Source organism: Nomia melanderi, chromosome 14, assembly GCF_051020985.1.
Source record: "Nomia melanderi isolate GNS246 chromosome 14, iyNomMela1, whole genome shotgun sequence".
Taxonomy (NCBI): domain Eukaryota; kingdom Metazoa; phylum Arthropoda; class Insecta; order Hymenoptera; family Halictidae; genus Nomia; species Nomia melanderi.
In genome coordinates, this window is record NC_135012.1 from 13,693,362 (window position 1) to 13,822,940 (window position 129,579).

General features: G+C 43.6%; 27 protein-coding genes, 1 long non-coding RNA gene and 1 other non-coding gene across 111 annotated transcripts in view; 13 read left to right on the forward strand and 16 right to left on the reverse strand.

The window, feature by feature from the left end:
- LOC116432741 (MAM and LDL-receptor class A domain-containing protein 1) overlaps positions 1–3,062 on the reverse strand; it is a 6,171-nt gene extending 3,109 nt beyond the window's left edge. For 3 of the 10 annotated variants that reach the window (XM_076373620.1, XM_076373618.1, XM_076373625.1), the window contains exons 1-6: positions 2,558–3,062; positions 2,407–2,497; positions 1,389–2,036; positions 1,049–1,291; positions 75–371; positions 1–9 (exon numbers count right to left, since the gene is read on the reverse strand). The exon at positions 1–9 is cut by the window's left edge and continues 618 nt beyond it. In XM_076373620.1, the coding sequence (XP_076229735.1) occupies positions 1–9; positions 75–371; positions 1,049–1,291; positions 1,389–2,036; positions 2,407–2,497; positions 2,558–2,616 (1,347 nt within the window). In that variant the 5' untranslated portion in view covers positions 2,617–3,062. Of the gene's footprint in view, positions 1,003–1,048; positions 2,050–2,406; positions 2,498–2,557 lie in introns of those variants that run through there. The other 7 variants (XM_031990019.2, XM_031990018.2, XM_076373622.1 and 4 more) reach the window with 6 other exon arrangements.
- A 134-nt stretch (positions 3,063–3,196) lies between these two features.
- Duba (Deubiquitinating enzyme A) lies at positions 3,197–8,057 on the reverse strand. 7 transcript variants are annotated; one of them, XM_076373633.1, is made up of 12 exons: positions 7,174–8,056; positions 6,984–7,076; positions 6,720–6,811; positions 6,483–6,616; positions 6,238–6,380; positions 5,913–6,068; positions 5,666–5,822; positions 5,373–5,584; positions 5,051–5,176; positions 4,827–4,982; positions 4,553–4,739; positions 3,197–4,462 (listed from the first exon to the last, which is right to left on the reverse strand). In XM_076373633.1, exons 1-12 carry the CDS (start codon positions 7,309–7,311, stop codon positions 4,317–4,319), a joined length of 1,740 nt encoding a protein of 579 aa, XP_076229748.1. In that variant the 5' UTR covers positions 7,312–8,056; the 3' UTR covers positions 3,197–4,316. The 7 variants fall into 7 exon arrangements, with proteins under 7 accessions (XP_076229748.1, XP_076229747.1, XP_031845893.1 ...); XM_076373632.1 differs by having other exon boundaries at positions 6,238–6,386; positions 7,174–8,054; XM_031990033.2 differs by having other exon boundaries at positions 5,057–5,176; positions 6,238–6,386; positions 7,174–8,053.
- Positions 8,058–8,062: 5 nt separating this feature from the next.
- D12 (YEATS domain containing 2 homolog D12) lies at positions 8,063–12,063 on the forward strand. Of its 3 annotated transcripts, XM_031990030.2 has the most exons (5): positions 8,063–8,726; positions 8,934–9,607; positions 9,800–11,605; positions 11,678–11,748; positions 11,838–12,063. In XM_031990030.2, exons 1-5 carry the CDS (start codon positions 8,642–8,644, stop codon positions 11,953–11,955), a joined length of 2,754 nt encoding a protein of 917 aa, XP_031845890.2. In that variant the 5' UTR covers positions 8,063–8,641; the 3' UTR covers positions 11,956–12,063. The 3 variants fall into 3 exon arrangements, with proteins under 3 accessions (XP_031845890.2, XP_031845887.2, XP_076229742.1); XM_031990027.2 differs by having other exon boundaries at positions 8,934–11,605; XM_076373627.1 differs by lacking the exon at positions 8,063–8,726 and having other exon boundaries at positions 8,933–9,069; positions 9,435–11,605.
- On the reverse strand, positions 12,010–14,534 carry LOC116432749 (uncharacterized). 5 transcript variants are annotated; one of them, XM_031990040.2, is made up of 5 exons: positions 14,013–14,313; positions 13,434–13,919; positions 13,230–13,349; positions 12,641–13,139; positions 12,010–12,557 (listed from the first exon to the last, which is right to left on the reverse strand). In XM_031990040.2, the coding sequence occupies exons 2-5, from the start codon at positions 13,903–13,905 to the stop codon at positions 12,347–12,349; spliced, it is 1,302 nt and encodes a 433-aa protein (XP_031845900.1). In that variant the 5' UTR covers positions 13,906–13,919; positions 14,013–14,313; the 3' UTR covers positions 12,010–12,346. The 5 variants fall into 5 exon arrangements, with proteins under 5 accessions (XP_031845900.1, XP_076229752.1, XP_031845899.1 ...); XM_076373637.1 differs by lacking the exon at positions 14,013–14,313 and adding an exon at positions 14,320–14,534 and having other exon boundaries at positions 12,641–13,349; XM_031990039.2 differs by having other exon boundaries at positions 12,641–13,349; positions 14,026–14,313.
- Positions 14,535–14,681: 147 nt separating this feature from the next.
- On the forward strand, positions 14,682–22,064 carry Grip163 (gamma-tubulin complex component 6). 4 transcript variants are annotated; one of them, XM_076373617.1, is made up of 15 exons: positions 14,714–15,301; positions 15,395–15,609; positions 15,695–15,933; positions 16,017–16,146; positions 16,219–16,584; positions 16,659–16,769; positions 16,860–17,030; positions 17,105–17,403; positions 17,492–17,711; positions 17,843–18,074; positions 18,147–18,327; positions 18,412–19,963; positions 20,167–20,379; positions 20,452–20,624; positions 20,710–22,064. In XM_076373617.1, the coding sequence occupies exons 1-15, from the start codon at positions 15,127–15,129 to the stop codon at positions 21,035–21,037; spliced, it is 4,605 nt and encodes a 1,534-aa protein (XP_076229732.1). In that variant the 5' UTR covers positions 14,714–15,126; the 3' UTR covers positions 21,038–22,064. The 4 variants fall into 4 exon arrangements, with proteins under 4 accessions (XP_031845884.2, XP_076229732.1, XP_031845886.2 ...); XM_031990024.2 differs by having other exon boundaries at positions 14,682–14,750; positions 14,820–15,301; positions 17,843–18,327; positions 20,167–20,624; XM_031990026.2 differs by having other exon boundaries at positions 17,843–18,327.
- Positions 20,744–26,301, reverse strand: IleRS-m (Isoleucyl-tRNA synthetase, mitochondrial). Of its 6 annotated transcripts, none has more exons than XM_076373629.1 (16): positions 26,154–26,201; positions 25,538–25,623; positions 25,182–25,465; positions 24,945–25,067; positions 24,735–24,882; positions 24,444–24,648; positions 24,071–24,375; positions 23,814–23,980; positions 23,475–23,711; positions 23,173–23,345; positions 22,941–23,079; positions 22,701–22,858; positions 22,368–22,511; positions 22,066–22,279; positions 21,542–21,982; positions 20,744–21,463 (listed from the first exon to the last, which is right to left on the reverse strand). In XM_076373629.1, exons 3-16 carry the CDS (start codon positions 25,386–25,388, stop codon positions 21,218–21,220), a joined length of 2,907 nt encoding a protein of 968 aa, XP_076229744.1. In that variant the 5' UTR covers positions 25,389–25,465; positions 25,538–25,623; positions 26,154–26,201; the 3' UTR covers positions 20,744–21,217. The 6 variants fall into 6 exon arrangements, with proteins under 6 accessions (XP_076229744.1, XP_076229746.1, XP_076229745.1 ...); XM_076373631.1 differs by having other exon boundaries at positions 25,538–25,615; positions 26,154–26,188; XM_076373630.1 differs by lacking the exon at positions 26,154–26,201 and adding an exon at positions 25,819–25,965.
- Positions 26,040–27,674, forward strand: LOC116432733 (uncharacterized). Its single transcript, XM_031989998.2, has 3 exons — positions 26,040–26,372; positions 26,773–26,974; positions 27,076–27,674. The coding sequence occupies exons 1-3, from the start codon at positions 26,040–26,042 to the stop codon at positions 27,147–27,149; spliced, it is 609 nt and encodes a 202-aa protein (XP_031845858.1). The 3' UTR covers positions 27,150–27,674.
- On the reverse strand, positions 26,736–30,405 carry Rpn5 (regulatory particle non-ATPase 5). Of its 4 annotated transcripts, none has more exons than XM_076373638.1 (9): positions 29,672–29,882; positions 29,460–29,596; positions 29,140–29,376; positions 28,957–29,061; positions 28,717–28,898; positions 28,354–28,578; positions 28,102–28,258; positions 27,735–28,028; positions 26,736–26,930 (listed from the first exon to the last, which is right to left on the reverse strand). In XM_076373638.1, the coding sequence occupies exons 2-8, from the start codon at positions 29,580–29,582 to the stop codon at positions 27,738–27,740; spliced, it is 1,320 nt and encodes a 439-aa protein (XP_076229753.1). In that variant the 5' UTR covers positions 29,583–29,596; positions 29,672–29,882; the 3' UTR covers positions 26,736–26,930; positions 27,735–27,737. The 4 variants fall into 4 exon arrangements, with proteins under 4 accessions (XP_076229753.1, XP_031845855.1, XP_031845854.1 ...); XM_031989995.2 differs by having other exon boundaries at positions 26,736–26,992; XM_031989994.2 differs by having other exon boundaries at positions 26,736–27,034.
- A 1,311-nt stretch (positions 30,406–31,716) lies between these two features.
- On the forward strand, positions 31,717–36,446 carry FoxK (forkhead box K). Its single transcript, XM_031989993.2, has 5 exons — positions 31,717–32,392; positions 32,766–33,539; positions 33,655–33,914; positions 33,998–34,100; positions 34,210–36,446. The coding sequence occupies exons 1-5, from the start codon at positions 32,034–32,036 to the stop codon at positions 34,382–34,384; spliced, it is 1,671 nt and encodes a 556-aa protein (XP_031845853.1). The 5' UTR covers positions 31,717–32,033; the 3' UTR covers positions 34,385–36,446.
- Positions 36,447–36,715: 269 nt separating this feature from the next.
- On the forward strand, positions 36,716–44,389 carry LOC116432730 (uncharacterized). Of its 7 annotated transcripts, none has more exons than XR_004236161.2 (7): positions 36,716–37,263; positions 37,347–37,823; positions 38,297–38,397; positions 39,151–39,353; positions 39,420–39,634; positions 39,697–43,033; positions 43,078–44,389. XR_004236161.2 is itself a non-coding variant. In XM_031989991.2 (6 exons), exons 4-6 carry the CDS (start codon positions 39,257–39,259, stop codon positions 42,556–42,558), a joined length of 3,174 nt encoding a protein of 1,057 aa, XP_031845851.2. In that variant the 5' UTR covers positions 36,716–37,263; positions 37,347–37,823; positions 38,297–38,397; positions 39,151–39,256; the 3' UTR covers positions 42,559–44,389. The 7 variants fall into 7 exon arrangements, 3 of the variants coding, with proteins under 3 accessions (XP_031845851.2, XP_031845852.2, XP_076229741.1); XR_004236159.2 differs by having other exon boundaries at positions 43,099–44,389; XR_004236160.2 differs by having other exon boundaries at positions 39,697–43,029.
- A 1,726-nt stretch (positions 44,390–46,115) lies between these two features.
- On the reverse strand, positions 46,116–47,589 carry l(1)10Bb (BUD31-like protein). 2 transcript variants are annotated; one of them, XM_031990017.2, is made up of 3 exons: positions 47,024–47,589; positions 46,786–46,908; positions 46,116–46,708 (listed from the first exon to the last, which is right to left on the reverse strand). In XM_031990017.2, the coding sequence occupies exons 1-3, from the start codon at positions 47,031–47,033 to the stop codon at positions 46,491–46,493; spliced, it is 351 nt and encodes a 116-aa protein (XP_031845877.1). In that variant the 5' UTR covers positions 47,034–47,589; the 3' UTR covers positions 46,116–46,490. The 2 variants fall into 2 exon arrangements, with proteins under 2 accessions (XP_031845877.1, XP_031845876.1); XM_031990016.2 differs by having other exon boundaries at positions 47,040–47,579.
- Positions 47,590–48,194: 605 nt separating this feature from the next.
- On the reverse strand, positions 48,195–50,452 carry LOC116432737 (methanethiol oxidase). The gene is made up of 8 exons (XM_031990013.2): positions 50,302–50,452; positions 50,071–50,234; positions 49,791–49,970; positions 49,411–49,714; positions 49,083–49,343; positions 48,673–49,006; positions 48,459–48,581; positions 48,195–48,380 (listed from the first exon to the last, which is right to left on the reverse strand). The coding sequence occupies exons 1-8, from the start codon at positions 50,312–50,314 to the stop codon at positions 48,332–48,334; spliced, it is 1,428 nt and encodes a 475-aa protein (XP_031845873.1). The 5' UTR covers positions 50,315–50,452; the 3' UTR covers positions 48,195–48,331.
- A 316-nt stretch (positions 50,453–50,768) lies between these two features.
- Positions 50,769–55,745, reverse strand: LOC116432735 (protein APCDD1). 9 transcript variants are annotated; one of them, XM_031990010.2, is made up of 6 exons: positions 54,911–55,123; positions 54,325–54,469; positions 54,021–54,252; positions 53,488–53,931; positions 53,290–53,405; positions 50,769–51,120 (listed from the first exon to the last, which is right to left on the reverse strand). In XM_031990010.2, the coding sequence occupies exons 1-6, from the start codon at positions 54,960–54,962 to the stop codon at positions 50,772–50,774; spliced, it is 1,338 nt and encodes a 445-aa protein (XP_031845870.2). In that variant the 5' UTR covers positions 54,963–55,123; the 3' UTR covers positions 50,769–50,771. The 9 variants fall into 9 exon arrangements, with proteins under 9 accessions (XP_031845870.2, XP_031845867.2, XP_031845868.2 ...); XM_031990007.2 differs by lacking the exon at positions 54,911–55,123 and adding exons at positions 55,162–55,399; positions 55,540–55,745 and having other exon boundaries at positions 50,970–53,405; XM_031990008.2 differs by lacking the exon at positions 54,911–55,123 and adding exons at positions 55,162–55,286; positions 55,440–55,745 and having other exon boundaries at positions 50,970–53,405.
- Positions 55,746–56,065: 320 nt separating this feature from the next.
- Positions 56,066–58,689, forward strand: LOC116432734 (nucleolar protein 11-like). Of its 2 annotated transcripts, XM_031990000.2 has the most exons (5): positions 56,066–56,539; positions 56,616–56,772; positions 57,016–57,147; positions 57,250–58,286; positions 58,433–58,689. In XM_031990000.2, exons 1-5 carry the CDS (start codon positions 56,408–56,410, stop codon positions 58,559–58,561), a joined length of 1,587 nt encoding a protein of 528 aa, XP_031845860.1. In that variant the 5' UTR covers positions 56,066–56,407; the 3' UTR covers positions 58,562–58,689. The 2 variants fall into 2 exon arrangements, with proteins under 2 accessions (XP_031845860.1, XP_031845859.1); XM_031989999.2 differs by having other exon boundaries at positions 56,616–57,147.
- Positions 58,690–58,952: 263 nt separating this feature from the next.
- UQCR-C2 (Ubiquinol-cytochrome c reductase core protein 2) lies at positions 58,953–61,260 on the reverse strand. 2 transcript variants are annotated; one of them, XM_031990015.2, is made up of 7 exons: positions 61,093–61,260; positions 60,674–60,810; positions 60,407–60,598; positions 60,117–60,333; positions 59,597–60,028; positions 59,303–59,524; positions 58,953–59,206 (listed from the first exon to the last, which is right to left on the reverse strand). In XM_031990015.2, the coding sequence occupies exons 1-7, from the start codon at positions 61,135–61,137 to the stop codon at positions 59,120–59,122; spliced, it is 1,332 nt and encodes a 443-aa protein (XP_031845875.1). In that variant the 5' UTR covers positions 61,138–61,260; the 3' UTR covers positions 58,953–59,119. The 2 variants fall into 2 exon arrangements, with proteins under 2 accessions (XP_031845875.1, XP_031845874.1); XM_031990014.2 differs by having other exon boundaries at positions 60,674–60,813; positions 61,093–61,259.
- A 732-nt stretch (positions 61,261–61,992) lies between these two features.
- LOC116432744 (uncharacterized) lies at positions 61,993–70,498 on the reverse strand. 2 transcript variants are annotated; one of them, XM_076373549.1, is made up of 9 exons: positions 70,238–70,498; positions 69,517–70,056; positions 67,316–68,942; positions 66,970–67,204; positions 66,749–66,858; positions 66,359–66,605; positions 66,091–66,295; positions 65,812–66,010; positions 61,993–65,738 (listed from the first exon to the last, which is right to left on the reverse strand). In XM_076373549.1, the coding sequence occupies exons 2-9, from the start codon at positions 69,744–69,746 to the stop codon at positions 63,618–63,620; spliced, it is 4,974 nt and encodes a 1,657-aa protein (XP_076229664.1). In that variant the 5' UTR covers positions 69,747–70,056; positions 70,238–70,498; the 3' UTR covers positions 61,993–63,617. The 2 variants fall into 2 exon arrangements, with proteins under 2 accessions (XP_076229664.1, XP_076229665.1); XM_076373550.1 differs by having other exon boundaries at positions 70,173–70,498.
- A 112-nt stretch (positions 70,499–70,610) lies between these two features.
- LOC116432760 (ATP synthase subunit d, mitochondrial) lies at positions 70,611–71,935 on the forward strand. Of its 2 annotated transcripts, none has more exons than XM_031990090.2 (3): positions 70,611–70,856; positions 71,161–71,329; positions 71,406–71,935. In XM_031990090.2, the coding sequence occupies exons 1-3, from the start codon at positions 70,741–70,743 to the stop codon at positions 71,622–71,624; spliced, it is 504 nt and encodes a 167-aa protein (XP_031845950.1). In that variant the 5' UTR covers positions 70,611–70,740; the 3' UTR covers positions 71,625–71,935. The 2 variants fall into 2 exon arrangements, with proteins under 2 accessions (XP_031845950.1, XP_031845951.1); XM_031990091.2 differs by lacking the exon at positions 70,611–70,856 and adding an exon at positions 70,880–71,061.
- A 133-nt stretch (positions 71,936–72,068) lies between these two features.
- Positions 72,069–87,146, forward strand: nonC (serine/threonine-protein kinase Smg1). Of its 18 annotated transcripts, none has more exons than XM_031990046.2 (16): positions 72,069–72,381; positions 74,168–74,481; positions 74,554–74,777; positions 74,863–75,115; positions 75,194–75,323; positions 75,402–76,752; positions 76,829–76,985; positions 77,113–77,641; positions 77,718–77,905; positions 77,972–82,246; positions 82,392–82,665; positions 82,776–83,038; positions 83,124–83,400; positions 83,493–85,380; positions 85,475–86,518; positions 86,592–87,146. In XM_031990046.2, exons 2-16 carry the CDS (start codon positions 74,204–74,206, stop codon positions 86,774–86,776), a joined length of 11,316 nt encoding a protein of 3,771 aa, XP_031845906.1. In that variant the 5' UTR covers positions 72,069–72,381; positions 74,168–74,203; the 3' UTR covers positions 86,777–87,146. The 18 variants fall into 18 exon arrangements, with proteins under 18 accessions (XP_031845906.1, XP_031845919.1, XP_031845911.1 ...); XM_031990059.2 differs by having other exon boundaries at positions 74,212–74,481; XM_031990051.2 differs by having other exon boundaries at positions 74,217–74,481.
- Positions 72,415–73,414, reverse strand: LOC116432763 (uncharacterized). Its single transcript, XR_004236166.2, has 3 exons — positions 73,265–73,414; positions 72,820–73,116; positions 72,415–72,560 (listed from the first exon to the last, which is right to left on the reverse strand). It is a non-coding gene; the product is annotated as an uncharacterized LOC116432763 (long non-coding RNA).
- A 1,864-nt stretch (positions 87,147–89,010) lies between the features above and the next one.
- Tmf (TATA element modulatory factor) lies at positions 89,011–95,760 on the reverse strand. 9 transcript variants are annotated; one of them, XR_004236165.2, is made up of 12 exons: positions 95,024–95,312; positions 92,761–94,946; positions 92,572–92,679; positions 92,185–92,463; positions 91,754–92,092; positions 91,448–91,660; positions 91,241–91,387; positions 90,700–91,092; positions 90,389–90,632; positions 90,148–90,277; positions 89,430–90,063; positions 89,011–89,355 (listed from the first exon to the last, which is right to left on the reverse strand). XR_004236165.2 is itself a non-coding variant. In XM_031990071.2 (12 exons), the coding sequence occupies exons 3-12, from the start codon at positions 94,926–94,928 to the stop codon at positions 89,777–89,779; spliced, it is 4,308 nt and encodes a 1,435-aa protein (XP_031845931.2). In that variant the 5' UTR covers positions 94,929–94,946; positions 95,024–95,194; positions 95,742–95,760; the 3' UTR covers positions 89,011–89,776. The 9 variants fall into 9 exon arrangements, 8 of the variants coding, with proteins under 8 accessions (XP_031845931.2, XP_031845922.2, XP_031845930.2 ...); XM_031990071.2 differs by adding an exon at positions 95,742–95,760 and having other exon boundaries at positions 89,011–90,063; positions 95,024–95,194; XM_031990062.2 differs by adding an exon at positions 95,479–95,716 and having other exon boundaries at positions 89,011–90,063; positions 95,024–95,194.
- Positions 95,761–96,210: 450 nt separating this feature from the next.
- TRNAI-UAU (transfer RNA isoleucine (anticodon UAU)) lies at positions 96,211–96,303 on the forward strand. Its single transcript is given in 2 exon segments — positions 96,211–96,248; positions 96,268–96,303. It is a non-coding gene; the product is annotated as a tRNA-Ile (tRNA).
- Positions 96,304–98,024: 1,721 nt separating this feature from the next.
- LOC116432762 (uncharacterized) lies at positions 98,025–99,560 on the forward strand. The gene is given in 3 exon segments (XM_076373558.1): positions 98,025–98,167; positions 98,241–98,384; positions 98,387–99,560. Coding segments are annotated over 3 exon segments (564 nt in total). The 5' UTR covers positions 98,025–98,044; the 3' UTR covers positions 98,684–99,560.
- mRpS34 (mitochondrial ribosomal protein S34) lies at positions 98,647–100,039 on the reverse strand. The gene is made up of 2 exons (XM_031990089.2): positions 99,562–100,039; positions 98,647–99,475 (listed from the first exon to the last, which is right to left on the reverse strand). Exons 1-2 carry the CDS (start codon positions 99,751–99,753, stop codon positions 99,077–99,079), a joined length of 591 nt encoding a protein of 196 aa, XP_031845949.1. The 5' UTR covers positions 99,754–100,039; the 3' UTR covers positions 98,647–99,076.
- Positions 100,040–100,190: 151 nt separating this feature from the next.
- Positions 100,191–104,492, forward strand: Metrn (meteorin). 5 transcript variants are annotated; one of them, XM_076373554.1, is made up of 5 exons: positions 100,191–100,573; positions 100,893–101,035; positions 101,133–101,744; positions 103,328–104,087; positions 104,213–104,492. In XM_076373554.1, the coding sequence occupies exons 3-5, from the start codon at positions 101,587–101,589 to the stop codon at positions 104,426–104,428; spliced, it is 1,134 nt and encodes a 377-aa protein (XP_076229669.1). In that variant the 5' UTR covers positions 100,191–100,573; positions 100,893–101,035; positions 101,133–101,586; the 3' UTR covers positions 104,429–104,492. The 5 variants fall into 5 exon arrangements, with proteins under 5 accessions (XP_076229669.1, XP_076229671.1, XP_076229668.1 ...); XM_076373556.1 differs by having other exon boundaries at positions 100,956–101,035; XM_076373553.1 differs by having other exon boundaries at positions 100,191–101,035.
- Positions 104,450–110,215, reverse strand: LOC116432754 (uncharacterized). The gene is made up of 4 exons (XM_031990076.2): positions 110,065–110,215; positions 106,808–109,940; positions 106,668–106,743; positions 104,450–106,547 (listed from the first exon to the last, which is right to left on the reverse strand). Exons 1-4 carry the CDS (start codon positions 110,111–110,113, stop codon positions 106,215–106,217), a joined length of 3,591 nt encoding a protein of 1,196 aa, XP_031845936.1. The 5' UTR covers positions 110,114–110,215; the 3' UTR covers positions 104,450–106,214.
- Positions 110,216–111,693: 1,478 nt separating this feature from the next.
- Positions 111,694–116,250, forward strand: Ire1 (serine/threonine-protein kinase/endoribonuclease Ire1). Its single transcript, XM_031990081.2, has 13 exons — positions 111,694–111,843; positions 111,947–112,064; positions 112,130–112,175; positions 112,271–112,650; positions 112,745–112,964; positions 113,067–113,305; positions 113,381–113,730; positions 113,862–114,028; positions 114,155–114,441; positions 114,525–114,821; positions 114,893–115,068; positions 115,204–115,395; positions 115,515–116,250. Exons 1-13 carry the CDS (start codon positions 111,730–111,732, stop codon positions 115,908–115,910), a joined length of 2,982 nt encoding a protein of 993 aa, XP_031845941.1. The 5' UTR covers positions 111,694–111,729; the 3' UTR covers positions 115,911–116,250.
- On the reverse strand, positions 116,175–121,418 carry LOC116432757 (putative inorganic phosphate cotransporter). 2 transcript variants are annotated; one of them, XM_031990084.2, is made up of 5 exons: positions 121,274–121,418; positions 121,089–121,148; positions 118,299–118,531; positions 117,234–118,131; positions 116,175–117,127 (listed from the first exon to the last, which is right to left on the reverse strand). In XM_031990084.2, the coding sequence occupies exons 2-5, from the start codon at positions 121,111–121,113 to the stop codon at positions 116,766–116,768; spliced, it is 1,518 nt and encodes a 505-aa protein (XP_031845944.1). In that variant the 5' UTR covers positions 121,114–121,148; positions 121,274–121,418; the 3' UTR covers positions 116,175–116,765. The 2 variants fall into 2 exon arrangements, with proteins under 2 accessions (XP_031845944.1, XP_031845945.1); XM_031990085.2 differs by having other exon boundaries at positions 121,257–121,406.
- Positions 121,419–124,191: 2,773 nt separating this feature from the next.
- On the forward strand, positions 124,192–127,562 carry LOC116432756 (cilia- and flagella-associated protein 52). Of its 2 annotated transcripts, XM_031990082.2 has the most exons (10): positions 124,192–124,518; positions 124,585–124,784; positions 124,862–125,039; positions 125,128–125,377; positions 125,438–125,711; positions 125,774–125,946; positions 126,078–126,226; positions 126,360–126,505; positions 126,582–126,733; positions 126,832–127,562. In XM_031990082.2, the coding sequence occupies exons 1-10, from the start codon at positions 124,479–124,481 to the stop codon at positions 127,250–127,252; spliced, it is 1,983 nt and encodes a 660-aa protein (XP_031845942.1). In that variant the 5' UTR covers positions 124,192–124,478; the 3' UTR covers positions 127,253–127,562. The 2 variants fall into 2 exon arrangements, with proteins under 2 accessions (XP_031845942.1, XP_076229667.1); XM_076373552.1 differs by having other exon boundaries at positions 125,128–125,711.
- Positions 127,497–128,790, reverse strand: Atg12 (Autophagy-related 12). Its single transcript, XM_031990092.2, has 3 exons — positions 127,992–128,790; positions 127,774–127,910; positions 127,497–127,682 (listed from the first exon to the last, which is right to left on the reverse strand). Exons 1-3 carry the CDS (start codon positions 128,155–128,157, stop codon positions 127,560–127,562), a joined length of 426 nt encoding a protein of 141 aa, XP_031845952.1. The 5' UTR covers positions 128,158–128,790; the 3' UTR covers positions 127,497–127,559.
- Between the last annotated feature and the right edge of the window lie 789 nt (positions 128,791–129,579).

Here is a 129,579-nt window from a genome sequence, read left to right on the forward strand (position 1 = left end):
GAAGGGTACCTTGCGGACACATATCGTTTGAAAGTTTCCCGAAAGAATCGCTTCCCGAAACCGGTGCTTCTCACCTCTGCGTCGACGGGTTCCTCTGGGCGAGCGTAGGCGGATTGAGCGGATTGAGCGGATTGAGCGGACTTCGCGGCAACGAGAACGTCGTGGTGGAAGGAACGAAACCTTCCGTGTAGAACGCGTCCAATCCAACCGGTTGCCACTGCCTGGGCTCGATGCGTTCCACCTCGTCCAACGGTTCGCGGTCTCGATCGATCGAATTGTACGGGGTTTGCGTGAAATTGAACGCGTTCTCGGAATCCGACGAATCGACCGCGTCCTTCGTCTGATCGTTGGCGACGCTTCGAGTCCAATTCCTGTCGAAACTTCCGATTACACCTACCAAATCTATCTGTTCGCCGACCGTCGGATTCACGGGGTACCACGGTACCATATTCGCGGACGAAAACCAGAACAAACAGTAACGAATAATCAGCGTTAACCACATTTCTCGAGTCTTTATTGAAAATTCTTTGGATCGCAGAGAACTTTAGGCCCGACTGTTATATCCAGGACGGACGGAATATCTCGCGAACGACCAAAGAGCCAACCGGGAAGAAAGCTAATCGAAACCGATCGTACGTTGCGCATCGATGGACGACGATCAACGATCGCGACGATAAAGTCGACGACGATTCTCGACACGGTTTCTAGATCGTAGAACGGTTACCGCGCGACAGAAACGCGCAACGGGCCGATCTTCAAACAACTAAACCGAACGGACCGAACGGTTTTCGAGATATATGCGAGCGATGAAATAAAACGAGCATTCCGCAGTTCCGGCCTTTGCTTCCTGTCGTTACGCTGTTGAACCTGGTATACGGGAGCAAAGTTCGATAACCGGATCGACGAACAATTCCAGCGCGACGGTCAATTGTAATAATTCCGATATCTAAACGGAAGAGGAACAACCATACACGGATGGACAAACAACAATCGATCGAGATTAAGTAGCTTTAGGCTTTTCGCGTGGTTTCAGAAACTTTAGAAATACTTCGGAATCACGGTGATCGTTGTTCCCTCTGGTCAAAGTGCATGGGACGCGACCTAAATTTAAATAGGTTCGACCGATGAAAGGAACCAGGTGCGGGCAAAGCATCAACTGATCCGTCTTCGGACGAGAAAACGGCAGCTTCCTCAACATCTTTGATATCAAGTTTACGAGAGCCGGTGACGTCCGATCGGGGAGAGGTCGTGGGCTTTCCTCGCACGTCATTCTCATAATTTCCGCAAAATCCTGTAAAGGATAAGAAATTAAGGATTAAGGATGTGCGGATTAAGAAATTTCTCTTTGTTACTTTGAATCACAGTTTCTAGATTTCTCGCGCGTTTACCGTGCCAGGAAAGGGATGTCTCTTCGTCGCCATCTCGTACAGGACAACTCCCATGCTCCATATATCGCATTTGAAATCGTAACATCGTCCCTCGAACATCTCCGGAGCCATGTAATAAAAGGATCCAGCGCGGCACAGTCCGGAAGGATCGGCCAATCTGCGAGGAAGGTTGATCGGTGAAACCCGAGTAGCCGGACACGTGGATCTCTCTCTATGGAAGGATACTTTTGAATAAAAGCCTACTCTTGGAAATTCTTCGATACGCCGAAATCGCCGATTTGGACGATGTCGCCGCGATTTCCGGTTAGCATGATGTTCTCCGGCTTCAAATCGCGATGAAGAATCTTTTTGTAATGTATGTGATGAACGCCGAGAACTACTTGAGAGAACAAGTAGAGCGCATCCTATAACGTGCAGAGGAATTAATCCTTTCCCGATGTACCTACGTACATGTATTATACGTCTCGAAGAGAGACTCACTTCCTCGGTGAGCGGTGCTTCGCGTTTACTCAGTAAATCCTTGAGAGTGCAACGAGTCGCGTATTCCATCAGAATATAGCTGTGATCGTGTTCCATCCAGGCCCCGTGATAAGCCACTATGTTCGGGTGCCTCAGCTTGTGCAAACATTGCACCTCCCCTAATATATTCTGCGAGGAAATTCTTTAATTCGCCTTCCAGAAAACTTTTCTAATCCGTCACCGTCGCGAGCCATCGAAACGCGACGATGGGATTACGCGATTACGCGATTACGCGATTACGCGATTACGCGATTTAGCGACTACGCGATCGGACGATTACATTCGTTCCAGTTAGTCGAAAGTTTCGCGAAAACTCCAAAGCTGATACTCTCGAAACCCTCGAATAAGCAGATTATATCGTAGTTTCGAATTATTCGGTAATTAATAATACCGGTGTACAGCGGTGAAAGAACGATGCTTTACGCTCGAGTGAATAGTCTAAATAGTGCGTAGAAACAATATATTTCATATATTTTCCAAGCATTTCGGTATCTCTCACCTTGAAAGGCAACGCGTTCGTTGCATTTAAAGCTTGTTCCTTCACAACGAACGGCTTCGAATTTTTTTTTCTTCGTACTAGGTAAACGGACCTAAAACCAGTCGACGACAAACGAATATTTCCAGAGAAAACAGTGGATCGAAATACATACCCGAACGTTCCCTGGCCCAACAACGTTTCAAAAGTATAATCGCTTATGCGCGTCGACATGTTTCACTGAAATATTTCACCGAAACGAATCGTATTAGACGCTTACAACTGTGTACTGTTCGTCGAACAACAATGGACGTGTAGACACTCGAAACGTCCCGAACCAATCCTTTCTTCGCCCTTTCTCCTATTACCGTCTATTTCGTATTTTCCAATGTTTTCGTTTCACTTTCTCGTATCGATCGATTCTGACCTTTCAAATCGGTTCTATCGACCGATACACGTTCAATTTTTCCGAATAATTATACAGAAAAAAGATTGCCGATTACAACGAAGCGTCGACCTTACCGCGCCCCCCATAGTGGCGCGAAATTACAAAATCGGAACACTCGACATACGAATTCCACAAATACTTGAAACAAGAACTGGTAATACAGAGAGCGCAAAGAAATCGATGAACCAACCGATCAATTATTTTCCTACTCGAAGCAGAGCAATTGTTCGTTATATCGTATATCGTATATCGTATATCGTATATCGTATATCGTGTTATATATTAAAAATATTACACATCGATCGTGAGTTTAACAATAGCAAAAATCGATCAACCGTCGAACCGTCGAATCCAAAAGACTGCGACTCGCATCGTACTAGTTTTATTTGCCTTTTTATTCCTTTTTTTTACAAATAACGCAATAAAGATTTCCATAAAGCGGTCAGATGTGTCGTATCTGAAAAAAATCTCACAATGCATCCGGAGGATTTCACAGTGGTAAACAACGCATATTGCAATAAAAAGAAGAAAAAAGAAAGACTACCGTCGGTTAGTTTACAATCAATCATACAAAATATTTCGACCGTGACGAGGAAAAACACTACGGAGAAACCAGGTTGTTCTACTCTGATATTCGAGAGGTACAGCGAAACGATGCATGCCATTTTAGAGAACTCGAGCATACATTCGTCGTTTCAAAGTGAAACTGAACGGACGAGCATGTTCATTGTGTGTAACGCTTACTCCAATGAAAAAAGCAAACAGCACCTTATACCCTAGTGCAATTTAGAATTAGATGACATTGCGATATATACAATGTCTCTCATAAGATGCACTGTATCTGACAAATGAAAAAAGTTTTAAATAAAAATAAAACAATTCTCGATGCTTACATACCACTCCATTTACAGCAGTATCGTCCGACATGCAAGCTGAATATTAAATGCGTCCGCAATATACTTAAATACTTTTCAACGATTCTTCTCGAAATTACGCCGATTAGAGTCTTTTATAAAACATTTAATATCTTTATTAAACCATTCGTTTCGGAACCTAAGATCGAATTAAGTCTATGCAACACCATATATACTGTGTGTGTCCGTATGTGCTTTACGGACCAGATTCCTCCATGGATACACCTCCCCTTTTCCACACACACGCACACGCACACGCGCACACGCACGCACGCACGCACGCACGCACGCACGCACGCACGCACGCACGCACACTCACGCACGCGCGTTGATATATAAGTTAACGTTATACGATCTGTGACAAGTAAGTAAGTTTATTAGGCATGCATTCAGCGCAATTATTAATGATTTTTAGCAATTAATCGTCTAGCGTGACTCTATGAATTGCTTCATTTTTTATTTAGAACTACCTGACTTTTCGGATATACCACATCCTATGAAAAACGCTGCATACAAATGCACATATTTTGCTTCGGTATTCATTTAAACTTTATCGATAACGGCTTTAAGAATTAACTGTTACTAGAATCTAATAAATTATTAGTATCGTTTCCGGAGGATGTAGAACTTCGAGATTGTTTCAAGCTGTCCAGATATTCCTGTTGCGACGTAGCCAAAACTTGTGAAAGCACATGACTGTCCTCCCAATCGGTTAAACCTTTTTGCAAAGAAACGTACTCTTAGTTTTTACTGCTACTTGGATGGACAGACGACGCACACCGCTATTAGATAAAGTAACGCAACCTACCAAACACCTCGGGAGGAAGACGATTGAACAACGAGATATCCGGCGAGGCGTGAGCTTCCTTACTGCTGCCTGCCACGGGTTCTTGAGACATCTTCGGCTCAAAGTCAGAGGTGAGATGAGATATCGCGGACCCTTGCGTCGACTGATGCTGAGGCGACCTCTTCCCGTACCTCACTGTATCGTTCACCTGATAAATTGTTCATCGAATCGATTACCTTCTCAACGCGGATATCCAACGTACGGTTTCGGAACGTTTAACCAGCGTAAAACAGACCTTCGGAGAATTACGTAAAGTGTCTTGGCTAGTTTGGGTCGTGGTTGGGGAAGAAGTGTGGCTACGTTGTTGGCCACGACTTCCATGATTATGGAAATGCGTATGACTGTGTTGCGCGCTTGTCACCGTACTTGTACTGCTACTACTGGCTGATCGCTTTATTTAAAAAGCACGAGTCAATCTTTTCAGATTTCTAGTAGTTAGCGGATTGAAATTATACGTACACTTACCGCTTTGCGCATTTCGTTGTCTCTCAACCATTGCAAATAACTTTCTCTCGCAACTTGTTCCTCTATGGCCTCGTTCGTTGCTTCCCAGTCCGTTGCTTTTATTTTATCTTCGAGCATCGTCTGCGCCAACGTTCAAAGTTGTAACATTACCATTAACTATTACTATTGCTATTACTATTGCTATTACTATTACTATTGCTATTGCTATTGCTATTGCTATTACTATTGCTATTGCTATTGCTATTACTATTACTATTACTATTACTATTACTATTACTATTACTATTACTATTACTATTACTCGGTGAAAATCTACCTGTTCAATGTGTAATTCTTCGCTTTGACGTACTGCATCGGATATAAGCTGCCGGTCCGCTGCACCAGGATTATACGACGGTAGACCAAGCCCGACACCGACGGTAGCTTTATACGGATCTACTATACTATTGTAATGACTACCGCGTTGATAGGACAATCGTATGGGCTCATTATCGCTTTCCACCATCGTATGGAAGATATTGATTGGTTCTATGTGGGAAATAGTCGAAAAATTCAACATTATTTACCATACGCACGCGTACGCCTGCTAAACGAACCATTCAAACATACCCGTGCTGTAGCAGTACAACTGTATGCTACGGTTATACATTTCAGACATTGCTTGCATTTCTATGTGGTTTCCGTGAACGTATTCTTGTCGTTTTCTATCTACGTATGTACTAAAATCTTCCGCTACAAAATGCGAAAAAAACTCTTGATTCGAAGCCTGGAAGGTCAAAACGAATTCGTCAAACTCACGAATAATACAGGATATTTCTAAAGCGTAACTAGTCGTCCTCGTCTATTCCATACTTACGATATAATCCATACAATGTTTCCGCACCACTCCATGCATTTCCTGATCACCGTATACTTGATCCGCAACTGCTCTGAACAAACATGCTCCATCTTCGCCCATTTTTTTAACGATAAAGCCCATTTTCCGCATTCGCTTTTCAAACCACCTATCCCGCTAAGTACAACAAAGAGATACTTGATATTTTTATAATTATTATAACAACAATAACAACAACAACACCAACAGCAACAACAACAACAACAAAAACAACGACAACGACAACAAAAACAAAAACAAAAACAAAAACAAAAACAACAGTAATAATAAAATAGGCTACACCGACCTCTTGCCACTCGGCTAAAGTAAGATTATTCCCGGTTCTACCAGTATATTCATCCCCGCTATTGTATCCGTTCGCTAATTCATGCTCTAAATTAGCAGCTGCTCCAACAATACCCATCCTATTGTTGGTTATTACACTGGCATCTGTAGCTGAAGAAATTGAATTATGCGAAGCTTGGTCGACTATGGCCAATAACCGTTTCATTTTATATCTACGTTATACAGTTTCCGCTATACGATAAGTACCTTGCGAACCGCTACAAGAAGCAGTCGGCGGGGTAGCTTGTCTTTCGCGTTCCCTTTCTCTTTCTCTGTCTCTCTCTCTACCCCTATCCCTTTCTCTTTCGCGCTTAGAACGCGAATTTCGTCCGATGCAACCGCTGAAAAGAAAATCATTTCGTCGAGTACAAACTTTTTAATGTCACGCGAGAATGGGAAAAATCCTATGTAAATCGTCTACTTAGAAACACGAATAGCGTATACCTATGCGGGCTTGCCCTTTGCCTGTGACGTTTCCCATGACTCGGCCCACCTGTTTCTTCGAAATGTTTATCTTCTCGTCGGTCGACGCTTGTCTACGATAAGAGTGTCGCTTGTGAAAATATTATTCCATTCGGCAGGCATATAAATAGAACTCTCAGAAATGATTAAATTGCGAATAGTAATGAGGATGGTAATTAACATAAAAATTCAAGGCGGGTGTAGTTAGTTCGCGTATAGGTCGTGAGAACCTATTTTACTCCTTACCTCGTAAGAACTACCTGTAAGGACTATAGAACCAGATCCGTGATCGGTCTGAACCCCGTGAAGATCGACCGCGAAACCGTTCGCTGCACGTACCTGTCATGGTTCGCAAAAGGTCGTTTAAGGTTCGTTGTCGGCGCTACTATGAAATTGATACCACGGTTACAAAGTAGCCAAAGTACTGTTCATTCACCTGATATGGGCTATTGGGTAGTGCAATGGATCCAGTGCCATGCTCATTTTGCACTCCGTGAACATCGACTTCGGAAGTGCTGCCTCCTTCTCGTCTATCTTTCGAGGCGTTCGTCTTCTTCTTCGACAGAATGGTCATCTTGCGTAATCGATCGTCGTTGATAGTTGTTAGGCACGACGCTTGTTCGAGAAGATTTGAGAAGAACGCTTCGCGAAACCGCACTCGTCGCACCTTGGACTCCGTACTTCCTTTCCGAACGCAATCCTTATCCACTTATTTATTATTATTCCGAACGATACCTACCGAGTCTTTCTCAAACACAAAGAATTTGATGGAATCTCACGCTCGATCCGGTATCGAGAAGGTACCCGTGATTCGAATCAGGACAACGTTACAATTTCTAACAAACACGACATAATAGTTCCGATAATCAACCACTACATTAATTCTTCTTACTTCGAATGTTTTGTCAGACAGCCATGACTACAATTACACACATTGCCAGACTGTTAATGCTACCAATCTGTCGTACAATAACCTCCCTATCGCAACATTCCTAAAATCCCTGCGCGAATACTTGCGAGAACCTGAATAAGCGAGTAACTCCAACTAAACCCGTACCGCCGTATAACGCAGGGCTGTCGAACTGAGAGCTCGTCAGTTTTCTAGGGTCTTTCCCCTTGCGGGAAGTTACCCTCTACACACTGTACCTACTTTCACCTGTTCGTACAGAGCACCGTAGAAACTGCACGATGCGCCGAGTAAATAGTTGCCAACTACTATTTACTTACATTTACTTTCGGCTAGATTCCAGAGCAACGATAGAAGGAGAACTGCCGATCGAGAATCACTAGCTGGAGGGGAAACAGTTCGACATCCCTGGTCTATGAAGTTGCATAGCAGGGCTGTTCAACTGTGCGGACGCTCTAGGTAAAGCTCCTAGAGAGGTCGGGAGCATATTTGTTACACACGTCCTTGCATACCTACTTGTGCGCCACTGTGAACTGTGATCCTTTTCGAACGAGCATATACTTATTTACGTGCTTGATAATATTATATTTTTAGTGAAACCAACAGTTTAGTGCAATACGTGTATTAAAGTACGCATGTGCTCGCGAATGTTTGCCCACATTCAGAACTGTACAGTGTGTCAACTATCACTGAAAACATTACAAGTTTCATGCGCCCGATGAAATTCATTCTTTTCGTTTAAATATTTTTCCTCTAGAAAATCTATTCTTTAGCGTCTATTTATATGAATGTTATACAAGTACATACTCGAGTACCTATTCGGATGGAAAGTATGTAGGTTATTTAAACGATTGCCCGCATTATTGCGAAGAAGCTGATATTATTAACGACAAAAGTACATTTTGCTAATGCGTAAAGAATTATCTTTACACGTTGGCAAACGTTACGTGCGTAGCACTGTTTAATTAAGTTATTTGTTCGAAATCGAGTATGGTAAATGAGTGCCTTGAAAGATCACGATCCCGACTACGGGCCCTCCGTTGCAAATAATGAGAAGCATCAACGAATTTATGAAGAAAACGGTAATTTAACAGCTATTAGTTTACCAGTTCTTAGAAGATGTTTTATTCAAAAGTACTACCTCTTAACCCGACACAATTTGTTATGTCGTCACCGTGTCTATGGAACACTTTGTATCAGAATTATTTGTTCCCCGCAAAATATTGCCAAAAATTAATTGGATGAAAAGCGATATTAAACACAGTATTAAACATTATTCTCATTTTCAGCTAGAAGCAATACCGCGAAGAAGATAACAGCTATTATCGAAAAAGAATTTTCTCAAGAAATAAATACAAAAGAGAAAGAAGTATTAGAAATACAAGATAGATTGCACAGGGCATCGAAAGCTTTGCATTTTTTACGGTACGTAATAGTCGCAGACTTTTATAATCGCAAACAGTGTCAGAGTTCGCAAAATGGGGAAGCGAAACAGACTCAAATTCATCCCGCGATAAAAGAATTGATCGGTAAGTCGCCAAAGGAATGCGACGGTTTGTTGATTTCGACATCGGCTACCGCATCGAGCAGCGCGAACGATTTCGTCGGTGCGTATTCGTATTCGACGTGTTCCTCGAACACGGTCGTCGATTCGGCGTTAAATTTGAAACGGTCTAAAAACGAAGATGTTTGCGAAGACGATCGCTCAAGGAAGATAAAAGATGAAACCGACGAACAGTCGCGGCCAAAGAAAATACCGCGATATATTCCACCGAAATCTGGAATTCCAGAGCCCCCCTGTCCCTCGAGAGGTATCAGGCATAAAACCAGGAAGCGCATAATCATTGGAAATATTTCAAAATGGATACCCCCCGAATGGAGAGAAGACGCGGCTAGTCACAAATGGACGATGTACGTCCGGGGGAATAAGGAAAATCCTGACATCGATAATTTCGTCGGCAAGGTCAGGTTCTTTTTACACCCTAGCTATAGGCCTAACGATGTTGTGGAAGTTACAGCGCCACCGTTTTGTCTATCGAGACGCGGTTGGGGTGAATTCCCGTTGAGGGTACAATTACATTTTAAGAGTGCATTGAACAAACCTATGGACATAATTCATCATTTAAAGTTAGATCGCACTTACACCGGTTTGCAGACTTTAGGATCCGAAACTCTGGTTGACATATGGATCTACGCGGATCCTCGAAATTCCAAACGGAACATAGATGGAACGGCTGTTCAGTCTGTTGTAAGTCGGAGCAACGAACCCGAAGCTGAAATGCACGTCGATGATAGCGCAAGTAGGATCAAAGGGAGAATCAACGAACTTTCCAGTTCCGAGTTATTCGCGAACAACAACGGTGAGAATAAATTAACGGATTCGGCGAGTGAAATTTTCGATATGATCATCGATGAAAAGCCAGCAGAAGAGATCGAGGATGGTACAATGAGTAACAAACGATTGCGATTTTATGTGAATCTTGACCACGACTACTGCGGCTCGATGAATTCTCTAGACGGAAACTCGACCGTCGATCACTTATCGGTGGCTTCAAGATCGAACGAAGTCTCGAAAAGAAAGCTCGAGCAAAAGAATAGCATCAAGATAAAAGACGAAACAAGCTTGGTCGCGCCTCTGTTCTTAAATCAGTTCGAGGAAAACAGAACGAAAGCTCTCCCATCTTCTTGTTCGAAGCTTCAATTGAATCTTTGCCCTTTAGAAATATCAATTCCACCGTTATTCGAGTCGTCGAACAAACATGTCTTGGTTCTCCAGAATAATAGGACAATACCGGTAGACATAGCGATTCCACGGCACGAAGATCACTCTCATAAACCGAGCAACGAAAAGAAAATGACTTTAACCGCGACCCGTGGTATCAGTTTGTTGAAGAAACCGTCGAGCTTCGGATTGGACGGTGCTGAAACTCGACAAGGCCTCAAGCTTCAATTTTCAAAGAGTATTCTCCTAAACGTCAATTCTAACGTGCCTGCGTTAAAAATAGCCGAAAGGAAAACCGTGCAGGAGGATCGTGTTCCTAGTGCCCAGAAGGAATCGGCAGCCGAGGAATGCACACCGAGAACGGAGAATGATAGGATCAAGGTTGAAGAGTCGAAAGAACTACAGTCGGTCTCGGAATCGCAACCGCAACCACGGCAGAGGATCACCTTGGGTAAAGACAAATACAAACTGCAGAGCAAGAAGGAATTCTGCTACAAAGTATTTCGCGCGATCGATGCCGCAAACATTTCAAATATCCAAGGCCTGTTGAAATTCATCGTCAGACGAATGCCCATGATCACTCAGGACGCTTCCGATTCGGATTACAAGCAGTTCCATCCTTACGCGTGCGTTACCGACAAAGAATTCTTCGAATATAGCATCGCGAAACGAACCGCCTGTGAATGGAGTCGAGCAAAGATTATACGATCCATGTTGAAGAACAAGTCATTGCCGGAGAAAGAATTATGGACTGTCAAAGAAATATTAATCTGGACGCGACTCCACGGTTACACGCCTTTTCGTTCGGGCTTGTTCGCTCGAGACGCGAAGCGACCGAAGAATCTATCCGATTCCGCCACCGTCGCTACCAAAACTACATTCACATGCTCGGAACCTGATGCTTTCTGCAAATGGCTTCAAATATATCCGAGCCGTTCGCCCAATCACTGGTTCGACGCTAATCTGCAACAGTTTAATGAGCACGATGTCGAGGTGGATATCATGAACGATAATAAAACAACAGTGGAAATTAGAGAAGAAGTTGAAACGAGTGTAGCAAAGCAGGCGAACAGTAACAACCTTTCGAATACTAAAGTTGCTGTATTAGAAATGGAAGCGAAATCAACCTCATTTTACGATTTCGTATGCGAAACGGCAAGAGAAATAGGCGTGAAATTGAATCCTGAAGAAATTCTACCTCAAGTGGTATACTGCGCAGCTGGTAGAATGATAATGAGAGTAAGATATTTCCCTCTCTTTCCACCATTGCTGCTGCTAATCTTTTGCTTATTAAATCTATTCCATTTTCAGGCTATCGAATGTCTCGTGGATGACTTGATCAGAATGTCTTTGGCAAAAGCTTGGGAAAGATGCGATAACGGGTAAATATTCCTTCCTCGTCCGAGATTTACTTGTAGATTCTATTGTGTACGTGCACGATGTTACGACAATCTTTTTCTTTGATTTCTAGATATCCGAAGGTTATAGTTTTGGACGACGTGCGAGGAGCCCTTCTAAATCGCGAAGAATTCGATATTTTTACCAATCAAGGATTAGGATCAAAGTATCAACGGACATCAACGGATTAATTAAAAAAACACTTTGATAATACGCTCCAGTATATCCTTCTGAAAACGATAGTCTCATGTACAAATTTTTTAATTTGAATAAAGTATACAAAGTTTTGTACAAATAAACATCTAAGCTTTTGTTTGTATACCGAACCATTCGTCTCTCCTGTTTAGACTTTATTTATACTTGAAGTAATACTCACTAGGTTCAACTTGTTTTTTTCAAATCTAAATTTCACAATTTTTCTCTTTTTCCTTGCCTTGCCGCCTACACGCCTACACGCACACACGCACACACTCTTTTTCTCTTGAAAAGAAATAGAATAAACGAGAGAAGGTGCAATCCACTAAACATCAAGTATCAATTTGTGTAGCTCGAATAACATTCTCGTGACTTTCATTGTACAGTTTATCGCATGATAACATAGTCATTTTCTTGCAGAGATGCCTGCGTTTGTAAACGATGGAGACTGATATCTTTTAGTCTAGGCGACATGGGAACGTAATTGCAGGTGTCTATATCTTTTTCTAACGCAAACGTATTTCTTTCGTCTTGAGTTGGGTTATGACTCGACGTTACCGATATAATACCGCGCCCAGAAATTAAAACATCTTGCGATCTGGAGAGCAAATGTAACATTAATGTTAATCAACGATTCAAATCTAATAAAATATTAGCCTTTAATAATCGCAACATACATACCTAAAGCCTTTCATAGATTCCGAAGCACATCTTTGTCGAGGTGGTAAAGGTGGAGGTTCTTCGGATTCGAAACTATGAAAAAATCGATCCACGGAAAAATGCGAAGTTGTTGCTTTGTCATTCTCCACCTCATCTGCAATTTCTTCATAGATCCCAGAAGCTACCGAAATATTTGAAATTCTTCTATCGTGAGGATAATTCGACCATTCTTTTGTGTTATCGGTAATGTTTGGAACACTCGATGGTTCTGGTTGATAAACATTTTCTGCTAATTTATTGTAGATCTTGGAACCCATTTCTCCATGATCCACGGTACTGTTCCTACTTTTGTTTAATATCCTGACATCTATTCGCTCACTCAGGATTGGGTAATTTCGTTGGATCTCTTCAAACTTTGATATTCTAAGATCACCCTCGCTTAAACTCAAAGGTCTTCTATTGAGCTTAGCTCTCGGACCACGACCTTGAGTCACCAAGTCTTGTAACAATTTGCCAGCTTCTAAACAAAATATATGAAGTTCTCCTACTCCACCATGAAACTCTTTAGTTGTATGAATTACGCAAATGCATTTAACATCTTCTGGACGACCTGTTGTACTATGGTGAAACTGTCCCAATTCTCTCCAATCAAAGGTTTCTATGGTTTCACCCGAGTGAGCGTCTTTAATAAAAACTCCTTTTGTACTAGCTACTAAATCGCCGTACAGTCCTATCGAATTATTACAACAATTAAAAGTATACTCCAACAATTAAAACTATAGGCTAGACATTAATAAATAGAACATTCGCGTACCGATAAGTCCTGATGCCTTAGAATGCGCATTATCCACCATAGATACGCTATAAGATCCTGGTATAAACTGACTTTTTCTGGGTCTCAACAGTTGCCTAATATTTGCCATCCATCGTTGCGATTCCGTTTCTGAATTACCTGCAAAGTATATTAATGGCTTCCTTTCTTTGGTAGGAAATATACCAAAGGCAAACTGTTTAGATCTAGATTGCGTCCGATAAATAATAGCATCGGATGGAATAATTAACGAATTGTCCTTGTCATTTGGCGACGTATTAATAGCATTGCTGATATTATAATCAAGTTGTATTCTAACACCCAGACCAGGGCCCAGTCTTCTTATGGAACACCAATGTCTCCGCCAAACCTTCCAAGGAGCTAATGTTCTTTTCCTTACCTTATGAACCTTATATTTACCACTGAGATACTTAACATCTAGAAATCCACAAATTTCAGCATTTTCTTCCGTCATTATATCATTTGTTCCTAAGAAATAGAACTACGTTAGTGGTTGTAAAATATCAATTATTAACATTACTGAAAAAATGAGGAGAAATAATGTAAAAAAAAATGACTTACATAAACGAATTACCTCAACTTTCACAACGGACACCACTGCGAGTATTTTCAAATACACAATACAGTTTAATAAGAATTTGAATTTAACTGCTTTTCAAAGAAACACAGGTTGCATAAATGGCTACATTTGAATTTTGAATACTAACGACGAAACTTTTCGTACGCAATCGATTAAAAGTACCGACATATTCACTAAAATGCCCGGTCACTTTGCGCACCGTTTACTGTTTGTATTATTGTTTACTAACTATTCAACGCCATCTTAAACTCAGTGCTACCAACGAGACAAAACAAAACTGTAACTTACTTTTAATTACTATCCTTCTGGTAGCCTGCCCTGCAACAGCGTTTCCCCTACTACCCTACTCGAGGGACTGCCCGACTGTACTGTCAGCAATTCTGTATAGTCTTCGATATACAAACACGTCAAAGTAAGTATGGAGAAGGTAACTTTTCGCGAGGGGAATGTCACTAGAGTGCCTGCCGCATTTTCGCGAGAACAGCTGGAAAAGATGAAAATTGACCAATGCGATCCGTATTCCTTCGTATCCGCATTCCCGCCAACAACGCGGAGTACACGTGGTATTGGCACAACTGACGCAACTGACATCACTTCGTGTCACATGTTCTGAATTACCGACTCTGTCAAAAATCCGAGGTTTTGCTCTGCCCTCTACATCTAGAGGACAATGAATAGGAAAACTACATCAAGCAAAATGACCAAAGTTGACCAAACTAGTAAATATGGTATATTCCGGTTCTTAAAGTCTGTGTCTGTACGGTAATACTTTAACTGTTCATCCGTAGATGGAGCACGTGGTATTCTTCCACTGTGTTTATCATTATGCTTCTAATCGCAAGAGCGGTGCATCGGTTTAAAACATTCTTGTAATCTAACCAGTGAAGCCAGAGAGCAACCAAAAACGGTTACTAACCGACAATCGTGAATGTATCCGATTTAATGCCAATGGAACAAAGTATTAATTCGCAATTTAAAATCCATTATATTTCATTGATTACTATTGTGTAAAGGAGAGATCGTATTTCGACTGGTGTGCATTCGTATTACGGTGGATGATTAGGATCTCTGATTACTATCGAAAATATTAACGTCATGCATCCCGACGACGATACCGATGTTTACGGTCTTTTAACCGAATTGAGTAAACACATATTCGAAACGTATCGACAGCCTTTTCATCGTAACGCTCTATTCACTTACGATCACTCTAATAAAATAATCAAATATCTTCGAAGCAAAGCTTTTGAAATATTATTGAAGAAAGTTGGTGAGAAAACTTTTAAATAAAGTGTGTTGTCAACGTTCGGATGTTAGAGATACAATATTTTATTTACACCTATTCGTTGTGTTTTCTTGGCAGATTATTTGGACCATAAACAAATAGATCCAATAGTAGAAATACAGAAACATATTTTTGTAATGAAGCTAAGATTAAGCCATTCGTGTAACGCTGCTACGCTAGAGAAACTATTGGAGGAAATTCAAGAGCATTCTTACTCGAATGCATCTATTTATTCTGTTCTAGAATTATTAGTTCAGCTGAAAAATTTTAATATCGCTCCCGAGCCGATTACGGTAAGTTAAACATTAACTATAAAACTATAAAAAGGATTTGAAGTTTCAGCTGTTTCTTAATGTACTTTGTTTTTATGGTATCTAGAATATATTTTATTATGGTAAAGCTAATCCTGCTGTACCCGAAATCACATATGCCAGGGATAATACATCTTTCAGAATATATCCTATGGAATGTTTCATGTTGTCCGACAAATTTGAAGCGACATTAGAAACTCAAAGGCTTCAGATTACACGCGTCGTGCCTACTACCGTTATGAACGAATTACATTATTTGCATGGAATCGTGAAGTCTAAAGGCACAGTTGGAATAGAATCTAGAAAGTGAGCTATCTAGGAAATATTTTCTTTAGTTTTTCTTTTATCGTTGTTACTATAATTTTCATGTTCGTATATATTTATTACAGTGTATCCGTTACATCTGGCTTTATATCTGCTCATGCGTTCGATACAGAAGTCTCCGAAACATTGATACCCTCGAATCAATGTTATCTAAAACGCTTAACCGTGGATCCGCATCTATCGCGAGAAATAGCGGTGAGAATTAGTTTCGTTCGTGTAGATGCAATATCTATTATACGATTCCTCTATAATGATTTTCTCCCTTAGACTTACGATCGCGAGGAGAAATCCAAGTACACGTTTTCTAGCGAAAAAGACTTTTCACCGAACTATTCGTATTTCCCGATGTCTCGTTCAGAAGCAGTTGCCATAGAAAATGAAAGTCTCCTAGGTACCTGGAAGTCTTCCGATCACAGCGTTATCGATGAATTAGACTATCCTGCGGATAGTTGGAATTGGCAGTGGAAACACATCGGTGAAAACGACACATTCTTCTTTCATCGTCGTACATGGGAACGCTTTGGGGAAATACAACATCCGCGGGAACTAATGTTTATGACCGATACATCAACAGCTTCTGTATATTTGGAAACGATCAAACGAACGAGTAGCTTACCATTGCTCTCAGGAAAGGTAGAGAATTTACAAGTCTATTAATATCAATTAATTTTATATGTACAAATAATTCTTTTAATTATTTAATATAGGCGATAAACTCTGCACTGCTTCTCGAAGAAGTTTCCGTACAAGACTTTGTTAACGACGTAAAGTCAATGTTACTTGGAATAGAATCAAATAGTTTTCACTACACGGACTGGGTATGTAATCGAATCGATGATTTGGAAGTTAAAATTGAAATTTTCCGATTAAATGCGACAAGATGCGTGCAATTCTTTTGGATTTTATAGACGGGGTTTACCTTACGAGAAAACATCAGTGTGTACGGCGCCAGTTCGAAATCGTTAAAAAACGTTTGTCGAGAAGCTATTAATTGGGGTAACTGCTTTAGATTCTTATCACAGTTTATTATGCCGAAATCACAAAAGGGCGACACATCACAAGAAGGTTTTATATTTAAGGTTCGATAGAAGTTTATGCGCACGGTTGGGAATTCTAATGCATTGCAAATAATACTCGGTCTGTTATTCGATAGGCTGTGTGCACAAATGTGAAGGAACTGTTGCTTCATTATCAAGCGGTTCTTGTAAGAATCTTTAGTAAGACAAATCATTCCGAGAGGTTGTTGAAGATATTTCAGAAAGTGCGTCCCGTAGCCGACCTGATCACCAAAGTTGCCGAATTGTGCGAACCTTACAAAGGAAATCAATGTACACTTCGGGAAGGGAGCAGTATTATCGCTAGAATTTACAATGAAGCGATTCAACTGACAAATACCAAAGTCGCCTTGGTGTTTTATTCTCTTTTAAAGTCTTGTTGCGAGGTTTACTTTCGGTACCTATACCCCGTTCAATGAAGAATAAGACGAGTCAGCGGTCGGACAATTCTGCATGCATTGTAATCGAATCATTTCTTCGAACAGGTTTCTGCAAAAGTGGATGTTCGAGGGTATATGCGATGACGTTTACGGAGAATTTATGATTAAAACCCGACCGCAATACCTACGCAGCAGAGATTATAAATTTTGGACAAAAACATTCATCGTTCGAAACGAAGCGATTCCTGGTTTCTTAAGCGGTTTATCAGAATCGATTCTCCAATGCGGCAAAACAGTCAGACTTCTGCGAGTTTGTAATGCGAAGGTATGCGTTCTACACTTGTAGTAGTTGTACAGGATAACGTGAAAAATCGTATAACTACAATCGTTTGTACTGTCAATTCTTCTCAATGATCAATTATCCATTATCATACTGATCTCGAAACGAGGCTTCAGAATCCCGTGTGCCATGTTTGCGTGACCGAACAACCCGAAGTGAAAGTTTGCTTGAGTGTAACCGCGTTGTACGAACAGTCCTTGAAATACCGAAAATACGAAGAAAAAGGTAAATCTGCCCTTGGCCCGATACTTTCTCTGTCGATGGCTATACAGAGTAAAAAGCAAATGGAAAAAGAAATGGCCGAGTATGTTGTTCGCGCTCAACACGATACACTGACGAGAATCAAGGGTAAGCTTTCAATACGAAAACATTCACGGAATTGCTGGGATTCACGAGACAGTATTGCTGTATCGTTTTTAGGAGAACGAGAAGCTGCATTAAAGAAAATAGCGCAAACGAAGCGCGATTTTCTGACAAATCTGAAAGAACAGTGTTCGGTTATCGAAGCGCATAAGAAGAATAAGAAACAGAAGAAGGAAAAGGAGGAACTGTCCGATGGATTTCCTTGCGCGTTACAAGAAAACTTACGACCTGTTGAACGGTTTGCCAATTTATCGATCTCTTTAAAGTTACTTTCTTTCTCATAGACGATCCCAGCCGGAAATGAATTTTACATTTGTTACAGAACAAATATTTTGAATTACTACGAGAATCTAACTCTCGACATTGAGAAACGTTGCATGCGTTCTCAATGGCGTGCCAAAAGAATGGCATTCTTTCACAAGAGAATAGACGTATTATCTTCGACGAAACAAAATTTGCAGCATCAATTAAAAATTAAACAAGATGGAAAAGAATCGAAAGAGCAACAAGAAGGCCCTGTGTCAGGCTCGTGTCTTCTAACAGAAATTCCAATCTCGTTCGAAGACGAAAATAAGAATTATGCGAGGACGTCTTGCCGAAGAACTGTTGATACAGAGTTCGTAGTAACTCCCAAGTTACTCGATTCACGAACCGATCGAGACAATTCGAAGCAACAAGATCAGTTTGCAAATTGTGCGATCATAACGATGAGTAACAATAACAATGGCGACTGCGACTACGGCGACGACGACGACAGGAAGAACAATAACAACAACAACAACAATAATAACGTCAACGACAACGACAACGACAACGACAACGACAACAATAACAACAATAATGACGACGACGACAACGAGGAAAACAATTTCTGCATTCTTTCGAACAATCGAGGAATAGAAAAGTCAATAGAGAAAAATATATCGAAACTGTCGGGAGATGAGGCCAAAATGAAAACAGCCATCGTTGCGGATACTAATCAGTTGTACGCGACGATACCTTACATCACGCCAACGGTTACGATCGAAAGACCTACCGTATTGAATGTGAAAATTGATAATGCAGCAGCGATACAGTCGTATGTTGACAAGGACTCGGCTTGGTCTTTGGAAGGTAACATGACACCAAATAATAACGAACTCGACATACGAAGGATAAGGATTGCAACCGATACAAATGATTTACCAAGAGACATCGTTGACAACGCCGACGACGATAGGTTCGATACTGGTGCAAACGAAAGAAACGATTTAGAAACACCCATGTCTTGTACGACAGACAATTTGACATCATCGGTGCAAAGTCCTGTATCGCAAATTCACCATTCGGAAGATCGGTCACCCATCGAGGTTTCAAGTATCGACATGTTGTCCAGTAATTCTCGTACACTCACGAAATCGCCTACAGCCATGAAGAAAGATGCAACCTTTTCCGACATATTTGCATTGCAACAGGACGAACCACCGCCAACCGTGACATCGTCGACGACAACTTCTTTAACCGTTGCTGATATCGAATTAATCGATCATAGTTCCCTTCAAGCTTATCTCGAGAAGTCAATTCGCATCCCTCTTGAAGTACAAAGTCGACTCGTTAATAGTGCAATTATTAAATATTTTGTAGAAGAAAACAATTTGTTATTACATTTACACAGTCTGCGAAGTTATTTCTTTCTGTTGAACGGAGAATTTGCAAAGAGCCTGACAGATTCTCTGTACACTCGTTTATACGAGATCTCGTTACCCATTGAATTATTTAATTCTGCCACGTTAACGAATCTTTTGGAACGAGCTCTTGTCAATTCGTTCAATAGCATTTACGTGAATTCGGAGCTTCTTGGTCTTTCGGCGACAAACGCACCGATACAATTGCACGTAAGTTAATCCTTTGCATCGTTCAGCTTTCCTCTTCTTCTCTCATCCATTCTTTCATTTTCTTTCGTTTTCTTTCGTTTTCTTTCGTTTTCTTTCGTTTTCTTTCGTTTTCTTTCGTTTTCTTTCATTTTCTTTCATTTTCTTTCATTTTCAACTTTACATTCTTAAGAGATATCGTTCTCTGGCTTATGGTCGTTTCGCAGATGTCCGATCCTGGCACGCTGGATTGTCTTTCGTTGAATTACAAGATAACTTGGCCACTGAACATTATATTCGATGATCCAGTTATGCAACGGTATGGTAAAGTATTTAAATTTTTAATAACAAGCGGTCGGGTATCATGGGTGTTGCAAGAAGATTTCAACATGATGAAAAGAGAACGTAAAACACTTGCATCGTCGTCACAGTACCACAAGGTACTGTTGATATGCGTTTCGTTTCAAGAACGAAGCACACTTCAAATTTCTTCACAATCAAACTGTTTACAGTTGCAGTTGTATAGACATTCGATGACGCAATTTATGAACGCCTTGCATAATTATTTAACATGCAGCGTCTTATATGCCAGTTGGACTGAATTCGAAAAAGATTTGGAAAATTCCTTGACTTTAGATCAAATTTATTTATCGCACGTTAATTATATAAAACGAATACTTTCGAGGTAAGAAACGATTCCTCTATCGCTACTAAACACGCACGAGTACACACAGTGTGATTCGCCTTACTTATCGCGTTTCTCTTTACAGATGTATGCTGAACGCTCGCGGTGAAAAAGTACGCTTGTGTTTAAACAATATATTCAAAGTTATCTTAAAGTTCCATAATAGATTGCGATCTCAAACATGGACTATGAAGTCTACCGGATACGTGCATCCAAATTTTAAAAGATTGGAACAAATGTATCAAGCGTTCTGCGAATTACGCGCATACATGGCGCATGTCGCGTTTAAACTGGCTACCAGCGGTTATCAGCCGCATTTAATGCATTTCTTAAATGCCCTTAATATCAATCATCTGTACGATTTAACCATAAAATCTCATCGGAGTTCTTCTATAGGACCTTCCGACTTGTAACCTATCATATCTTTGGTCTTCCGCGTTGTTTCATTCTACGTTTCTTCGTGTAAATTATATTTTTCATTGTAAGTTAACGATTAATTAATAAAGTAAAGTAAAATGAAACACAGAAGAAGGAAGAAGGAAGAAGGAAGAGGAAAGAAGAAATGAAAGATGAAAGATGAAAATACCTGTGTTTTACGATAGGATCATACGATCATCGGGCCTCGATTCGCCTTTGTTAAGTATACTAGCGCAACGTAAACACAAGCCGTCTTTTCGAGCTTCGGGATACCTTCTGCATCGTTCGCATAATACGCTTTTGATATTCTTCGCTTCAACTTGCGTTTCTGTGATTCCCTCGTCTTCGATCAAAGTTATCGAAGACACTTGCAAAATTTCGCACAATTCCGACGTCGATTTTTCTTCTTCATTGTGTAGAAGCTGAACAACGTAAATTAGAACTTAATAGATTAGAAGAATTCGAATTCGAATTTCCTTTTTAAACTCGATTATACTTACGGAAAGCCACGGGAAATCGTCTTTTGTAGCTTTTATAGTAACAGATAACTTCCACCTAGCCCCCTTGGCCATTTTTCCGGTTTGTTTCCTCACACGAAACGCCGCATCTATACGCTCTGCGATACCCGTGTCGTTCCAAGATTCGGGTATCTCGTACGTGTTGTGGCAAAATGGTCTTTCACTTTGATCACGGTTATCTGGGTGATGTAACCATACTTCTTCCACCAGGTGTGGAACAATCGGGGCTAGAGTTCTCAAAAGTACAGTCAAAGTCCCTCTTAGAACTTGTAGAACCGCGACACGCGACGGCGATGTCGCCTCGTCGCAATAGAGTCTATCCTTTATTAGGAAACAATACAAAGCTGACACGTCGTTTGTTACAAAGTTTAGAACGGTTTTACTCGCATGATGGTAATTGTAATTGTCGTAATGTTGCAGCATCTAATAAGAGAGAAAATCCCATTGTAACGCGATGACACTGTTGAAGCCATTAACATTGAAAATATATTGGAAAAGCTCGATACCTGTTCGTTATAACGATATAGTCTGTACAGCATATACTTGTCGATAATTCGATAGTCTGCTTCACCGTCCATAACTGGATGGTACGAATGCAAAGCACCCAAAAGAAAACGCAGTATCGAGCGTAATTTATTAATAGATTGTTCGCAACCATCGAGTAATGCTTTCGAAACGGGTACTTGCGTATGCTGAGATCCATGACTAGCCACCCACCATCTTTATCAAATTTAACGAATATCATATAAGCTGGTCAGTTAACGAATATCGTATAAGTAAAAGCGTTTCGAATTGTTAAATGTGGCACCTTAAAACATCGACACCATAGATCGGGCTTTCCTCCAAATTTGATCCACCTAGGAGAACGTCTTCGGGATCGATCACATTTCCTATAGATTTAGACATCTTCGAACCGTTTTCATCGGTTGCGAAACCATGCACGTACAGCGTGCTGGAATACAGACAACTTTAATGTAGAAATACATTACAATGAAGCGTTGCGATGAAATTGCAAACTGTACCTCCTTCGAATTGCTTCATTATTATTATTATTATTATTATTATTATTATTATTATTATTATTATTATTATTATTATTATTATTATTATTGTTATGATTACGATTACGAGTATTGCTTACAGATAAGGTGGGCAGCCTTGCAAAGCTATGGATGTTATCAAAGATGATTGAAACCAACCATTGAATTGATCATATCCTTCCAAATAAAGGTTCGCTTTGCCTTCCGGTAAAACTGCTGACCACGATATACCACTGTCGAACCAAATGTCCAGAATATCCTAAGAAATATTCGCACTGTTGAAAACGACATCGAAATACAGGAAATTTAAGGCACGTATAACCTTCTATTGAAAAATTCACCTTTCCTTTCTCTACATCATCCGGTGGAACATTCATCTCCTTAATCGCATCCAATCCTATCAACTTTTCCTCCGAATACTTCCACCAACAATCAGGACCGTACTCGTCGATCGAATGACACAGACGCTCGACTAATGCTCTAAAACCGTGTAATACGAGGAACGCTAATTGAAAGAAAAACGGTAATACGATCATAAATGTTGATAAAATTATATATATATATATAACATACCTATTTGTAAACGGTTTACCCGTTGTTTTACTATAAACCACAGGTATCGGTACTCCCCAACAACGTTGTCGCGAGATACACCAATATGGTCGATCTTTTATTCCAGCGATCAAAGCATTTGTAAACGATGCACGATTACATTCGGGATATATGACTATGTCCTTGATACAGTCCTTATATAAACATGATAGACACACCGTTATAATATTTCATTATTTAGTGAAATTATCGAAACTATAATTATGATGAACCTAACAGAAAGTACGGACAACTCTTGTAAAAAAAGATAGAAAAGGCCTTACGAGAGCTTTATCCTTCACAGAATTTATATTGAAAAACCATTGATTGGAAGCACGAATAATTACTGGTTCTTTCGTTCGCCAATCGTAAGGATAACTATGTGTATACATTTCGACATGTAACACATCTTTCTCTAAGCAGTGTAAAACTTTCTCTGTTCCTTCTGTCAATACACTCAGTCCATGAAACTCTGGACCAGCTACTTCCGTGAATCGACCGTCCGCGTCTACCATGGACACCTATAAGATGTACAAGATATTAATGATTACACAGCCCATGCCAGAAATAGTTAGTCTTAAACATCTTCTTGATACGATTAATGCAATTACTGAGTCACTCACGACAGGCATTTTATTATCCAACGCGACTAAAAAATCTTCCCGGCCATGTGCAGGGGCAGTATGTACCAAGCCTGTTCCCAAATTCAACGTCACGTGTTGCGCAGGTAAGAACGGTAATGTTTTCTCCTCGAACGGATGAAAATACGTGGTTCCCTCTAATTCCCTACCTTGATCATTGATGCCAGTTACACATATATTATTCCATTATTTACTTCAATTACCCACTTTTCACGTACTAGACAAACAATCGAATCTACCTTCGATGCGTGTTATCGTCTTCAGAGGACCGATCTTTGATTCGACATTTTTTAATAAATCTTCTCCAATGATATTCCAGTTTCCTTTCACATCTTCGACGACACAGTACGTAGCATTCGTTGCAAAACAAAGAGCCTGATTAGCTATTAAACTCCAAGGAGTTGTGGTCCATGTAAGCGCATATACAATACGATTTTTTAACGAATTCAACGTCCTAGGAAACTCATCGATGCGCAAACGTACAATAACGCTTTTGCTTTGATGCTTTTCGTTGTACTCTAATTCAGATTCTGCCAGTGCTGTTCTACAATATGAAAACATGGAAAGAATTTTACAATGTTTACAGATACAGTTGACAACGTTCCAACCCACCTAGAAGAAGGAGACCAGTAGACTGGCATGAAATCTCTAAATACGATACCCTTTTCGTATAATGTTATAAATTGATGGAGCTGATTCTTTATATACGAAGATTGATTTGTAAAGTAACACCCAGATTTTTTCCAATCAGCCGTAACACCCCACGATTGAAAAGCTCGTCTCTGTCGATTAACAATTTTCTCTGCATACTCGTGAGCTGTGAATGTTAAAAATTATTAAGAATTGTTAAAAAAGAGTAGAATAAAACTGAATTAATCGATTAGTAATGCATAGGAATTCGACCTTGTTGTCTGATCGTTAAAGGATCTTGCACGTTAACATCTTGAACAGCTTTCAATTCAATAGGCAATCCATGACAATCCCAACCTGGTATATAATGAACACGTTTTCCTTGCATAATATTATTCCTCAGCGTGATATCTTTAAGAATCTGTAAAGTAACAAAGTAAAATTAGACAAAGGCAATGTAGACATAGAAAAATGATCGAGCACCTTATTGATAGCATGTCCCATATGTGGAGTTCCATTAGCGTACGGTGGTCCATCGTGTAAAATAAAATCTGGTTCACGCAAATTGTTCCTTTGCCATTCGTATAATTCAGAAAAACCACATTTCTGTAAAGAAAAAGAAATTCTTTTAAATGTAACACAATACAAATATAACGTGTATTAACAAAAGTGAACATCACGAGAACCGATAAGATCATACATCGTCTTAAGATTACTTACCGTGGTTAAATACTGATCACTCTTCATCTTTTCCTCTTTATTAAGTTGCAATGGAAACTGAGTTTGCGGTAGCAAAACGGTTCCCGAATACTTGTGCTTTTTCTGTGTACTTTTCACTTTAGTAGAATGAGCTAATCTTTCGTTTACTTTATTTTTTACTTGTCGAGAGATAAACGTCCATTTTTGTCCAATTAAAAATTTATACATGTTTACAATTTTTAAATACAAACAAGTTCCTGTTTTATAATTTGTTACACGTGTAGTGATGATAATTCAAAGAAAATCTAAAAAAAAAAAGGAATCATTGTATAGATATCACAAATAATTATTACATACGACAACTGCAAACGAATTACCATTCGAATAAAATAATGCGATCAACGTTGAATCACATATATATATTTTTTCGTATAATTCATAGCTTTACATACTGCCTGTAATTCTTAAATATCACGAATAATAGTTGCACGTGTTTACGTAATATATGTCCAACTATTAAACTATTAAACTATTAAACTATTAAACTATTAAACTATTAAACTATTAAACTATTAAACTATTAAACTATTAAACTATTAAACTATTAAACTATTAAACTATTAAATTATTAAACTATTAAAGTTCACAGATGTTTTACCAGCGTTTTACCAGCGTTTTACCAATTTTCAGTTAAAAATAAATAGCTGCTGAGATAAAACATAAAGCGTCATAAAGAAAATTTGGAAAGAAAGAGAAAGCAATATGCGTGCATAGTAAACAAGGAACTGAGGTGTACGACGATAGGTAGGTTAGTCCGTTCTCGTTCGTTCCAAATGATCCGATTTCGGTCTGGCGTACAGTTACTATCGAAGAATAAATATGGCTACACTTTTCGAAAGCGCACTTCTTTCGAGCAGACCACACCGCATCGAAGAACTGTACGAAGAACCGGCAAACACTTTTGGCAAATGTGATTGTACTAGCTATAGCTACCTTGTCCTGAGCGTTGTTCTATTCACCATTGGTACAGCTATCACTATTTTCGCTTTGGGTGACGTTGCGGATGGACACATAGTTTTGAACCTTGGTGATATGTGGTTCATCGGTCCAATATTCATCTGTTCCGGACTCATGGTGGCTGTCAAGTGCATGCTTTATCTTCGAAGAAAATCCGTCATACAAATGATCTTCCATCAACGACAGTTGTTTAGGGTAAGTACTTGTACACTTACACACTTGCACCTCTTTCCGTTCGCATCAGTTGTCTCTTTCTCTCTCTCCCGTTTATTTTGTTAACGCAACTTACCGTTTTATTCGTTTGTTGGTTCAGTATTTGTGGTTTTTCATTTTATTACGTATTGCCGTTTAGTTTGCAACGTATCGACTGTCCCATCGTTCGAATCTACATTTGTACGTTGTTCGTTCTAAGCGTTAGCGCGGCAATTACTTGAACCCGGAAAGATAATTCGGACGAGAGTAAGTGTATCGTTATCCAAAGATAAATCAATTTTTCTTTTAAAACATTCAACTCTAAGAGGAAGAAACGAAACGTTTCCAAGCGAGAAAGAAGGGTGGTTCGAGATTAACGTGTATTTATTTCATTTTGGAGCAGCATTTACAGGAATTGACCGACGCTCGTACTATGGATCGCGGTATGGATCATGGTACGGATCGTGGTATGGAACTGCCAATCGGTAGTTCAACAACATCGAGTCCACCTTCGTACGAGGTAGTCGTCCGAGAACCTCCGAACGAATTACCCCCACCGTCCTACGCAGAAGTTGTTGCCCTTTTACACAAGTCCCTTGGGAACGGTAAATCTTCCAAATACTCTTCAAATAGAATATATATATATAGTCTTTCACTCCGTAATCCTGTGATCAAATATTCAAATGTCTTTTCATTTTTGCTTCAGATGCAAAATCGAGTCGTGGAACGATCTCTGATGGAAATGTTGTTGTAGCCGAAAATATCAGACAAAAACCATGAAAAAAACCGATGTCTTTTTCAATCGAAAAACCCAGAATCGCAAAATAATTATACTATAAATATATACATACATACGTACATATATACCTACCATACATATATGTATGCATGCATGTATGTATATATGTAAATATTATTAAATATACATATACATATATATATATCTATATTTAATAATGACATGACTGACAGGGAGGAGAGAAGGTAGTAAGATTATTGTCGACGTTGTGTATAAACCTTCATCAATTGTTTCATCAATTGTTTCATTAATTGTTTTTATGTCGCATGTTACTGAAACCATTAAAAAGCACTGTGTGTTTCACATAACCAGTTTATTATTACGGTCCGGTATACAAGTACGTTGATTACAAGATGAGAAATGCCTTTTAAACGGTTTCATTGGACAGCGAGAATACAAAATGTACATTAATAATATTACTAGGATTTTTCTGACACGCATTTCTTTCGTAGAAATGATTTTAACGTAGATTATAGAAAGTGGACGAACTGAGTAAAAGAAGAAAATTGAGGAAAACATCGTCTAGTAAGGATAGGAGGAATAGGACGAGAAGAGATGCAATGTACCTGTTAGGATTGAGCAACGGCCAACATTTCTTCTTGATGAATCAGATGGGTGGTATGATTAACAAGGCTCATTAATTTTGACAATGAAGCAGCCCAAGCGTCTAATAAAGCAGCTGGTTCTTGAGTTCCTGTGAATCGTACCACGCCAGCCAATCTATCTGTACGGGCATTTATTACGCCAGTTTCCACTAAATTGCAGAGACACGCCTCGGTCTCTTTAACCGGCAAATCCAATAACTCTGCCATACGCGTTAACGTGATTTTCGTGTAATACTTTGCCATGATCCTAATATTCTGCAAGTCCGATAGAAACGAAGTTTAAGGAAACTAACCGATGTGAAAGTATTTGAAAAATTGCTGTGCTTACATGTTCGACCACTCTTTTTCGGAGATCAGTCCATCGTTTACGACCTTCTTCGGTCGAAGAGGAAAAAACTACAGTTGCTCTGAGTTCTCTCTCATAGATTTCGCAAAGTCCTGACCAGTTTATTAACTCTGGGTTTACAAACAGTCGTAACAGCTCTCTGGAAGATAAATTTCATGGAATTTCATCTTTTGGAAAGGCAAATTATTAATGTTGGAAAATACATAATTTTCTAAGAAACTAAACAACTACTACTTGTACGTAGGTATTTCGTCTAGAAGTTTATCCGCCAGTAGTCTATGAGTCAAGTCCGCCTGTTCCGGTTCGTGTGGAGCGAGTATCAAGTATAAAACAGCTCGTGCAAGTGCGAAATGTCTCATTTCAGGATCATCTCGGACGGCCGGTATTTCCAATATCGCTCGATTGTGTCTACATAACTCTAAATGCCACCCTTCGTGGCAGGCTAGTTCCATCATGAGACTGAAATGTCGAGAAAGAACTCGTACAACTCGTTAACAATGAATGTAATAATTAAGTTTGAATGTTAGTTGTATAAAGTTTTTTAAAGTTTTCTAAAATTAAAGTTATTTCAAGACAAATACATAGCAAGAAACTCACTCGTAGTACTTTAATTTTAGCGATTGCGTTTCTTCGTCGTCGTCGTCTTTGAAAAATTTAACGTTTATCTTCTTAGCTATTATTTGAGTGCGCATAAAGTCCTTCTTCGCTAAACACAGTCTCATTTGCTCTAAGATCAAGGAGGCTTTTTCCAAACGCGACATACTGCCGTACGTTTCAACCTATGAATTCAATTAAGATTATTGCATAATCAAATATCTTTCCTTATAACTAACATACTTGTAATTCTAGCATAACGGCCGTGGCACCAGAAATATCTCCATCTTCCTCTTTAATTTTTGCCAAACGATGAGTAAGTCTAGCTCTTTCGACTTCCACGTATATCTTGAAAAGTAGATTTGTAATAATCATTCGAAGGAATCGGAATAGGAACAAAGTAGAAATATGTGGAGTCTCTCTTACCTTTCCTTCGGTTACGGTGCGTAAAGTTTCTATCAATTTGATCATAGTTTCCTTATTAGGCATCTTATCCACATAGGTACAACATTCTTGTACCATTTTAGTAACCGCGTGCTTTATCTGAGAACGCCTTTTGGACAATAAAATGATATGTTCGTTCAGAGCAGCCCAGTTTTGTGCTTCCAGGCAAATTTGAACAATGGCTACTAAAATCTGAGAAGTATGATACATATCTGCACCCTAAAATGTTCCAAATATTTTCGTTATTCTCCGAAAGACTAAAAATATAAACCATTAGATGAAAATCAAGGAAAAAGATTAACCGTTCGTGTCTGCTTTTCTAAAGCAAGCAACTGGTCCAAAGCATCGTGTAACTTCCCCTCGCTGGCCAATTTCTTGCACTCGGGGATCTTAACATCACAGATGCTGCTGTAATCTACTTCCATCTTTACTTTTGGCCCTTCATTCAAAGAAATCGACTCGTATTTAAACTTAATAAAATCAAGTATTCGCAGAGTGCAAACAAATAGGTTACCTGTTACTTGTAGTGTATACGTATAACGATGTTTCTAGCATACAAACCCCGATACACTGGCCACGTGTTTGTAAAACCTTGATATTAATTGATCTTGTTTTCTTTCGTTCTAGAATTTAGTAACGACAGACTTTTCAATTTTTCGACTCGACAACCATCAATGAATATCATCAAAAAACGACTGTCATGCATTCACCGCGAATGCCTGAGTACCAACCTTATCAATGGTTGAATTCAAACCGAAGTAACGAAAACTGCTATCTATAGAAGAAACTAACAATACAGATTTACAAAATTTCTAGAATTACATATTTTTCGTAGTAATCTTAGACTCGATAGTAGTAATCTCTGAATCGATAGAATTCATTAATAATCGTCGAATGTTTCGTTTTTAATCAACATTGAATCTTCCTAAAGGTACTACGTATCTAGCGATACTTGTGGCGTCATTTGCGGTCAAATATCGAAGCTACTAGCAATTAGCATCTATTGGTATGTTATTTGTGTCGCCGATTATCACCATCACGATCTTCTCAATCGAAATTCGAATGTCGTTTCTTTTACCGAAGTTTAGTCAAACTATTTATAGAACGAAGAATTCGTACGTGCATCGGTGCTGCAATTGTTAGTTAATAAATTCGAGAAAGCAAAGAATTTGTTGAGAAAAATGTCATGTTTAAGCGAAACGGTCACTACACGACGAAGCGATACCATCTAATCGAAAAAGCGAGGTACCAATGATAGAAATTTAGTTTGAACGTGTTGCCGTAGATGGCGTAACAGATTTTACTACTACTACACTACTACACTATTCAGATAAAATGTTAATGTTAATAATGTTATAAACGATAATTACGTACAGTTACCATCGACTCGAAAAGACTGATTGGTTATTGAAAAAATATTGGAAATCATTTTTAATCGGAATGTACACGCTTTTCTTTTGTACCTAGTAGTACTTAAGTATCTACTTACTTAGGTGTGCGGTACGTTTATCCACAGTTAAAATGCATTATGTGCCATTGATTATCGCGAAATAAGAGAGTTCTCATTTCAGCTGACAACTCTTGAAATGGTAAAATTGCGAAAAAAATAACAGGATCAGATATATTTCAACCGTCAATCTAGGTACATGTATCGTGACATGCGATTACAATTTTACTTTGTATATCAGTCAAGAATAAATAAAAAACAACAAAGTGTACTTGGTAGAATTTCGACTAATAAGAATAAGAAAATCTGCTAAGAGGAAATAAAAGAAAAGAAAAAGAACTGACAGTGTAAGTAAAGGTGTGTTGAATATAGTAATAAAGACACATTACAATTGTAGAATAACATTTAGTTGTAAATAATAGAAAGAGAACATGCTTCCGCTGTTACACGAATATTAATTTCATGCGCATGTAAATATTATGCGTCAAAAGAGTATGGGCAATGTGTGTGAAAATGTACGTAAGGATTAAATCGAACGTTCGAACGATCAATGAATCGATTGCTTGATCGGTTGATTGGTGGGCCGGTTAGTGAATTTCTGTGAAACTACGTTACTTGGTCAAACTATTTGATACTTTGGACATTTCGTCGTAGTGAATCAGTACTCGATTTTCCAAATTCTCACTCTATAACGCTCATTTTGTTGCTGGCATTTTGAAAAGAACATAAAACGGATGCAATTTTGGCGTCGTATCTTGGTTCGGCGGTATTTGTTCGTTTTCTAACCGCGTCTATGTATCTAGTTATCTGTCGGTTATCTATCTATCTATCTATCTGTTTACTTGCCTATCTATCTATCTATACGTCTGTTTGTCTGTCTGTCCGCCTATCTGTCTGCCCACCATCCATCCATCCATCCATCCATCCATCCATCCATCCATTCATCCATCCATCCATCCATCCATCCATCCATCCATTCATCCATTCATCCATCCATTCATCCATCCATCCATCCATCCATCCATCCATCCATCCATCCATCCATCCATCCACCCAACCACCCACCCACCCATCCACCCACCCACCCATCCATCCACCCACCCATCCATCCACCCATCCATCCATCCACCCATCCATCCATCCACCCATCCATCCATCCATCCATCCATCCATCCATCCATCCATCCATCCATCCATCCATCCATCCATCTATCCATCCATCTATTCATCCATCCATCTATCCATCTATTTATTTATCTGTCCATCCATCCATCTATTTATCTAACCATCCATCTATCCATCTATCTATCCATCCATCTATTCATCTGTATATCTATCTATCTGTCTGTCTATCTACATCTGTCTGTCTACCTCTCCTTTTTCTCTCTCTCTCATTCTATTCCAAAGGAGGGTTCGCTCACTTGGTGCTATGTCTACGTACTCTCGTACTCAGGAGAGCGACGCGTGGGCCCTTCTGGCACTGAAGTCGGCACCGGCTAGTCCGACGAAGATGCAGTGGAACCCGGAGGCGAAAGGTGCACCGATTGCACGGCTCGAGGGTCGCGAATTCGAGTATATGGTTAGACAACGACGTATCACTATCGGGCGTAACAGCAGCAAGGGTGAGGTCGACGTCAACATGGGCCACTCCAGCTTTATCTCGCGACGACACCTTGAAATCTTCTACGATCATCCCTTTTTCTTTATGATCTGTAATGGTAAAAATGGTGTTTTCGTCGATGGAGTTTTCCAGCGAAAAGGCGCGCCTGCCTTCCAATTACCAAAGACGTAAGATATATTTCGAGTTTTCCTAGAGCTAACTTAACCTGTCTTGCACGTTTCTAGCATGCCTCTTGGCACGTACATTGCCGTTCCGTTTAGGCAGTTGAATGTTTTCGACACGAGTATCCGAATACGCGTATGTTTCGAGTATATTTATTTCCCAATATGGATGTTCCATAATCGAGAAATGGAAATCAGTGCCGATCAGTTTGATTAGATTTTCCGTGAGAAAATCGAAATTTCTACAGTTGATCTCTGTCGTTTGTGTCTTGAAATATTTTCTAGCTTTCCATAAAATTAGCCATCTTTGATTTTGTTTGCGATCTCTGTTCAGGATCCAGGATAGGTATCGTCTTTTAAACATTGACCGTTGTTACAGGTGCACATTCAGATTCCCAAGTACAAATATAAGACTGGTATTTCAGTCGTTGGTGGACGAACAGGAGCAAAGCAGCGTACGTGTACCTTCTCCCCCGAAACAGAGGGCACCGTTACCACCTCTGCGTATCAATATTCCGGATGCAGGATACAGTAGCCCGTTTCCTTCTCCGACCGGTACTATCAGTGCTGCAAATTCTTGTCCCGCCAGTCCACGTGCGGGTCAGGGAAGAAGAAATATATCTGCGGATCTTCAGATGGTAGCCGTTTATGCAGCTGCTGTTGCAAACGATCCACAGAATTCTGGGTTGGAAAGGCACGACGGGGGACAATGTTCCAGCAGGCAAATAAGTCCTGAGCCGAGCATAGAGTCTCGTTACAGAAGTGGAAGCAGTACCGGGCCAAATGGTACTACAGCCCATTGCAGTCCCCCGAAAGATGACTCGAAACCACCATATTCGTACGCGCAGCTAATTGTCCAAGCGATAGCGTCCGCGACTGACAAACAGCTTACCTTGTCCGGCATCTATTCGTATATCACTAAGAATTATCCGTACTACAGAACCGCCGATAAAGGTTGGCAAAATTCTATAAGGCATAATCTTTCATTGAACCGTTATTTCATCAAAGTGCCGAGAAGCCAAGAAGAACCGGGAAAAGGCTCTTTCTGGAGAATAGATCCTCAGTCCGAAGGTAAGCTGATCGAGCAAGCTTTCAGGCGAAGAAGGCAACGCGGTGTTCCTTGTTTTCGGGCCCCATTCGGTCTCTCATCCAGGTAGGCGAGCAAACATTTTCAAATAACGAATTCACCGTACTCGAGCCGTGTTTCCGCGATGCCAAGTACTGCACGTGATTGTTTTCATGGCACCGGCATCGTTGGAACTATCCAGAAGCGCTCCTGCTTCGCCGTCTCACGTAGGAATCAGTGGATTAATAACCCCGGAATGCCTGAGCAGAGAAGCCTCGCCTGGGCCGGAATCTTATCCGGATAGTTCCGTACCCTCTCCAGCCGGCCAGTTGAGTAGTCAGTCCGCACCGGGATCGCCAGGTCATCCGTACACCTCTTCGAACCAGTCGTCTCACAAAGGTCGATTGATACAGCAAATCACCGTCGTGACGAACGGTGTGACTGGTGATGCGACCAGAGAAGGTATTCTCGTTGTTAGGTTATTATCGTTGGTATCGTTGTTAGAAAGGTTTAAACGCTCCCCTGTCTGTTTCGAAAAATTTCAGACAAATACATCGTGTCCGGAAACACCACGGAGGAACACTCGCTCTCCCCGGCTGGGCAATACAGTCCAGCTCCTGTTATCGTACAAACCACATATAACTATAGGTGGGTAAGAGAATTGTTTAGTAAGTTGGTTGGTATTTGGTGTCGTCGGTGACGCGTCGCTGCTCGATCGAGAATTGTTAATCGAAGCTGATGGTTAATTTGTATTCAGTGGAAGCTTTATCGGTCCCGACGCAGGCGTCGGAGTCGCGAAACGCTCGCACGAGGAATCGGATAGTTCTCCAGGTTCACCGGCACCGCTCGCTATCGTGGAAAGTCCCGAACCGCTCGAGCATCAGCAACCTCAGTCGAAACGTCAACGCGTTCACGAAATGGACGACCACTGAATCGTTGTTGTCCTAGGTTTCTGTTACGTAGGACACTTGTTACATCGCGCTATTCGCTCATCGTTGAATATATCTGCACGCGCGTGTACCTCATATCTGCTCATATGTGCGTCCGCGAGCGCGCGTACGCCTTTATACCCAAACTTTCGGATCCATACGCATGTCCATCCCCCACGCTCGTGTTCAGACCTAGCCCAGACCCATACACCTACGTACACAGCTGTGTACGGCCACGGTGCCCGCATCCATATCCATATCCATATCCATATCCATATCCATATCCATATCCATATCCATGTCCATGTCCATGTCCATATCCATGTCCATGTCCATATCCATCCCCGTACACGTCCGAGTCTACGTACGCCAACATCCTCATCTTCGCATGCACGAGTACGAACGCGTACATGCGTACACTAAATGTTGTACTTTCATTCATTTTATACATACTGATTACTTTAGTCTGCGTATAATAAATACTCGATTTATCGTTCAACGCAACAAGTGGAACGTCCGTAAGAAAGACGAGAAGACAAGATCGCGTTCCCTCTTCGTGTTCTAACTTGTTTTGCCGTTCAGTTTTACGCAACTTTTATAGTATCGCGTCGCCGTCACGAAGAATGACTGGAAACGCGTGGTGTGTGTGTGCTTGGCATGTGCCTGTTAAATGTCTCGACATTTCGACGGTACCCGCTCGAACGTGATTCCACGTCGCGAATGCTGTTCGCGATGCGAATGCATACACGCACGCACACGCACGGACGTGCGCTTGTAACAGAGAGTAGCGCTTGTTCCGGAAAGAATCGACTTTGAGGAAATCCGAAAGAAATGCGTGTATGGGCGTACTCGATTTCGAAAACCGTACAGCTTTGCGTTACTCGCGTCATCGGTTCACCGTAGCGTATACATTTATTTAACTGGCGAGCTATTAAGAGTAATGGCGAATCGAGGGTAAGCAAACATTTACTTAAAGACAGTCTAGATTTGTAATTCGTTAAGCACGCGAAGGCTTGGTTCATCGAATCAATTCTGGGAATTTCTGCATCCTCTCGTGCCGCCTTTCGACGTCGATTTCTCTCGAAAGAAAGAAATCACTTTCTTCTCGAGGAATCGTCGCAGATCTTCTCAGATTGTATCGCGATTACTCCAAGGGACACCGAGGATATATGTATACGTATATATGTGCATCCGTGTATGTATACATGTATGTATATTAGCGCTGGCACTAAACGACGCTCTCACGCGTCTCGTTGAATGCTTCCTTCACGCGTGTCGAGCTGCGTCCACGTACGAGGAAACGGCGAGAGCTTTCGCTAAATCATAATAGGCGGCCGAATAATTCTTCTAAGACCGATCGCTATGAAACACGTAATATCTCGGTTCAAGTCATATCGTAATGTATTTAGAAATTTGCCGAATCTCAAAATGATGGAACAGTGCATGAAAACAGCTCGCGTCGTTGCCCTCATCGCTGCGAACAGACGAAGGGAAGGAAAAGAGAAAGAAAGAAAGAAAGAAAGAAAGAAAGAAAGAAAGAAAGAAAGAAAGAAGGAAAAAGGAAAGAATGCGAGAAGGAAAAATAGAATCATTGCTAAACGAATATCCCTGAGCAATTGATCGCAAGCTGCAAAATTTGTGCCGTACACACAAGCTTCGTAGGACCGAAATAGATCGTTTTTATTTAATGAATCGGTTCGGCCGGGTACACAGTTGTCATTGAATTTTTCGTTAAATCTTTTTGTCGAGCGTACAACCATTACTCTAAGAAAAAAGTAGTCGAAAGAGGAAGAGAGGAGTAGGAGATAGGCAGGAGGAGGCTGGCGAGGGATGGTATGGTATTGTATGGTATGATATGGGATGGGATGGGATGGGATGGGATGGGATGGCAGGAGGAGGCCTTTTTATTCTTTCGATTCAATTGTTTCCGTGAAAACGACCGAATTGATTTGTTGCTATTTCCCGAAATGCTCGCGAGCCATAGACACGAACTGTAGATTGTAGTTCTACGTACGATTGTGAAAATTTCTATGTAAAAGAAAACAAGCAATACTTTTTTGCTGAATACGTCGTTCGAAATTTCTTTCCGACGTGCCTGTTTATCCGATAAAGTTATTAACGTACTATAATCATACAGGAAGAGGTGATAGTATTTTTGTTGCCACTTGTAAATAAACTCTGAAACGAATATTCGTGGATATTTTCTCAATTTTTCGCGCAGCTGATATTACACGAATTGCAAACGCTCTGGTTCGTGAAGACTCCCAATTGAAACTTTCACTCGTCTTTTTCTTTCCACGGTAACCTTTAATCGTTCGAATCGTTTCGAGGAAAATACGGCGAAAGTAAGCTAAGCTACGTCACCGTGTACCAATCGTTTGTTAACTTTTGAAAATAGACCAACCTTTGGAAATCCGGTTCTCTCTCCGTATCGATTGCCTTCCTCTCTTTCTTTCTTTCTTCGTTCTTCCTCTCTCTCTCTCTCTCTCTCTCCCTTTTATCCCGTGCCTGTTTCCAATTTCAAGCATCAGCTCGTAGATACGATTGCTCGCCGCGTTAGGTTGCAAAGCAGTTTACGAGCTCGAGACAAAAAATTCGAGAGGAGGAAAGAAAGAGCCTCTTCTCGAACGAGAAGGTTCGTCGGATCGATTTTGCACCCTGATCAGCGAAACTTGTAACTTTCGCGTCATTCCCGAAAGATCCCACTGTTCGATCAACCAATTCATAGGAAGGTAGACGGTAGAAAGGTTCGAATAAACGGTGAATGGTAAGTGTCATCGTGCTCGATCGAATAAGAGGCCGTGAACGATGTTGTCGTTGATCGAAAACTAAAGAAGGGACGAACGAACGAGGAGAAGGTGGAAAGATGTATAAAAGGAAAGGTAAAGAATATTTGATCGATTGGAAAAGAGTCGCATTATCGGAGGTTCTTATCGATCGTTTAATCGCTTCTCACGTTTTGCAGTACGAACGACGAGTACGGATAGGAGGAAGATGCTTTCGAACAATTCGAAATGCCCCAGCAATGTTCGAAGCGCGTCGACTCTGAAAAGCGTTGCACGCTCGCGAAAACTGGAAAACGAGACGTGTAGGTTCTAGGTGCGCGTGTCGGAAAGCAAGATCAACGAAGGGAATAAAAAGAGTAAACAGGGAAACAGGGAAGCAGGCGAGGTGAAACGGATGAAGAAGGGTGGGAGGAAAGGAGAAGAAAAAGCAGACGAGAGAGAGACAGCCAGAGAGAAAACGAAGAAGAAAGGGGTGTAGCGAGCTTGCGCGACGTTCGACCCGAATCTCTCGTCGGACGTTAAGCCATCCAGCCAGCCAGCCAGCTAGCTAGTCAGCCAGCCAGTCGGTCATCCACCCAGCCATCGGCAATCTTTTATCCAACCGTGCTCTACGCTTCTGTGCTTCTGTTGTTTATGGAAGATCAGTACTCTAACCGGTATAGTAGCAATTTAATTAGCTTCTTTCCTTAATATTTCTTCTTTCTTTGCTCGTTTGCTCCGCTTGTTCGTCTTTTATCGCGGTGGTGTGCCATTTCGTCGCTTCTCGTTGGTAAATTTGCTAAATTTGCTAAATTTGCTACGCGTTAACTCTTCTCTCGCGAAAGCTTGCGTCTGCTCTATGCTCTCTGTACAGGACCGTATCGTATTTCTAGCTATACTCGACTTTCGCTATTGGCGCGTACGGACTTTAATTCCGTTTTGTAACGCGGTCGACACCAGGGACTCTCGGGATTCGTGAAATTCGCGCAAAAGAACCGCAAAAGAACCGCAAAGCCAGTGCGTCTCGTCGAATAAAAGTCGAGTTTATCTGTGTCGCGCACGCGAAATCTTTCCTAAGAATAAAACTATCTTAATCGTCGATTGCCAATCGATAATCGTTAATAATTGATCGTTAATCGTTAATTGTTAGTTGATAACCGACGACTGCTAACCGCCAACTGGTTGCTGGTTACTAGTTCGATGTAACCGATGAGAGACGGGAGGGAAGGAAAGTTTGCGGAAAGTAGCAAGGTAAGCAAAGGACGATAATCGGTCCAAGTATTTCGTTTCTCCGAGAGAAAGAATTCATCGTTTCCGATCTTTCGAGAATTCCGTATACCCGTCTCCGTGTCTGGGTGAAGCAGCTTTTGTCTGCGCTCGCGCAGTGTTTGGTGTATAGTTTCTCGCGACGGACGCGATAACCTGAGAACATTGAAAAATCCATTTTCGATGGAATTCTCGTTCGCATAGACACGGACGTTTTCCCGTTCGAAGAACGGCCGAGCGAAAGTATTTCTGCTTTTCGATCGATTATTTCGAAGAACGAACAATAGTGTTCCTCGAACGTTATCGCCCCTCGTCCTCCTTTCCTTTCGAATCGAAAGAAGAATCGAAAGAAGCACCGTTCGTCCGTGTGTACCGCGCGATGCCGAATGTCTCTCGAAAGCACGCGAAGGATGTGCTTCGAGTGCTCTGCCGAGTGAAAACGATACGGTAGACGGGGCTGTAAACGAGGGAGGGAAAACACGTGCAATCTGTTCGGTTCCGAACCTCGATCGACGAGAGGATGGTTAACACGGATTTAATCAATTATAGCCCCGTTTTCGAGCGAACGAGCAACTTCCGGCTTCGTTAATCCACATAACGAGTTAATCGATTCCTGTCCAAGAATTCTCTTTGACACGGTCTATACTCGAATTATACGATATTCGGCCGTTCGGACGGAAACGACCACGTCGGGGGAAGAAAAGAGGTGCAACGTGTATCGGTTTCACATGCTTTCAGATGCTCGGCGAGCAACAGCGTTGAACGATGCTGAGCAGAAGAAACGCAGGAGCTACGGCGGATTGACAGTTTCGGGATTGGAATTGGAAGTGGCGCATCCTTTGGAATGCGTGCGCCAACGATACCGAACCCTTGCGGCTGGGGAATCTTGCTTCTCCTTGTTTTCGTATTGGCCACCCCCAGTCCTGCCGCCATTCACAAAGGTAGGGAAACAGAGGCGAGACACGGGGAACGAGGATAACAGCTAAGAGGATAACTCTCCTTTTCAGCGGATGGCGATCATTGCAACAAAACGGTGGACGTGTACGAAGACGTGTCGAGTCCAGCCGTGACTTCGGAGAATTGGGGGAAGCCTTTGTTCTGCTGGTACCGTTTCCGCGCATTCCGCGGAACGCCACGGGACTGGATACTACGCGTTCGCTTCAAAAAGTTTAAAGTCGGTGTGCTGGAGAACGCCACCACCTGTTCCGGAGGTTATTTGCAGGTAGAACGAGAACGAACAGCTTTTCTTTTCGGATCGTTCCTCACGGATCGTTCGTTGCGCAGATCGTCGATGGAAACGCAAAGACGGAGGTGAGCAATCGGAAGGATCCCGGCGTCTATTGCGGAGAATCGGAACAGCCGCAGACGTTCATCTCCGAGACGAGCTTCGTGCGACTGATCTTCCACGCGGACAACTTCACCGATCAGACGTACTTCAGCTTCGACTCTCGAGCGGAGCAACAGTTCGAGGTGTACCTGAGGTACGGCCAGCATCCGGAACTGTACCCGCACCGGAGAGGCGAGATCGTTCCCGGGAGCTACTGCGAGCGAATCTTCAAGGATTGCCGGCTGCAGACCTGCTACGTCCAGAGCCCGGCGTACCCGGGCATTTACCCGCGCGCGTTGCACTGCAAGTACCGGCTGAACACGCGGCTGCCGTTCATAAAGCTCTACATCGAGAACGAAGAGTTCAACATCGACGGTCAGAGATGCGAGAACATCATGACCTGCCCGATGAGACCGATAAGCTCCGGCTCGGAGCACTGCCCGTACGACTACATACGCGTGTACGACGGCAAAGACGAGTCGAGTCCGGTGATCGGCACCTTCTGCGGAATGGGCAAGTTCCCGTACAGCATCATCGGCACCAGCGAAGACCTCTACGTCGAGTTTGTCTCGTCGCCGGCCGGTCCGCTGCTGAACACCGGGTTCCACTTCAACGTGGGCAATTGGCCGGGCCACGTGGAGACCGCCGGCGTCCGCAACGGCAGCTGCGACTGGCTGTTGAACAGCGAGTCCCTGCACACCGGAAACGACGGGATATTCCTCTCGGTGGCCCACTGGTATCCGCCGCACACCAGCTGCACCTACCTGCTGAAGGGCCGCGTCGGCGAGATCGCTAGGCTCTACTTTCCCAGTTTCCGCGTGAACCGCATCGAGTCGCCGATACAGCCGTACGACGGCGATTGCGGCGAGAGTCTGACCCTCTACGACGCCGACTGGCCGGACGACGCGAGGATCATCAAAACGTTCTGCGACACGTTCAGCAAGCCTATGGAGAAGCACGACTTCGTTTCGAGCTCGAACGCTCTGTTCGTCAAGTTCGAGAGCAAAACGGGAAGCTACTCCGGCAGCTCTCTCTACTATTGGGCGCACTACGACTTCTTCAACGCCTCGCGATTCGGCGAGCCCGTCGCCGGCACGGAATGCGACGAGATCTTCGCCTCGTGGAAAGCGCGTTCCGGCCGACTGCGATCGCCGCTCAATACTCTCGTCTACAAGCGACCGGGCGATCCGCCGATCGATTTGTCTTGCACCTACACCTTCGTCACGGACAAGCGACTGTACGCGCGCGTCATTCTGACGGTGGAGTCGGTGTCGTTCAAGGAGCATCCGTACGCGCAATGCGGCAACTGCTGGGACAGTCGGGTCGACCGTCTGATCATCAAAGAGCCGGCCATCGCGACTTTCGCCGAGCAGCAGTTTTACCAAGGTCAGCAACAGCATTCGCAGTCGCGGCAGTCGTACGGTCAGCATCAGCATCAGCACCAGCAACACCAGTATCAGCATCAAAGCCAGAACCAGAGTCAGCAGTCGAGCCAGAATCAACATCAGCATCAGCAGCATCAGCAGCATCAGCAGCATCAGCAGCATCAGCAGACTGCTCATCATCGGCAGGACGCGGATCTCGAGAAAGGTCGCTGCATCTGTCGATCGCCGACGGCCGGTCCCGGATCGACCGGCGAGGCGAAGCCTGTGGTTCGCGTGGTCTCGCGCGGAGAGAAGCTCGAATTGAAGTTGGCGGTGGACGGTGCTCATTCCGCGGCCAGTTACTTCAAGCAGTACGCGCCGTTGTTCGAGGCGAAGTACGAGTTCGCCCACAGCCCGCTGTGCGGTCCCGCGATTCTTCCGGCCACCACCGACGGAGAAATCGAATTTCCGCACTACGAAGCGCTCGGTTACGTCGCTCCGCCCCGCTTCATAAAATGCATTTGGGAGCTTCGCGTCAATTGGGACAGAGACGTGTGGCTGCAGTTCGATAAAATTAAATTTGCTTCCAGATCCTGCGAAGACGAGAAACTGGAAATCTTCTTGCCCGGCAACCCGGACCCGTTCCTCAGCATATGCGGCGAGAACGTCAGCTATGCTCAGAAAATGCCCATCATCTCGGCAGCGCAGATCTCGCCCGTGAAACTTCGCACGGCCGGCGAGCGCGGGTTCAACTATGCGAACGGTCTCGGTGGTGGTGCCGGCGGCGGCGGCGGCGGCGGCGGCGGCAGCGGTTCTTCCGGTTACAACTTCGACACTCTGCAGATGCAGACGCAGACCCAGGCCCAAACGCAACAGCCGAGCGGTGCGTCGCCGTCGCAAACATCTTCGGTGCCGAACGAACAGTCGAACGACGACTCCGAGGGGCCTGCCGTGATCGTTCAGTTCACCGGTTCGATGGCGCCGGCGAGGGCAGCGTTCAAAATCACTTGGACGGAGCTCTACCATCTGTCTCGCGACCCCTCCGGAGTCCTGAACACGCAGAAACTCGAGGAACTCTGCGGATTCCAGTGTCCCGGCGACACCGGTTGCATTCCCACGAGACTGCTTTGCAACGGTGTAATCAATTGCCCGGCGCCGGAACCCAGGTCCGCGTTTCGGAAAACGAACAACGGCACCGGCTTCCTGGCGGTACCGGAGGAGCCGAACGACGAATCGATCGAGACTTGCGGGGCCAACGTGATAGGCACGCGCGGCAACGCGGCTGGATCCGGAAACGGCGTCGGCGGGTTCGCCAGCGTGGTAGGCTCCGCTGGCTGGGCGGGTGCCGGTCTGGGCGGCATCCTCGCCGTGCTCCTCAGTCTCGTTTGCTTGGTAACCGTTTGCAAGATATGCAGACGTCGCTCCACGCCGAGAAACATTCACGTACCTTATTGATGCGAACGCGGAACCGGAATCGGAACCGGAATCGGAACCGGAATCGGAACCGGAATCGGAACCGGAAGCGAAAGCGACTGTCGCCAATCCCGATACGATGCGAATACGCGAGATTCGCGATCGCGCTAGCGAGAACCACTGTTTTTTCGATCTTGTTCCTTTCTCGAAAATCGTTCGTCTCTCATTGTGATTCTCCGAACTAAGTGTGCACGACCAGGTCCTATTCCCGAAGGAATACCGCGACTGGTGTGTCGGTAACCGACGCGTTCCTATTCGCGCCACCGAGCCGAGTATAAATCTATGAAAGGAATTTTATCGCCCCGTTCGTTTAATTCGTTCGTTCGAGCGAAAAAGAGGAAACAACGTGACGCGAGGATAAGTGGCAAGCGGTGCGAAACGATCTAGAGCGGAGCGAGGCCGGGCAGGACAAGGCGAGGCACGGCGAGGGATGGCGGCGCATCGTCCAACCGAGTAGGTACGATCAGCGGACCATGAAAAACAATCCCATGAAATGACCAGATGCGACGCGTTGTGTTTCAGAGAAACGCGAGGAACGGGACGAATGCAACGATCGAAACCACGCTGACGCGCGGCATCGGCCATATCGCTCGCACGCGCGATCGGCGCCACGCTTGCTCCGCGAAATTCGAATCTCTACCGACATTACGCTAGTCTCTATTAGATACGTATGTAGAATCCATTGGCGTTGCGTTAACAACAAGAGTGCCTGCGAATGTTCGCACGCGCGCACGTTACACGTTACACGTTACGTGTTCACGCGCGTTATTCTTTGAGAATATGCGAACAATCTTGTATATATCGAAGATAAGACGCGTCGATTATTTTTAGCGAAAAATATGATCCCCGTCGTGTATCCGTGTGGCCATGCGTACGTGAAACTTTAGCGAATCGTTTCACGCGATAGGTGGCTGTTTTCTTTTGTACATACATAGTTTCCTAATTGAACAATTTAACGGATATCTTTAAGGATCGATAGCGAATCACGGTAGCCATCACGGTAGCGATCACGGTCACGGTCACAGATACGAGCTCGCGCAACGCACACATGCCCCACACCACGTTCACCGACGTAAGTACGTTTTACGCTTGCACGCGTCAAAGTAGACGAGGAGCGACACGGTTTTCGACTCTGATCGTTTAGTTTAGTTTAATTTAGTTTAGTTTAGTTTAGTTTAGTTTCGTTTCGTTTCGTTTCGTTTCGTTTCGTTTCGTTTCGTTTCGTTTCGTTTCGTTTCGTTTCGTTTCGTTCCGTTCCGTTCCGTTCCGTCTAATTACGTCTAATTACGTCTAATTACGTCTAATTACGTCTAATTACGTCTAATTACGTCTAATTAGTCTAATTACGTCTAATTACGTCCAATTCCGCCTACTTGCGTCTCCGAAATACTCCAATTCCAGTTATTAGTCGTTAGTCGGGTTATCGTCTTTTTTATAGTTTTCTACCGTCGACGTCACACACTTTATATTCGAAAACTGCGCAAACGACGACGGCGTTGCAATTGTTATTGTCGCTATCGTCGACTCCTTAGGATTCATAATACACACCTATTACTTACCTACGTACGTATATAGTAGTAAGTAACGAGTACCTACCTACCTACTTACGTACCTACACGCCACCACCACGATTAGCGGTACGATCGCGTGAAACGTCGTCGTTACACCGTTGCTGTTACCAACGTTTTCGTCGTCGCCAGTATCACAGTTGCTACTACAGTTGCAATCATTACCGCTACTACCAGCAGCGTCGTCATTACATTATTATATTTTTTACAAATAAAGAATATCCTCGGAAACGAGGTAAAACAAACTTGAAACGCTTTGCGTTATTAAGCGTCATCGACGATACATCTCTACGTAGCTAGCAGATACGCGTGTACAATGCGCGCGGCGAGAAGCTCCTCGCGAACTGAATTTCTCGATGTACATTTGTTCCGGTGTTATTTCGTTTCCTTCCACAAACTTCGAAATCCTGGTGCTTTCAGCCGAGAGAAAATTCACGAATTAACGCAGTCGATGAGAATTCGTCGGCGATGCTCCTCGAGACGAACCTCGGAAATCTCGCGAGACACGGTCGCGATCGGAACAACTTGAAATTCAAACCGACGAGGATACCCACGGAATCGCCAGTGCCCGTTGTCGGTCTGATCACCGAGAATCTTCTAGTACCGATCGCAAAGACTATCTCCCCGAAGAAAACTCGGTACGTTCGATCGAGTTTCTCCCAACGACGAGTTCGAACGATCGTAACGTGGAAACGCAACGACGAAGCGACGGTACCGCTTCTGGAAAGACCTCTCCGACATCCGGTAAAAATATACACGAACACGCGCCGTTGCGTGTACTCGGATTTTTCTGCCGTCGCTTGATCGCCTATCGACCAGGAATTTCAACGAATCACCGATCAACCACACTCTTTCAGGGCAAACTCTACAATCGTACCAACAAACGAATCCCGGAAGAGGAAAATCGGACGAAACCATTACATTTTCCCTCTGGTACTTTTACTCTACGTTTACCTCGCATCGCGTCTCCGAATTCCGACAATTGTTCGCTACGCGGAACCTTCGCCGATCTCGATCAGTGGAACGGACGTTCCAACGCGTCTGAAACGCAGCTGGAAAGAGCTTTGCCGAACACAAGTGGGCAACAGTCGGTCGGCTATCCGCAGAAAATCGGTTGGTTATCCACGGATACGCCAACGGCGGTATTCGACGGAGAGATACGCTCGCCGAAATCCGACCCGTTCAACGTACCCGTTGCGTCCGCCATTGCAACCGTGTCGACTTCTACCGTATTTCAGACGCGTTCAACGGCACCCCCGAGACAGTGGGAGACGGCAGAGTCCAACGACGACGGTCGAACCGAAAGGCAGGCTTCGACGGACGTCGGCCAACCTCGACTCCATCTTCCAGAGATCGAGAAATTTCTCGAACGTTGCAATGGATCCGACGCATCGGAAACGAAATCCGATCGTTCGATTCTCCTCCATTTCGAACGACCTCGCGCGCAACTAGAACACTCGAAGAAGAACCCTTGTCGAGCGAAATATTCCTGGCAGGTACTCGGGAAAAGTTCTCAAACGTCGCGAACGCTTCTCGAAAGTTTACTCGAAGAAACGACCGTCGACGGGCCATCCGCTTACCGTTGCTCGATCAAATACTCTTGGCAAATCATCGGCACCGCTACGCAAACTACGAAACACGACCTCGTCGGTTCCCAGTCGAAATCTCTTGTTCCCCGTTTGCCCGTTCAATCGAACGCGATGCGACAGTTCACCGAATCGTCCAGCAAACTTTCACCGTCAGCGATTCGACGAAATCCAAAGAGATTATTGCTGCTGAACAATCAGAGTACACAGACGTCCGCTCCGAAAGAAACGCAAACGGACTTTATCGAGATTTACACGAAACCACCTTAAGCGTATTCGAGTCCGAGCGTTTCTCAGAGTTCTTTTCCAGGACAATCTGAAAAGAGACGAAATAATAAAGAAACTGGCTACACCGGGATACATCGACGGATCATCTGGCCGTGAATCGTGAAATTTATTAAACGTTTATTAGCCTGTTTCTTTCGTTTGCTCCCGTCTTGTGCCGAACGTTCCAACTTCTCTATCGACGCTTCTCTCTCTGAAACGAAAAGCCTTTTACTTTTAGCTCAAAAATCGTTTATTTCCCTGTACACTGGACTCGCTCGCGCTGCAGATTTTCATTCGTTCGGCCGATTTACGCCGTATTAGGTTACGACGAATAACCGAGTAACGACCATACCGTACGCTACGTCGAAGAAGAAGGTCGGTTCGCGCGCTTCCGGTTGTCGAGTAACAGGGACTTAAAAAACGCATAAACGTCGTCGGCGCTGACACGCCTATCGACCACCGATTAAAATCATCTTATTCTAAAGGGCGTAGGTTATCCGGAACATCCTCTACACCCGCAATGAATGCACTCCACTATTCTACCTTCTTCCAATTTCCCTTTGGGAACTCTACAAATACAATTTGTTCCGAAATTAGTGTCTCTGGTTTGTATACACCGTAAGCAGCATAAATTTTCGTATCCCACTTTCTTCCACTTGGCTATCAGATTTTTGTCCGCTATATTCTCGTTCAGACAATAATCGTACAGTTCTGGAAAAGAAAGAAGAAGCCATAGTCGATTCCCTCGGAATAGTAGTAGGAATAGAATTTCAACTCGACTTACTTACCACGGCTTATGGCTTTTCGTCTATAGTATAAATCGTAAATGTAACGCGACTTTTGATGATGGATCTTAAAAATTGGCCACAGTGATTCTTGTTTACGCTTGCCTTCGTGAGGTTCCGTTTCGGCTACAATTCAACCACCGAACAATTAAACGATGGTAACATCGATTCAAAACCAAATCCATTGCTAACATGTATCGCACACAAGGAATTATGTTTGTCGTAAACATAACCTACGTACACTGTGTCATGGTTACCTTCTCGCATTTTTTGTTCCAGTTCTTCCAAAGTCGGTTCTATCAACTCCCAACCATCCGGCGGGGGTTTTTTACTTCGCCGCACTTTTGGCATATTCCGAATTCGTCGCGAACGATTCGTTGGCCACGTTAGAACGAAACGCACCGTCGAAAACAACCCCTCGACACCAACAGAGTCGAACAGCAACGCGAGTGGCAAGCTACAGTACCCTGCATACTATGTAGGATCGTAGTATGCGTCTACGCGTGTACATATATAGCGCGTAGTAAGGATAGTATAGTACCGACCGTTGTTGGAAAAATGACTAGCGACGGCATAGTTCCGCTGGCCGCGTTGCGTGACGGCCAATCGTACGGTAAACTCGAAAACACACTAGATTCCGACCACTCGGACCCGCGTTTCTTCCGCAACGTTTCCCTGGTAACATTTCGGTAGCGGTTTCAGTCGCGTGTTAGTTGCGATTAACAGGTGCAGTTATCGCCGATTTTCCAATGAGTTTGTCGTTTTCCGAAACAAGTCTACAACTAATCGTCGAGGGAAAGATGCGAAGATAGACGTAGTCGACGCTGGTGCCATCCGGCGGGAACATTTCCCACCATTTCGGTACAAGTTTGAACGTTCTCGGAACAGGTGGCGCCAGAATCAACCGCTTCCCCCCCTTTCCTTGTCCATTTCGTCGGCCTCCTAGAAAGCAACGAAACCATCCGAAATTCGCTAATAACATATTAATCGCAACTAAAGTGCGACTGAAACAGACACTGGAATGTCGCCAGACTAATTTCCAGTCTAATTTCCAGTCTAATTTCTTCGATTATAAAGTTTCACCAATTCTGCCTATGAAGTGACAAACCGAAAGATTTCATTGGCAGCTGTCACTGAAATTCTAGGTTATCTCGAGACACGGTCTCGGAAAATCATTGAGAAAATCGGCAAAATCCTATCGAAAGCGACGATCGTCCGCAATCCCTAATCGTAAATGTTGACGCGTCATTCGCGAGAGTGAAATCTTCGTACATCGACCATACATCTTTCGCTTGTCTCGTGAAATACGACGTAAACTTGCGTGTATACCGCGATTTCGTATGATCGACAGCTCTGAAAATTCACTCGGAAGAAGGCGGGAATGGAGAAAAAAATGTAGAAACAACGAGAAATCTGTGAAATGGAATATTATTTGAGAAAATGTCGAAAAAAAGACGCGAGGCAGGATTATCGGGTAGGTATCCCAAGGTAGATTACTTTGAAAGAACCGTTGCGTGTTTCTGCATTCTCCTAATGCTGCCACTCGTTATCAACGTTCGGCCAACCATATGTCTGAAGTACAGTCACCTCCGGGGTATCTGGAAGATAAACGAGACGATTGGGCACACTTGGAAATAGCGCGACGTTCGAGATATCGTCGAAGAGAAGACGCTCACCGCATCTCGTGTGCGAGTAGTATGTCGTTCTTATCCTCTCCAAAGTCTATCAAAAACTGTTCGTCGAGTTTCAAACCTCCGTTTTTCAGATCCACGTCCAACTTGACCATCACCGAACCGTTCCTAACGCATGGAAATATTCGTATAGAAATGTTGCGTATCTCTCGGCCGACAAAAGACTATGACTACGCGAATACGACGAGGCGTATCGTACTTGACGTGATCGGGATAAAATTGTTGGTCCCAGGGTTTGAAAATGGAAGTGGTCACGTATAAACGTGTCCCATCCAGGCTCAGCTGAAGCATCTGCGGCGATCCGTAGAATCGGCGGCCTTTTATGTAAACCGGGCTCGGTTGAGCAGTCAACTCGTCGTCGCGAACCACGCGAATCTTCGAGTCGGTCAAAATCGACCCACCGAGAAAGATTTGGCCCGTTAACTTTGGATTCTTCGTGTCGGAGATGTCGTACTGTCTGACGTCTCCGTGGAGCCAATTCGAGAGATAGAGATACTTGTCGTCGAGGCTGAGTAGAATGTCCGTAATCATACCTAAACATCGGAGAATAGCGGAGGAGAAGCTGCTCGGTTGTATCGTGACGCGATATACTCGTGCAACTATACGCACCTGGCATTTGCGGAGCGACCCAACCGTCGACTTCCTTCGGAGGTATTTGAATGACCTTTTCGGCGAACCAGTCGCCCTCCGGCGTTTTGTCGAATCTATAAACGTTCGACGTTACCGCGCATCCGACGAATCCCTCGCTGGATTTCGGATCGTGCAGAAACCTTACTTCCAGAGGAGCGATTCCATCTTCGGCCAAGTCGATCACCTGCTTCAGCTTCCCTTCGCTCCAGGAATAAAAGTTCAAACTTCTACCGTAGATGGCTGCGAAAAGCGAAGTAGCGAGATAGGGAGCGAGCGCGGCTGAACGTCGAAGGGAACGGGCACTCACCGGGATCGGAGCTATCGTTAACCGCGTAGCCTCGTTTAAACACCTTGGGTACACCCCATTCGGTGGCGACGAGCACGTCGTGATACGGCTGGTACCAAAAGTCGTAACCGAACGCTGCCTTCCTCTCTCCCGTGGTCCATACGCGTTTCGTCCGAAACGTCTCGGCGTCGATGCAAAGGAATTCGCCTTGCGCCTCGCCGTTCGGCTTGCCCATCGCGGAAACGATGATTTCTCCCGTTGGCGCGCAATGGCTGGTGTGCAAAGTCGACACTCCGTGCTCGTGCACCTCTGTCGGCGACAATACCTTATCGGAGAGAATAGAATCTGTAGAGTAGACTCGTCGAAGGGAATAGCAGACGTGGACACTCGACTGCGCGAACCTTTTTGATAGACGGTGCTCGTTCGTTGCTCGTGTCGACAAAGTAAACGCGGTCGGACATCAGGCACGGTAGCACCAGAGTGTTCCGTTTGCGGGGCTCGCCGTGACAACTGCTGCAAACGTTCCACCCGGAATGGTGCAATTCGTCCCCGACGTAGGGCATCCGCAATTTATGAATGATCTGCGGAATGAATCATCGGAATCGTAAATCGGAATCGTAAATCGGAATCGTTCGAGTAGTCCGAGCACTAGTCTTTCCTCCATCGTTCTCCTTCTCGTACCTTGCAGTAAGTGGCGCTCGTTGGATCCACGTCGACCGTGCAAAGTACGTCCGATTTCTCGGGGTCGGTGTGCACGCAAACAACGTAGATCAATTTCTCTCGCGGACCCACGGCCATCGCAGTTTTCGGTGACTCGTAGCCGGGTCCGGCGCAATTCGAACACCCTGAAATCATTCGGAGAATCGTACCTGCCTTGTCCAATTGAATCGAGTTAGACTCGAGCGAGCATACCTTTATTTTCCATGGTCGAGATCGATCGTCGTCGAATACGAACGCAGTCTGCCAGAATCGCAGCGAGAACGAAAGGAGAGTACTTTGACAAACGATCCGCTCGAACCGACTAATGTGCCGTCCAATAAGAGTACAACTTGCGGCAATCGAGTCTCGCCTGTTTACAGCGGAATCGTACGTTTTGGGTGGGAGGAACTCGCGAGTCGCTTATCTTACACGGCACACGTATCGTACGTGTCGCGAACATGTTTGATATTTTCGACAAACAACATTTTAACAACAGGATACGGTGAATCTTCTCTATCGGCGAACAATCGCGATTTTTTCCTCTTTTTCGCTGGTTCTCGGAATTATTTGTTTCGACCGTTTACCGTTTCCCGTTTCCCGTTTCCCGTTTCCCGTTTCCCGTTTCCCGTTTCCCGTTTCCCGTTTCCCGTTTCCCGTTTCGTCTTGCAACGATTCAACGAACGTTAGTGGAAGCCGTCGCGCGACGATTCCTCGTTGTCCTCGGTGTTGTTCTTCCCTTGCCCTGCCGTTCCGTCTCGCTTTCCGGCAAGTATCGCGCAAAGCAACAGACTCTCGCGATGCAATCCAATCAACTGGGCCAAACGATTCTTCGCCAGATTCGTTTGCGTCGTTATGCCGTCGTATCCTGCGTCGAGTCTGTCCAATTCGCTGCTAATGTTACTCAACATTTCCAGCAAGACCTCGTCCCTTTTGTGTATTTCGGGGCTGTATCTGCTCGATGCCAGCAACGTTATTATTCCGACAGTCGTAAGAATCGTCACTCCCAAAAGACTCTTTTGACACAACGTCATTCTATCGAAGAGATTTCGCGGTTTTAATCCTACCCTTTGACCCGTGTAACGTTCTACGCGAGTCGCGAATTTATCGGTGATTCCATACCCTTTCCCGCTTTCGTTATCACGGACGAAAGATTAATAACCCGAAATCCTTTTCTCGCTCGCGATCGTGCAAACAGGAATTAATGCACGCGCGATGTCATAGTGCCGGTTCTATTTTTTCTCTAAATTTTATTCTATTCGTAAATTATCATTAACGAGATCGTGTTTACTTTGACTCGTCGAGTTACTTTTCGAACCGTGAGCAACGAGACACCCGAACCAGCAGAGATATCGCTTGCGTTGCATTCTTCTTCCGCGTTTTACACTGGACTTGTTCCAGTGGCGAGCCAGTATTTTCAACGTTGATGTCCCTCGCTTAGTTCTCTCGACAGTCTCTTTTCGTTCTTTTTCTGGCACAAACGCCCACCTTTTTTTATCTATTATTAAATGCGCGAGCTCGAGCGCGAGAGAAAGTTTCGTCGCGACGCCCGTTTTTCACGATCCTTACCCTCGACTCCCATTTTCGTACGCGTACACGCGAGCATCTTTTACGAATCTCTCCTCCGATTGTTCTCGACGAACTCGTTACGCCTCGAAACGAGGCACCTGTACGGAACAGTTTCGGTGGAGAATCGACACAATGCGATCATGGTTCGCTCTGTGTCGAATGGACATCGGTAGTTGCTAGTTGCAGGCAATTTCAAACTCGTCGGAATCAACCGAGGAAATAAGAGGACATTCGACGACGGAATTTTCTTGGCAACACGGAGACGTTACCGATGGTATAGTGGTTTTGTCGCGTGGCAAATTGATTCGTGCTTCTGTACGAGTCACCGATTCATTGTCAGTCAAAAGCTTCGAGAGCGGTCGAGAGCGGTCGAGAGCGGTCGAGAGCGACCGAGAACGATCGAGAGACAGAGAGAAACGACGGATGTGAAGAAAAAAAGAGGATGGGGCAGCTGAAGGTTAAAACGGGAATGAATGTAACTGCATACATACATACGTATACAAGTATCTAATACTTACTGTGCGCTGCGTGGCTGCAAGAGAAAAGAAGAGAAGAGAGGCCTAGCGAATAGAAGCATAGGGGAGCTGTGTCGATGAAAAGCGAGCCAGAATAAGAGGATGGCGCGAAGCGGCATGCGTGAAATCGTATATTTCGCAATGCGAATCCGCATATTCCGACACTTGTATTATATAATCAGACGGTTAGATATACCAGTAGATAGCTGTTTACTCGATTCACCGATATCAGACATATGCGAGTATGTACCCGTGTCGATTGGTAAATGCCTCGGTCGTCGATATTACAAATAGTACATGTTTTCCCAATTGGCGAAGTCGAGTAACCGTTGCGTTTCTAATTACGTTCAACGACGTCGCGTCCTTGCCGACGGAATCGATCGAAAATCACAGACGTAAGAAGAGTGTCGTGAAAATAATGGTAATCGGGGAAAACGATCGATCCACCGGTTCGATTCGAAAACGAAGGAAATGCAGCCAACAAGCAAGCGATAGAACGTAATTGTCGCGAGACGCGAACGAAGAGGGCGAAGAGGGTGAAGAGGGCGAAGAGGGCGAAGAGGGCGAAGAGGGCGAAGAGGCCGAAGAGGAGAGCCGTTCGTCCCGAGAATTCGCGGAGGAGAGAGGAAAATTCGGAGGAGGAGGTTGGTTCGTGGAGCATCGGCGAAGGGGAGCCTCCCAGACGTCGTCTTTCCAAGACGTTAAGAGCAAAGCGTAATCTCCGTTCCAGTCTACGTTTATCCTCGCTTTTAAGGTCAGAACCGCTGGAGTCTCCGGATACACGGCTCGAGGTAGACAAGTTTTCGCGTGGGAGATCGACATTGGTCGCGTAGCGCGTTTCGCTCGCAGAATCCGAAGATAGAGATTCGAGTTTGGCTTGTTCGTCGCGTTCCCGCTGAAACGAATGTTCCAGTGGCCGAACGCGTTCGAACGTATCGATGTTTCCCGGTAAGTGCCGATTCCCGTGACCGCGCACAACCGCGTCGAACAGGCAGGGTCGGCGTAATAAATCCACCGTGCCGTCCACCGTGCCGTCCAACGCGCCGTCCAACGCGCCGATTCCCCGGAATAAATCCGAAAAGCTCTTCTAGCCCAGAAACCGCCGTCGACGCTTTCGCACCTGATACTCAGCCAGAGACCGTCGATCACCGCTGGAAGCGACGGAGCTTGATGAAACAGAGGTGGACTGTACTCGGTAGCGCGCACCACGTTCCCGCAGATTGGACACGAGAGAAGCTGAAACACGCGTAGATTCGTAACGCGCGCGCGACACGCAACGCGACGCTAATGATTACGGCTAATCTAGAATATTAATTACCGTGTCGGCGCGCAGCAACGCCACGGAGTGCAACCGGCTCGGTGTTTGCGTACGGGCTTGCGGGAGATGCCCGTTCCCAGGAGGTACGCCGAGCAACAATTCCACTTTCGAGCGTCTCTTCTCGACTCGGAGCAACCTCAGTTCCGTAAACTCGATGCCCAGCGTGTCCAAACAGTCGAACCCGTCCCGATTCCTGAGCCGCCGCAAACGGCTTTCGAACGAATTCGAGTTTGCGCTCGACGGAACGTCGACGGGTCGCTCGTAGATCGGTTCGGCCCAAAACGCTCGCCATTTTCTCTCGACGATGCCGTTGCCATTGCGCTCGCTGTCGCTGCTATATCTGTTGCCGTTGCCGTTGCCGTTGCCGTTGCCGTTGCCGTTGCCGTTGCCGTTGCCGTTACCGCGGCAATTCGCTGCGATCTTGCGGCCAAATTTACGAGCGATCTACCGGTTCAAACAGGAAAACGGAAATGGAGCTATTCGAGTATTTAGGTGGGTGGAACGCGGCGAGCAACGAAACGATAGTCTTCTACCTGTCTGTTGAACGGTATCAAATGAACCGAATCCAATCGAACGTTTGCTTCCGTAGCGCCGGGAATTTTCAGAGACGGCGACGAGAGTTGGATGAAACCGCGCGCCACCACTCCATACGTTGCGATGCTGCACGACTCTTCCGCGTAATGATACCGCACCAACAGAAACGTACCGTTTCCGAAGAAACTATATTTTCTTATCACGTGTTCGGCTCCTGCGCGCGTTTCGCATCTAAACAAACAATCGGTCGAGTGTTCGGCTCATCCGAGTTACCGAGGAATTACGCGTGGTCGGTGTACTCACTGTTGCGACAACCAGACCGAATGCAATCTAGACGGCGAATCGTCCGCTATCGTTTCTCCGTCTTCGGAAGCGATCTTCCCTATCATTACGTCGCATCGGTCCTCCTCCTCTCTTTCCGAGATTAGAACGATTGCGTCGGCGAAATCTGTACGCGAAAAGAAACACCACTGTCGTTAGATATTTCACCGTCTACCCGTTCGCTAATTACCATCGTCGTTATTCTATCCGTCGCTCGACATTTTCTTCCGTTTCAAACACCGAAAGCCAACGCGGTTAACGATAAGCTAAAAACCCGGCAACATGAAAGAGAAATAGAAACGTGTCTCCTTGCGGTATCGTCGTTTTCTCACCGATTCTTCGATGCCGCGATTCGTATGCGGCTGGGAACGGACGAGAAAAACGCCAAGCTGCGTGAAGCTATGCGCTAGGCGGAGCACCGCGACCAAATACCTCTCTACTCGCACAGTAGTATATACTACTCACGCCTATTTCTCCGAGTATCTTTATTTCCTTCTACTCTAATATTTTATTCCATCTCGTTCCTATCGGCGAATTCTCCCAAGAAAATCTGCCTCGAGTCGCTTACCCGCAAATCGACAAAGAACAAAAACAACGATCAACGAGAACGCGTTCAACATTTTCTCTCGGCAATCGGAAATAATCGGAATCTTCTCCGCCACACTATATCTTGCTGGAGATGAAACGCGAATCTTCTTCTCTTCGAATGTTATTCGAATTGTTCCGAAACTCCTCCCCGACAAATTCAACTTCCACCGAAGCCACCCCAACGCGGTATATAAGTATGCGTATCCCTTCCCTCTCTTTCGGCTCTCTCACCTCGAACAATGGTGGACGCAATGACGCGTTTAGCATGCACGATGCACGGACCATTACTCGTTTTGCATATTTCTCTTCTTTTCCTTTCTTCTCCGAACGAAAATTCTCATTCGCATCCCGATTTCCTTCCATTCGAACCGATATATGCCAACAATATTTCCACCGTTCGAACATGTAAAACGAAACGAAACATTCTTGGAAACTCTTTTCGCGCTACGTACATTCGTCAGCGGTTTCTCTAATTTCCGAAATTAGTTATTATTAGTTTACATACTTACACATTTTTTCCTTTTAGCGCGCACATTTCTACGTAGCTGTACATATGTAAATGTAAATGCAAATTTAACTGTAAATCAAAATGTAAATGTAAATACGTACACCCAAAGTACGTTAGAAGGAAACCTCGGTTCCGCTCAACTTTTCATTCGGAGCATACATCATGATATATACACGAGTACAATGACGCTTCGAACGATGCTTTATCTAATATTTTATCGTTCCTTCGATTCTGCCGAACGTTTCAACATTTCATATCAAAATCGTGATTATATGTGATTCTTTCATGCGGAGAACAAACTCTTCGGGAAAATCTATAGCGCCATCTACGAACAAACTTTCGAGCTAATAGAGTGCGTACTTTCCGTCTACTGTTCTGCAATACCGATACTTTCAAAAATTCCCCACTGCATTCACGAACAAATTTGACCGTCTCTGAAAATTACATTGCTGTTGAATTTCTGTTATTGAAGCTTTATTATTAGCTCCATAGATGATATATATATATGATGATGATATATATATATATATATATATATATATATAATTTTGCAACTGCAAAGACGTTACTAGTGACACTCCCCTCGCTTATTCGAATCGTTGAGTAGAGCTAGTGGGGGAACGCTGTTTCGAGTTACTAGCGTAAGGGGAGTACCAAATAGACACCTCTAACCGAAACAAAACAGATGATTTGTTCGCGCGATACGCTCTACGAGAGCACGTTTTCACCTGTTCGGATAGCTCCTCTTTCTATAGTTCGCTGGTTCTTCGTTTCAACGTAAACACGTTTGCACAACATTAGAGACTGTCGAGGAGAAATACAGAAAAGGGATTCGTAAAAGACATGTTTGAATTGGTAAAACAGGCGATGATTATCGACAAAGTTGATATCGCTTTTCCTCTGATAAAATGATAAAATCGTAAAATAGCAACACGTGCAGTATAAACAGAGTCTTAAAACGCGTTTAAAATGGCTAAACTTTATTCGTATTACACATTATGTCCGCTCATCGATCAACAAAATTTACTAGGCGTTGAACGAGATTCGGAAAGCGGATGTGCAATTGTCACATTAGGAAGGAATATTGTTATTCGATACAAGGTAATTCTCCATATTATTTTCTCATTGTTCTATACCGAAATAGTAATATTTTTGGAAAATATTATTTCATCTGCAGCTACAGGATCCAAAGCAATTGAACAGTTGGACGAGCAAAGATCGGTTAACGTCGCAAGTTATATACGATGAAACAACGTGTCGTTACGCGGCGATATTTAACGAAAGAAAGTTACGTCTGTGGTCGGAGAACGAAACAGATTTGAATCAAATCAAAGGTTACAAATTTCAGTCTCCTTTACATACCATTCTTACGTTCGAAACTTCTCCTCCAGTCTTGGTACGCAAAGATGGAGCTACCGCTTTATTGGAACGGGCCATACAAAACAGGAAGACTTGGTCCAAAGAAGGGATATTGCAAACCGACGAAAAGATTCTCGATTGCCGATTAGTTTGTGTAGGCAACAAAGTCAATCTGTGCCTATTAACCGAACTCAAAGGAATTTATGCTTGCTTTGTAGTCAAACTGAACGATCAAACCTATTCCAAGGAAACCGATCGTGCGAGGAGAATGGAACTCAAACGAAGATCGGAAGAGTTGGTCGGTTATACGATTCTTCAAACAAAGAATAAGGCGTATCTCTTGACGCTTTGTAAGTCGATAGTTATTATATTCCTCTCTAGGTATATATATATCAAATGTCTACGATGGTTAATTAGATAATTACTTTTATAAATGATTCGTGTTTAATCAGGGTCCCATGGTAGACTGTACAGTCATTCTTTAATAGAACCCAACAGCGAAGCTAGTTTTAACACGCTGATCGGCATTATCAATAATATAGATACTAAACATCCAGTCGTCATGACGCCGTTAAACGAAGCAACGGTAGCAATTTATGGGGCTGATGCTTCCGAAGAAGGAGCTGTATTAATGATATACAATGTTCAATTCAAGTTGGTACAGGACGTGCAAAAGTTGAAATTGTACACAAAAGATGCAAAATTGTGGAAAATCGAGGACAAGTTACTACTAGCTGCTAATAGACATTTAGCGATTGCACCGTATCATCTAGCACCTCAAAAGATAGCAACTTTACTTGGTTCATCTTTGCGTTTCAAAACTAACGACGAAACCGAACAGGACGACGATATCATTGTAATTCAGGAGTCGACGTTAGCCGAGTGGGAGAAGAACGAACCAATTATCGCTAAACACTCGACTGAAAAGTCACCTATCAAACTTTCGAAACAGATATCATCTTATATAAATGAAGGATTGAGCGACGCGGCGATACAACAAATATTGATTCCGCAATTGATCGAATCGAAAGATGTCAGAACAATTATATGGTGTTTAGATAGTTTCAAAGACTTACCGGAGAAATTGTTAATCGAGCTTTTGATCTTTTCTCTTCGGAGTCCTGACGGAATATTTCTACCAATGCAAAATGGTACAATCGATCATCTCCCACAGACCAATAATTCTTACTCGAGAAACTCCTTTCTCGACAAAATATTCAATCTCACTTATTCCGATGTTTCTTTATCTTCTTACCTTAAAAGTGGCTTGAACTTTGACGAAATACTACGGCTATTACAATATTTAGTACAAAAATTAACCGATCAGGACACAAATCTCTACGACTGTCTTGTACAGCAACCAACGGATAAACAATTATACGAATGGTCTAGCCTTTTATTAGAATCTCACTATCAACATTACGTATTGTCACGAGATCCAGAAGTGTCGATGCTTCTCAATGAACTTAACTGTGCCTTAGATGATCATGTACGTATATGTATATGTATATATGTCAACTTGTGTAAAATTGCCTTTATAACTTTACAACTTTACTAGTTCCACTTCCATTTCCATTTCCATTTCCATTTCCATTTCCATTTCCATTTCATCGATTACTGCGATTTTTGTTTTAGATACAACTACTAAAAGACATGGGAAACTTAAGGCCTCTTTTAAAAAGGATCATTAATGGCAAATCGTTGAAATTGATACAAAAAGATCGTAATAAATTTTATGCGATAGAGGAAATAAAACTTTATTAACATGCATTGCAATATACGTGAAATATTTCAATCCTTCGCCCAAACGGAAATTAAAGAGACTTCTATCATTTGATCTTTCCGAGTATCGTTTTTATTCGAAATAAAAGGAAATCGCGTAGAAACACGAATTACGAATAAAACCTGTTTCCTTTAATATCCTTGTGTCTTATCGTGTGTCAAGATAGCTATTAGTGAAAGTGAAAAGAGGTACTCCTTTTGATCTATTCGAAACAAATAATGCATCAACTTCATTACCCTTTTCTAACAAGTAAACCAAAATAATACTTTCTTTTATCTGCGCATAGGTCTGTCTAGGTTCTTCTATCCTAGCTAAATTGTGTTTATCGGATAGACTTTTTTCTATAATCGCATTCGCAACAAACATCCAACATTTCGAGAAGACTTTTATTTTTATTCCTTTTTATCTACAGGACGCTTTCGTTCATTGCGATGAAACACGCGCGGTATCAGAATCTGTTGCAACGATCTACGTCGATAACGCGTGGCATGTGTTTCAAGTTACCGTTGTTCACTTCTCAAAGAGAACAAATGTTCAATCTATTTCAGTTGATCGATATACGGAACAGTACTCAAGTCACCGATAGCAGCCATGCTTAACTTTCCATTCCTTAGTTTATCGGCAACCTACAACGTATTTTTATGATTAATACATCAGGTCAAGATGAACAGAACAAAGAACGTACTGTAATCGGTAAACTGAAAAGTTGTTGGTTCACATACAGATTTAACGTCGGACGTAGACACTTTTTCGATATCGGCAACTAGCGATCCCGGTGAAGAGACTCGACCTTTAAGTAACGCTTGATATTGTAAACTCTCCAACAGGGCAGTTCCACAGTCCACTTCATTCAAAACTTCACCCTTCAGTATAGCCTTACCGCGAGCGACATCACTGTCTGACATATTCAAAGTTTTTAACCATTTGCAAGCAGCTGTTGTTAACTGAAATGTAATTAAGAAAGACGTTTAAATGCAGCCAAACTACATATTTCAGATTCTCTAGTAGCTACTCACAGATCCCGCTAAATTGGGTGCCGAGCATAAAATGAAACCAAATAACCCTGAGTCAGAGTAACTAGCATTAAAAGTCGACACAGCGAATGGATCTGAGCCTGCAGTGTTCGACACATGTTTCTGCAGTGAACCTGCACTCTGTCCCCATTTAACGTATGTTCCAGTGCCAGAAGCCCTTTGCAATACAGCACACGCTAGAGCGTCTTTGTCACTTTTCAAACTTGCACCTTCGACGGCAATTGCGACGCTGGTCAAATGAGTGGCTTTTTCCTTACGAATTTCGCCACCGTGATAACGCGACGGTTCAACCGCGTTATCCCCTGTGCCAATCTCCAAATTGTTTGCAAATGCGGTAAGCTCTGACAATGAAACACCAGTTCCAACAACTGCGCATTTGGGCCCAGTGAACCATGTATTGACAAAATGCTGTAACTGTATGCAAAAGAAACAGCGGTAGTTAAAGAGTAGGAATAATTTCCTGGCTGCAAAATTAATTTCAAGGAAGAAGAAACAAATTTACGGTTTCAGTTCCAATTTTCCCTAACTGATGCTTTGGAGAAAACAAGGAATATCCTAAACCCGTACGGTACGCGGCTTTGTGCAACAGTTCTAAAATCAAGGTCGTTTCCGGTAAAGAAGATAACTCGTACTCCAACCTAGGTAATTCGTCGGATATTTCCCATGGTTTGAAAACTTGCTTGGTAGCAACATGCTTCAAGAATTCAAGAGCATCCGGTCTACAAGAAAACTGTAGCTTTAGTCTACATTAAAAATGTGTATGCCGAACAATTAGGAAATTTTATTATTTACAAATTATTCCTAGTGATCTGTAACGTGTACGCGATGCTTTCACGATCTACGATCGCGGTTAAATTGCCACCCAGCTGTTGAATGTTCCTTGTTATGGCGAAACCACTCGAATAAGACGTACTTAATCCAGCAGCTATCCGCAAATGATGAGCCACACCTTGCGTGTCGTAAGATTCGTTTCGTGATCCAGCTCTAAGAGAAACAAAAGTAGATGAAACGAAAATCTCATTCGGATCTATTCGAATATTGGTTTTGTATTTTGAATACCTGAAAACTATCGACACCTGTGCAATCGCTGAATTATTGTCACAAGTAGCGACAGTGACTTTATTACTTAAAATTTGACATTCAGGAGCAGTTGCAACAGAAGTCTGGGCTGCCGCTGCAGCGACATAATGCCTGACCTGCTTCAAGATATAAAGAGATTTAGAAAATTAAATGACTACTCGTCCTTGATGCCTCTCTATCGTAACAGATGATGGACGGCTACAAATGAACAGATACGATAAGAACATAATGGTTGGTGTGGTCTAATACTGGTAATCCATAAGACAGAGCATGATACTCGGAATAATATTAAATCGTTTACATAACAGCCGTAAGCATCGTTATATCGTGTACGAGTTGAAACTAATCTCTGCCCTTCTTTAAACAAAGAGTAGAGATAATAATAAAATAGTCCTTACCGTCGAATGTCGTAACAAGGATGATCGCACGACCGAACAAGCCATTTTCTCAGTCACCGCTGAGTCGAGGAGCTTTTCCGTCGAAGTAAAACACACGGAATGGTACAAATTTTCACAACTTTATGTTCGCAGCCTACAGATGGCGAACAGATCTCCGTCAATATAAAATAGAAAAGAACAAGTAGTTCCCCTATAGACCGCAATGTCGTTGAACTCTGTGTCACATCCAGTAACGCGGCGGCGGCGGCGAAATTTGTAATTTCAAATCGCGCAAAGGAGAAAGGAAAATGGGAAAACAAAGAAAGTTACATATATTGCTACACAAATCATAGGACTCGTATTATTTTCCTTTTTTATTCTATTTAATTTGTTTATAATGTTGATAAAGTTGATACAAATATGTTTCGTGCTATATTTGTACTCGTGAACATTGTAAGTTGAAGCTTTTCTTCCTTATTATAATTAACGATGGTACGCTATAGGTAAATAAGGACAAAAGTTGATAATCACTTTATAATCATTCTTACAATTTCTTTTTCGCAATAACAAGTATCTGAGCAAACCTATACGTAAGTGGTTCAAAATACGGAATGAAGTGTTTTATAGAATAAGGGAGAAAGAAGTAAGTAAATGAAAATACAAAGAGTAGATTTTTGAATGTAACGAAAACACTGTTAAACTCGTTGAATCGCTAAAGTCGAATCACTCACGCACGCGCATACTTTGCTTACTTGTACTTACGCTTACACGTATCAACATATATACATACATACATACATACATCGTACATTCGTGCAGACATACATACGTACATACATACATTCGTGCATTTATGTACCTAGGTATCGTAAATATTACAAACATATTCAGATAATAGAAAATAATCGCCCAGTTTGAAAGTACGTGTACAGTGGTTTATTGTAATCAACGTTTCATCAATTTGGCACAAAAGTTCTATGATTTTGTAATCTTTGGTTCCGAAAAACCCTTAGCAAGTAATACTCGACAAGTTGGAAGATACTCACTCGCTTCTCATTAAGAATATTGCAACTGAGATACAGTCTTATTTTATTCATTTTCCTGCTGACTCATAAAAAACTCCTAACTTTTCTCTACTGTGTAAACATGAAATGTCGTGAACAAATTTCCTATGCTTTGTACAATAATGTGTAACTCATTTGCAGTCCCCATGACACCATCCGCGTATCTATGGATAACAGTGCGGGCGCGACACGCACACACGCACGCACGCACGCGCGCGCACACACACACACACACACACACACACACACATATATGCTGTGTGCTCACTATGACTAGAATAAAAACGAACGCTTAAGGTATATCATCGTCGAGTAAATATACTTACACCTACAATTAGGCAACTCGCTTAACTTATGCAACGAATTCTAATTGTCTCGATTGATTGAAACGACCATTCGCGATGCTTTTCGATTGAGAAATAAACTTGAAATTTTCTTGAAAAATTCTTTGTAAATTCATTCGAATAAAATTGGACGAACGAGATGACAATGATAATGGCAATGACAATAATGACAATGCAGTTGACGCTTTTGAAACCGACACAATAAATGGAACGATGCGATTCGCGAAAAATATCGATTGTTGCGCAACAACTTGCTACCTTTTACAGAAACGTGTAATTATCATACCGCGTTTTACTTTGTTCAGAGTCGATCTGTGCAACACAAATAAATATTCAATTGAAAGGTGAACAGAAGGAAATGTAATTTCAATGGGTCGTACTTTTGCTCGTGGAATAAACATTTCCCTTATAATTTTGTTCTTAATTTACCTCGTATCTTAAAAAAATAACGTCCATTTGAAAAATAATAAATACACGTCACATTTGACTATACAATTTTTCATGATGATCGCTAAACACGACTAATTTGACCGTATAAACGTATAAACGTTCAAAACGTTCAAAACGTTTAAAACGTCTCAGCAATTGACGGTCCTATGTAATTGATTTCTTATATTTGTGCGCGTCTTTAATCCAAACTTGTACTTTTGTTCCAAAGGTGAGGACTTTTTGTAGCTTTTTAACGCTTATTCATTTCAATTCAAATGAATTCCCTAGCTTCCGAGATCTCCGCGTGTATCCAAAATGAAAAATACGATCGAGTCTCTCAATATTCCGTGCTCAATAATCACTGTAATCGTAACGCGCCCAATAAAACTCATTATCGACATGGTTGGCCGCTAAATATTTCAACTCCAGACTTTAGCGAGGAAACCAATGCTGTTCAGGATTTCTAGATTTTCAGAAACAAGTCGATCAATGACGTTGCGGCGGTATCATTGCGTTGCGATAGAATATCGATTCTCATTAAACAATCTTACAGGAAGAAGTCGACCACTCGCAGAGGTAATATAGATTCTAACGGAAAAGAATTCTAACGTTCGGTGAAAGTCCAAAATACCAGCCTACGAGAACGAAATGTCGGAGAAATAATGCCGATCAGGACACTTGAAACGAACACGAAACGATCGATTATCGATCAGTAATAGCCGGAATAATGATGGTACGCCGTTCTAGGTGGATGATACGGCGTTGGACTCACCGGATAACTCGGATTGTACCCTGACAAAGGTGACGGTGATGGCGGAGAAGCTAAAATTCGACCATCCACCGAGTCAGGTGCAACATGTTGAGTTCCAGTCCCTGTTGACTGAGGACTCGCGATAACGCGTGCTTCGGACCCGTGCGCGTGATGAGCTCTCGACAAAGTGAGATCAACGGTGTGTCTACCACCAGGTGTAAGATCTAAACTTACTACTCTTAATACATCGTTATGAGGATACGTCGGCGGAGGTGGGGATTGCGGCGATAACGTCGGCGGCGGCGGTGGTAGTGGTGGTGGTGCTGCTGCTGTTGCTGGTCCTGATGTTGGTGGTAGCGGTGGTGGTGGTGCCGGTGGTGGTGGTGGTGGTGGCGGAGGTGGTGGCGGTGGCGGTGGCGGAGGTGGTGGCGGTGCTGCTGTTGGTGCTGGTGTTGACGGCGATGCTGATGCTGATGCTGATGTTGATGTTGATGCTGACGCTGACGCTGATGCTGCTAGCGGTGGCAGTGGCGGTACTTGCGCCGACGGAGGAACGACAACAGAGGAGGGGACAGAAGACAAAGGAGGTGGAGGTTGCGACGGCGCAGACACTGCTATGGATGTAGCAACTGGTACCTGAGAAGCTGTCGAGAAAGGCGGAGGTGAAATGGAATAATTGCCGGTTCTACTGAGATCAACGGTTTGTCTTTCCGTAATTTCATACATATGATGATGATGATACCGTGTAGTGTTCTGTATTTGTATACCGAAACCGCAGTGAAATCCCCGTGCAGTCATATCCAAACCCTGCAGGTCTCCACCGTTCAGAATAAGAGGTTCGAAGCTCGATCTTTCTCTAGGAAAATTTTCATCGATGGTATCGTATTTGTAAGACGTTGAAAGATCCAATTGCATCGTTTTCTCCTTGACGGAGAGGCTAAGATTTTGTGCTACAGAGTCACCTTCGTCGCTGGACAAATTATCGGTGGACACCGGATGATGGTGATGATGATGGTGGTGGTGATGATGATGATGAACATCTTGATATCGTGAATTCGGTGTTACCGACGGTGATACTAGATTATCCTGCTGAATATGAATATAATTATTTGGTGAAGAAACACGCGGTATGTCCTCGTGATGCAAATACTGTTCGATATTATGCGTTCTCGGTGTTCCGATATAATCAATCGACCGATGCAGCTGGTAGTCTACGTGCAAATGAGTAGGTGGAGTATTTCGACTGTTCGATGCGGGCACAGGAGACATCAGTTCCTCTTGTTGTTGAATATACGAGTCCAAGTGATTCGGCGATCTCTGAGGTAACGGAGATTGTAACTGGCTGGAGATTGAATAAAGATTCGCATCGCGATCATTATCCTCCAGTATGGGACTAGAGACGGCTCCTATATCCCTCTCAGCGGCGTCGAGGGCAGCTTCGACCAATAAACTGGCATTCGTACTTTCGGTTCTTCTATAAACGCTGAGCCCCAACTTGTTCTCCATAACATTCTGTATTCGCTCCGCGCCCGTCGACAACGACAGTTTTTCGTCAATCTCCTTCCTGGTATTTTGATATTCGTAAGCGCTTCCGGCAACGATGCTCGACGTCGAAAACCGTGGGACTGTCATACTCGATGTTACGTTTACATTCAACACCGTTGACGGATTGAATTCACCGAGCCACTTCTTACTACCTTTACTCTGTAACCTTGAAACACCGTACACATCCGTTTCTACACGAACGTTTTCTATCGTTGACTCTAAAGTGGCCGTTAACGACGACGGCGGTGGCGGTGGCGGTGGCGGTGGCGGTGGCGGTGGCGGTGGCGGTGGCGGTGATGGCGGTGGCAGTGGCGGTGGTGGTGGTGGTGGCGGTGGCGGTGGCGGCGGCGGTGGCGAAGACGACGACGGTGACGATATTAAAACCCGTGAACAATGTTCCACTCTGTATTTGCCTGTAGAATTCGTCCCAAATTCGATGATATTCGAATGCGCGGAATTGTGCGACACTTCAATGCTCGAGTCCTTTTCCAAACTTCCTTCGTTCAATAATGTTACGCTATTGTTGTTGTCTTGCTGCAAATGTTACAACATATAACGGTGAATCTATAAGCAGCGTACACGAACCGGTACTCGTTCAAGGACAAACCTGAATTTTTCTGCCAGGTCGGGGAGTTTTACCGCGGCCAACATCTTCTACCAACCCTCCACTGTACGCGTCGAAAGTGTACGCGACCGATCGTTCGATCTTCGGCATCATCTCCTCTGTGAGCCCATGTACTTTCTTATAATGGAATTGTAAGCACTGCTTCGTGGTAAAAGCCGCCTTACAGCTATTTTCTTTACACCTGAAACGAATCGCGCGTTTCAGAGCGCATACGAAAATCCGTCGACACGGAAAGTCAAGTGTACGCCGTGTCGGTCTTACTTGAACGGTTTTACCCCGCTGTGCGTTAACATGTGTATCTTCAAGTTACTCTTATTCTGAAACATTTTGCCGCATCTGTCGCAAGTCGCAGCACCAACTACATCCTTATGGTGAACTTCTTTCATGTGACGTTGAAGAGCGGCACGAGAACCCAACAGTTTCAAACAAAGTTTACACTGAAACTCTCGAAGGACCTCGGACATGTCTAAATGTAACACGTTATTGACAACATTGCCCCGTCAGATGTGATTGCCAATTTCCTACTTACCACTATGCATTCGTTTAATGTGTACTTTAAGCTTTTGCGGTTGACAAAATTTACGTCCACAAAAGTCGCACAGAGGTCTCGAACGCTGAGGATTCTGCGCACAGCCATACGTTCGATGCATCTCGAGATAATTTAACCGTAAAAAGAACTTCTTGCAGTATTGACATTGATACGCTCCTCGACCCGCGTGCAACTCAGCCGCGTGTTTCATGATGTTGTCCTTGCCTAAAACAGCAGCTCCGCATACCTAAAAGAGCGACGGTAAGTATGCCATATTATATGTAAATATTTCATTGTTCCGCGAAACAGTGCGAGAGACACAGAAAATCAGAGTGAAAGACAAGATGCGTAGCCGGAAGCACAACTCCGTAACCAATGAACCGCACCTACCTTACAATGATACTTTCTTATCGTCAGACTGTAGTTAGTGTCGTGGAAGATGCAACAGTGCAGACGATAATATATCGGATGCGAAAAGCTTAAATTGCAACCCCCGCAATCTAGACATAGGAAAAAGAATGAGCGTTTCATTTAATCGATATTCGAACGTTTTATCTTTTTCTTCACAACATTCACCATCGATGCTGATATTGACAAAGATGATACCATACTCGTTTTGTCTACTTTATTTTTTCTTGTCCAAGCTGAAGATTGCGAATCCGCCCAGTACGTTAGCTCCATTCCCGACACGATATTCTGAGTAGTAACTAGATGCAATTCTCCTTGCTTCGTAATTACAGCCACGCTTCTTTCTTCTTTTGTCTCTGCTGGTCTGATATAACGAATCCAATTACTTTGCAGTGGATTGGTGGTGCTTATGTAACAAGTTTTACCATTGTTATCTACCTAACGAAAAATAAGACTCACCTTTTCATTGAAAAGAATTCTATTCTATAACAGTTACAACAATGATAATTATATATCTGAATAAAACTAATAATGTCACGTCGATTTTACCTCCCAAATATGTCTCATAGAAAAATCATCGGGAATGTCCATTTCCCTGACTGGCAGCCCCACAAGAGGACCCAGTTTCACATACATCGGGACTGAATTTTTCGCATATATTCCAAGTCCATGATCCGAGTTGGTGATTTTTAATTCCAAACAATCGGGCAAAGAGTCTCTAGCGTACAATGGTCGATCGTTATCCACGGTCAATCGTTTCTCTTCTTTCTGAGCTTTCGCTTTCCTTTTACAATGGTCTGCCGAGGGTGAATCATCGTCCGACTCGACGTTATCCTCGGCCACTTGCCTGTATCCATCGGACATTGGGTCGTCGTACTTGATAGATTTGAATATTTCACCGTTTTCTCTGTACCTGTTTAACCAATCTTCGAGCGATATGGAATCCGGAATCGCGTACTGCGGCGTTATCAAAGGACAAGCATCCTGTAAGTGTCGATTATTGCATTCTTGGCAAAGTTTTATTTTGATCGCTAATCTTTGCGGTTCGGACATTAAATGATCAAAGTTCCCCTCGTTTTGCGGCTTTGGCGCTTCGATCACCGACACATCGTTTATTAGAGAGCAAGCGTCTTTATCGTTCCGCGCAACTATTCCATCTTGCGGTGCTTTCCGTACATCGTAATGCTTGCGATTCCTATGCTCACCGGTGTATTTGTGCCTTTTCTTTTTATGTTTATGCACAGAATCTTCTGGAAAATCCTCCGACGAATCTTCCTTCGTGTTCTCATCTTCGTCCTCGTGCGTATCATACTTTAACCGTTTTCGTCTTTTCTTCAATTTTCGAAGGTCCGTTTCGTTTGTCAAGCCTACGCTTAAGGTAGCCGAATCATCGACTACGTTATCATTGTTACCGAGACCAGCACAATGGAAGCTGCTCGAAACGTTTTTATCTTTCTCGAACGTTTCAGGTTGCACCGCAGAACTGGCGATCAGTGTATCTATGACTTTGTCCGCGAGCGATTCACTGAAATTACTTTTACCAGCAGACGTTACAGAACTATTTGATTTTCTTGTTTCTTTATTTGTATCGACAGATGCAACGTTCTCCGCATTCGCATCTTCTATGTCGGAATAAAGGATGTTTCTATCTGTACTTACATTATCTATAAATTCTACGTTACCTACGTGTTCAGTCTTTGTTGCGATAGGTTCAATTTCTCTAGCTTCGACGCAAAACTTATTTTCCAAATTTGACTTGACTTCGTATTTCTGCAGTAGCCTAGATCTACTGTCCTTGGCGGGAAGTTGTTCTTCCTCCTCCAATGTTATATCCTTCAATGGTGGTTTTTCAGTTTCTAAGGATACAATTACATCGACCGTTTTCAAATGACGTTTCTTCTTTCGTTTGTCTTTACGATGTTTAACTTTATTCTTATGATATTTGGACTTTGAATCGCACGTCGCGTACGTTTCCAACTGTTTCGGTACCCTGGCAGGTTCCGTGTCCACGGAGGTCTCGTGCTCCGTGATAATACCACTGCCTTGTTTCCTCAAGCTTCGACGAACAGACTCTCCTGAATTTTCTACCGGAGCATTGTTCGAAGCCGTTTGTATTTTGTCTTTCTTGACTCGTTCTGTTTCTCTTTTCCCTTCGTTGTTCCATTTACCGCTGTGTCTATCAATTACAAAAGCAAGCGTATACATTGAAAAGGTAAAGACAAGAACAACTGTAACGTAGCGAAAAGCAAAGAAGAACATTAAAATAATATTATCAATGATAAACGTTGAGATAATGTACAAAATGACAATAAAAACTCGAAAGTAAACGTCAAGCGACAAATACTATAATTCAATGATAAGCATGGAAAAGAAGTTCATTTACCCAAATACAGTCCACACTTGCAGCTTAACCTTTCTTTTGTTTTCGTTTGGTCCATAATGAAATACAAGATTGATGATATAAACGAAATCGCTTACCGCTTATTGTGCTTTTAACAAATAAAAGATTCGATCGATTGCTTCGATATGCAACGCAAAGCCCGCAAGATGGCGATTCAAGTAAGTTCAGTAGAGTAGAGGGGAAGCCCCATCATTGAGTGATAAGAAACGGTTGATGTGCTGGTTAAAACTGTTTTCGTAGCACGAATAAAATGCCGGTAATAAGCTGAATGTTATTCAACTGAACGTACAAAAGAAAGTAGAAAAACTATGTCTATTCTAATTAGAGAAGCAGTTTCTTCGGAACGTACCTGTTTGTGGACTCTGCCAAATCCAGCAAATAAACAGCAACATCTTCATCCGTTGACAGACCTAAACGTTTTTTAAGAGACAGCCAACGCTTTCCGTTGGTAGGACCGATGCGGACGCTGCGAAAGTGTCTGGTTTCCGGTTCCGACGCAACGTCGGGATTATTAGTTCGATGACGAGAATTTTTCGTTAACTCCAACTCTCTTGCATGTCTCGTATTTTTCTTCGGCATCACTACATCATAGATCTGCTGGTATTAAAGCGGCGAACTTGAAGATATCCGCGGAGGTCGCGCACCGATATTATCCTATCCTCTTTACGCTCACCGCCTAACCACCACCGCCCACTCCACCCGTTCCACCCACCCTCGCCACTTTCTACTCACCACCCCGAACCACTCGCACCCACCACGCGCGTCATCTACTTCCCTTCTTCTGCTCGTTCGTTATTCTCCTTTCCTTTTCCGTACCCCACGCACCCCGTCAACGTGGTCATCCTCTTTTATCGATCCTGCAGTCTGCGCTTCATCGTTGTGTATCCACCTACGTACGGTTATGACTCTATATACGAGTACTCGTGTATTTATATAGGTATTTATTTATGTATACATGCATATGCATATGCATATACATACATATATATATATATATATACGCACGATATAGCTGAGTGGATACAGACCACTTGGCTATGTATTACGATTTGTAACGTATCATCAATTACCAAAGTGTAAAGTTTGCTTCCGAGCATAGGAATCGAAAAATATTTCATTTACGTTATCGATGTAATGCCATGCTGAGAAACGGGTAAACAATGAACGCCTACTTTGGTGATGCAAATTACAGTCACATACTCGTTCACGGTAATTTTCTACACCTTTTACTCGATAATCTTATTTGTTTCGTGTGATTTAGCTTTTCCGTAAAAAGCGAAGAAATGATGCTTTATCAGGAACAAAGATACGCTTATGTCGATATCGTTGGTTGTGCGAATCGATTGCGTCGATACTTTTATATCGATTCTTCGTATCGACTACAATCGATTCGATGACTCGATATCGCATAAATATCTCGATAAATATCGAGGTAGTAAAATCAATGAGAATATCGTCGGCGAAACGTGTGCAACTTCAGAAACGTAAGTTTTCGCAATCGTCCGAAAGTTGAGCGTGAGTAGGTCGAAAGTTGAGTTACGTTAGCTGCGAACGTGGGTTACTAGAGCAAGAAATGTCACGAAGAACCATCAAGACGATAAATTGGGCAGCTCTAGCCGAGCGATGTGTAGACTCTGAAAAGAATGCATTGGCTGCATTCAAAGCTAAATCGGATCAGTATCTACGACGGTTGGTAAAAGTCGTCAAAACAAATTCATTGTTATATAACATCTTCGAATGTACGCGTTAAGTATTACCGTTAGTAATCCAACTAATTAATCACAGACCATATTTTCAATATTTTTCCTTACTTTCCTTTTTTGCGTGAACTAATCAAATTTTCGGTTACTTTGATTTAAACAACGATTCCGATGTTAAGTGATTACAATTACAAGTAAGATGTCATAACCTCGTTAAAGTTCATTTTAATGATTTTACTAGATATATTTCGAAAATAATTGTGCTTCAAGGAACTGCTTTATATATTTTACAGCATGACAGCTAACCCAGAATCACCACCAAAAATTGATTGGGCCTATTACAGAAAAACCATTACCACTCCTGGTTTAGTAGATAAGTTTCAGAAAGAGTACGAAGCATTGTCGATACCGTTTCCAGCTGACAAATATACAACAGACATCGATGCCGAAGAGAAAATAGCGGTAAATAATTTACATTTAAAACGTTCCAACGGTATAATTTAACTACGCAATAGTAATACTATGTCCTATATTATAGTTGCAAGAAGTTGACAAATTCGTGCAAACTGCGGATCAAGAGATTGAGAAAATGAGAAAAGAAGTAGCTAGAGTTCAAAGTTTATTACCATTCGACCTCATGACGATAGAAGATTATTACATTATGTATCCAGAAAATGCTATAGATCCTGAAAAGCCTACAGTATATCCTCATGATTTATCGGACAATGGCTCCGAAGAGACTGAAAAAAGTCATTAATGATCTGTAACATATGCAAGTTTCACATAGTCTCAATGTAATGTCATTGATAATTTGTCATATTAACAACTGTTATCATCGGTGCCGTGAACTATGGATAGACGATAAATTTAAGATGATTTTAAAAGTGTCAAAATAAAAGTGCACTGTATCAAATACAAAGAAACGATTCATTATTATGCTACTCGATATGTTACCAAAGACTTTGTACACGCGATATATTTGTTATCCTTATGCAGTTCGTAAAAAGTAAGAAGCGAATGTAGCGTAGTAATAAGTGTAAAAGCATAAAATGTTTTTGTAAGAATTTATTTCATACTTTGATTATTCTCCATAGAAGACCTTTCTGTTGCAATTACAAACGAAGGCATTTTTACCTAATATTACAGGATTCTTGGAAAATTCTATGCAGTTGTTACAGCGAAATTCGATATTTTGAAATCTAATTGAATTTTTTTAGTAATTCCAGTATTTCGTCGTGGATCGCACTGAAAATCTTTCAAATATATTTGCTCGAATGAAATTAATAATCGAAACGAAGGCATTTCATTTAACATTTGCATAGTAGCTTGTCATTAAAGTTGCCAACTTCGGGAGTGTCTGACAACCAAGTAAGAAAAATGAAAAAAATGAGTATGAAATCGATAATTGGAAAAGATGCGACTTAAATGCCACCTGGTGGTAAATGTAGAAGATGCATATAGTGGGTATAGTTGATATGTTTTATGTTTACTTATGCCTACATATAAATAAATGAGTAAGTAATTAGTCGAGTACTCGTGTAAGAAATTTTGTTGAATTTAAGATTTAAAGATGTACGTCGAAACCCGGTCCCGATCGATGTATCGCGTCGATTTCAAAGTTTTTCAAATATAAGTATAAAGCGCGCTTTTAAATCTTTCCAAAGCTCTAGAAATCCTGAGATCATGTGATTTTCTGAAACAGAATGAAAAGGGTAAATAGAGACACGACATTCCGTAAAGGCGAATTCGTAAGTAAATCGGTGCAGTGATTATAAGACGCGAGCGTTGTATGTCGCTTCGTTTAAAATTACAAAGTGTGCAGTTCAATGGATTAGATTGGACCGAGGCATAGAAGATTAATTGATGATTGATCAATGATTTCCAGCTGTTAACCAATAATTCATTTCACGCGACTGTATTGTGCAAAACGAAATATTGAAAAATAAACGTACACAAAGAAAAAGATGATAAGATTGCAGAAAAACGTGCGGCACGCGCGATTACGCTTGTACAAGTGTGGTTATGCTTGTTTCGCGCGTAGTTTCCTTTACGTTTCACGAGTATATTTACTCGACTGCGGAATCACCGATGATTCGAACTTGTAACGATTTCAGTAGTGAACTTAGTAGTGATCCAGGCCAATCGGATTTCGGAATCGATCCGAATATCTTTCAAAGGATAGTTTGCATTGGTCCAAGAATCGTTGCTTCGTCGTTTCGTGTTGCGTGCACTTGATTTCGTTGCAATGCCTACGAGTTCAAAGGGTGTAATGTAATTCCATGTAGCTATCGATAAAGCTTCTGGTTAGTTCGAGCAGGTACGAAATTATCGTATTTCACGTAAATTATCATTTCTGTGCGTGCAAATGTGAGAGCGTGACCGTGTGTAGGTACATACGTAAGCATAGTATGGGTTGCCCTCGTTAGACGACGACGATTCGTTAATGCTTGGAAGGCATGTGGCGTGTCTATTAGTTGATCCACTTTTCTAGTTTTCATTTTTCTCTTTTTCTATCTGTTTCTTTCTTTATCGTACAACGATTTCGATGAATTCGAAAGAACGAATTTGAAAAGTGTGAAGGTAATGATACAAGTTACTCGCCGTTTACCGAGAGCATGTCAACGGATAGCGTGGAGGCTACCCTTCGTAAACGATGCATAATCCGTTTCTCGTTGCGCTCGATTTTCCACACGTTTCGAGCTGGAGCCGAATTTTCAAACACGTACATGCAATTTTCCGATACTTTTTGAGAACCGTTGTCGAATAAAGCCGTACACAAATGAGTTCGCAGTGTATTTGATATTCGTCGAGCAGTCAATTCTCGAATGTAAATCGGAGTACGCTGTCGACATGATTGTGCTTATTTCGATTATTTAGATTTTGCTCGCGCAAACGATCGGTAACGAGTAGTTTCTCGAGTTTTTCCGGTTTCCCCGCTTTTCGAATCCCTCGTTGAGTCGGTGACGGACAAGATACTCGGGAAATCTATTGAAATCGAAGGATACTCCACGCGTGTCTGAAAACGCTTACTCGAAAACAAAGAATCTTCTCAAAGTTCGAATTAACGAATCTTCGAGAAATGTTTGCTCGTTTCCAATAAATTTCTCGTGATTTCAAATGAAATGTTATCGTTATCCTTCTCGCTTTCTCATCATCCAACGCTTTCTTTCTTTTAATTTATCGATACTGCATTTACGATGAATACGACACACCATTCGTATCCATTTTAGCTTCGATACCAGAGTTTATTGCTTCTTATAATATTTCTACTTTTATCTTCTTTATTGCTTATTATTCTAGATTATAGTTATTACACACGTTTAGAACATTTTGTACATGCGAAGTATAGGTTATGCAGATCGTCTGCACAGTAATGTAATGAATAGCTGTGGGAACTCTAATATTAGCACAAAGCTACGTGGTTCTAAGTGTTTGGAGGTGCAAGAAGAGTCTGTTGGCAATAATCAAGCTACAGAGTTAGATAAAGGAGACATCAATGTTTTAAGTGGTTACAATTCAAACGATTTTAATGCTCCACGTGGCACGTTGGTCATTTGTCAAAGAAATTCCAATCACTATTCGTCCGATCATAGTTTTTCCAGATTCAAACCCAGGTAACGTATATATCTCACGCGTAACGTGTACACGGTTTTCTCGCAATCCTGTCAGCTGTCGACTTGTTCTAGAATCAGTGGTGTTCCACGCAATGAGTTTCGAATGGCTCGTGGGGGCAGTTCCGGAGACCGTGCCAGAGGCGCGTTACGGGGTAGAGCTTATAAAAAGACACCCGTCGACAGAGACTCGAACTCTGAAACCAATTATTACCCCGCAACTAGACCCAAATTTCAAGAATCGTTGAAAAATCAGGAAAATTCCCAGGGAAAGTATTACGATGATAAACGAATGAATGGTCCGTATCAATAACTCTTCCAATGTTGGTAAGTTAACACGTCAAAGGAGTCCGCTTAACACATTTGTGCCGTTCGTGTCAACAGAAGACTCTAGAATTTCAAAGCTCTTGAGGAGATTGTGCCGGGAAGACGATTACGACCACTTTATCCTGCTATGCAAACAAGCGCAGGATGGTATAATAGCATCTGAAAATCAAAGATACATACGACGAAATTTGGATGTTATCTGCGAAAGTTTATTAGATATGCTACACACGGGACCCGGAGCAGAAGCGAAACAACAAATCGCAAAGTGTCTAGGTCGCGTTGGATATGCAGCTGAACAGGATTTCAAACGGTAAACGCATCGATTGGAAAGTATACGAGACGAGATCGTTCTGTTAACCGACAACGTTATCGCGACTTTCGTTTACAGATACATAGACTGGACCTTCAATAAATATTCGCTGGAACGGAAAGAGGATATAAAATGCCTTTTAATCAAATCATTCATCGAGGTGTTCAGAATGGACGCAGAGGCGCCAAGGCTAAAGGAATTTTCAGTGGTATCTGATATTTCGCGTCTCGCGTTGCTTCACGATTGCGAGTTTATTGAAAATCTGACGTGCACTTGTCGTTTTCAGCTAATGATGTCGAAATTGCAGTCAACATTGGAAAACGTCGATCGATCGGACCTACTGGTGGCAACGGTAGACGCGATATTGTTAATAATGGAATCGTATCCTGAAACGTTTTCAAATCATTTTCGCGACACAGTGGACATATTGGTTGGCTGGCATATAGATTCGACTCAACAGAAAGCGATCGCGAGTTATGCCAGTCGTAGCTTGCAAAGATTGCGAACCTTTTGGATAGCAGACTTGCAGTTCACGTTGACGTTATTAGGACAATTTTTAGAAGACATGGAAAGCTACGACGAAGAGTTGACTTTACCGGAATCTGGTAGAAGTTCACCCGGAGACGACGCGTCACCGACACCGCGAGAATGTATCCTCCGCATCACGTCTCTGATCTCCGTGTTCAATACGGTCACGAAAAGCATATCCGAACATTTGAATCCAAATGTTACACCGAACGTGCAGTGGTCGTTCCTGTCGGATTGTTTGTCGAAAATGTTGAAAACGGTCGTAAAAGCTATCGAACTGAACGACGACAAGGAAATATCGCTCTCGAGTTCTGTCCTGACAGCCGAGAACGTCGACGAGCTGGTGAAACGTGTCAGGGCGGTAAGCGGCGGCGGGGGCGGCGGTACCGTACCGCCCCGAAATTTCAACAGGCCCGAGTCAGTTGAGGAGGACATGGTCGAGATGTTCAAATCGTTCAAGTTGGACAAGAACGAGATCAAAAGCTTGAGGCTGAGCGTCGAGAGAGAAACATGGTCGAAAGAGAAACGGGAGCCGCTGTTGAACATCATACGGTGGCTGGAGTTCAAAGAAAGAAAAGAAAGTATCGATCTGACCGAGGAAAAGGAGGAGTTGATAGTCACTGCGAACGAGTGTGCTTTTCTGCTGTTGGGACAGCTTCAGAGTCGCACGACGAAGAATCACGAGCTACTCTACAAGTTTATCGATCTTCAGTTGAAAAGGATCCACATGTTTTGGGACGATACGATAATATCCATGTTGAATATCATTTCGAAAATAATCAAAGAAGTATCGGCGAACTTACCATTGGAACTGGTGCACAAGTTGCTCGGGAAAGACTCGGCATTACTAAAACTGAGATTCCGCGATTCCATCTCTATTCAGAATGCTAGCCTCCGCGTGTACCACAGTTTGTTGAGTTTGAAAAATATACCGTTGCTGCAGGAATCGTATCGATACATATTGTCCGATTTGGAGATCGCCTACAGGCTCGTGCTGCACGACATCGAGAATCTGGTTCCCGACAATCCGTTGCTCGACGGAGTCAGATACAAGAAGAAGGACTCGGAAGTCGTAATTACTTTCCTGTTGCGAGCTCTGTCCGACATAGGTAAACATTGCGAACACATCGAAGCGCGACAAAAGCTGAATTACGGGGTAATTGTAATTGTGCCTGACATTTTCAGCAAATGCGAGCAACTCGATAATCGGCATGTGGGCATTGAAGCCGAGCATTCTCGAACTATTGGCTGTCAAGTTGAGACCCTATGACAGCAGTTTGTCGGTAACTAGTCCATTTTTACAGTACAGTATTTTGTACTTGCTGTACGCTCACTGTTCCAGGTAAGATGTTGAATTCGGAACGATGTATCGTTACCATTATCGCAGTAATTACCGTTTACGTGGTTGTCGTTGCCGTCGCCCTCGCCGTCGCCATTGCTGCCACCTGACCTGCCCCTCTCTGTTCCAGATACAATCACTTTGTACCGAGCTCCAGCTTGATAACCGGAACCTCTGCTTGTCGCCCGATAGACATGTTTCCAGGTGCTTTGGACGTACCGACCACGTCTCCGACCAGTGGTCACCTTTCTATAATTCTGAATTTGATAGCTAAAAGTTACAACGAGCATACCCCGGAGCAAACCTTGCTACTCTTGTCGATGTGGATGCAAGAGATCTGTTTACAGTCGGAAAATTATATCGGCATATTGAGCAAAACCACAGAGTACCAGCAAGTCTTGGGGAGTCTCGTCACCTGCGGAGCCAGCATCGATCGCGATATCTCGATCGCTGTTTGCGAATTATTTGAAATGATGCTGAGCGCAAAGAATGTCGTATGGGGAGAACAAGTCTATTCGAGGATAGTGGATTTGGGGATGTTACATTTGACGTCACGGGAGGAAATTTTGCGAGAAAAGTATGGTTCCTTATTGACGCGCGTGCCTTTAAATATCGTGATACCAAAGCTCAATACGGAACACTTGTTATCGGAAACGAAGGTGAGTCGAAGGAGAACAGGAGGTAAAGTACACGGTTCTACTCGATATCAACTACTCGATACTACTCTCTCCACAGAGACATCAGGAGATTAAAGATTACTCGACAGAGTCGTTGGTTCTCGCTCAAAGATTGCACATGCGAGGAAACAGTAACGGAGAGATGCAGGCTCAACATTTCAAGACTTACATGGCGTTTCTGCTGCAAGAACAGTATCTGAACGCGTCCGAATTGGCCGAATTATTTACGCTATGTTGGCCGATTATGTAAGTACTCGAGTAACCGGTTCAACTGCCACACCAGGGCTAACACGCTTTACGGGTTTTCCTTAGATCCGAGAACGAAACCACCAGAAAGATGTACCAGTTGGGACTCGCGAATCGATCCTTCTTATACTTTTGGGCTGGATTCGAGGCGGCTCAGCATTGCGTGAACAACAAGCTTCGCACTTCCCTAGGAAAGCCACAGGAGACGTTCACGTCGATCGAGAGTGCTCTGAAAACATTGGCTCGCGAGATCTCGTACAACGTGGAAGTCACGAAGAAAGAGAAACGAAGTTTGGACGACCTACTGAGCGAACACAACCGTGTCCGTTTATTGATCGAGTTCCTCGAGCATCTCGAGAGAGTGATACACAACGCTTCGGAGGGATGCGCGATCGCCTTGCCATCGCTCTCGAAACCGGTCCGAACCTTCTTCCACACGAACAAGTCGACTTGCAAGGAATGGTTGAATCGCATTCGCCTGGCACTGTGCGTGGTGCTGTTGCATTCCGGGTTAGCCGGTAGCGCTTTGGGGAACAGTGAACGGCTGTTGGAGGATCTCAGCAACAACGACAACACCCATGGCATCGAATTCGAGAGGGCGACTCTTTGCACGGCTCAAGCGATGGTCATGTTGGGAGAGGCGGAGGCGTTGCAAGGCCTTTACGTTTACACTAAGGAGAAGGACCGGAAATTCCCGTGGTTGAAAGCAGCGATGGAAGAGGCTGCGGGCCACTACGAGTCCGCCGCCGAAGCGTACAAACTGATCATCGAGGAGCAAACGGCTGCCGCGAGAAAAGATTCCGAGTACAAAGGGGGGGAGGCTCCGGAGGAAGGCGAGGTTCGGGTGCTGGTCGAGGCCGAGGGGAAGATCGAGAATGAAAGTAAGAGCGCGGCCGAGGACGAGGCGGAAGATGTAGGCGAGATCGACGACACGCGCGCCGGAGGCGGAGGCGGTGGCGAGATTCTCGGTGAAAACGATGCCATCGAGGGTTTCGACGTGGACGCGGTCGACGATGGCGGCGCGGAAGCCATCTCCGTCGGAAAGGAAACCAGCGTGAAACCCGAGGGAGACAGTCAACTGTTGGCCTTCTGCATGCAACGGTTGTCCAAGTGTTACGAAGCGGTCGGCGATTGGTCCCGACTGGAAGCGTGGAAGCTTCAAGAAGCTCGACTGCTCTCGCGAGAGAAAAGAAGAAACCTGGGCAAGCAGTTACAGGCTCAGACGGACAGCGGGGATTATCGGCGAGCAAAGTGTTTGAAGATGTTCGAGGACGGCGACGCGATAAACCTCGACGACCTGACCAATTGGAATTTACTGGGGAACGACACGGAGAAACCGGGCAACTGGAGTTGCACGAGAACGTTGCTCGAATGCAACGACACGCTGATGAACATAGCGCTCAGAATTCGCGTAAACGACTACGAAGACGACTTCGAAGAGAAGGTGGAACGATGCCGAAGGGTCGCGACTAAAACCATGGAGGAGGGCCTCCGTAACGTGCCGTCGGATCACTTGAACGAGTCGATATTGATACGCTACGCGGCCAACGCGCTGAAGGGGCTGCTGTCTGGCCGGGAGGAGAACGCGGCGTTTCAACTCTACAAAACGGAGAAACTCGAGTACGGAGGCATGGACTCGCGGGTTCTCACGCGAATCCTCTGGTGGTCGGAGTACTTTGAGAAAGCGCGAGAGAAGGAGAACGCGAAGAATTCGAGAGCGAGCGAGGTGGCCGATCTACGTTTGCACATCGTTCGAACGGCCAGGAAGGAGGGAAACTTTGAGCTGGCGAAGCGCGAGCTTATCAATTACTTACGATCCGAGCAGGAGATTTGTCGAATCGAGGAAAAGAGGAGAGGAGGCGAGCACGTGGATCTGAAGTTGGATCGAATAACCGCCGAGACTTTGAGGAACGTGATGCGCGTGAAATGGTCCAAGAACAACATGCGTGCCTTTCGCGAATACTCGAAGCTGCTCTACGACATGGACTGCGTCGACAACGCGCTCAAAGTCTGTAGCGCGACCGCGCTGGGGATATCGCGAGCGATCGTCGAAGGTGAACGGTCGACCGATCTGCGAGAGAACGGAACCAGGCTTCTCCTCACCCTTGGGAAATGGATCCAACAGCAGGAGGTCGGCATCGCCGACAACCTCCAGCTGGAGGAACTGCTCGAATTCGAAGCTCTGCACAACGACGGCTTGATGAGCAAGTTGTTCGGCTCGACCACCAATTCGATACCCACCTCCGACATGACGATCGGCAGACTGATGCAGCTCGGGGTGAATCAATGTCCGGATCTGCCGATCGCCTGGTGCAGCTTCGCGAGTTGGTGCTACAAGTGGGGCAGAAAGATCGTCGACAATTCGAACGTCGCTCGCCTGACCGATTCCGACAGATTGGCCATACGGGAGCTGTTGCCGTTCCAGACGGACGAGGTCGATCTGATCGCGGTCTTCTCGATACTGAGCCAAAGCAAAACGATCCCCGAGGACGAGGGCGACATCACGGACGCGACCAACGACGTCAACACCTCCGACATGATAGAGAACCAACTGCGAAACGTGCCGATACTGAGCCTGGCCAGTCCCGATCGTCTCGCGATGTTGGTCGACGTCTGGAAGCAAGCGCAGAAGAGGATCTATTCGTACTACGAGCTCTCGGCGAACGCGTACTTCAAGTACCTGCAGCTCGCCGCGAGCAAGGAAACGAACGATTGCGACACGATCACGGCGACGCTTCGGCTGCTGCGACTGGTCGTCAAACACGCTCTCGAGTTGCAGAACGTCCTCGAGTCTGGCCTCTCCTCGACCCCGACGGCTCCGTGGAAGCAAATAATACCGCAGCTCTTCTCGAGACTCAGCCATCCGGAGGCTTACGTGCGGACTCGAGTCTCGGAGCTGTTGTGCAGAGTCGCCGAGAATTCGCCGCATCTGATCACGTTCCCCGCCGTCGTAGGCGCGGTCTCCGGCCAGAGGAAGAGCTGCGACAAGGTTCTGTACGCGAAAACGGAGAGCAATTCGGCCGAGAACGATCTGAGCTACGTCGAGGAGGAGAGAGGCGTCGAATCGATGGACCACGAGGACGAGGAGGCCGAGGAACGGGAACAGGATCAGGAGCAACGGCTGGAAGACGACCAACCGCGAGGACAGGCCACCAGGGACGAGGAGGAGGAGGAGGAGGGGGAGGAGGAAATCGCGGCGGGAGCCGACGGTTCCTCGACGATCTACCACTATCGGGACGAACACGAGAAACTGATGGACTGCTGTTTCTCGCAGTTGGTCGACTGCCTCTCCAACAGAGTCCAAGACTCCGTGGAACAGATCAAGGTGTTGGTGAAGGAGCTGCGTCGAATCACCTTACTGTGGGACGAGCTGTGGTTGGCGACGCTCTGCCAGCATCACACCGAGATCTCGAAACGGTTCGAGCAGTTGGAGATCGAGGTGCAAAAGGTGCAAGACAACGTGTGGCTGACCATCGAGGAGAAAGACGAATTGATCGCCGAGAAGCATCGGATCATACTGAAACCGGTGGTCTTCATCCTGGAGAACCTGTTCGCCATGACCTCGGTCCCGGCCGAGACTCCTCACGAGCGAAGCTTCCAAGAAAAGTTTGGTCCCTCGATCGAAGAGGCGATCGGCAAACTGACCAATCCGAAGAACCCCGCGAAACCTCAGATCGCCAGCCTCTGCTTGAAGCAGTTGGAAAACAAGTTGGCTCAACGCGTGCACAGGCGCGCCGCCTATTCTCTCGCCATGAACGACATCAGCCCCGTACTGGCCAATCTGAGGGACACGCGCATAGCGATGCCAGGCGTCGCCGCGAACGACAATAAAATCGTTAGCATTCGATCCGTGGATAACAACGTGCAGATATTGCCGACCAAGACCAAGCCGAAGAAGCTCGTTTTCCACGGGTCCGACGGACACGTTTACACGTACCTGTTCAAAGGACTGGAAGACCTTCACCTGGACGAAAGAATCATGCAGTTTCTGAGCATATGTAACACAATGATGTCGAAGAAGGGCGACTCGAAACAGGTCTACAGAGCTCGGCATTACTCGGTTATACCTTTAGGTCCGCGATCCGGCCTGATACAGTGGGTCGACGGCGTTACTCCGTTGTTTGTCCTTTACAAGAGGTGGCAACAGCGAGAGAACGCTATGACCAATAAAATCGGGAGTACCGCAATTTTACGACCATCCGAACTCTTTTACAACAAGCTGACGCCGCTCTTGAAAGAACGAGGTATCGGTTTGGAAAACAGAAAGGAATGGCCGGCTCAGATTTTGAAACAGGTTTTGGCCGAGTTGATGGCTGAAACACCAAAGGATCTCTTGGCAAAGTTAGTTTTCATCCTCCTCCTCCTCCTCCTCCTCCTCCTCCTCCTACTTCTCGTGCTCCTCCTCTCCCTCCCGCTCCTCCTCCTCCTACAGCCTATTTACGTTCGTTACTCACACGTTTCTCTTTATCGATCTTTGTTCTTGTAGAGAGATTTGGTGCAACAGTATAAACGCTGGAAACTGGTGGCAAGCAACAAAAAATTACTCCTATTCGGTTGCCGTGATGTCGATTATCGGCTACATCATTGGTCTCGGCGACAGACACTTGGACAATGTTCTGGTAGATTTGAACACGGGCGAAGTGGTGCATATCGATTACAACGTGTGCTTCGAGAAAGGCAAAACGTTGCGCGTGCCCGAAAAGGTGCCTTTCAGAATGACTCCGAACATCAAGACAGCATTGGGTGTAACCGGTGTCGAGGTACGATTGCCCGTCCATTGTTCCGGCCATTATTATTATTATTATTATTATTATTATTATTATTATTACTCGCCAGTTCAGTTTCCAACAGTGACGTCCGTCTTTTCCAGGGTATATTTCGCTTAGCCTGTGAACATACTCTTCGCGTGATGCGCCGAGGTCGCGAGACGCTGCTCACTTTACTCGAAGCATTCGTGTACGATCCGTTGGTGGATTGGCGAGCTGGCGCGGACAACAGCATCGCGAGTTACGGAGCGTGTCAAGCCAGAGCCAGATGCACGGGTATAGGAAGAAAACAATTGGAGCAAGAATTGACGCGAGCAATGTTCGCCGTTCGAACGGCGGAGATGCGCGCCGAATGGTTGGCAAACAGGTTCGGCGTTACTTTTACTCTTTTCTCGACACCGTTCAAACCTCTCGACCATCGCAGGCTTAGGCGGGCATTTTTCCGTTTACAGGGATGAACTGATCAAAGTATTTCCATCGTTGTGTCACCGCTTAAACTGTTGGATAGACGCGAGTCAAGTGACTCGTCAGTGCCAAGAGCTGTTGCAAGACAGACATCAGCAGCTTGCACTGGTGAAGGAAGCGCAAGCGATGGGGCGCAATCATCCGTTGTACTCGGTGACGAAGCGTTACAACTCTTTCAAGAGAGCACGCGACACGCACGAGAAGGCAAAGGCCGCGTTGAAGGAGAAAATAGAGGATTGCGAGAAGCAAATTAACATGCATAACGTAAGAATACTTTTCGAAATATACAAACAGAATTCATCTCTTCTCTCTTCTCTCGCAGAATTCATTCGAACGAACGCATTCGATCGTTTCAGCTGGCGCTTTCGGCGGTAAGAGGTACTCAATTGGGCCAGTGGTTATCGGAATTGGGAACGTCCGCGAGTTCGGAGGAGCACGTCGTGTTCGACTTGGTGAAAGAATTCCTACAGAACGCCGGCCAGAGTCAAATGATCGTTCAGTGCGAACAATCGGAAAACGAGCTGACTCAATTGGCGACGCAACAATCGATCCTGATAAGAAGCTCCTTGGATCTTCTGAGTCAGTACTCTGCGATTTGTAATCTGTACCCGTTGAGCAGCATGTCGCAGCATCGTACGGTACTTTATCACGGTTGGGCCAACAAGCTGTTGAACTCGGGGAACGTCGACGCGTGCCGCGAAGTGATGGGACAGTTCGAGGCCACCTTCGATCCGATCAAGAGCACAAACAGTCAGCACGTCCAACAGATACTCACCTTCTCGTATCAGATGCAAGGGATTCTGAACGAAGCGAACGAGAGGCTGAAGAAAGCGGACGAGAGAATGGTTTCGGAAGGATTGCCGGAATCCCTTGGCAGAATAGAGAAGGCGTACGCGGAGTCGAGAGTGCAGATACAGGGATTTCTACGGCGGGAGAAGGGAGGAGAACGGGCTCTCGAGTGCGTCAACATAACCGCTCTGTGCGCTCTGAACAAGCGCTACTTGATGATGGAGGGCGCCGCAAAGTGTGCCGGCGACTGTCTCGTCGATCTCACCTCCAGAGAAGGAGATTGGTTCTTGGACGAGATGCGGCTGATGTCATCGTTGATCGCCGAATTGGTCACCTTGATACCTGAATGTCACAAAGCGAACAACGATCCCAAGATATCGTTGGTGCTGAAATGCTTGAGAGGGTCCGATTACATTTACAAAGGGCTGCAGGAACTCAATTACAATTTTCATACAATCATACTGCCGGAAGCGATGAAAACCATCATAACGGAAGAACCGACTGTCATTCGAATGATCGGCGAACTAACCGAGATTATTGTCTCGCCCGGGATACCGCTCGGCGACATTCTCGCGCAACTCGAGGTGCACTTGCGCTTCACCGTCATGGAAATGGAGAGCCCTCACGCCATGATACAAACCGTCGTGAACAACATGAGGTTGCGGTTCGAAGCGTTGCTGTCCCGAACGGCCGAAATCCAGGAACCGAATCAAGATGAAACGCTGACGCCCGGCCAGATGCTGCTGATGGGTTTCAACGGACTGTTCGAGAAACTGCAGATGGAAGGTAACGCGTTGATCGGTACCTTGAGCGCGCTCGATATTCCTGCCGGCTGGAGGAAAATCGATCAGATTCGGGAAGCAAAGGAAATGTCCGCGCCCATCTTCAACAAGGCGGCCTGTCAAGTCCTCGAAGACATATTTCTGGTGAAACGGCTGCACACCATTCAAGAGTTCTTCATGATGTGCAGAGACATCGCGACCGCGTTCAAAGGCGGCCTGGCGAATCTCTACGACGACGAGAGATTGAACAAGCCGATCCGAATCTTCACGGCGGATTACGTGTCGCGGCAGTTGCTCGGCGTCACTTCCCAGACACTGGCGATCGCGCTCTGCCTCTTGCTGCAAAGAATGGGACTAAGCGTCATCACCGAAATCGAACAGAGAGACATCGGTGCCGAGAGTAAGGTCTCTTTGGAAGAATTGTGCAGGAAGGTTGTCGATCTCTGCCTGAAGAGGGGTTCGTTCTCGGGTTCGGTTCTCGCGCAAGCTAGCGCGCTCAGCAGTACCCTCGAGAGCGCTTGGCGCAGAAAACAGACGGCCCGCCTGACCCAGCAGTGCGTCGAGGTGGCCAGAGCCAGTATGCAGAGACTTCAGCTGCAACTAACGGCTCACCATTGGTTGCACGAAGACAGCTTGCTCCTTAGATCTAATCTGAATCTGATGAATCCCTTGAGTAAGTCGAGATTCGTTTATATTCGTTTATATTCACTTTATATATTCCTGCGGTTCTCGCTTTACCGATCTCCTCTCGCGCAATTGTTTTTCAGATCGCTCCGCGTTTATGCTGGAACTACGCAAGACAGCTGCAGGCCTGGCCGCGCTACAATCTCGCGTGTGCGAAGCACGGGATCAGCAACAAAATCTTGTATCCAGCGCGGTGCAGCGTTTGAAATGGGCCGCAGGAGCAAATCCGGCCCTCGGAGAAGTAATGTCAGCGTTCGACAACGCCGTGCTTTCTTCCTGTGAAAAATTGACCCGACAACACAGTCTCGCGACTAGCGTTGTCAACACCTGCAACTCCATATTGCATTACGAGGCCTTGAGAACGAGGACGTCCGAGAGCGTAACGCACGACACCAACTTCGTGAAACTGGTGAAACATTGGGAAGAGAGTTGCATCCTGACCATGAGCTTGACAATTACCGTCACCGCGATCGAGGAGAGCCTAGTCGAATTGCTACCGATGGAGAATAACGTTGACATCAACTGGTTAAAGCAGGCGGAAAGGTTCATTTCCGAGGCGATCCTCGACGTACAGAAAAAATTGCAGGAAAAGCAAGAATGCTTGCTCGCCTCGCGGGACCGCTTACGGGAACAAGTGTTAAATTTGCAAACTGTCTTAACCGAGCATCATAGGTTGATGTCCGACGTTCGAATTTTGCTGCGAACCATGGCCAAGCAAGAAAACATTACTGGCCTCCAGGAGTTTCTTGCTTCGTACCGATCTTTCACCGAAAACATATCTGCGATCGTGAAAGAACTGGAATCCGACTGCCTCGACGCCAACAGAAGCAGAACGATCAAACAACAGTTGGAGAGCATGGCGATCGTGGTGCCGAATTTATACATCGAGTTGTTGGAATTTGCCAACGAGAAGAAACCGAACCTCGCCAAGCTGTTCGATAAACAGAAAGATACGGAGAAGAGCAGAGGGGCGAAGGAGAGGGGTCGAGAAAGGGAGAAGAAGGGGGGCAGCAGCGGTGCGGTTGCGGTAACGGCGAAGAAGAAGAAGAAATCCACTAGGCAGGAAGGTGTGTGCTACAGCCCTAAGAAGGGAGTACAGTTGGCCAGGGATCCAACCACGGGTAAAGGTAAGGACGAACATTTCTCGCGTTTCGCTTTCCAACATTCAGACTTCTCTGATGCTTTACGCTTTACGCACAGCTGTCCAGGAGCGGAACGCGTACGCGCTGAACGTCTGGCGTCGTATTCGAATGAAGTTGGAAGGCCGGGATCCGCACCCATCGCGCAAATACACGACGGCCGAGCAAGTGGAATACGTGATACGCGAGGCTCAGAGCACCGACAATTTGGCCCTCTTGTACGAGGGTTGGACACCGTGGGTCTGAACGGAAGATGGTTGACGCGGTCGCGTCGATGGTTCAATGCTCGTTACACACGGTACTAGAGTTTGTGCCGTTCTGCGTTCCACGCTCTACGCTCTACGATGGAGCCAGCTCTCTGCCGACCAGGTGTGAAGTACCTTCATCGTCACATGGAAGAGGGAGTTCACTACGCCCGTGAGAATGCCGTTCGAATTCGGCAACGCGCTTCTACATACAAGGAATAATCTGCGCGATACGTGATCAGCGATCCACGATCCGTGATCCGAGATCGGCAATCTATGATTCGCGATCCGTCATCCAATTTTGATTCTGGCACCGATTCTATGATTGTCTCAAATACCTTTGGTCAATACCGCACTCGTCGTCTATTCTATGGAGGTCTGTCTGTTTATTTGTTTCTGCCCGACATTACTATACCCGTCTGTCTGCCTACCCATCTGTCCATCTGTCCGCCCGCTTACTTGCCTGCTTTCCTGTTTCCCTGCTTACCTGTCTACCAAACGACTTTCTCTATCCATCTATTTTTCCATCCGTCTGTCCATTTGCACATCTACCCGGTTCTTTTCTTTCCTATCTACCCGTCAGTCACCTATCCTTCCAAACACCTTCGCGTCCACGTACCCTGTGTGTATCTATACACCCATGTACCCTGCCTGCCTATTTTCTTCGACCTTCCCGTTCCAGTCAATTTCGGTTAACGATAGACAGCCGAGTAATATTTCTGATAGAAAGGTAATTACACGGGGTAAACAGTGTATCGATTCTAATACATGAAAGTCGATCGAAAAGAGTTTACGTCCCTTGAAATTTCTATTTACACGCACAATGACGCGACATTTGGGAAAAGCATAGAATCTGTTGCTAATCTTGGGAATAAAATAGGACAACGACTGCAAGTTCAGTCGAGGATGCGGAGAAACTCGATGACGATTAATGCGTCGATGGCTATGACGCTCGAGACTTTAAAGAAACATCTGTGACGTACTGTCTACCACTCCCGTGATTCGTTTCAAGTCAAACGACCCGTCTCTGAACTTCAAATTCATTTCATTTTCAAACTTATCCATCAAATTTCCTCTATGTTACAGCAAACGTATCGATCGGTTGGTCGAATCTTACGACCGTTCATTTTTAGACCATGTACAAAGGATGAGTGTGTGCACAGCTACCGTTGGCGAGGAATTCTGATTTTAAATCAACTTCCAAGTTTTCAGCGGGACCAGTCCGATATACCGTTGAATAGTCCTGCGCGAAACAGCCGTACTACTCGTTTTCAAAACGCTGAACCACAGAAACGATAGTATTCCTATAATTCGATGTTATTCCCATTTTATCCATACAATTTGATGCTTTACTATTATCGTTGAAATTCTAACGTAACAAGACGCGCAATTGCGTTCCGTTCCGTTCAAAAACAATGTTACCTCTCATACGAGTAATTGATGTATCTTTCTTGGAACAAATGCATTGATTTGATAAATTCCTATAGTTTTCTATACGCGGTGAATCTCCACATTGCGAAATAACAGGCCCAAGTAAAATCGTTTGATTACAGTTTTGCGTGGGCAGCATTCGAGTGTCCAGCTTCGAGAAACATTTTTACTTTTCTAGTCGCCAGAAACCATTTGTGACCGGCTCTTGAAAACAACATTACATTTGTTCCACGGAGAGTATACCTTACTCGCGGTACTTTCGGGTTGAACAAAATTCAAAGCGTAAACATTTCTTTACGTGATACGTATTCGCATTTGGTAAAGACTTTTTCCTCTATTTACACTAATAGTATACATCGATTATTAATATTTATATTTACATGTACATGTACACATTTACATTTACATTTACATTTACATTTACATTTACATTTACATTTTCATTTTCATTTACATTTACATTTCTATTTATATTTACATTTATATTTATATTGCTGCATCCTTACGGAAACAGTCGTAATAATCGATCGCCGATCCATGATTGCTCTTCTCAAAGAAAGAATCACCGAAAGAGAAAAACAACTATGATGCTGTTACAGATATTCGATCAAAAGAAATTTGTTTTCTTGTTTGTCTCTCATTAAGGATAAAAAATACCAATTATAAAAAGCAATTATCATAATGCTCAACCATTTCGCATTTCCCTTCCCCCTTTGCCTGTGTTTCATTTACCTTTTTCGTTGCGGGGAACAGGAGCAGAGATAAGGTCACACTTTGTAACCAATAAAATTTACAATACATATATATAAAAAATAATAGAAGAGATATATTTCATTCGACTGAATTACAGTTTGTAAAATATTTTTACCTGCAACTCATTTTCGTCCAACTTCTTTTTAGTACAACGTATACCGCTCCTATAATTTTCTGTACTTGTAGATTGTTCATTTCATTCTCCTTTTCTGTTCCTTCTCTCGAGAAATGTTTAACCGTTTCGAGAAATCACTTCGCTTCTCTCTCACCGTTCCCAGCGTAATTTCGATACATCTTTTAAACAAACTACACGGTAGTAATATTTATGTATGCGACGGTTATAACGGATCCGGAAAGAATTTCAGTCCTTCGATTAGTTCTTCTAATTGTGTATGGCTACAAAGAAAGGTCCAACTTTCAGTGAACGTAAATTTTTTAATAAATTACATTGCAATTCAACTGTATATTACAATATTGTAAATTTTCATCGTTATATTACACTTTGTATCACAACGTTTGTTTCTCGCGTGTCTCTCATCGAACACACTCGTTGCACCCCTTCTCTCAAAAGTATTCGCGGTAAATAACCAAAGCATTCGCGTCAAAGGTACGCGAAACGCAATAATAATGAAAGACTATGAATCCCGGTTGTTTAGCAAATGTTGCAAAACTATAAATCTTATCCTTTCCAACGAATCCCGGTATAGTTGTGATCATTGTAACAACCCAAGTATGCGACAACACACCATATTAGAATAAACTGCGGCGATATACGTATGTGTATCGTTGAAATTCAATTTGCTCGTTACGAATAACTTCAGGTGTTTTCTTTCATCAGTTGATCGATCTGAGTTTTGTAAACATCTTTCACATCTTGAAGATCTAAACGCAACTCCTCGTTTTCCTCCATTTTCTCACCGCACATTTGCAACAATGCGTCGTATCGCGTCTGTATGTCTTGCAGATTCTCGTTTAAAACTGTAACGTGCGCAACCTTGTTATTCAATTCCTCGACCGTCAAGGTCAACGTAGACAATTCGGCATTAAGCGCATCTCTTTCTACATTTCGCCGTGACAATTCCCACTGAAGTTGTTGTATTTCACCTGGAAAGATCAGAATAGATACAAACGAGCAGTAACGCGAGTACTGCGACGACACGTCGGGGTAAGTAACGTTGGTAAACCTACCATCTTTCTGTTTCAACTGTGCTTGCAGGTTTTCAAATATAGACGTGCTACTCGAGCCTGTTCTAAAGCTGTCGTACATCATCGCGTATCTTTCGGTGTTGTCGTCGTCGACAGCGCCAGAATCGCACAGCTGAAATTTTAATGATTGCAGAGTCCGACTCGATGGAATCTTACAGATTATACGATCGATCGCGTCTCAACTGCTATTCGAAATTTTACTCGCTCGTTATTCGTGTATTACCGGCCAAATGGTATCCATCGCGTTTGAAGAAACTTGACTGGTGGTTTCGGCGATCGGAGAATTCCGAGGTTCGTTACGATCAATGTTTCGCCTTTGTTCCGACATCGTGTGATTCTTCCTTTTCTCCGCATCCGTGGCTGTCTTTTCCACGGCCAATCGGTTTTCTAACGCCACAATCTCCCTGTTCAGCTCCATTATTTGCGAAGAATGCGACTGTTCGTGCGTCTCCATCGTTCGTCGATACCTACGGAACAAGTATGGCTCGATAGAAAACGATTTAATAAAAGGGTTTGATTCGAACGTTTCCATACCGGGCTGTTTCTTCCGTCAGTCTCTCCTTCTCTATCGTTAATCCATCGCAAGATTCTTCCAGTCGCTGTATCTCGATCTCTTTAGCAGCAAGCTTCGATTCCAACTGAGATAATTTCAAGTTGAAATTGACGGTTTCTTCCTTCAAGTAGCGATTCGCCTCTGTCAAGTGTTCCACCTTTGTCTGCAACTCGATATTCTTTTCCGACAACGCTTTCTCTTGCTTCATAAAACTGCTACACTTGTGCGACAGATTCGCGTGAAGCTGTTCCAATTGTCTCACCAGAGGTTTCGTGGCTGTCGATACCGACTCCGAGAGTTCTTCGCTTCTGGCCTCAGCCGCTTCTAAACGTTTCAACAACTCGTTGTTTTCATGTTTGTAAAACTCCTCTTTCCTATACGGGGAACAATGTAAAAACAATTAGTAGAGGAGCGCGATACAGCCTGCTCGACTGAACATGTTCTTTCGTTTACAATGCTAGATGTACATGTGTCTAGTGTACGTGTGCTATTTCTAGATATATTTACTTATAGTTGATTTACTTAGCGTGCATTTCCTTGGATTCCCGTAATTTTATTTTCAACTCTTCCACTTGCGCGAGAAGCTGACACGATTCCCCAGCGTTACTCGAGGCATCTTTCAGTTCCGCTTCCGTTGCTTGCAACAGTTTCTTCGTTTCAGTTAGATCCCTGAAATGCAATGTTAACGTTAATCATCCGAGGGGAATTACATTCGCATTTGTCACTAACATTTTCGTCGCGTCCAAACTTTTCTTGTAAGCGTCCATCTTGTGTAGAGCGGTATCCAATTTATCTTGTAAAGCTAAAATCTCTTTTTCTTGTTTCCTCGTTTTCGCTGTCAACGTATGGACAGCCTCTATTTGAGTTCTTTCGACTTCTTCTTTCGCGTGCAACGACTTCTTCAAACGTTCCAGTTCCAATGTTTGCTCTTCTACCAATATTCTGCGAACATTCGACATTCATACGTATTATTGTTACATTGCATTACCATGTCTATACACATACCCAACGCGACGTGTCAATTGGTTTACATACTTTTGACTTTTTATCAAAGCATCATTTTCTTTTTCCTTGACTCGCAACTTTTTAATAATGTTACTGTGCTGAAGCTGTTGTTTGCTCAGTTTTTCGCCTTCCTCCCTTAATTCTCTAATGATCACGTCCTTCTCGGCGCTTATCGTGTACATCTCTTGAGACGATAAGCGCGTAGCAGCTTCCACTTTCAACTGTTCCAACTGTTTCCGTAACGAATCTCGTTCTCGTATGGCTTGTTGAAACTTTCTTTCCAACGCGGACAATCGTTGGGTGTAATCGTCGGCGATTTGATTCAAGTTTTGACTTTGCTCCGCGTATCTCTCAAAGTTGTCCAGCTGCCTATAGAAACGATAACGATAAATATCATTCGTGAGAAACTAGCCCGGGCCAGACTAGAAACGCGTGCGCGTGCACACTCGCGAGAACCATACTTTTTAAAATGACTATTCTGTTCTTGCAATTCCATGTTCATTCTACTAACGTCGATAAGCTTCGATTCTCGTGCCTCTAATATTTCCGTCATCTCTTGTATGCGTCTCAGCAACGTTTCTATCTCGAGATTCGCTTCGTCCGAACCCACGCTAATTTCGCTCAACTCTCTGGAATGTCCTCTGGATTTTAAAGTTTTGGTCAAGAGATCGCTACCCTTCGCCGACTGCGACCTCATCACGCTCTGGCGTGACTGCGTCGAGCTTGAATCGCCGTTCGGACTTCTCGAACAAACAAATTTATACTCTTTTTATCGAATTTCAACGCCGACATCGCGCACAGAGAAAATCAATACGTGTAAGATCGATTTAGAAGTATTGGAATCATACCTATACCTGGATATGATTTCGATATCACTGGAAGTTGTTGTTTCCAACTCGTCCCCACTCGTGTGACCGCTAGTTTGATCCGAGCCAATTTTCACCAAGTCGGACCGACTGTAAACACACAATTCAGACGAATCGATCAACCGATCAATCTCTTTGCTAAAATTCTTCTCGTATCAATCGATAAAATACCTTTCCGAAGAAATGGGCGAATTTTCTCGTGGCATATCTGTACCCTGCCCCTCCATCTCCACAATTTCACCGACCTTTTCGATCATTGCATCTGCCAACATTGTTTTTACGTAAGAGCTAGCCGTCAAAGGTGGTTCCACCATTTTTCCTTCCGACTTATGAGTCATCGAGGAATTATCTTCCGAATTGCTTTCCACCAAGGTCCCTTCGCAACTCGAATCCGTCGATATTAAATGATGATCCACGATATTCATCGTGTCGGACTTGAATGGATGCGGCAACGTAACTTGTTCGACAGTGGAGTAACGTTCGGGAGGTAGCGATATCGATATTGGTATCGGTATGTGCGTGGGTTCCGATTCCGAGTCCGATTCCGGTTCCGGTACCCGTTCCTGTTTCTGTTTCTGTTTCTGTTTCTGTTTCTGTTTCTGTTTCTGTTTCTGTTCCAGTTCCAGTTCCAGTTCCAGTTCCAGTTTCCGCTCTTGTTCCTGTTCCTGTTCTCGTTCCTGTTCCTGTCCCTGTCCCTGTTCCGGTTCTGCTGGTTCTATAGTGGTATTTATTAGCGAGTCGATATTTTTTCTCTCCGTTTCGATCCCTTTACCAGCACCATCAATGTATTCGGTCGATTTACGAAAAGGTTGGATCGTGATTACTTCAACTGGCAGATGTAAACTCGATTTCTCTTTAACAGTTTGATCCAAACAAGAGTCGTTCATTTTTCCACTGAAAGGCACGCTTGCGGGAATTTCTATCTCAATTTTACTCTGATCGGTGTTTTGTTGAACCGTTTCGAATACGGTTGCAACGGTACTCTCCGAGGCAGAAGCATAAGAGTCCTCGGCTAAACTCGTTTCATCCGGTTCATCCGGATAAGCCGACCTTTCTACATTTTCCAGTGGACAAATCTTCGAGTGTTGTTCAACGGAAAACGTCGAAAATTTGCTTATGCCATGTGTCCCCGATTCTCCGAAACATGCATTTATCGAGAGTGCATTCTCCATGCTACTCGCACCGAAATCGTTACGAGGCGTTTTGGCTTCTTCCACGGGAGATTCGTACGGAGAAACATCGGAAGACGATGGATGCCTGTAGCTTTCGTTCCTGATAGAAAACTGTTCTATACGACTATTTTCCCAACAAGGTGTCACAGAGTCTTCTCTGTCCAACGCGGAACACGTTTCGCTACGCAACGGATCTGTCGGAGATAAATACGGACTACTATCGCTTTTCCAATCTCCCAAAATTTCCACAGAACTTGGGGAAGTAACCAAACTGTCTGGCAATATTTCCACGGATTCTGAATTTAGTTTAGCATCCGTACCAGATGGACTTGCCGAATTACTAATGGAATTGCTGACCGACTCCGGAGTAGTAGTACAATCCGTGTTTGATTGAGAACCTAGAATTTCCACACTTTCCAGACTCTTTTTATCATTTTCCGTCGATACTAATGACATTCCATTCGTGTCATCATCGTGGATTAGCGATTCCTGTTGACACACGTTTTTTTGCCCACTTTCCAGGCTGTTTTTATTATCCGTAACAACGCCATTTTCTTCTAACGAATATCTCGCGGACCCTGACGTTACTGGACCTCTACCCGTCGCGCATTCCTTAATTTTATCATCCATATTGGACATTGCGTCTTTTATCGTGTTCGTATTTAGTCGACTGGAATGCTTAGACACAGGGGTAACAGTCCCTTTCTCTGCACAGTTCTCGTCCACATGTTTCAAGTCTTTGAACAGATTTTGTTGTTTGTTCATATAAACCTCCGAAAAGGATAGCGAAGATGTTAGTTTGTTCGTTTCTTGTCTATTTCCAATTAATGTATTTTGCATAGATTTGGATTCGGAAATTCGTTTCTGGTCGTATCCTACTTCTTTATATTTCGGAGACTCGAAGAAAGATCCAGTAAAACTACCCCATATACTGCTGCTCGCTTCTTGTTTAGACTCTTTATTCTTGTCGTGTATAATCGTACCTTCATCGCTTTTTAATCCCCATGATGCAAAAAAGTCAGAGGTGTCGTTCGAGCAATGTTCCGCCAATTTTTGCTCCTCTTCTTCTTCTTCTTTGATATCCAATGCTTTGTCAATTGTTTTCTGAGCTTCTTTCAAAGCAGATTTGGCCAAATTGGCAAATCCAGTGGCATCAAACCAGCTCATTCTTCGATATGTCTAAAACTGAATGAGAAACGTTCAACCGTATAATGAAAGAAACAATAAACTAATTTAGTGAAATAACAATTTTAGTAACTTACGTTGCATATTAATGTATCAACGGTAAAGAAGAAAGCGTCTTTGAAGAACGCGAAATGTACGTTGCTTAAAGGTTAGAATAAGATGATATTATACTTGTGTTTCATACGATTTTACGTTACTTTACACAATCTTCCAAAGATCGTGAATCCAGAGAATGGTTTGCGAGAAAGCTAGAAAAAAAAGGTGAGCTGGATAAAGTAATGGGAATGACATTTGTCGCATTTTCGTGTCACACATTGCCAACCTCGACAAGCAGTCGAAAGATACTATTACTCGCAGTTAATTTCTTCTGTACACACAACACAAACACACACACACACACACACACACGCGCGCGCGCATACGTGCCTATACATGTACATATGTACGTATTTACTGTATTTAATTTGTTACATTTGATCAATTTATCAACGAACAGATGAACAGCGTCTTCATAGGTAAAGTGGGTACATACGTTCGGTTGACACATATGCGTTGCACGCGTACACATCTTCTTATGTGTTTACGTATGCGAATATAAAAAGATGCAATATCATGTTTAACGTTTGGTACGTCGATGTTTCTTTATATTCGAAAAGTTGTAAGAACACAAGGATACGGACAATTGCATTAAAAATCTGTTTAAACGATCGATTCTATGTCACATCCTAATACTACGCGAAAGTCATCCTAGGCACATACTACGTAGCAAGATATTACGTAAATGTTAAGTTGTACATTATGAATTACAAATGACAGGAATTTTATCATTGAACGAACCAGTTCAATACGCGCGAAAATAAAAGAAACCATGCGACTCGCGATTGACGATCGCAATGGTTATGATGTCAATGACGCAACGTTTCATTCGGCTTTACCACCTCTAATTCGTGTTACATGTACGCATGTAACTTGTAGAATTTACGACATTTCTTCCGCTTTTACACGGTTCAATAATAGACTACACCTTGGCAATAAAACGGTACAACATACAAGTACGTACGCATAAAATAATAGTGTACCCAACCATTTCAATCGACGATTGATCGCACAACCCGTACCATTGAATCTGAAATGTTTGCTGCGCTGGCAGAAATAATGTATTATTGTCGTCGAGGCGGCATGTAATATTTCACGAAAATGACGAGCTTTTTCAATTCGATATCTACGTTACAGAAAAACATTATTAGTGGGGTTGTTATCAACAGCTCCAGTGGCGCAATTGGTTAGCGCACGGTACTTATAAGACAGTGACTAGTGAGCAATGCCGGGGTTGTGAGTTCGAGCCTCACCTGGAGCAATTTTTTTCTTCGGATGCATATTATTTTTTCGCATCGTCTTTGCTGCAGATTTTCACGATAGAATTATTTTACTGCTGTTAGCAGTGATTATTAATAGTAAATAACTGATACGACTGAATTCGTATCTACCGGAGACACTGGAATAACGAATTTCGGGAATATGTCGTAGCGAGACGGTTAACGGTGAATCGAAGGGAACAAGGGAACTCACAAGATACGTAATTGCATAAAACATATTTGTATTTCATTTCATTTCGTGGCAATTCACAGTGTTTTATTATGCTCTGTTTCACGAAAGTCGAATCGGCATGTACCATGCATTGAACTCGGAGCAAAGTTTAAGGCCAAACGTGAATAAAGTGACAGATGCTATCGTGCTTCGAATAAACGAATCTTGTTTCAATGCATGGATAATGCAAGAAAGGGAACAAGTGCAAACATCGTCGAAGTAACGCGTGCCCTTATTCAGCAAGTATGCGTCTACGATGCTCTGCCTTTCCTCGAGTTTGCGTACGCTGTTTTCTACACGAATCACATTTAAGCTAAGATTTCAATGTTGCGATCAATGGAAACGATATGGATTATTTCTGAATAAATATACTTGCTTCGCGAGATACACCGCGGACAGGTTAATTCGCATTCGTTTCGAGGACGAACGATACCGGATCTTCCGCCCGTAATTTCCATTCTATCAAATTTATCGCGCACCGACTCGTCTGCAGATTTAGTTGTTCCTTTAGCGATATCGATTTCAGGCATTATTCCATCGGTCTCTACTTCAAGCAATCGCCGTTGTAAATCTCTCCTTTCCAATCCAATCGACTCGAAAGGATTCTACGAGGATAAGTTTTTCAACTCTGACCACCCTCCTTACCGTCCTTTCGAGGCCGTCGGCCGTCGCCTCCTGTAGCATTCACGTCGGAGAATCGTCGAGAAGAGCCTGTTTTCCCGGTAGAACGAACCGACGAATCATCCTTCTCTGTACCACTTGACTTCGATACTGACGACAAATCGAACTCACCCAATCCACGCTTCGTTAAATACTTGTTTACGATTCAACTAAAGTATCCTACCTTTGCCAGAGACCACGGTTTCCGTCTCGTTACCGTTTCTCCGATTCGAATCTAACCTTGTTTCAAACGTTTCATCGACGGTTCTTTGTTCTCGGTGATCGCGATCCTGGTCCGCTGTTGCGCGAACTAGAACTCTTGGCGAGGGTTGTTCTCTCTGGACCCACGGTGCTCGAGAGGCTGTAATTATCTCTCAAAGTATCATAGATATGCACGCACAATGCCGTTCGCGTGTCGAAATCGTTGAAAACAGCTACGAAACATAGGTGGATTCTTTTTCAAAAACTGACTGACCTCTTTTTCTCAATTCGGCTATTACTATCGGACAACGAACGACGCAGGAAGGCATTTGGAAGGAAATCAGCTCGGAAGAAGGAGCGAATCGATCGACTATGGAATTATCTGATTTCACTGTTCGAAAAAGGTTCGCCTTCCATTATCAAATTTTCGGTCGAACAATGTATTCATCGTGTCGTTGACTGTTCGATAACTCGTTGTCTCGGAACTGACAATCGATATACGATTTTCGGGCAGTCAATTATCCCATAAAATTTCAATTCTCAACACGAAAACTGAAATTACACGTATAATTCCACTCTAGAGTGAAGCACGTTACCAAAAGAAAATTCAAGTCGACCGAGTGTTATATTCGAGATTGATCGTTCACACGATGACGCCGTTGCACGATCATCAAGAATCGTCGTCGATCTATATTGATCAAAGGATTCTTCCATTGTTGTTACCCGCGTTGGAGGAAATTCTTCTCGTAGCCGACAAGAGGAACTCGCTTCTGGTATGAAAGAATTTATTTCTAACTTGATTCACGCGATACACGCCGACGCGTGACAAATCAGAGGAAATCCTAGATACAAAAGGCTCCGGTCGACGTTCTCGGTAATCTGCCAGAAATCATATGGAATTGGAATCCGCGACGATCGAACATCATTTCTTCGTCGCAATCGAACATGTTTGCTATTCCGCGGTTTCAGCAGTGGTTATCTCTGCGGTGGGCAAACCAACGACACCTAACGCAGACGTATGTTTACATGGACATGCACGGTATGACTCTATTACTCGCAGGTCACAATCTCCAAAGCCGTGGCTATGGTCCAAGACCGCGGCTGCACAGTGCCTTCAGAGATACGTGCGTGGTTGGCTTGTACGAAAACGCGTCGACGTTCAAGAATTGAGGCAATTTTGGAAGGCTAGTAAACGTATTCGGATTCCCCTATCGATTCTTTTTCCAATTCTGATCCTAAACCATGGAACAAGTACCTTCCATGCTGTTTTATTTTTATTCATCGTTTAAAATACAATAACAACAATGATTTTACTTCCGTTACACACTGTGTTTCGTTACACTATGTATAGCTGACCAATTTACGCATCGTACATTAGAATCTTGCAGAGAAAGAATCGTTTACCGGACAAATTGAAAATCACACCATTTTACAACATTCGACTGGCATTTTAGGTAAATATTTACTGCTCAATTTTCTCATTCGTAATTTAAGCACGTTGTCATTGGACATTTAACAGAATACTCGTAGGCAAACCATGGATCACTGATTATTACAAGACGTACGATGCCAATTTCCTTCGCTGCGAGACGTATCGTCAAATGATTGTAGCGAACAGAACGAATGCTCTGAAAGTAAAGGATAGCATTTCCTCGTAGAGCGCTTTGAAAATTCATGTAAATTCACAACTGATTCGTTTGTTCATCGCCAGTGGTGATATATAAAGTAGGCTGTGCGGTTTTCTGGAAATCTATCGTAGGAGTCTCTTGTTCTTCCGCGATTCTTTGGTTCTTCAGACCATTGAAATTATATCGAGCTTGTAGCTTTATATCTTCCGTTATCTCCTGCCCTGTCCGTTTTCTCTGACGAATTAAAATTTCCTTCAGCAGAGGTGGAAATTCTATTTGGCGTGGCAAAATTTTTACAGGCTTTTCGCAAATTACATTCGTATAACGTGACTCCTGATCTTTCGGTATCAATACGTAATCTGATTTATAAGTTACAGCATCTAGTTGACTTGGTTTCGTGAACTTTTGACCTCGGAACGTTTTTTCTACGAGTGCTATCACTTTTCGCATGTTCTGCAATGAAGCGGAACTTGTCGATAAACTTTCTTTATGCGAATCTCTAATGTGAAATAAAATGAAAAATATATTTGCAAACTTACATCTGGATTACTTTCACCGATCATTGGTACTGCGGCTACTTTTAATATTCTCATGTAACTGGGTTCAGGGTATTCTTGAAATTTGCTTCGCACAACCATTCGACCTACTCCGTAATTCTTCAAGTTTCCCAAAATCTGCCATAATGTTTTCCCTTTAAAATCGGTTTTTCTGCCAATATATTTTACCGGCATATTCGTAAAATTGGTAGAAACGTTTGAAAACAAACAGCGTCAAAAATCTTTCGATGAACAAAAGATTTCAGAAATCTGCCGCCTAACCGTTTTTTCCTATTGTTCTAAATTTAAATGAAAAAGAACATGACGATATCTGGTTGCGAAGCGAAGAAACAACCGATTGGTAAAAATAATGCGATAAACGCAAGAAAACTGAACAACTTTTGATTAAATATAAACTACAATGTTAATCCTAATGGAATACACAGCATAAGATACATAGTACTACATAGTACTACATGGGACTCGGTGTCACATGTTCCGAGTTACCGATTGCGTAGAAAATTCAAGGGCTTGCTCTGCCCTCTAGGTCCAGAGAACGCTGAATAGGAAAACTAGGTAACGGTAATTTGGGGACTGACATTACATGGGTGAAACGCTTTTTTAGAAAATTTTGCAAACATTGTTTTTTATGGAAAATGAAGCCAAGTCGAAAATTTCAGCTCCGTCCCGTTTGTCAGATTTTCTGAACCTTCGGAATTTTCGGAACTTTCAACTTTTTCAGATTTACCGACTACAATCATTTCAGAATAATTCAATTCAACAGCAGTTGGTAAGGAAGGGATGTAGAAATCATCTCTTCGTTGAGTTAACAGCCGCAGTCACGCGTGCGTGATGTCGTAACACTCGCAGCTGCTTGCAGCCAGCATCACGCAAACCCGAGTTCGCTTCGTCGGCGTTAATCTATCGCTATTACGATAATACGTATTACTATGACAAAAGTTGAAATTATAGAAACGGTGTTTAAATGCATTGAAAGTTTAAAAACGAATGCCATGTAAGTTACTCTTTGTGATTTCGTAGAAAATTGTTTCGTTGCGAATGATTAATTGTCAATTTTTGGAGGTTTGTTCTGTAGAGGAATATGCATATGCAAAATAGCGAGCTATAAAAAAGAAACAATGAGAAAGACATCGATTAATGCATAATACATTTGTATTGCATACTTGAGTGCTGTAGAGAGAAAGAGAGAGAGAGCGAGAGAGAGAGAGAGAGAGAGAGAGAGAGAGAGAGAGAGAGAGAGAGAGAGAGAGAGAGAGAGAGGCGTTGAATGTTTATCCATGTCTAGCTAACATTAGAATCGTGTAATTGAACAGTGCAACTTTGATTTTTCCAACATTATATTCGGCAAATACTATTTCCATCGTTCGGATGTCCAGTTCCGATAAACACTCGTAGCAGAACAATAACTTTGTCTAGCGAGAGAGTCGTCGAGGACTACTTTTGGGAAATGGTAGTGGTGGGTGGTTCTCATTAAATTTACAATATCCGCGAAGATTACTTTATCATATTTCATGTATGCGCATTCCTGGCATGTAAACAGTGAATTCTTCCAGTGATTCGTTTGCATTAAACGAATTGGTGTGCCTTCTAACAACATACGTCTTGCGAAGCGGTTATTCGATTATTAACCGTAACTGCTGGAAAACCAACATACATTCATGGCGGACGAAGAGAAAGGAGACGAGCGGTCAAAGTTACTCGATAGTCGGAGCAAGACGTCCGAAACACAGATGGGACCAAGCAGGACGGCGCAGGACGGCGCAAGGCGACGCGAAACGACGAGCAGAGCCGAAGCACAGACACCGCCGAACAGGAGACTGGTGTAACGGAGGATAGAACACAGAGTAGGGAGAAACGGAGCCGAAAATAGTTGTGCGCAAACCGACGAAACCTTTCTAACAAGAGTGAGTAGTTTTGTGAAGACGCTATGTCGTTTACATTTCCCGATAACGACCACGGATTTCGAATAACTGCAAGATGACTGCGAGAGCTTGTTGAACGCGATAAATGCGACTTCCGGATCACTTTTTAAAAATGAAATCGTTCGCGTTCGTCGCCGGTTTATTATCTTTGTTGTTGCAACGACATACCGATATCGTGTCATCGGCCCCTACGTACGAACATGCTGCCCTCCAAGCTGCCGATCAATGCGACTGGATTGGGAGGTTTGTATTCTTTCTTTTCCATTTTATTTTATTCCATTCCACTCCATTCTACTCTACTCTACTCTACTCTACTCTACTCTACTCTACTCTACTCTACTCTGCTCTACTCTGCTCTACTCTACTCTACTCTACTCTATTCTATTCTATTTAATTCTATTCTATTCTATTCTATTTAATTCTATTCTATTCTATCCTATCCTATCCTATCCTATCCTATCCTATCCTATCCTATCCTATCCTATCCTATCCTATCCTATCCTATCCTATCCTATCCTATCCTATCCTATCCTATCCTATCCTATCCTATCCTATCCTATCCTATCCTATCCTATCCTATCCTATCCTATCCTATCCTATCCTATCCTATCCTATCCTATCCTATCCTATCCTATCCTATCCTATCCTATCCTATCCTATCCTATCCTATCCTATCCTATCCTATCCTATCCTATCCTATCCTATCCTATCCTATCCTATCCTATCCTATCCTATCCTATCCTATCCTATCCTATCCTATCCTATCCTATCCTATCCTATCCTATCCTATCCTATCCTATCCTATCCTATCCTATCCTATCCTATCCTATCCTATCCTATCCTATCCTATCCTATCCTATCCTATCCTATCCTATCCTATCCTATCCTATCCTATCCTATCCTATCCTATCCTATCCTATCCTATCCTATCCTATCCTATCCTATCCTATCCTATCCTATCCTATCCTATCCTATCCTATCCTATCCTATCCTATCCTATCCTATCCTATCCTATCCTATCCTATCCTATCCTATCCTATCCTATCCTATCCTATCCTATCCTATCCTATCCTATCCTATCCTATCCTATCATATTCTATTCTATTCTATTCTATTCTATTCTATTCTATTCTATTCTATTCTAGTATTTTATTCGCCGCGATTTCCATCTTTCGTTTGCATTCTTTCCTCTTTTCTTCCTACTTCCATCCTTTTTTCCTTCCCTCCTTTATTTACCTCTCCAGTGACCATTTAAATCTAGATGCCATTCTAGTAACGTACGAAATCTGAGAATATGCTCGTTGAATCTTTGTTCCAATGTATCGGCACAGAGTAGTATCGACCCATAGGATCTACGACGATGTAGTTTACGATATGCTTTGATAACGGGCGGGGGAGAACTCTACGACTTTTATCGAACGTGAAACCAGTCGCACGACTTACGAGCAAAACCGGTTTTCCTCGTCGTTCTCTGAACCGCCTCGAAAAGGATCGTGCCGGTGAACATTCGATTCGCTGTCTCTTTCTCTTCGAAGAGAGAGTGATACAAGCTTGCGCGCGGCGTACATGCAACGGTTCTCCTAGTGGTACAGGCGAGCCATTCAAAAAAGAAAGAAAAACCGAATAAAAGGTTGGATCAAGTGGCGAAGCTTTCGATAAACGTCCCCGAGTTTCGTCAAATGTCATCGACACGCGAAGAAGATAAAAGAAATATCGAATAGTGGCGTGGAAAGGAAAGGAAAGGAAAGGAACGTAACGTAAAGGGAAGGGAAGAGAAAAGAACGGAACAAGTCGGTAATTTATCCCTGTTGGTTGTTGCATTGCAGCGGAGGTGGAGAACGAGGTGTACGGCCGGTGTATCTTCGATGTTCGAGAGGAACTGTGATTTGGCGATATCCACGCGGAGCTATACGAGTAGTCTTCTCGCCTCCCGTTTTAACCGAATCCATGTCGCAGAGCGATGTGGAATTCGTCCAACAAGATACCGAGAGAAACGGTCGCGCGAATCGTACTGTCGCGTCTGCTACCGCCGATATTTCTCGGTTATCGGGATTTCGTGCGTGTGCCAAGGTTTCTGGCCCGGTAAGGGTGTACTTGGAGAGTCACGGCAAACTTCGAACGTTGTATACTCCACGAGACGGCAAGCACAAAGCCTCCCATAGATGCTTTTATGCTGCTGCTGCTGCTGCTGCTGATACTGATACTGCTGTTACTACCGCTCCCATCGACAGGCAACCAGCGGCACTCTACATCGAGGCGGAAGAACAGCCTATCCTCGGTGAACATCGCGACGTGAAATTACAATACGACTTGGAAGTACGACGACGACGAAAATGGCGACCGCAACGGAGACGGCGACGGCAACAACAAATCAACGACGATCCAGATACAAGATACCGACTATACAACGAGGAAGAGGAAGAGGACTGCAGGCCGTGTTCCATGGAAGAATTAGCGAAAGCCTACTGTCAGAGCGATCTAGTGGTTAGAGGCACGGTCAACGCCGTAGAAAAACAGTTGAACTTGGAAGCTGCCGAACTCGTCGTCGGTGTAACCAAGACCTTGCGTCGAATCGAAGAGAACGAGGTACGTTGACGCAACATCTCCCTCAGTTTCTTCTTCCTCGTTTCTTTTTCTAGGTGTTTTCGCTGCTGCCTAAAATAAAACTAATCAACTTGTTTTGCTCTTCTCCTTTTATCTTTTTCCAATAGGGGAACAACGACGTGGACGTCACCGAGTTCCGCGACCGAAAAAATGTTCGTGTCAGGGTACCCAGTATCTGCGATGCACGGCACGGCCAGGGTGAGTTTGTGATAATGGCTAAACGAAGGCTCGGTGACCTCATTCTGGTTTGTGCACCGAGATTGGAGACTTGGACGATAACGGTTCGTGAGCTGGAAACTGCTCCCTGCGTCCTTCGAAGTTAGCTTTCGGTTTGGAATCAAATATACTTGTAAATAATAAATTGTATTTTCTTGTTCGATACTATAAGATACTATAAGATACTATAAAATACCATAAAATACCGTAAAATACCATAAAATACCATAAAATATTATAAAATACTATAAAATATTATTCTATACTATACTATATCTCGATCTCTCGTTGATCTCTGAACTGTGATATTGTTTTGTAAAGATTGTATAGTACATAGAATACACTCGTTGTACATTCTTCGGATTGCTCTCGAATAACTGTATACTTAACTTGTTCCGATACAGAATTATCCGCTACCGTTCTCCGTTCTTTGTTCAACTACCGATCCCCTTATATTCTTATGAAATTCTTACATTTTCCAACTACAATCAATTATTTATATCGTTTACGAGTTTCTCGTATTCAACGAAAACGTCCAAAATACTGCACCGCGAGAACAAAAGGAAAAGAAAATTCATTTAAACAAAATACACGTCATAAGGTGGAAGAAAAATTATAGAGATACAATAGAATATGCGAAAGTGTAAAAGCATAGAACAAAGATTACATTCGCGGATAGAAAAGAAAGGAAAACCAGGATAAATAAACTGAAGCGATGTAGACAACGAGAAAAAAAGGGAGAGAGAGTAGACTAGTCGAATGCTAGGCTGACGATAAACCAATCACTGAATAATTAGTCAAACTTTTACCAATATCCGTACGACTTTGAAATATTATAATTGGCAGTATCTTATCCAAGTATCCAGAAATAGTTGTGTTATTCCAGTCGGGATAATAATAATTGGCATGGAAAAAGTCGTCAATGTTTGGAGAGGAGAGGTGATGTTGAAAGTTTTATACGATACCCATCTTTTCTTAGCCACCAGCCAAGTCTACGTTTGTAATTGCGAATACAATGCGAAGCCACGTGCACCAGAAATAACAACAGAACGCTAGATTACACTCACATGACACAATATAAACGTTACTCTGTCGTTTTTACCCGACATCTCCATTTCGCTGATGTGTTCAAGTAATTCGCCGGATGCTAGTGGATAACGATAAGAAGCAACATGACCATGGAAAACCATGGAGAAGAGATGCTGCTTGTATGTTTCACTTGGGCGAACGACTTTAACACCAGGCAGGCCGTAATAACGCAGGTATAGCGAACACGCCGATAATGTCGCCGAGGAAATGGAGGCAGCCTTCTGTAAAATAGGTAAGAACGCACAGCGCAACGCGACTTATCTTATCGCGACCAGTCTTTTCGTTTTCTGTACCGTCTCCTCTAGCATTAATCGAAATTTCCTTGATTCACTCTCCTTCGGTAATTCTCAGCTCCAGATTCACGAATATTCTTTTATAGTGGCGGAACTACAATATCTTTATCGCTGTTCAAAATCATTCCAATAGTTTCCAAATTGTTTAATCAATTCATCGCATGCTTTCTTATCGTATTCCCCCTCCTTCTCTATATATTTCATTTTCGATCTATACTTTTGTACTTTTCTATATGTTTGTAATTGTTCTTCTCGTCTCGCATTGTTTTCCTTTTATTTGCACCATTGGGTTCACGATATTTTCGATAAATACTTTTCTCGTGCATCGAAGGGCCACTGTTGAACGAATAAAAATAATAATAACAATAATAATTTATTTATTTATTTAATATTATTATTGTTGTTGTTATTATTATTATTATTATTATTATTATTATTATTCTTGTAGTCGTCTTCATCGTCGTTGTTGCTACTCCTGCTGCTATCATCATTTTCGTTTCTGTTCCCGCGATTATCGCTTATTCGAATATGGATAATTGGGACATAATGGCAAGACAAAATCGTCCATGTTGGGCAAAACGACCAGCTTTTCAAATTCCCTGAGTAACTTGTCCTCTATCCATTTGGTTACGTAAACGATATTGACCGCTCTTTCGCCGACTGCAGGTTTCACGGTGAGACTTATTTTCGGTACTGGTTTGAAACCGTACCACAATCGGTCGGACGGTGCTGGTGGAATGTTTAACGAAAGGCAACCTTCTATGCTTGAAACGGTAACCATCAAGCGAATCTCAGTGTTTGAGACACCTTCCATGGCTCTTCGTACATAGGACAGTTCAGTTGCCTAGTTCGGGGAAAAGAAGGGAGAGAAAGAAAACGGAAGCACCCGTTAATAGAATACTCTGAGATCCGGTACCGGACGGTATCGAAAGAACGCGTCTGCGACATGTTAAAGCATACTTACGTGCCGAAAATATTTATTTGCAGCTATTCTATCTACTATATTGAGAAACTTTCTTCCGGATGATTGTGTCGGTGGACTGTAATAAAAATACTGTAAACGATTCGTAGTGGAACACGGTGAAATAACGCAGCGCAACTTACTTTATTTCTCTGGCTGGACTACAAAATTGCGAACTATCGTCGTCTTCCGTCGAAGTTTCCGGCGTGTCTTCCATATCGCTGTCGAACATTGGCGATTTAGTTACCGGTTTTTCTCTTCCCGGGCAAACTGTAACGTCACCTCCACCACTCTCCACTGCCCCACCACCGCTATTGGCAATCGTCCCAGTTTTCGTCAATTTCATCAGGTTTAGTTTTGTTTCAACGGTCATAGTCAACGATCCTTTGTACGTTATGTCCAAATCGAGCCAAAGACCTCTCTCGTTTGTCACCGGCTTCGTTACGTTGCGAATGATGGGCGCTCCTTGACCTACTGCTACCTCGGAAACTAAAAGGCACTCCATAAAATATGGTAGTTTTATACTAGATAATTTCCGTTGTATTTTGTCCTGTATCAGGTTTACAGTTTCTGGATATTTGTGTACATCGAACAGTATGCGAGCTATTAAACAGTTTATCCAAAGCGTATTGTCGATATGCGAAGAATGTTCGTTTTCCGAAGTCGAACTGCTGATATCCAAATATTTCGCCATGTATGTGTGATAGTTGAGATCAGGTACACTTTCAAAAGGACTATTGGTTAATTTCGTTTCTGTGGTTGCGGCTCGTTGTGTGGATAACATATTCGATGTGGACGATGCATCGGATATCGTAAAAGATGACGCGTCCTTCTTTTTGGTACACCGCATCGAGGCAGAGACCAATCGCCTATACCAATCCTCTTTCTCGCGGTCAGCCCTAGCAAAAATGAAGATTTTTGTTTGGTTTCGCAGTCTACGGTTATTCCGTCGTTTCTTCAAACGTTTCTTCTTCGACGGCGCAGTCTGGGACATTCCTACAGTTTCCCACACTTCCTTTTCTTCTCTTTCAATTTCCTTCCCTTTCGCCTGCCGCGCCTCGTCCTCCAAATCTTCATCTTCAATTTCACCTTCCTTCTTCTTGTCCGCCTTCTCTTCCCCCTTCTCCCGATTCCTCCTCTTCCTTCTTTTTCTCCTTCTCCACTTTCTCTTCCTCATCTCCTCGTCTTCCGTAGCTTTCTCAACCTCGTATTTTTGTGCTTGCCGCACTTTTTTCTTGTCTTTTAACATTTCATTTCCCTCATCCTCGTCTTCGTCTTCTTTCTCCTCATTGTCGTCGCTGTCTTTGTTGTAATCGTCATCCTCGTTGTCGTCATCGTCCTCGTCCTCGTCGTCCTCGTCGTCGTCGTCATCCTCGTCGTCCTCCTCCTCGTCCTCGTCGTCATCCTCGTCGTCCTCGTCCTCGTCTTCGTCCTCGCCGTCGTCGACGTAATCGTCGACGTAATAATCGTCATCGTCGTCTACGCCATCATCCTCATCGTTGTAATTGTGGCCGCGGTTGTGGTTACTGTCGTCGTGATTGTTGATCGTGGTCGTTTTTCTCCTGTCTATGTAATCAAATTCATACATATGATACTTTTTCGTGTTCCCTCTCCTTCTTATCCTTTTTCCTTTTCTGCATACTTCTTCTGGATTTTCAGCTTCTAAGGTCTGTAGTTCGCCTTCTCGATATTCGTTGTCAAATTCATCGTTGTCGAAATCGGAATTGAAATGTTCAATGTCATCGTCGTCGTCGTCGTCGTCATATTCTGCAGCATCTTCCTCCTTTTCCAATAAACTCTTTTCTTTGTCTCCTCCATTCTCCTCTTCCTTTTGCCACGTTTCGTCCTGGTTCTTCGCTTCGATCGGTGTAGCTATGCCCTTTGTACTCGATTCCGACATTGGTTGCTCGTGACCGTTAATCGTCGAGTAGCATTCGTCGTATGCGGAACCCTTCAGAATTACATTACAAATCAGTGCCCGTTTCTTAAGAGTTATGCAAATTGGATATTTTTTACTCCATCTTCGTCTTCTGGCAAGTCCGCAAGGAAGAAGCTCTATTTTTGCTCCATTCAAATTATAAACTCTCTTCCTGAAAAACTTCAATTTGTGTTGCGATTCATCCCAGACTGCTTTCTTTGGTATTTTCATTCTTGTTTCCATTATACGCAACACATTGCCCTCCAGTTTAAGAAAAACAGATTTGGTACGGGCCACGTGATAATTAGTTGGTTCGTAGCAGTAGGGTAATTCGTTCATCCAGCCTTGAAATCTCTCGATCACAGCATGCTCCTCTACTGCTGGAATCTCTAAAACGGGTATTACTTGCCTGCTAACAAATTTTTCATTTGGTAAACTTGTCAAAATCGTTTTAAACCTTGCCGACATGTTGTAAAACATTATAGTTGTAACGACGCCAGTTACAAGTCCGATCAAATATTCTGGTAACGGAGTAACGTAATAAATGCATAAAATTGCGATGAAAACAGCAACTGATGTGTACGTTATTTGATAAGTCAGTTGTTTAAGCAAATGCGAAAAGATTAAATTCAAATTTCTTCGCGTTAGAAGTAAAGTCGAGTGAGCTTGGGAAACTTGTTTACGGCTGTTGATACAGCTGTCGCTATCCAACGATTTCGCGAACGATGCATTCGTCTCTGCGCAGGGATCGAGGTCGTCGCCAATGTCGGGAGAAAATTCCGAGGCTTCGATGCCACTTTCGACGCACTCTTCTTGCAGACTTTTGTCCTTCAGACCTGTCTTTATTCCAGAGAAGCCTACATATTTACCCGGATTGTTTCGTGGGAGAACGACAGGTGTACTCGATTCGTTTATTTGCTTGTCGCTAGCCATCGTATTGTTGCAAGGCGTAACGCTTCCTTGATCTTCCGAATCACTGATGCTTGAACTCTCGGCTCTAGAATGCGAAAGTTTTTTTTTGTCACTTTTTATTTCCGATAGTTTCTCTTCGAATGTTTTAGTTATTTTCCCTTTGATTTCTGACAACATTTTCCATGCACCTAAAGACGGCGGTGTGCCTTCAGGTATTAAATTTTCTGCGGTAACCGACTGACAATCCGAATTGTTTTCCGAACCGCACGATTCCTGTGTAGATCTTTTTTCGGTGCATTTTTGCGGAGAGGAGGTTATCTTGGACAAAATTTTTTCAAATTCGGGTGACAGTCTCTTTTCTTCGTCCGTACTTGGATATATTTCTTCCAGTTCGTCGTCACTGGCATGATAATGAATTACAGGAACCGAAGTCGTAATAGGTTTCCCTTATGAACGAATTGAAAAAGTTCGTTAGAATATCGTGCATCGATCCAATGATTGTAATTAGATTAAATGGAACGTATTCTTGTGTATTCAGTCTTACCTGTGTATCGCCTATATTAATCTTACCTTTTATCATAGCCAATGTCACTTTTCCAGGGCTGTGCTTGCTGCTCATGATTGTGAAATATTTATTTTGACGAACAATCGATGCGTGAATATTCTTGGAATGTACACTTTATCGACAAATCTTGAATCGCACGCATCACGTAATCTTCTGCGTTAACTTCCTCCGAATTATTACAACTATCTATCCATGGTTCATTTGTTGTCCAAGATTACGAGTGACAACGTTCGGACAAACATTACCTCCCGTGATCGAAGTATAACCTTCATGTCGTATCTTCATGCGTGTCCAACTGTACCGGCGACAATGAACATAAGTACTACGTTAATACAACCTTCGTAAAAACGGTATTGTTTCTCTACTTCTGCGTGCTAAAATGCTAACGATGAACGCTTTTTCTCCAATTCGCATGAATTGTCAAAACCGCGACTTGACGTAATAGCGAAAAAGGTCGACTCATTTCTTATTGAAATACCTATGTAGGTGCATACATTTTTTACATTACATTATTACGCATAAGTACGTAGATACTTGCGTACTCTCGAGTAAGTACTTACTTGAATTTACATCGTGAAAACTGACTCGATTACAGTGTACATGGATGTGCCGCCTTAAAGTTCAATTTAAAACTATTTATATATCCTCCGCTTCTGTCGCTCCTCGTCAACATCAAGTGTTTACGTATTTCGCAACACGGAAATATAAGGCCGAATAAAGTGCAAACGTATGTTTGTGTATAGTGTTTTTTAAACAATTCTTCTCGAAAAGAGAAGATTTTCGGTGAAATTGTTCATGTAAAAATGTGAACCGAAGGAAGGAAAGGTCAGCATCGATGTATCGCTGCGATCGTACGCGGTATGACAGTTTGCAGACAAACGAATAAACGTCGTATGCACACCACGTACCTACTTATTCATGTAACATTTCTATCCCGTTTACAATGTCTCTCTGGATATTTTTTTTGTATACGAATAGATGATGCACTGTCGCGCGCGAACATACTTGAGCCACGTGTCCATGACGTTATCGTTGTCCTTTGAATTCATGCGCGATATTGTTCGAACACCTTCAGGGAATAATGTATTGAAAGATATTTATATTTTTTAAATCAGCATTTGCAAAATGCACCGAAAACGGATTAATAAAATTTGAAAGGATCTTGAATTTTCTAGGCGCATGATACGTGCGTGAGAAAGTGCAATGTTGTTATGAAAGACACGTACCATGTGACGTATCATTTTCCGATGATTATCATCTTCTTTCGTTACTGTGACGAATAATGACAATGACAGTGAAACAGGAAACGATACGTTCCTCCAATTTGTGGAATAAATATTATGAAAAGAACAATTATTTAACGCCAATCAGCGTGTCGCAATCTCGCTAAATATCACGGAAGCAACAATGGATATAAGAGAAAAGATTTCTTTCAACTATATCACGTTATTCTATTTATGGACTTAATTTGACAGAGGTTTTATAGAAGGCACCAAAGGATTGTTGGGAAAGCGATTTCCAACGAAATGAGAATTCGATGCATTAAATGTTGCACAAAAGGTGACAAGCTTTTGCAATTCTTTTGTTCTACAAATGAAATTTCTTTCATTCTCCAAGGAGAATAGAATTTTGTCCAACCAAGAACCTACCGGTAAACTGTTTTACGAACGATGCGACTCATACCTTTTGCACTGTTTCTCTTTATCATTGAAACGCTTTTCTTTATTACCGATTCGATGGAACGATCCGACGAGTCTGATTGTTTGGAATCCTTTAAGCAAGAGGTACGGTAATATCGAACTTGATTTGTGTGACGTTAAAGCGAGGACTGTTTTGTAAAACTAAGAGTATGATAACTGTATTGTTATTGTTACGGTACGAATGCAGAGAAATACAGAACTGGTGCCAGAAGAGGATGAACCACTTTTGATATTTTCCACATTGGACGGTTTTCTTGTAGGTGTAGAGCAACGATCGGGACATATACTTTGGCGACAGAGCGACGGTAATCTTGATACATACAAAGTAATCGGGCAAGTATCGTAACTGTGTCGAAATATTCTGTTGCAGAGCCGATCGTCAAAGTACCAATCGATATCTCAAGAGCTTCCACCACGTACGTAGGCAATTGTCGGTTCAAATATATTGTATAGTTTCCTCCGATGTTTTTATCTCTCTTTCTCTCTCTCTCTTTCTCTCTCTGTCTCGCAGACCAATGTTTTTACCGGATCCAAAAGACGGCTCCTTGTACATATTCGGTGCAGAAACTGAAGCTTTGAAGAAATTACCATTCACTATTCCTCAGCTTGTAGCGAATAGTCCTTGTCGTAGCAGCGACGGAATATTATATACGGGTAGAAAGGTAGACACGTGGTTCAGCGTCGATCCTCGAACCGGACAAAGGGAGCAGCTGCTAGGATTCGACAAAGTTAAAAACACATGTCCTGTAGAGATGCAGGATAGTGTGTTCGTGGGGCGTACAGAATACAATATTATAATGGTGGACAGCAAACGAAAAAACAGAAAATGGAATGTCACGTTCTACGACTACTCTGCCGCAAAGATGGAACCCGAGGGAACAGAGAATTATGGTCGGTCACGATTGCTTTTGTAATTGAGATGTGGATATAATGTATTGTAGAATGAATTAGATACGAGATATGCAAGTACACCGTTCCATTGTAGATTTAGTTCATTTTACAACAAGTTCGACTGGACGTATCGTCACCGTGGATAGAAGATTGGGAATTGTTCTTTGGGAATTGGATGTACAAAGTCCGGTAATAGCGCTATACATAGTGAGAAAAGATGGTTTGCTCACAGTTCCTTTTACCAGTGTCGCGGATGGTACATTGGACCTTCTGTTGAAACGTTTTGCAAGCAAACCAAGCGACATTCAGTTGTTGTAAGCCGTCTCTTTATTTTGCTTTTTCTTGTTTTCACTCAAGTTATCGACGACGCTCGCTCTCCGTAGAACAATCGGACTTGTTGTTTTTTCTTCTTCTAGTCCAACATTGTACATTGGCCAACATAGACACGGACTGTATGCTCTGCCATCGTTCGTCGACTCAACAACAGCCACGATATCGAGTAATATTGGACAGTTGTTGTTAGAGGGTCCGTTGCCGGTTTCGCAGTCTGGAAAGGTTAACAATACCGTTCCAGTATCGACTGGAAATCATACCTACGTGGACAGCAATACCGAGAGTGTCGTCCAGACAGAATATCAAACAGTTATCGCGCTAGGTAATCACAGTTGAAAGGACGCGTATGTACGGTACATGGCGGCAATAATTCATTTCATTGATTTCATCGGAATAGGACATTACGAGATACCAGCAGAATACGAGTTGCAAGATCAACACCCTCTTCAGATTACCGGTCGATCCGATCCTGTGATCGAAACGTTACCGTCCTCCGCAGGATACCCGAATTCAACCAAAGAGTCGTTACTGTCGTTTGACTTTCATACCGACGGTGGATCCAGCGAAAGCGAAAGTGACACGCGTTGGCACGAAATCGTACGGCACGCGTACATTGCGATAAGAAGCTGGTTTTATCAGCAAGAGAATAAAGGTCTAAAATTGGCATTGATCGTGTTGCTGGGATGCGTTTTGGCAATGTTTTGCTACCTAAACGCACGATTTAAAGAGTTCCAACAACTCTCACAGGTACTCGTGCAATTGTGTCGTGTAATTTGACTTTGTCATTTCCGCTCTCCAAGACTCTGTTACGATTCGCTTCTGTACATATGTTTTCAAATTACGGCCATGTACCTAAGAAATCAGTTTGTTAATGATAGGGCTCTCGAGAAAGCAGTCGCACGAGCAACGATTACTACCATGGGATACGATCGAATGCGCTCGCGGTACCGGAAGACATGGGCGAAGGAGTGGTAAAAGTTGGGAAGATTACATTCGATACCGGTCAAGTGTTGGGTAAAGGATGCGAGGGAACTTTTGTGTACAGGTACTCGCAAGCAAATATGCTCGTGAAATTTCTTCCCTCTTTCTCCGTCGTTTTTATTCGTCCTCTTCTTACGAGATTCTCTTGACTCGCGTGTAAGAGTTGTACGGTGCTTTACGTTGATTTTAGGGGGGAATTTGATGGCCGTTCCGTAGCGGTGAAACGTTTATTACCGGACTGTTTTACATTCGCTGACCGCGAAGTAGCACTGCTCCGGGAATCGGACGCGCACGCAAACGTTGTACGGTACTTTTGTACCGAGCAAGATCGAATGTTTCGATACATTGCGTTGGAGTTGGCCGAGGCAACTTTGCAAGATTACGTCGCGGGACTGTACGACAGAGGAAAGATATCCGCGAAAAGCATTCTACGACAGGCCACGTCCGGATTAGCTCACCTGCATTGCCTCGACATCGGTGAGGTATTTGTTCTTGACGGGTGTAGAAATCTCGCGTCCGGACACGAAGGCGTTGTCATCCATGATTTTCGATCTGCACAGTACACAGGGACATCAAACCGCACAACGTACTGTTATCCGCACCGGGGCCACGGGGAGAAGTTCGAGCGATGATATCCGATTTTGGATTGTGCAAGAAACTCCAACTGGGCCGTGTATCTTTCTCGCGTAGATCCGGTATAACCGGCACCGACGGTTGGATAGCGCCAGAAATATTAAACGGAAACAGAACGACGTGTGCCGTAGACATCTTTTCTCTTGGCTGTGTATTCTATTACGTCCTCTCCGGTGGGAAACATCCGTTCGGAGATTCGTTGCGACGACAAGCCAATATTCTGTGTAAGACATTGTCACGACTGGTAAAGACGCTTTCTAATCCTCAACGATGAACGTATCCGATGTTATCGCAGGCGGCGAGAGCGACTTGACAGCCCTTCGCGAAGAAATTTCCGAAAGCGACAAGGAACTTGCGTTGGTGCTGATAAAGGCTATGATCGCCAACGACCCGTCGGAACGACCTCCGGTAACGGCTATCCACGAACATCCCATATTTTGGGAACCCTCGCGGATACTCGCATTCTTTCAGGTATTTCCTTCCTTTCGATCGATCGATGTGTCGCGATCGTTGCACGATAAATACGATAGATTGCCAGGTCCGAATGTTGTTTCTGAAATTTCTTTGTTTCTTTTGTTTTCTTGGAAACGTCATCTATGATGTCAGGATGTAAGCGATCGAGTGGAAAAGGAACAGAGCGACAGTGCAGCTTTGATCGCATTAGAAACCGACAATCTCCGAATCGTACACGGCGATTGGAGATTATTCATCGACGTGGAAGTTGCAGCCGATCTTCGAAGATATAGAAGCTACCGCGGAGACAGTGTTCGAGATCTTTTGAGAGCGTTGAGAAACAAGGTAGATTATAGATTTAACGTCGTAAAACGTAATTGTGTGCGACACTTTGACGACGCGAATGATCTACCCGCCCTACCGTGCATAGAATCTGTTTACGTTTCAAGCACGATTTCTTTTAGAAACATCACTACAGAGAATTGAGCCTGGCCGCTCAGGAAAACCTCGGAGATGTTCCGGACAAATTCACCGACTATTGGCTTTCCAGATTCCCCTGTTTGCTGCTGCACGTGTGGTGTGCCATGCAAGCGTTTCGCGACGAGCCAACTTTTCGAGACTACTATCACATCGATTACAAGTTTGCGAATCATATTCATAACGTAGAATCTGCTGGAGACACGAAAACCCAGCCGTATCTTACGAGTCATGCGATACCAACTACTACTCCTTGGAGGGTACGGGGCGATAACATCGATTGGAGTCCAAACAGAACAAGATATCGCGGACACCGAAGGAAACAGGAGAAGAAGAAAATGGAAATACCACTCGTTTGGACTGTACCGTCGTCGTCGAGTTAACGAGTTATTCGTCGTTCCCCTTTTTCTTTCTTTCTAATTTCTTTTCCCTATTTTTCTTCTCATTTCGGACTGACTTTTCTCTTGTTCGGAGAGAAAAACAACACACATGGTACGAAACGTGATCGGAACATGGAAACTCGACCGCGAATTTCGACCGCGAATTTCGACCGCGAATTTCGACCGCGAATTTCGAGTGGAGATAGTCCTAAACGCGATGCGGGAAATTCAGAATACTTGTAAATAATAAGCTAAAGTGATTAGGAATATTTGTGAAATATCGCATTTTACTATAAATATACAGGCGCAATAAATCGGAACGTTGATACTCTTCTAAGTACGATTTCGCCCAAAGATCACTTGGTCGTGCGCGTCTACGCGTACATCTGTAGACATCGGGAGTGTGCTACGAACCTACTTAGAAGGAAAAGAAATGATTCGCGGTAACATAGTTTCATCAGGTACAAGAGACACGGTGATTAAGCGAAAACTTGCCGATACAACGGTCCCGAATAACGTATCCTTTGGAGCACGCACGCGTTACTCTCCTATTCGCAATCGTTTCACGTTTCGTTATGATTCCATGTTATATTCCGGGAGCACACGAAGGTCTGGACTAGACGAAAACGAGGAAGAATAGCTGCGGCGGATAATATGATACACGCATACATACAACACGGGGAAATACTGTTAGTGCTAAGTACGGTTTTTACACGGAACGAACGGTTACTCTCTTCCGAGGATTGTTTCGTTTACTCGAGGCCGCACACAGAGACACGATTGCGCGTGACGCGTGGCAAGGAAGAGCGCCGAGGAAGCCGTTCCATCGTAAAGGTAGAAATTTCCATTGAATTTACATTATATTCGCGCGTCTCCTTTAACGAAGGGTATTCTCCAATTTTTCGTCCATTTCATTTCGAACTTTTGCTCGTTCCCCTTCCCTTCCCTTTCCTTTCTGAGGAATTCAGGGTCATTCCAGTACTGAACCTCGCCGCTCGCGTACAGCACGAAAATAATATTTGTCAGGATAAACACGACAAGGACGATCCAAAAGACGAGTCTCCATTCGTGGTAGGTGTCGTTCGGAGCCAACAGGGCGACGATGTGCGGCGTGAGGATACCGGTGAAAGCGCCTATTCCATTCACGAGAGCCATCAATGTGCCAGAGTAATTGGGACTGAGATCGAGCGCGTTAACCTTCATTCCTGGATAAAAGGTGCCTGGAAAATGGAAAAAGAACGAGAGCAGTGCGCCGGGCCGATCGATCAACAGTGTCGAGGAGGCGATCACAAGACCGGGGAGAAAAGAAAGATCGTCTGTACATACCCATCAGAGTGGTGCCGAGGGTGAACATTACGACGACGACTGTTCTGTCGCATTCCGCGTAGGAGGCGGCGATGATAAACACTCCGGGGCCGAGCGATGCGATCGTGGTGCCCAGTTTGCGTACGTTGGTACGCGACATCACGCCGTTCGTGATCATCCAATCGGCTAGACAAGACGTGATTACGCTGCAAATCCACATTGTGAGATAGGGCAAGGCGGAGAGCAGCCCGTTGCTCTTGATCGAGTATTTGAGCACACTGCTCATGTACTTGGGAAGATCGTTGACCAAAGTGAAGAAACCCCAGTCGTGGCCAACCTGGGCTGCTATCAATGCCCAAAGTGGTACGGATCGGATAATGTGCCTCCATGGGACCGACGGTGGCTTTTTATGCGTATGCGCGTGCATTTTCTCGCTCAAAAAGTTCTTCTCCTTCTGGGAGATGAACGGATGCGTGTCCGGATTATTGTAGCACGTTACCAGCCATATCAGAAACCAGAGTACTCCGATGCTACCGAACACGTAAAACACAGCTGGCCAGCCCATCGGTGAGTAGTAAAGAATCAGTCCGGACAATGAGTTCGCGATTACCGTACCGAGCTGAGCACCCGCGAATACCAACGAGCCGATCACGGATCTTTCTTCCGGCGGTGTCCACTGCGCGAGCATCGCGTTCAATGCCGGAAAAGTGGTACCCTCGCACAGACCCATTAGTACGCGAAGAACAATTAGACCCGTTGCTTCTCCATACTCTACCACCACCGGCGTGAGCAGCGTGAACAAGGCGGTCGCCAGAATTCCTAGGCCGAGGGCGTGTTTCCCACCGAATTTCTCGGACAGCATGCCACCCGGTATATGCGTGATCACGTATCCCCAGTAGAACGATGACAATATCGTGCCCTGGCCAAACGAAACATAAAGACTAATCAAATTCGAAACTAGCAACCTCTCGTCGACGCGTCGAATGCCGCGCCGCGGTATTAAACTACGGCAATCCGATTTGGTTGGCATTCAGCGTGTCAACGGAAACATTCCACGGGGTGGGGACGCGCGAAATGTTGCTTTACCTGGGTCACAGCGTCCCAGTCGTAGAGCTTCGCATCGGACGGGATTGTTCGGTTGGGATGCGATCGCTCGTCGTCAAACTTATCGCACGTGTGATCAGCAGATTCGTGCGCTGCATCCGCCGGTTGCACCATCTCGGTGATCGTGATCGAGAGGCAAACTCTCATCGCGTAAGCGTTCAACAACGCCAAAAATCCCATTATCGCAAACACCCATCGTTGCGGTATCCTATTGCCTAGGTGAGAAACGGGTATGCCGTTTATTGGTAATTGTATCGACGAGTAGAGGCCCGTGCGCCAGGCATCGCGCAACCCCGCCACCACTTGTATCGCGGACGCAAAGAAGAAAGCCCGAGGTCAACGGCGCGGAAGGAATGACGATTAGCAGAGCCTTTCCCTATTGGCAGCTGTCTAACGAACCGTACGCGAACCTATCTAGGTAAAGGTCAGATTCCTTGCACGTAACAGTGTGACTCGGGTGCAACGTGATTTCGATTTTGACTTTGATTTTGATTTCGACTCGGATTTCGGCTCGCGTCCTCCGGAAAGGTAAACTCTCGAGCGATAGAGTTCTCGGTACCGCGCGCACTAGACCGAACCCGATCGATTCGCGATCCGATCGCGAGCTAGGAAAACAGAGCTGGTCAAAGAAGACAAATTTTGGTAACGATCCTTGAGACGTAAAGGTCGCGTGTATCGGATAAGACCTCGAAATGATAATTCGTGACGCGAATGTAAATAGTTATCGAGGAACGGGGGACAGCCGAACGAAACGTGTGTTTCGTAAACGTCGAGCGCGGCTCACGGAGGCGCGCAAAACATGCATCCGAAACTTTGTTTCGAACACAACGATAATCGTGGTGTCGACTCGCGGGATGCGCTTGGACTCGAATCGGATCAACTTCTATCGGACACTGGAACGACCGTGGGAGCTAAAGTTTTCTAGCGGTAAACGAAACGGTCGAGCGACTCGAAATCGGTGTTACTCGACTAGGTCGAATCGCCGGATAAAGGGGTCATGTTGCAAACAGGGAAAACGAAGAAGAAACGAGAACCAGCGAGAATAAAGGAGGAAAAGGACGAGGAATGGAGAGGAATAAAAAGGAAAAAGGAAAAGTTGAACGCACGGTGAAAATATGTGCGACACGATATGTCATTGCTGCAAACTTATCACACTTGTCGTTTCATCGCATAACACTTAAATTTCAACTCCTCTAAGAAATTAGGTTGAAGGTACGCGGCGTTCGAGTGGGACGAGCATCGATATTCTCATCCATTATCATGGGACACGAGTGCGCGGCGGCTCTCGTCTTAAGGGATTCAGAGATCCTACTATAGAAACCGATTAAACGATTAAACGATTAAACGATTAAACGATTAAACGATTAAACGATTCAACGATTAAACGACTTCGACGGTGGAAACTGCTCGTATCGAAAAAGAGAGAGAACCCACGGAACGGACGTTCGAGGCGGGGACACGTGCATCTTCCCTCCGGCTATTCGATCGTATCACCGGCAATTTAGTGAACGCATACGTTTTTCACGTCTCTCGAACAAGCACCGGTATGACACGCAGCATCAGCAAGTTTATCTTATCTATAGACGATGTACGGGAAACCCAAAGAGGAGAAACCAAAAATTGTTCGAAGAAAATACTTTGGTTCGATTGAACTGATTACATCGGCAGGCGGCCGAGTCGTTGATTCGTTGCAAAGATAAGGAGAAACTGATGTTTAACTTGCGCCGATATTCATAGGTACTCGGAGACAGTCTTAATTCTTATAATCTTGGCTTACGGCTCGAGGCTCGAGGCTCGCGGCTTACGATTACGAGCCACGAGTTGTTGCTTCTCCTCCTTTCAACGAATCGCGTTCGTCTCGCAGCTGCAACGATAACGTTCCCCAAAGATCCCATCGGTACTATTTTTCGCGTTTCGATGATATTTTATATTCAATTTTCGTCGCGTCGGCGAGAAACGGCGAGAAACGGCGAGAAACGGCGAGGGACAACTCGAAAACATTGAAACTCTCCGCTGGCGAGCAACGCGCGTACCGTTCCGATAACGGTCAGATTATTGAAAAGAATAAAGATCGAGAGTAGCAGCAGATGTTCCCGGCCTCGTTCTACTCGGACCGTTTACACAGTATTTTTCTGTCATAAAATTGAAAGATATCGAATCTTGTTTTTCACGATTCATCGACACCACGGCCACGATTATGATGGTCTAGTCGAGTATACCTAGTACGGTATGGACAGAAATAAATGATATTATTCAAATTACGAAAGCCGTGAACTTGGGAAACTCGAAGCCGGTGTGTGATACGTATCGGTGCATGATTTAAGTTCCGTCATTATTTACAATGCAAACAACCATCGAGGGACGGCCTCGATCCGAACGCGATGGGAATATTAATTTTTCACAGTACATCTCGCATTCGCGTTTCCGTTAATTCGTTGCTCGCGTCGATGCTTTTATTTTTTCATAATCGACAAGCCCGACTGTAGGGCGCCGCAGTGCGTGGAAGAATCGTGTTGGTTCGATCACCTATTAAAAACATTGCAATCGCAATCGCAATCGCAATCCTAATCGCAATCCTAATCGCAATCCTAATCGCAATCCTAATCGCAATCCTAATCCCATCGAGTCGCGTTTCACGCGAAAGCGGAGCTCTCGGAAAGAACGGATACAACGATCGAGATGAATAAACTGTCCGAGATCGAACAAGACACGTTTCACGGAAACAAGCCAACAACGATGTCTAGAAGGTACGAGTTTGCATCCAATACTTACAGCACAGTTTCCAACTGGATATCATTCTTTGTCAAATCTGTCGCTCGAAAACTGGCAAACCTTGGAATAAAACAGAAGATGTATGTACATACGCAATGCGTGCAACTGGTAATCCAGAGTGGTGAAATCGGTGTTCGGACGATATCCAAACTTGAACGAAATACCTACGCGGGCAGCCTTTTTACCTCTGAATCTTCCAAGGTCGAGAATTCAGCGGTGAATCGAGCACAATCTTCGATTCACTTTGATTCTATCTATACGAATAGAAACGAAACGGTAGTAGACGGTCGATCGTGCACACACCTCGATCACATGTTGCGAGTAACTGAATCGACGCTCTCCGTGCGAATTCGTTTTATACGTGTGCACGTGCTCTTCGGTGGACGCGAAAAGGGAAAGGAAATGTGGATAAGATGTTAAGCAGCGTAGTACCGTGGTAAAAGTTGACGCGGAGGAGGCACAGCCAAGCTGGAGGGGAAATGATAACGCGACCGAACGTATATTCGTTTTTCCTTTTTCCTTTTTCCTCTTTAGTTTTTCACGATTGTTCACGATTCAATATCCATCGGCAGCTATCAAATTCGACGGAAAGAATCGGCGAATCGAACAAGGAAATCCATTTCGCGCTTCGTACGTGGCGTGAAAAACCAACTGAAATTGAAAGAAATTGAAAGAAATCGAAAGAAACTGGATTTCAGATTCGATACGAGCTTTTCAGGGTTGATCTTATCATTGGACATTTCCGTTTGTCTCTTGTCCTCTTGTCAGTCTTTTAGTTTCCTTTCCTTCTCTCCTTCCTCGTGTTTTATTATCCGTTCTAGAAACGGTACATCAGCGCGACCGCGCAACGATTGCGTTCAGATACATCAACAATGGAAAGCTTGGATTCAACAAAACTATCAGCAATCCAATAAGCTATCGGCTTAAAGCGACTCGATAAATAACGAATATAGCCCTTACGCGACACAAACACAACACGAACAAAATACAAAGCAAACACAATGCGTATAAGCTTCCTACAGATATATACGTATAACCGCAGTGATAATGAATTCCGTCGACAAATTACACCGATTGCTCAACTTTCAAGACAAGGTTTCGATCATTTCGTAACTCATCGAAGAATCGAAAGCATAACTAATCTTTATCGTTCCACCCGCGCAATATCCCGCGTAAAATTTCTTTCGACAACTCGTATTATTCAATTTCGAGTACGAGAAACCAATTCTGGTAGACGCATGCCTCCGGTATGGGAACGGACGCGAAATCGCAAGGTCTCCTTTCCGCGTAATAGGAAATATCTTCAGACCAGACAGAAACAGATACAGAAACAGAAACAGAAAAGGAAAGAACCAGGAAAAACAGAAAACAATATCTTGCCACAGAGGAACGTTGATAATGATTCCGATCCATTTAGAATCGAATATGATTACGTAAGCGATAGAAATTGTTTCCAATAAAAATGTACTTTTTATTAGCAACGCTAACCGACACGTAACGGGCAGCATATATGAATTTGTTTCTACGATTCAGGGATACGTAATGTTCGGAGAAGGCACGCGCGATAGACGCCGCGTAATCAACGTTACGATTATAGGAAAAATTTTAGTATTGAGACATCCGTGTGCCGATATGCCACGAGATGGATGATAATGAATCGATCTTAGCTTTAATACCATCAAATCAAGTGGTATCTCGATAAAATCAAACAACATTCGTTGACACGAATGAAGAGCGTAAATTAGTCAAACGCAATATTTGATAATTCGTATGCTCATTCGTATCTACACCGGTCACCGAATGTTAATCTTGGATCGGTATCGGAACGGTTATCACTATCGGTCCGGACGTACACGATATTTCTTTGTCTAGATCGATGAAAACCAACTTTCCACTTCTGATTTGAATAATGAACAGAGAAACGGTTCGAACAGGCGGATCAAACAGACGAGAGGAGAGATCGATAGATGCTTGGCATTCATTTCGGACTCTGTTAGGGCAACTTCTTCTCCAGCGCTTGGACGTTTCAGGAATTTTCTTCGCCATTCTAGCGGTATTCTCTTTCGCTTTGGCTTTACCTTTGTCCGATTCGCGTGTCTGTAACGTACAACGTACATGTTTTATTATCAAAGAAAAATGTTAAAACGCACCTCCCAGGTGGACTCGCTTAACAGAGGCTTTTCAGACTAGGAACGCTAAATCGATTCAACAAATTGGACCTGTCCGAATTGTCCAAACCCAACTATCCACGATTGGACGATTCGTTGCTCTGCCCTGAAACATACGCGTAGATATGTATACAGCTACCTGTCTGTAAAACTTTGAGCGCATAAAAGAGGTAGGGTGACAAAGAAACGGTGACATACCATGAATCGTCGTCCGGTTACTTCGAACAGATGAAACATTCGAGCAAATCTGGTTCTTCTTTGCTGGCAACGGCAAGACATTCAGCAGCAGCCGTTCGTTTCGGATGCCACGGATTATCGAAAGATTGAAAAGGCCACTGTCCGAATGTTTGCAATCTGCCGATTCTCCAAAGTCTTGGGTTCGACTCGCTGAAGAAAAGCGAATGGATTGAAATAAAAGCTACGTTTGCGGCGAGGTTACAGCGTCCATAGAGTCGTCGATCGCGATGCATTGTCGCGAAATGTTAGGTGCTCGGTACTTGACATTAATAACGCGAAAACAGAAAGATGTCTCACTTACGGTAGTAAACCCATGATCTTGAATCTTCCGATAAAATGTTCGGTTCCTGTAGCCAAAGTACGCAACGGAACAAGATAACATGGATTCGACGAGTTCGGATGTCGGATTTCTCTCGAGTCGCGAGTCGAGTTTCAAAGTGTCCGTGTAAACAGCACTCGCAACGCCGGAGCTAATCCACGGTTCGTCCAAGTACGTCGAAGCGAGACGATCGATATGATCGATCGTCGACCGGTTACCAGCACAGCGGGAACATTCTCTTCCCGTTCGGTTACCGACCCGGTGTACTCGAGTACACCGAGTGGCGGCAACTCGAGATTTCAATTCTTCTTTCTCCGTCTCTTCGTACTCGGCTGTTTCGAACGGCGTCGACGAAAGCTTTGAATCCTGCTGCCGAAAACGAGAAAAATTCACAATTCTCAACTTACCGTTGAAACTACTTTGCCGTGTCCAGACAGTGACGTCTTTCCAAATCCAAAGCAGCAACTTGCTTCCATGCGTAATAAATGGATATGGCTTCTACTCTTGTTCGCGGCGGTGTCATGACAACGCGCCAACCGTTATTCGTTTTGTGCTTTGCGCGTACTCGTATTGCCAAGTACCCACTTACCCGGAACCATCGATAGCGATATTATAAAGCGAAGAAAAACTATTATTCGAACGCAACGGAGATTTTCGACGGTGGACATGAAAGAGCTTGAACTATGCGGGGTGATAGCATTCGACGGTCAGTATTCGTTGGTTCGTTTCACACTTGTACAATAATGCGACAGCGTTGCATTCCATGGCTTAGGTTCCATAAGAAACGGTTTGCGATTGCATCCGGACGGAGAGCATCTCGTGTATCCGATGGGTAACAAAGTTACTATAAGAAGCTTGAAAACTGGCAAACAGGCGTTTCTCGCTGGCCACGGAAATCTCATATCCGCTCTGTGTATTTCGCTACGTGGAAATTTCTTAGCTTCCGGCCAAGTAACCCACCACGGTTTCAAGGTAATTGCTTTGTCGGTTCAAGCGGTCCGCGTCAACGATTACGGCGTATCGTCGAGTAATGATCTTGTTGCGCCTAGGCAATGGTCATAATATGGGATTACGAGAATCGTAAAATGAAAGGTAGTTACGATATGCACAAAGTAAGGGTCGAGGACGTTTGTTTCACACAGGACGAACGATATCTGATTAGCCTGGGGGGTAGGGACGACGGAAGTATCGTGGTGTGGGATGTTTTAAATGGAAATCCCCTTTGTGGTAATGTATACACACACACATATGTATATATGTATGTTTCGCGAGTACTGGTATTTTCATTGCACGATTGTGTCGGTCGCCGATATAGGTACTTTCGCCAGCAAAGAAATGTCCGGAAGCGCTCTGACGATAGCAGCCACACGCGCTCCAAGCCCGAGTTTTGTCACTGCCGGAGAAGGAACGTTCAGGGTTTGGCTGATGGATCCGAAAAAAAGGAAACTCGCAGGAATCGACGTCAAGTTTGGAAAGATCAGACGCGACGTCAACTGCGTTGTTCTAGACGATAAAGACGAATACATCTATTGCGGAACGACTTCCGGAGATATCGTGAAAGCAAGGTGGTGCATCGGTTCTATCAAATTTCTCTTCCATCGATCGCAAATATCGTTCTTCTACAGGTTGAACATGTCGCAAACGAAAGATGAATCGGTCGCGTATCCCATCATGATCGGATGCTATTCAAAGATACCGCGTGCAGCGAAAGCAAAGAAAACTCGTACAACTGGAGCGGTATACGCTGGCGGCGTCAAGAATTTATTGCTTTTGGGACACGGAGAAATGATAGTGGGCGCCGGAGACGGAACAGTCGAGTCCATAGAGATAGCGGAAAGCGATGCGGCGTCCGGGAGAAACGGATCCGAGAAACTTTTGGTTCTGCCATGTATCGTAACGGTAACGAATCGAACGATTTTCTTCCATGCCATACGCATCAACGTCGTCGTGTTTGTTCGCAGCATCGAACAGGGCACGTTGGCGGTACGGTGACATCCATGGTCAGCTGCAAAAATCATTTCATACTGGTAGGAACCAGCCAATGCGAAATTTATGAAATTCAACTGGCGAGCTTTCGAACGCGTTTGATCGTCACGTGTCATACCAGTTCGATCTACGGTCTTGCTTTTCCACGGTAAATCAAACTAAATCGTGTCTGCTCCGTTAGGCGTACAATGCTCTCCCCTATTCGATCCAACACGTTACACGCACAGAAAAAAGATTCGTTCGTTGAAATATCGTAGTAGACCGTAGTTGAACTTGCAGCGATCGTTCGGAGATATTTGCGACGACTGGCAAACACGACATTCGAGTGTGGAGACTGGAAACGCAAAAGGAACTGCTTCGAATCACTGTGCCAAATTTTCTTTGTTCCAATCTGTGTTTCAATCGGAACAGCGCCATCATAATATCCGGTGAGCGGATAAGGTCGTATTACTCTCATCTATGCTAATCTGTACATACATGTCTAGATTTTATATAATTTTACATAATTTTATATAATATTGTTTTCTCTCGTCACTATCGTGCATCGTGCAACCGAGAAAGCTTGGGACGACGGCGCGATACGAGGATTCGCATTGAACGGTGGGAATATGTTATTCGCCATTAATCGAGCGCACACCAAGTCCGTATCGGCGATCACGATTACAAATGACGATTGTAAAATCGTTAGCGGCGGTTGCGATGGACAGGTACGAACGTTTATACTCCCCGTAACGATGGTTTCCTTCGCTTCGGCTAGAGAACAAGAAAGAATCGATCTTACAGGTTCGAGTATGGAATGCCAAATCCGATACGCGACAACTGCTATTCGTTCTGAAGCAACACAGAGGTCCGATAACTTCGTTGCAGGTCTCGTCGGACGATCAACATTTGATCAGTTCGAGCACAGACGGCACGTGCATCGTATGGGATGCGAGGTAGCCTGACCAGACATATCGAAGAAACTAGACCGTTGAACCGTCCAACGGAGTAACATTTCGAACGAGTAAGAATCGCGCATTCGTTTGCTTCTCAGGAATTTCAGGAGAAAGTTGGCATTACAGGCAAATACGATGCACATGGCGACGTGTTTCGTGCCTACCGGTGTACAAGTACTGACGTGTGGTACCGATCGGAAAATCGCTTATTGGGAAACTTTGGACGGCTCGTTGGTTCGGGAAGTGGAAGGTTCGACGACTGGCACGGTAAACGCTATAGCCGTCGACAGCAGCGGACGATATTTTCTTACCGGTTCGGATGACTGTATCGTCAAATTATGGGAGTATCGTACGGCAACTGTAGTCGGATTGGGTCTTGCTCACGCAGCTCCCATTAGCGGTTGCGCTTTTTCGCCGGACGGTGAATTTATGGTCACCGTAAGCACGGACGGAGGTACGATGATCTGGAAACGGCCAATCGAACCGCAAACCGAGTTGAACGATGCGAAACTCGGTTGAACAATCAATCGAAGAATCGCGTATCCGAAACTATGCCTTGGATTCTTTTAATAACCTGGCCAACACTTACCAATCGTCCATCCCTCTTTCTATTTATATTCCTCGTGGATGAATCCGATCTATGGATAAATTACATCGAGTAAACACTCGCAAAGAGTTTCGAAAAAATTCACTTATTCGCTTATTCGTATTTACAACATCTCGTTCGATGGATTGGATACTACTACAAGTTACGGTATTTATGTGGATAATACTCGTGAGATATTTTATTACGCTTATCAAGGAAATATAAATTACGTTTGTACGTTCATCCCCAGGCTTGACTTTTACAGTAGTGAAGTATCAATTTTCCATCTGCGCCGTAACAGTCGTATAAATTCTTAACCACTTGATCGGGTGCCGGGGCGAAAGTCTGATTTACGTACAGGAACTAATAAAGAAACATTTATAAATTAAATTTATCGTTGGATCTACACCCAAACGTACGCTTTATGATAAGACCTTTTCTTCTGTATACGTACCAGTTTTTCGCTGGATTCCAGTTTAAGGTACCTTCTAACGAAATCTGAAATTTTTCCGATACAGGAATCTTGATTGACGGACCATTTCTTTTGCTTCATTATGGGAGCATTGCCAGTTGCTTTCAGGAGTATATCGACTGAAAACATTTGTTAAGCGGTTACACCAGTTTTAGGAGTATATCGCGTCAGTTGGTCGAGGAAAGTTGGAAAGGTTTTACTTTTCGCTTTATCTTTGCTGATGGTTTGAACTCCATTTCGAAGCGCTTCCGAAGGAACCGTTTCGAGGCTGCCTGGTGCTTCTTCGTTGGTTATATTATCTCCCGTTTCTTCGGATTTTCCAGGAATTTCCTGCGTAATTAATTCATTCCCTTTTTTTTCGGCCATTGGGAACGTTACGTGTAAACGGCCAATTTGCTTTTTAAATGTCAAACAAGTGTTTACAATACACGCGAGAGACAGTCGAAAAAGTACACAATTTTCAATCGTTCAACGATCACAAGTTCAGTCGAAGCTGGACAAACTGGCTGGTGTAACGAAAGGTTATGGTTTATATTATACATTTTACATTATCACGTTAGATACGTGCGAGAGCACTACGTTTCGATTGACAGATTAGGAAGTTAGGTTATGATCGACGAGTTCAAAGGGGGTACCAATCGAAATAATCGGCACTGGAAGAACACGAAAATATTTTCAAAACCTCCAACTTTAAGGTTTCACTGTACGTGTTTTCTTGTCCGTTTCTTTCTTTTTTCTCGCTGACGGATAGTTTATTAATAATTTTCTCGGTACATATGTTTCCTCACGGATTCCATTGAAATGTACTGGTCGAGAGGAAACTTTAGAGCAGAGGTGTCGGTAACTTACTCTCCTCACGGTAGTAACTCGAAAACAGCGTTCATCCCCACTACTTGTACTGAAAGAGCTGCCCGACACGGCGTATTTACGCGAGCAGTTTTATGCAGCGTTCGAAAATAATAGGCCTGCTGCTGTGTGCTTTCTTGCACAGTGTGTAAATCTCGCGTTAGATGGCGCTAGGAAAGCGATGCTGTGGCTAGTCATGATGAAGAACGAAGAAGAACTCTTCTACGAATTCGGAAAACCTGTTACCGATGTTCTGGCGAACAAACAATTGAGCAACCCGTCGAGCAAGATACTCTATATAGTATATGAAAAGGAGAATAATATTTAATTGGTATTCAGAAGAATCGAGTGATATTTATGCTTGCCAACCCATTGCACTTTCAATTTCTTTCGCATTCTTTCCTCGATAGGGCATTATACTTAAAAATTGTGATTTCTGTTTAACATTTTGATAAATGCCTATAAGAAATTTCGTGCATATGCCAATATGTAATATTGAGAGAAAAATAGAAAAGAATACACTTTTTATTTATTTGTATTTATTTGCACAGACCCGTAACATAATCATTATATCTGTAAAGAGCAGTTGGCAGATGATTAATGTAACATAAAATTCGTTGAGCCGTTGAACGTCGAAATTGCAAAGGCAAGGGCATATTACGCATGTGTAAAGACGGTTGCAGTTCGGCAGGGAATTTTCGAAGCTTTTCCCTATACCTGTAATGTGTAAGACAAGGACAGTCATACTGTGCGACAAGGACAGACAAGTACTCTCTCGTGACACCTTCTTCGAAAAGCATCTCATCGGTTCCTGGTACATACGCGCGAAGCATCAGGACTAAGGAGGTAACCGAAAGTCCGCTATCTATCGGCAACAGTTAGAAACTAAATGTGACATGTCGATACAGCAGGAAACTACGAAATCAGCAGCTAATTCGTTAT

Bases quoted from the DNA above. Each gene is read 5' to 3' on its own strand.
- LOC116432735 (XM_031990001.2), bottom strand. From the start codon at position 54,962: ATGTTGAACGCGTTCTCGTTGATCGTTGTTTTTGTTCTTTGTCGATTT. The intron at 54,470-54,910 runs GTAAGCGACTCG...TTTCGCGTACAG, and splicing joins TGTTCTTTGTCGATTTGCGG to ATTTCGCCGACGCAATCGTT. The intron at 53,406-53,487 runs GTAATTAATATT...CGCGTGTTTCAG, and splicing joins CGTTGCTGCGCGCCGACACG to CTTCTCTCGTGTCCAATCTG.
- Tmf (XM_031990071.2), bottom strand. From the start codon at position 94,928: ATGAGCTGGTTTGATGCCACTGGATTTGCCAATTTGGCCAAATCTGCT. The intron at 91,388-91,447 runs GTTAGTGACAAA...ATTGCATTTCAG, and splicing joins AGTTTGGACGCGACGAAAAT to GGATCTAACTGAAACGAAGA. The intron at 90,064-90,147 runs GTAGGTTTACCA...TGATCTTTCCAG, and splicing joins ACAGTTGAAACAGAAAGATG to GTGAAATACAACAACTTCAG.
- LOC116432733 (XM_031989998.2), top strand. From the start codon at position 26,040: ATGGCTACACTTTTCGAAAGCGCACTTCTTTCGAGCAGACCACACCGC. The intron at 26,373-26,772 runs GTAAGTACTTGT...ATTTTGGAGCAG, and splicing joins ATCAACGACAGTTGTTTAGG to CATTTACAGGAATTGACCGA. The intron at 26,975-27,075 runs GTAAATCTTCCA...TTTTTGCTTCAG, and splicing joins ACACAAGTCCCTTGGGAACG to ATGCAAAATCGAGTCGTGGA.
- LOC116432744 (XM_076373549.1), bottom strand. From the start codon at position 69,746: ATGCCGAAGAAAAATACGAGACATGCAAGAGAGTTGGAGTTAACGAAA. The intron at 66,296-66,358 runs GTAAGTAGGAAA...TGTTACATTTAG, and splicing joins CATTAAACGAATGCATAGTG to ACATGTCCGAGGTCCTTCGA. The intron at 65,739-65,811 runs GTTTGTCCTTGA...TAACATTTGCAG, and splicing joins GACCTGGCAGAAAAATTCAG to CAAGACAACAACAATAGCGT.
- LOC116432749 (XM_076373637.1), bottom strand. From the start codon at position 13,905: ATGACGGAAGAAAATGCTGAAATTTGTGGATTTCTAGATGTTAAGTAT. The intron at 13,350-13,433 runs GTACGCGAATGT...ATAATTCGATAG, and splicing joins TAAGGCATCAGGACTTATCG to GACTGTACGGCGATTTAGTA. The intron at 12,558-12,640 runs GTATGTATGTTG...TTTGCTCTCCAG, and splicing joins GAATCTATGAAAGGCTTTAG to ATCGCAAGATGTTTTAATTT.
- FoxK (XM_031989993.2), top strand. From the start codon at position 32,034: ATGTCTACGTACTCTCGTACTCAGGAGAGCGACGCGTGGGCCCTTCTG. The intron at 33,915-33,997 runs GTATTCTCGTTG...GAAAAATTTCAG, and splicing joins TGGTGATGCGACCAGAGAAG to ACAAATACATCGTGTCCGGA. The intron at 34,101-34,209 runs GTGGGTAAGAGA...ATTTGTATTCAG, and splicing joins CAAACCACATATAACTATAG to TGGAAGCTTTATCGGTCCCG.
- Duba (XM_076373632.1), bottom strand. From the start codon at position 7,311: ATGACCATTCTGTCGAAGAAGAAGACGAACGCCTCGAAAGATAGACGA. The intron at 7,077-7,173 runs GTGAATGAACAG...GAACCATGACAG, and splicing joins TACCCAATAGCCCATATCAG to GTACGTGCAGCGAACGGTTT. The intron at 6,812-6,983 runs GTAAGGAGTAAA...CTCTTATCGTAG, and splicing joins TTACAGGTAGTTCTTACGAG to ACAAGCGTCGACCGACGAGA.
- LOC116432737 (XM_031990013.2), bottom strand. The intron at 49,007-49,082 runs GTGCGTATAGTT...TCCGATGTTTAG, and splicing joins GGTCGCTCCGCAAATGCCAG to GTATGATTACGGACATTCTA. The intron at 48,381-48,458 runs GTGAGCGTCTTC...TTTATCTTCCAG, and splicing joins CTACTCGCACACGAGATGCG to ATACCCCGGAGGTGACTGTA.
- nonC (XM_031990046.2), top strand. From the start codon at position 74,204: ATGCGAAGTATAGGTTATGCAGATCGTCTGCACAGTAATGTAATGAAT. The intron at 75,324-75,401 runs GTATCTGATATT...TGTCGTTTTCAG, and splicing joins GGCTAAAGGAATTTTCAGTG to CTAATGATGTCGAAATTGCA. The intron at 83,039-83,123 runs GTTCGGCGTTAC...TTCCGTTTACAG, and splicing joins GCCGAATGGTTGGCAAACAG to GGATGAACTGATCAAAGTAT.
- LOC116432760 (XM_031990090.2), top strand. From the start codon at position 70,741: ATGTCACGAAGAACCATCAAGACGATAAATTGGGCAGCTCTAGCCGAG. The intron at 70,857-71,160 runs GTTGGTAAAAGT...TATATTTTACAG, and splicing joins TCGGATCAGTATCTACGACG to CATGACAGCTAACCCAGAAT. The intron at 71,330-71,405 runs GTAAATAATTTA...CCTATATTATAG, and splicing joins ATGCCGAAGAGAAAATAGCG to TTGCAAGAAGTTGACAAATT.
- Atg12 (XM_031990092.2), bottom strand. From the start codon at position 128,157: ATGGCCGAAAAAAAAGGGAATGAATTAATTACGCAGGAAATTCCTGGA. The intron at 127,911-127,991 runs GTAAAACCTTTC...AAATGTTTTCAG, and splicing joins CAGCAAAGATAAAGCGAAAA to TCGATATACTCCTGAAAGCA. The intron at 127,683-127,773 runs GTACGTATACAG...TTTCTTTATTAG, and splicing joins TGGAATCCAGCGAAAAACTG to TTCCTGTACGTAAATCAGAC.
- Metrn (XM_076373553.1), top strand. From the start codon at position 101,587: ATGCGACTTCCGGATCACTTTTTAAAAATGAAATCGTTCGCGTTCGTC. The intron at 101,745-103,327 runs GTTTGTATTCTT...GTTGCATTGCAG, and splicing joins CAATGCGACTGGATTGGGAG to CGGAGGTGGAGAACGAGGTG. The intron at 104,088-104,212 runs GTACGTTGACGC...TTTTTCCAATAG, and splicing joins GTCGAATCGAAGAGAACGAG to GGGAACAACGACGTGGACGT.
- Grip163 (XM_031990024.2), top strand. From the start codon at position 15,127: ATGCATCCCGACGACGATACCGATGTTTACGGTCTTTTAACCGAATTG. The intron at 17,404-17,491 runs GTACCTATACCC...TTCTTCGAACAG, and splicing joins TGTTGCGAGGTTTACTTTCG to GTTTCTGCAAAAGTGGATGT. The intron at 20,625-20,709 runs GTAAGAAACGAT...TTCTCTTTACAG, and splicing joins ATAAAACGAATACTTTCGAG to ATGTATGCTGAACGCTCGCG.
- LOC116432757 (XM_031990084.2), bottom strand. From the start codon at position 121,113: ATGATATCCAGTTGGAAACTGTGCT. The intron at 118,532-121,088 runs GTAAGTATTGGA...TTTCTCACCTAG, and splicing joins ATCCAGTTGGAAACTGTGCT to GCAATAGGATACCGCAACGA. The intron at 118,132-118,298 runs GTAAAGCAACAT...TCGTTTGGCCAG, and splicing joins ACTGGGACGCTGTGACCCAG to GGCACGATATTGTCATCGTT.
- Ire1 (XM_031990081.2), top strand. From the start codon at position 111,730: ATGCGACTCATACCTTTTGCACTGTTTCTCTTTATCATTGAAACGCTT. The intron at 111,844-111,946 runs GTACGGTAATAT...GTACGAATGCAG, and splicing joins TGGAATCCTTTAAGCAAGAG to AGAAATACAGAACTGGTGCC. The intron at 112,176-112,270 runs GTACGTAGGCAA...TCTGTCTCGCAG, and splicing joins ATCTCAAGAGCTTCCACCAC to ACCAATGTTTTTACCGGATC.
- LOC116432734 (XM_031989999.2), top strand. From the start codon at position 56,408: ATGGCTAAACTTTATTCGTATTACACATTATGTCCGCTCATCGATCAA. The intron at 56,540-56,615 runs GTAATTCTCCAT...TTTCATCTGCAG, and splicing joins ATATTGTTATTCGATACAAG to CTACAGGATCCAAAGCAATT. The intron at 58,287-58,432 runs GTACGTATATGT...TTTTTGTTTTAG, and splicing joins ACTGTGCCTTAGATGATCAT to ATACAACTACTAAAAGACAT.
- LOC116432730 (XM_031989991.2), top strand. From the start codon at position 39,257: ATGCGTGCGCCAACGATACCGAACCCTTGCGGCTGGGGAATCTTGCTT. The intron at 39,354-39,419 runs GTAGGGAAACAG...TCTCCTTTTCAG, and splicing joins TCCTGCCGCCATTCACAAAG to CGGATGGCGATCATTGCAAC. The intron at 39,635-39,696 runs GTAGAACGAGAA...TTCGTTGCGCAG, and splicing joins GTTCCGGAGGTTATTTGCAG to ATCGTCGATGGAAACGCAAA.
- Rpn5 (XM_076373638.1), bottom strand. From the start codon at position 29,582: ATGGAAGTAGATTACAGCAGCATCTGTGATGTTAAGATCCCCGAGTGC. The intron at 29,377-29,459 runs GTTAATCTTTTT...GGAACATTTTAG, and splicing joins TAGAAAAGCAGACACGAACG to GGTGCAGATATGTATCATAC. The intron at 28,899-28,956 runs GTATGTTAGTTA...TTGAATTCATAG, and splicing joins CCGTTATGCTAGAATTACAA to GTTGAAACGTACGGCAGTAT.
- D12 (XM_031990027.2), top strand. From the start codon at position 8,642: ATGAGTGCCTTGAAAGATCACGATCCCGACTACGGGCCCTCCGTTGCA. The intron at 8,727-8,933 runs GTAATTTAACAG...TCTCATTTTCAG, and splicing joins ACGAATTTATGAAGAAAACG to CTAGAAGCAATACCGCGAAG. The intron at 11,606-11,677 runs GTAAGATATTTC...TTCCATTTTCAG, and splicing joins CTGGTAGAATGATAATGAGA to GCTATCGAATGTCTCGTGGA.
- mRpS34 (XM_031990089.2), bottom strand. From the start codon at position 99,753: ATGCCGGTAAAATATATTGGCAGAAAAACCGATTTTAAAGGGAAAACA. The intron at 99,476-99,561 runs GTAAGTTTGCAA...GCTTCATTGCAG, and splicing joins TCGGTGAAAGTAATCCAGAT to AACATGCGAAAAGTGATAGC.
- IleRS-m (XM_076373628.1), bottom strand. From the start codon at position 25,388: ATGTATAAATTTTTAATTGGACAAAAATGGACGTTTATCTCTCGACAA. The intron at 23,346-23,474 runs GTAAGGCCTTTT...TGTTTATATAAG, and splicing joins CTGTGAAGGATAAAGCTCTC to GACTGTATCAAGGACATAGT. The intron at 22,859-22,940 runs GTGAATTTTTCA...AATATTTCTTAG, and splicing joins ATGATGTAGAGAAAGGAAAG to GATATTCTGGACATTTGGTT.
- LOC116432756 (XM_076373552.1), top strand. From the start codon at position 124,479: ATGAAAGAGCTTGAACTATGCGGGGTGATAGCATTCGACG. The intron at 124,785-124,861 runs GTAATTGCTTTG...TGTTGCGCCTAG, and splicing joins TAACCCACCACGGTTTCAAG to GCAATGGTCATAATATGGGA. The intron at 126,227-126,359 runs GTGAGCGGATAA...CAACCGAGAAAG, and splicing joins CAGCGCCATCATAATATCCG to CTTGGGACGACGGCGCGATA.
- UQCR-C2 (XM_031990014.2), bottom strand. From the start codon at position 61,137: ATGGCTTGTTCGGTCGTGCGATCATCCTTGTTACGACATTCGACG. The intron at 60,599-60,673 runs GTATTCAAAATA...TGTTTCTCTTAG, and splicing joins CAGGTGTCGATAGTTTTCAG to AGCTGGATCACGAAACGAAT. The intron at 59,525-59,596 runs GTGAGTAGCTAC...ATTACATTTCAG, and splicing joins CACCCAATTTAGCGGGATCT to TTAACAACAGCTGCTTGCAA.
- LOC116432754 (XM_031990076.2), bottom strand. From the start codon at position 110,113: ATGAGCAGCAAGCACAGCCCTGGAAAAGTGACATTGGCTATGATAAAA. The intron at 106,744-106,807 runs GTAAGTTGCGCT...TTTTTATTACAG, and splicing joins AGTCCAGCCAGAGAAATAAA to TCCACCGACACAATCATCCG. The intron at 106,548-106,667 runs GTAAGTATGCTT...TCCCCGAACTAG, and splicing joins CAAATAAATATTTTCGGCAC to GCAACTGAACTGTCCTATGT.